The sequence below is a fragment of the Muscardinus avellanarius genome, assembly GCF_963383645.1.
Source record: "Muscardinus avellanarius genome assembly, chromosome: 21".
In the NCBI taxonomy this organism is placed as follows: Eukaryota; Metazoa; Chordata; class Mammalia; order Rodentia; family Gliridae; genus Muscardinus; species Muscardinus avellanarius.
This window is the reverse complement of record NC_137807.1, coordinates 24,319,154-24,456,948: the sequence shown is the minus strand read 5'-3', so window position 1 is coordinate 24,456,948 and position 137,795 is coordinate 24,319,154. Positions and strand designations below refer to the sequence as shown.

At 57.2% G+C, this 137,795-nt stretch overlaps 10 protein-coding genes across 10 annotated transcripts; 7 read left to right on the top strand and 3 right to left on the bottom strand.

The window, feature by feature from the left end:
- Positions 1-3,515: 3,515 nt before the first annotated feature.
- Positions 3,516-3,976, top strand: LOC308278202 (immunoglobulin omega chain-like; the record flags this gene model as incomplete). Its single annotated transcript, XM_080717823.1, has 2 exons — positions 3,516-3,561; positions 3,636-3,976. The coding sequence occupies 2 exons, from the start codon at positions 3,516-3,518 to the stop codon at positions 3,974-3,976; spliced, it is 387 nt and encodes a 128-aa protein (XP_080573949.1).
- A 2,708-nt stretch (positions 3,977-6,684) lies between these two features.
- On the top strand, positions 6,685-9,638 carry LOC308278201 (immunoglobulin lambda-like polypeptide 5; the record flags this gene model as incomplete). The annotated part of the gene is given in 4 exon segments (XM_080717822.1): positions 6,685-6,893; positions 8,015-8,054; positions 8,058-8,133; positions 9,319-9,638. Coding segments are annotated over 4 exon segments (645 nt in total).
- A 36,675-nt stretch (positions 9,639-46,313) lies between these two features.
- VPREB3 (V-set pre-B cell surrogate light chain 3) lies at positions 46,314-47,628 on the bottom strand (the record flags this gene model as incomplete). The annotated part of the gene is made up of 2 exons (XM_080717821.1): positions 46,314-46,636; positions 47,580-47,628. 2 exons carry the CDS (start codon positions 47,626-47,628, stop codon positions 46,314-46,316), a joined length of 372 nt encoding a protein of 123 aa, XP_080573947.1.
- Positions 47,629-51,781: 4,153 nt separating this feature from the next.
- LOC308278237 (uncharacterized protein C22orf15) lies at positions 51,782-53,379 on the top strand (the record flags this gene model as incomplete). The annotated part of the gene is made up of 5 exons (XM_080717880.1): positions 51,782-51,806; positions 52,573-52,659; positions 52,734-52,874; positions 53,098-53,172; positions 53,249-53,379. The coding sequence occupies 5 exons, from the start codon at positions 51,782-51,784 to the stop codon at positions 53,377-53,379; spliced, it is 459 nt and encodes a 152-aa protein (XP_080574006.1).
- Positions 53,380-54,156: 777 nt separating this feature from the next.
- Positions 54,157-55,791, bottom strand: CHCHD10 (coiled-coil-helix-coiled-coil-helix domain containing 10; the record flags this gene model as incomplete). The annotated part of the gene is made up of 4 exons (XM_080717744.1): positions 54,157-54,293; positions 54,390-54,537; positions 55,309-55,525; positions 55,751-55,791. 4 exons carry the CDS (start codon positions 55,789-55,791, stop codon positions 54,274-54,276), a joined length of 426 nt encoding a protein of 141 aa, XP_080573870.1. The 3' UTR covers positions 54,157-54,273.
- Positions 55,792-58,936: 3,145 nt separating this feature from the next.
- Positions 58,937-71,148, top strand: MMP11 (matrix metallopeptidase 11; the record flags this gene model as incomplete). The annotated part of the gene is made up of 8 exons (XM_080717627.1): positions 58,937-59,047; positions 65,599-65,843; positions 66,570-66,713; positions 66,794-66,927; positions 67,054-67,295; positions 67,405-67,621; positions 68,654-68,911; positions 71,015-71,148. The coding sequence occupies 8 exons, from the start codon at positions 58,937-58,939 to the stop codon at positions 71,146-71,148; spliced, it is 1,485 nt and encodes a 494-aa protein (XP_080573753.1).
- A 1,978-nt stretch (positions 71,149-73,126) lies between these two features.
- Positions 73,127-99,454, top strand: SMARCB1 (SWI/SNF related BAF chromatin remodeling complex subunit B1; the record flags this gene model as incomplete). The annotated part of the gene is given in 10 exon segments (XM_080717914.1): positions 73,127-73,219; positions 79,753-79,864; positions 81,452-81,581; positions 87,668-87,804; positions 87,807-87,870; positions 89,656-89,783; positions 91,041-91,207; positions 94,860-95,050; positions 99,020-99,151; positions 99,415-99,454. Coding segments are annotated over 10 exon segments (1,194 nt in total).
- Positions 99,455-101,894: 2,440 nt separating this feature from the next.
- Positions 101,895-103,369, bottom strand: DERL3 (derlin 3; the record flags this gene model as incomplete). Its single annotated transcript, XM_080717476.1, has 6 exons — positions 101,895-101,989; positions 102,246-102,441; positions 102,718-102,811; positions 102,887-102,960; positions 103,097-103,162; positions 103,277-103,369. The coding sequence occupies 6 exons, from the start codon at positions 103,367-103,369 to the stop codon at positions 101,895-101,897; spliced, it is 618 nt and encodes a 205-aa protein (XP_080573602.1).
- Positions 103,370-117,396: 14,027 nt separating this feature from the next.
- Positions 117,397-131,436, top strand: SLC2A11 (solute carrier family 2 member 11; the record flags this gene model as incomplete). Its single annotated transcript, XM_080717820.1, has 14 exons — positions 117,397-117,587; positions 117,786-117,896; positions 119,502-119,592; positions 119,798-119,896; positions 120,949-121,109; positions 122,805-122,929; positions 124,526-124,655; positions 125,190-125,338; positions 127,798-127,985; positions 128,080-128,190; positions 129,873-129,974; positions 130,043-130,118; positions 130,308-130,435; positions 131,275-131,436. 14 exons carry the CDS (start codon positions 117,397-117,399, stop codon positions 131,434-131,436), a joined length of 1,824 nt encoding a protein of 607 aa, XP_080573946.1.
- A 3,396-nt stretch (positions 131,437-134,832) lies between these two features.
- Positions 134,833-135,417, top strand: MIF (macrophage migration inhibitory factor; the record flags this gene model as incomplete). The annotated part of the gene is made up of 3 exons (XM_080717381.1): positions 134,833-134,940; positions 135,022-135,194; positions 135,278-135,417. The coding sequence occupies 3 exons, from the start codon at positions 134,833-134,835 to the stop codon at positions 135,342-135,344; spliced, it is 348 nt and encodes a 115-aa protein (XP_080573507.1). The 3' UTR covers positions 135,345-135,417.
- Between the last annotated feature and the right edge of the window lie 2,378 nt (positions 135,418-137,795).

The window sequence follows — 137,795 nt, the reverse complement described above, 5'->3', positions numbered from 1 at the left end:
TACAGCCCACGGCGGGCGCCGCCTGGGCCAGCAAGGGATGGCACGGGCCGGACACTGCCATGCGTCCCGATGCACCAGGGCAGCCCCGGGTCAGGACTGTCGTGTGAAACACCGTACGTTGTAACTGCCGGCCACCAGTGAGGCTTCTGTAAGCACCACACAGCTAGTTAGCTGGAAGACCTGCGGGCCGCGCTTGGTGGTGAGCGCCAACTTCCCACCTCGGGCGGGTGCGCTCGGGCTCAAGAGATGGCTTTGTTTTGCCTACTGCAAAAACGACCCCAGCAGCTCAGCGCAGCCTCGGCCTCGCCAGCTGCACAGACTGGCCAGGGCAGCACCTTCCGGGTTCCAGGCTGCCCAGCGGGTGCTAACGCGAGCCCATTGTGCCGTGGCAGCAGAGGCGGTGGGCTCCTGGGGTGCGGCCCAGCGGGGAGCTGCTTCTCTGAGGAATACCATGGATGCTGTGGGCATGGAGCAGCTGTAGAGATGTTCAGGAAGCCTGAGACTGAAGCCGGGGCCGAGTGGCACGCACAGGCTGTCGGGAGCACAGTGGGCGCCAGCTGGGTTGGCGGCTGCTTTGCTGTCTAACTGTCGGAGCTCAGAGCGCCATGCCATGGCTGCGACTGCCCCACCCTGCGACAGCCTCCGGAGGGCGCACCGCCCTTCATCAAGCCCCACAGAGGCGTGCCGTGTGACCCGGGCCTCCTGTCAACCTGCACACAGGTCCCCACAGCCGTCAGTGTCCGTATCTCAGAAAAGGGACATCAGTGTGCCATGGAGTCCTGCCCAGATGCCTCCTGGAAAGAGGAGCGTGGAGGGCCTGGCAGGTTGCAGGCATGGACAGCGTCTTGTATGGAGTGGGGGCGATGGGCCTTGCAGCTACCCCCCCAATCCCCCAGCAGAAGCATCTTAGGAGTGTGTGTGTGAGGAGTTGGTCCTCCTTCAAAGCAGATGTCTGCTTCAGAGAGCAAGATGTGACCGGGGCAACAAGCTGTTCCTCTGGCCAGCAACCTCCCAGGTCCACCCCACCCAAGGCAGGTGTGGCAGGTGTGGGCGGGTCATCTGGTCCAACCATCATAAGGGAGAACTAAGTCTCAGAGAGTGATGTCCCTGTACTCAGGCTTCCTACTGCCGGCCTAGCCCACCTTCGTTAACTGCACCAGCCTCCACCTCCTAAAAGCTTTCTTCTCGTGACAGCGGTGGACGTCCCGTGATTAGTCTTGGGCCTGTTATTTTTCCATGAAGGTCCCACTTCAAAATGGACCTTCAACAAAAACTTCACGTACATGTCCTCTTCATGCTTTTCACGTAGGGACAGTATTCTTCACTTACGTTTCTGCTTTTCAAGAAAGCTTAAATATGTGAAAACGGCCAGAAACAGGTTCCTTATGGTATCCTACATGATACCTCAAGTCCAGTCTTGTTCCCTGCCAAAGCTCGGAGATGTCAGCTCGTCCTATCCCAAAAGGGAGGTGATCAGTGCTAACTGGGTGTTGAGAGCAACACCCGAACTAGAACCGCAGTGAGGAGGAGGAAGGTGAATTAAAAAGGGAGACGCAGCTGGGTTCTTAGTATTCTGTCGACTCTGGCCAGCGATACAGCATGGGTAATCACGTCTGTGTCCTGGAACCCGTGGACCGAGCTTGGGCCCAAGACACTGAGTTCTAGCACCTCCCACTTTACCAAGTACCTACCAGATCAGGAGCGGAGCCTTCCTTATGCCCCTCCTCTGTACTACGACAAGCTAGAAACACTCAGCAAGCTTAAAAGGCGGCGTTGTACTGTTCTGACAGCGCAGGTACAACTCAGGCTAGTGTCAGGTGACCTTGGTAAGGGAATCCCGGTGTTCTCCAAGAAGAGCTGGCCTCTCACGGTCCCGCTCCCCAGGGCCACGGGAGGAGGAGGCACGAGGAGGCCATCCATCACCCTCCCTTTCACCCTGCGGGAATGGCGAGTGTGTGTGAGTGTGTGTGTGTGTGTGTGTGTGTGTGTGTGTGTGTGTTCTGATGCAGGGCCCCATGGTGGTTGGCCAGCTTCAGACGGGCAGGTTGCAGACCCTCCCTAGCATGTGGTTAACGGGCTCTGCTGAGACGGCGCACAGAGCTAGTCGGAGCCTCCAGCTCCTGGGTGAAACCCAGCTCCAGCGTCCTCAGGATCCCCGTGGGGATCTGTACAAGTACATCTCCTGCACAGCTCCTGGGCAGACATGCGAGTACCACCGCTCGGCCCCACTGTGCCAGGAGGTCCGAGAGGAACAGGTCTGACTTGAAGGGCCCCTCGGAAAAGAGCGATCGCATCCCCACTGGTTCCCACGGCCACCTCGGTCCTCTCCCTGCCCCTCTCCTGGCCAGGGCCTGGGGCCTGGGTGCCTGAACCGCCATTGACGGGAGCCAAAATGGGAGCATGGCCGAGGCCCGAGACCCTTCACTCTTGACTCGCTCCAAGCCCAGGGTCAAATCCTGCGTCCTCAGCTCAGATCTCCAGTGGCAGGAGAGGGGGCGCTGAGAGGCTGAGAGCAGCAGGGGCCTTGGGCCACCCGGATCCAGCTCAGCCCGCCCATCCCCACTCTCGCGGGGCTTTCCCTGCCTCGTGTGGGCTCTCGGTCAGTCCTCACGCCTCACACACCTGTGCCCTGATCCCTGGAAGACAACACGCCCCCCTTGACACCCTTGATTAAGCAAGCACAAACCACAGACCCACCTGTTGCCCGTTCATACCCCAAGTTGATTTGAGGGTGTTGAGCTCAGGGGCATTCGACCTCTAAGCTGCACCCCCGACCCTTTTTACAAGTTTTGAGACAGGGTCTCCCTCAGTTGCAAAGGCCCTCGCTAAGTTGCGGAGGCTGGCTGGGAGCCTGTGATGCTCCCGCGTTCTGGGATCACACGCCTGCGCCACCACGCCTGGCGTGCGGTGCAGGTTCTTACCAAGGCGTTCAACACACTTCCATGTTTTACTAGGCTGACCTGATTAACGGGCCCTCGCCAGCGCGGTCAGTCAACAGGAGGTTTGGTGGGACGCCCAAATGGCAGATGGGCCCGAGTCTCTGGACTGTGGCGGAGGGAGAAGAGGCAGGTCACGGGCATTGCTGGGGCTTGCGAGGGGACGGAGGGCCCGCCTTCCAGGGCCCACACACTTTCTGCCAAGTGAAGCAGGTCCCCACCCCGTGGGGACATTCCTCTCTCCCTGGCTCGCTGGCATTTACTTTTGGAGAGGATGCTCGTTCCTGTGGGCCAGCTTCCTGGGGGGGTTCAGGTCATGCTCCTGCTGGGACCTGAGCCCCCCGGCAGGCCCTTGAGCTTCTAGCAGGTGCTTCCTGCCCGGTGCTTCCTCAGGGCCAGGCCGGAGCCGCGAGGGCCCTCAGGGGCCCTTCCTGGAACAGTCACCGAAACCCAAGAGAGCCCAGGATGGTGGCGAGCAGGACCCGGGCGCCAGGGCCCCTCCCCTCAGAGCAGGGAGGAGTGCGCTCCCGACCACAGGGCCGGGAGCAGTGGCCACGGGAGGCAGAGCTCGGGGTCACCATGTCCTGGCCCGCTGTCCTGCTCGTGCTGTTGGCCCACGGCCCAGGTGAGGGGACTCCGGAGCCCTCGCCCAGCCCTTCTCTTGCCCTGCCCTGACCCCGCGCCCACCTGCTTCCCCAGGCGGAGGCCCTCAGCCTGTCCTGCATCAGACGCCATCCGGGTCCTCGTCCCTCGGAACCACGACCCGCCTCCCCTGCACCCTGAGCAGCACCCACAACGTCGGCGTGTACAGCATCTACTGGTTCCAGCTCCGGCCGGGCCACCCTCCCAGGTTCCTGCTGAGATACTTTTCCCACGCGGACCAGCACCAGGGCCCCGGGGTCCCCCTTCGCTTCTCTGGATCCAAAGACGTGGCCAGGAACCGGGGGTATTTGAGCATCTCTGAGCTGCAGCCGGAGGACGAGGCTGTGTATTACTGTGCTACGGGGCCCGGGGCTTGGCGAGGAGAAAGGAGATGGTGAGGGAGAGAGGCCAGGAGTGAAGGACCCACTGCTTCGGGGTCCCAGGCACCGCAGGACAGGCCTCCTGACCTGAAGATGCGGCTGGGCTGAGAGGAGGTGGGGAGGGACTGGAAGCAGCAGGGCATGGGGCCGGGTGGGGGCAGAGCTTCTCCCTGTCTGGAAGTGGGGCTGGGAGCCCACTGCAGGCTGGATTACAGGATTAAAGCTGTCTGTGCCTTTGCAAGTTGTTTTGGTCAGATTGGTGTCACAGTGCAAAATCACGGGATGAAACGGACCCATCCCAGCCTGCTTGGCTCAGGCCTTGTGGACAGCGCTCCCTGAGCCCCTACTGTGTGTGTGTGTGTGTGTGTGTGTGTGTGTGTGTGTGTGTGTGTACCAGGACCAGAATGTAGAGCACTACATCCAAGCCCCAGCCCCAGCCCTTTTTTTTTTTTTTAAATAAGTTCTTGCTAAATTGCTGAGGCTGACCTGGAGCCTGCAATCCTCTTGTCTCAGCCCCAGCCCTACCCTTTTTATTATTCATTTTTTTGAAATAAGATCTTGCTAGTGGGAATGGTGGCACACTCTTATAATCCCAGTACTTGGGAGGCTGAGACAGGAGGATCACAGGTTCGCGGCGAGCCTCAGCTACCTAGTGAGGCCTTTCACAACTTAGTGACACTCTGTTTCAAAAAATAAAGAATAAGCCGGGCGCGGTGGCGCACGCTTGTAATCCCCGCGCTTGGGAGGCAGAGACAGGAGGATCGCGCAGGTTCGAAGCCAGCCGCGCGCGCTGGCTTAGGAGACCCTGTTTCCAAATAAAATGTAAAAAAGAGGTCTGGGAGTGTAGCCCGGAGGTAGAAGGGCTTCCAGGAACCCTAGTACCACCAAAAAAATAAATAAATAAAAATAAAAAAAAATAAAGAATAAGCCCAGGCATGGTGGTGCACGCTTGTAATCCCCGTGCATGGGAGGTGAATACAGGAGAATCACGCAGGTTCAAAGTCAGCCTCCCTGGCTTAAGAGACCCTGCTTCCAAATAAAAATAATATAAAATAGGTCTGGGAGTGTAGCCCGGAGGTAGAAGGGTTTCCAGGAACCTCAGTACTACCCAAAATAAACAAAATAAATAATAAATAATGAGGGCTAGGGTATAGTTCAGAGGTAAAATGCCCCTGAATTCAATCCCCAGTACCAAAACAAAAAGAGGAATAAGGTCTTGCTAAATGTCTGAGGCTGGCCTTGAACATGCAATCCTCTTGTCTCAGCCTCCCAAGTACTGGAATCCCAAGCCTGTGCTGCCACACCCAGCTGAGCCCTACTCTTGAGACTCTTGGGGGTCGGAGGGGGGCATCCTTGCCCCGAACACGGCCTCTCTTGCTACCGGCTTATGCCCAGGGCTTATAGGATCAAAACGTCAAGAAAACACGGTTGCTGGGAGGAGCGGCACACGTGCAGGTCCAGCACGGCTCCCACCACGGCTCTCTGGACACTCAGGGGCTGGGGATCTTTGCTGTGGGCTGGTCCATGTCATCGCAGCTGCTAAGCCTACCAGATGTCCTCTCTGCATTTGTGACAACCCCACATTTCTCTGGACATTGCTTAGTGGCCTCGGAATCGGCCCCTGGCTGGCTGAGGGTCTTCCGTCCCTCACAGGGCAGGGGCAGGGCCCACAGGCCTCTCCGTAAAGGCCGGATGGTAGCCGTCTTTGCCTCTCGGGCTCCGGCTGTCCCTGTGGTGACCATTCAGCTCTGCCCTGGGAAGCTTCCCACGCTGCGGATGAACCGGTAGATGTGGCTGTGGCCTGTTGAGCTTGACTCAGGGACACCGGTGGGGCTGGGCTGGATGGCACTGGGCCCGGGGTGCCGGCCCCTGCTCTAGGGGACACTAGCTCCTGACTCCAGGTTTCCGTCAGCCACTCTTGGTGGCCACTGAGGTCCTCCTTAACTCCGCCTGTCTGGTGACGCTGGGGGTCCTGCCCGGCCCATGGAGGACCCAGAGGCACGGGGCTTAGTCTCGTGGATGAACGGGGAGCAGGAGGGTCCCCGCCTCCCCGGTCCACAGCCTGGCACCCCAAGCTCCTGGGAGGTGGGTCAGAATGTGCCCTGCAGAGAGGGAGCCTGTGCAGAGGGCGCCCACACAGTGGATGGGACGTGCCTCCTGGTAGAGAGTTGCCAGGAGAGTCAGTTCCCGTGTGACCCCAAACTTGGCTAAAAATGTCCACTTACCAGTGCTAAGATACACCCAGGGAGCCCCCTACCCAGGGAGGTGGACACAGGTCAGCACCAGCCCTTCCTCCTGGAGGAAGTGAGTTTGTCTTTTGTAACCATGTTCTCAGCCCATGTCCCTCTGGGCACGTGTTCAGCCGACCTCTGCACGCTTCCAGCTCCAACATGCTACGCCGCCCCCGGTGGCCTTGGGACCTGGGGAACAGGGGCCGAGTGTGCCCCACCACAGGCCCCAGGGGCCAGGCCAGGAGGGCAGCTGTGCTGGGAAGCAGTTGAACCCCGATCCCGGCCGCAGCAGGGCAGTTGGCAGGTGTCCTGGGAAGACCCCCAGGGGTACCTGAGGGGGCCGGGCTGGGGCGGGGACCAGTGCCAGTCCAGGGTGAGGACGTGCACTGTTCACAGTGTGCATTGGGCGGCCGTGGCCAGCAAAGGGTCCCGGGCACCTCTCCAGGAAGCCCACCCCACCAGCAGGGTAAGAGGGGCCTTTGACCCCAAGAGTAGATGACACCCCAGACAGGCCAGGCGGGCCACAAGGTTTCTGGGGGGCAGGGCCCCGGCTCCAGGCCACGTGGGGCCCTGCTACTGCTGTTGGGCCTGGCCATGGGCACCCACTGCCTGCTGCCCCCCAAGGCAGCACCAAGGGGCAGGAGCCGGAGCCCCAGAGCCGGGCCAGGAAGCAGCCACTCCCGCCTGCAGAGCCCATGGGGCAGGTAAAGGGCGGCAGGAGTGGGGTGCGGGCTCCCTGGGGCTGAGTGGGGAATGCATGGATGGATGGGTGGATGGATGGATGGATGGATGGACTCATGGATGGCCGGTTGGATGAGTGGGTAGATCCAGGCATGAATAAACAATGAATAGACAGGTAGATGAACGGAAAGACAGACCGATGGATGGATGGATGGATGGATGGATGGATGGATGGATGGACTCATGGATGAATGAATGAATGAATAGGTGGATTCAGGCATGACTAAGCAGATGGACAGAGAGATAAATTAATGGAAAGACAGACTGATGAATGGATGGATGAATGGATGAATGGATGGATGGATGGATGGATGGATGGATGGATGGATGGACTCATGGATGGCCGGTTGGATGAGTGGGTACATCCAGGCATGAATAAACAATGAATAGACAGGTAGATGAATGGAAAGACAGACCGATGGATAGATGGATGGATGGATGGATGGATGGATGGATGGATAGATGGATGGATAGATGGATAGATGGATGGATGGATAAATGGATGGATGGATGAATGAATGGATGGACAGACTGATGAATGCATGAACGTGTGGATTCAGGTGTGAATAAATAGATGGATAGACAGATACATGGATGGAGAGATAGACTGATGGACGATGAATAGACAAATGGATGGATGAAGAGATGAATGGGGAAAGTGGGCTGGGAAGTCAGCGGTCACCAGGGAGGAGGCGGGACCAGGCTGCACGTCCTTGAGTAGAGACGGAAGCAGAGGCGCATCCCTGAGGGAGACCTTGTGTCAGGACACCACGATGCCTGGGCCCAGGGAGGAAGCCCTGGCCGGACAGAGGGAAACTTGTGGGGCGGAGACTCTGAGGCCCTGCAGTGGCCAGCGCAGGCCTCCCTGCCGCAGCCCAGCCACCGAGAAGACAGGTCACTCAGGGACTTGAGCACCACGGTGCCCAGCATGGCCATCTATATTGACAGTTCTAGAGACCGGGAGGTGGTGGGGGACTCCTCGGCCCCGCGATACCCCCCTGGGACGAGGGCGCAGGCCCCAGGGAGCTGTGCCCACCTCCTTCCACTGCGGACGCAGCCCACTCACGCCTGTCACGCCCAGCAGGCTCCTGCTCCTGCCCGGCCCCCAAAGGGCAGGCCCCCGGTGACAGCCCCGCGGGCTCTGGTCTGAGCCTCAGTCGCCGTGGTTTGTCTTCGGCAGCGGAACCCAGCTCAGGGTCCTAAGTGAGTCCTTTCCCAGCCTGCCCCGCCCCTGCGCTGTTTCAGGAGAGCCCACAGGCTCTTTTTCTGGGGTTTCTTTCCCTCTCCCTCCCCAGCTGTAAATGCTGACTCCTTGTCTTTCCCCATGGAGCATGAGGGATGGTGATCTTGGGGTAGCCACAGGGAGGCCCCCCACAGCAGGAGGGCCATGGGAGGTGACCTGGGAACCTGGGCTGGGTTAGTCAGGGAGAGGGCTCCATCCCGTCTTCTAGGGCAGGCACCCAAGTGGGGGCAAGGGACCAGTGTCTACTGAGGGACACGGGGCCCAGAGAGGGCCCGTGAGCCCCAGCGTCTGGGCTGAACGGCAGGTGCCCCCCCAGCTGGGAAGGTCACACAAGAGGCCCCGGGACCTTGCAGGGCTGGATCTCAGCCCCTGGGCACTCAGGAGCCTGCCCCAAGTGGAGGCCAGGAGAGGCAGAGCGAGGCTCCGGCTCACTCCGGGCCGCAGCTCTCTGGCCCTCTGCTGGACCACAAGGACATGGACACGAGGTGGGTCAGACCAGGCCAGGTGAGCGGAGCCTGGCTCTCCCAGGGTGGTCATCAAGAGGAGGGTCCCCAGGGCAGAGACTCTTCTGTCCCTGGAGCCCCTGTCCTCTGGGGCCTGTGTCCCTGTGTGCACGGGCCAACCGCTCACCTTTTCTAAAGGGCATCTTAGACTCAGATGATTAGGAATGGGGCACAGGGGTTCAAGAGCTGCCCAAACTTAGCTGAGGCCAAGAGTGTGGTGACGGAGCAGCTGGGGTCAGGGAGACAGCAGGGGTCAGAGGCCCCAGGGCCTGTCTGGCGGGACCCACTGCTCGCTGGCAGAGCGGATGCCCTGATGGTGCAGTGCCTGCTCTCTGAGGGAACAGGAGCCTCCAGGTCCCCCACATCGAGGGCACAGGCTCGGGGACTCCCCAGGCCAGCTGGGAGGGAGCCCCCATCCACAGGGGGAGCTCTGGGCACGGGAGGGATGACCGGAGGTGGGGCCTGTGCAGGGCGAGAGTCCAAAGTCAGACTCCAGAGCCAGGGAGAAGGGAGCACGGCCCGCACTGGACAGAGGGGAAACCACGCGGCAGGGGCTGGAGTGCATGGGGGCCGGGCTGTGAGTGGCCGGGGCTCCCAGCACCTGGGCTCTGCTCTGGTGATTCAGCCCCCCAACCCACCCAGGTCAGCCCACGGCTGCCCCCTCGGTCACTCTGTTCCCGCCATCGGCTGAGGAGCTCCAGGCCAACAAGGCCACCCTGGTGTGTCTGGTGAGCGACTTCTATCCGGGAGCCGTGACGGTGACCTGGAAAGCAGACGGCTCCCCCGTCACCCAGGGCGTGGAGACCACCAAGCCCGCCAAGCAGAGTAACAGCAAGTATGTGGCCAGCAGCTACCTGAGCCTGACGCCCGCCCAGTGGAGAGCTCGCGGGAGCTTCAGCTGCCAGGTCACGCACGAAGGCTGCACCCTGGAGAAGAGCGTGGCCCCTGCAGAGTGTGCCTAGGCCCGGTTCTCACCCGCCCGGGAGGGGTCTCCCCACCCGCCAGCCCAGCCCTCTCCCTGGACTCAGAAACTCAATAAAACATCCTGTGCATCAGAAATCCCGCTCTATCTCGTCTGTTCTTATCTAGTGTTTCACGTGCACCCGGGGTTCCGGGGTGTGTGGAGGAACCCAGGCACACGGCGGGAAAGGCTCTGGGGGAGTCTCGCCGTCTCCCAGGGGCACCAGTCTGGTCACCAGGACTCAGTCCCTGCGCCCCTCCCTTCCCTCTCTCCATCCCTCGTGCCCACTCGGCCATTAGGGGCCGCGCAGGTCCCAGGCCGTGGGCAGGTCAGGCTGAGATGAAGGTCAGGAGACCGGGGAAGGGGCTGCACCCTCGGGGCCGTAGCACTCCTGGGTCACTGTGGGTCCTTCAAGAGTTGATGGGCCCCTTCCAGTCAAACCCTCCGGGTTCCGGGACCCAGAGCTCTGGGGTGTGCTTGGGAGGTGTGGGGAGCCAGTGGGGAGTCTGCCCCCATTCCGAGTGCAGAGGGGAAAGCGTTAGGGGGCGTCCCGTGGGCTGGTCACACGCAGATGGTCCAGAGCTCCGCGGTGGCCACGGGGAGAAGAGATCGTTGCACCCAGAGCAGAGGGAAGTCGCTGGAGGTGCCGGCCCCACGGGTCTGTGCAGAGCGGGCCTGGTGTGCACTTTGCTTGCCGTGAGGGTGTCACTTGTGAGTACGGCAGTTTCCAAGCTCCTAGCCTGCCAGGCCGGACAGTGCAAGTCCTTTTTATATATATATATATATATATTTTTTTTTTGGTGGTACTGGGGTTCCTGGTCACTACTTCTACCTTTGGGCTACACTCCCAGACCTATTTTATACTTTTTTAACTTTGGAAACAGTGTCTCCTAAACCAGCAGAGCTGGCTTCGAACCTTCAAAACTTCGCTATCCTCCTGTCGCCGCCTCCCAAGCGCTGGGATTACTAAGCGTGCTCTACCATGTCCGGCAAGAAACAGGGTCTCTTAAGTCAGCGCAGCTGGCTTCAAACGTGCATGATCCTCCTGTCTCCACCTCCCAAGTGTGGGGAATTACAAGCCATTTTTTTTTTTTTTGGAGGCCCCGCTAGGAGCCATCTTTTGATAATGTCCTTTTAACTTTTTTCTCTAAAAGGGGGCAAAAGATGGCCTTTAATATATGTATTAAAATTACATATACATATGTACACATACACATATACATAGAGATATGTATTTTCAAATAGGAGGACTGGCAACGAGTGTTTCCCAAGTTTGTTTGTTGGTTGGTTGGTTGGTTGGTTGGTTTTTGCGGTACAAGGGTTAGAACCAGGGGCATTCTACCTCTGGGCTACACCCTCAGCCCTATTTTTTCTTTATTTTTGAAACAGGGTAAGTAAGGGTAAGTTGTGGAGGGCCTCACGAAGTACTGAGGCTGTCCAAGAACCTGCGATCCGCCTGTCTCAGCCTCCCAAGTGCTGAGATTACAAGCGTGCGCAACCATGGCTGGTGCTCCCAGGTATTTTTTCAAGGGAGTTTGGGAATGTAGACATTTATGTGAAATCTCCCCAGTTTTCTAATCCAGTAAATCAGTGTAAACCACGGTGTGGGCCAAGGCTGGGAGAGCCAAGCTAAATGCACTGGAGCCACTCACAGCAGCTGCCAGTTTGCTACCTCCATCTAAGGATTCCGATAAAGACTTGAGTGTTTCTGCTGTGCCACCCCATTGCTGCAGCCCTGACTCTTCTTTTATTTTTTATTTTTTTTTGGTGGTACTGAGGTTTCTGGAAGCCCTTCTACTTCTGGGATACATTCTCAGACCTATTTTTTTTATATATATTTTTATTTGGAAACAGGGTCTCTTAAGCCAGCACGGCTGGCTTCGAACCTGCGTGATCCTCCTGTCTCTGCCTCCTAAGCGCAGGGATTACAAGCGTGCGCCACCATGCCCAGCAAGCCCTGACTCTTCTAATAAACAGACGCTGCTGTCGGCCTGCGTGCCGCTTCTAAGCTGGAGAAGGTGCCTCCCCAGAGCCACTTTTCTGCAGAGGACTTTGCAAAAACATATCTCAAAACCCTCTGACTGGACGTCTCTTCTCCTCAAATCAGACCCTCTTCAGTGTGCTCTGGGTGTGTCCGGGAAGTGGCAGGGAGGATGGACGGGTGGGAAGAAAGGTCCTCAGGGAGTAGAAGTCCTGTTAGGCTCCATCCCCAGTCATGGAAGCTTGGACAATTGCAAGTTTGAGGAATTGTCCCGAATGTTCCAGCTCAGGTCCCGGGGTCCCTGAGGAAGGGAAACTCACCTTCCTTCCACCTCGAAGCAGGGAGTATGGCTGCTGCTCAGGGTGCTGCATGTCCTGCTCGTCAAGAGTCTTGCAGGCCGGGCATGGAGGCCCACGCTGTCATCCCAGCATTCCGAGGCAGAGACCAGAGGATTGCAGTTTGCAGACAGCCTCAGCTACTTAGCGAGGCCCTTCGCAACGTGGTGAGAGCCTGTTTCAAAGATAAAGAGACTAACCTTGCTGACCCCGGCACCGGCCTAATCCTTTGGCAGGCTCCGATCCCGGCCTCGGAGGCCCCAGCAATGTGATATATTATTACAATGCACCAATAAAAATAAATTTAAAAAAATAAAAGAAATTGTATAAATCAAGTTTAGCTTCATAGTTTATAATTTTTTCCAATTATTATTTTGATTTTTTGGTAAAGTGGTTATTTCTGGAAGACACTAAATTTAGCAATAAATTTTACAGCATTCAAATAAAATATTTAAAAGTTATGATCTTCATTTTACCAGTATTTATTTTTGACTGGTACATGTACATAATTCTGGATAATACTGTTTTTCCAGTAAGTAATGCAGAATGTATGCATCACAGTCTTTTTATAATTAGTTATGACACTGTTTTGTATTATAGATATTATTTTCCTTTCTCTTATTTAAATTTCTCCACTTCTAACTTCAAAGTATTTGCACACACACATCTATATGTCTGCATATGTGCATTTAGACCAGTGTGTTTCGGGTGTGTGTGTGTATGCAGGTGTGTTTTGGAGAAGCACTGTGAAAGCCTGATTAATTGAAACCAGTCTTTTAATAACGTATAAAATAGCAAATCTATGATGAAGTTTTCCTGAGAAGCTAGATGAAATGAGGACTCAAGTAAGCCTTAGTAGTTGTTATTTTCAGAAAATCTATTATAACTTTCATTTTACCTCTCTCTCTCTTTCTCTCTCCTCCTTCTCTCTCTTCTTTTTTTCTTTCTTTCTTTCTTTCTTTTTTTTTTTTTTTTGGGTGGTACTGGGGTCCTGGAAGCCCTTCTACCTCCGGGCTACACTCCCAGACCTATTTTTACATTTTTATTTTGAAACAGGGTCTCCTAAGCCAGCGCGCGCGGCTGGCTTCGAACCTGCGCGATCCTCCTGTCTCTGCCTCCCAAGCGCGGGGATTACAAGCGTGCGCCACCACGCCTGGCTCTATCTCTCTTCTTTTTTGAGAAAAACAATAGCATGTCACCTTTCAGGAAGGGCATATAAGTGTTCTTAGGAAACACATAGAAAATGTACATTCAAAAACATATCAAAGTCAATCAGTAACCCAAACATAAAAAGAACAAAGAGGGGAAGGAATGCAGTGAAAACTGGGGAAGGGGGAAATGAGCAATGCATGCATGTATGTCTCTATATCTTGTACTCCATTAAGATGTATGGCTGCAATTCTCCAATAAATATTTTAAAAAGAAAAAAAGAGATAAAGAGACTAAAGAATGGGCTGGGGTGAGCCTCGGAGGTGCGATGCGCGGGTCCCATCCCCGGTGTGCGGAGTGGAAGGTTTCCAGGCTCTTGTTCACCAGCACTGGGCGTCGCTTGGTCCTTTCATCCTCCATTGAAACCATCCCAGACAATGGCTCCACGGCCGGTGCTGTTCATGGCGGAACCGGTTTCGGGCCCAATGTCGGTGGGTGCAGTGGCAGGGAGCGTGGAGGGACGCTGCTCCAGAATCACCAAGTCCAGAAGCTGCCCCCACATCATGGCGGCCGGAAGACCCTGGTATATCACGGGCTCCCGAAGACACACATCATGGCGGCCGGAAGTCGCTCTCTCAACATTTTTTTTCCAAAATATAATAATGCATCGCAAGGTCTTTTCCTTTCTCTTCCACTTACTTTTAAAGTTTTTATTCTTACCGGGCGTGGTGGCGCACGCTTGTAATCCCCGCGCTTGGGAGGCAGAGACAGGAGGATCGCGCAGGTTCGAAGCCAGCCGCGCGTGCTGGCTTAGGAGACCCTGTTTCCAAATAAAAATGTAAAAATAGGTCTGGGAGTGTAGCCCGGAGGTAGAAGGGCTTCCAGGAACCCCAGTACCACCAAAAAAAAAAAAAAAAAAAGTTTTTATTCTTCTTTCTCCCCCTTTTTGTTGTATTACTTTTCTCCTTTTTTCTTTTTATAAGTTTTGTATGAATTGTGTTGTTTTAACACATATATTTTTATTTTAGTCTGTGTGTTAACAGGCATTACACCAAAGAGCAATCTGCCTCTGAGCCACTCCGTTAGCCCTGTTTTATTGAATTTTTTTGAAACAGGGTCTCACTAAGTCGCCAAGGCCCTCTTTACGTTGCTGAGGCTAGCTTCAACCTGAGATCCTCTTTTTTTGTCTCTGGAGTACTGGGATTACGGACATGTGTCACCACACCCAGCTTGAACTTTTATTTATCCTACATTCTATTTCTCTTTTCTGTTGTTACTGGTGTTGCCTATGTTGCTTGAATTAATTTTTATTTTATATATATCTGTTTTTTTCTTTTCTTTTTGTGGTCCTGTGGATCAAACCTGCTCAAACCTTAAAGAAGGGGGAGGATGACTCCCCTGCCAACCCCTTCCCAAATAGACACGGCTGGGAGGGACCTGCAGTCCTGCTCCTGGACACTCAGACCCGTGGCAACAGCAAAAAGGGAAGACAAGGCTCTGGCGGGCGCTGCTCCCTTCAGTGACATCAGCATCTGCCGCTCCATGCCCTCAGGGCCGCATTGCTGACAAGACTGCAGCTGTGGCCCTGCGCCCTGCCTCTCCCTGCGAACTGCTGGTGCCGCACCAGTGTCTAGACAGAGGATAAAAGCGTCACGCCCATCAGCGTTAACAGGCTGAACTCGTAGCCCTCACGAGGGCTTTAACCCTGGCCAGAGAGAGCCAGCTCGACATCTGCACTGAGTCTAAATATGCGCAGCCCATCTTACATTTCCATACCTCGATCTGAAATGGAGGAGGATACCTCACAGCCAAGGGCACCCCATCGTTCACGGGAAGCGCACCCACAGGCCCTAGAGGCTCCTGAATTTCCCAAGGCAGCAGCCACCACTCGCTGCAGGGACACTAGCAATGACCCAGCTCCATTACAAAGATGACTTCACACACAGCGACAACGGCCTCTAACTCGCCACGCCCACCTTCCCGTGATCTCCTCCCTCCCAGGCTCCCTTCACCGCCCCGTTTGCTCAGGACGCACAACCTGCATTTGTATTAGAGCCGTTTCTGGGTGCCCCGTCCTGAGGCTTCCACTTGCCTCCTACGGATCCCAATCGCCCCACCGACGGCGTCGTACGCATTCCGCCCACTTCCTCCTCACTCTGCCCGGCTGCGTGGAGAACACGCGCCTCCTCTACATGTGCCTAAATCCATAGTCAGGCCTCACAAGAGCCGTCCTCTCAGGACAACATCCCCTGTGGGGAGATGAAAAGCCACTCCAGGTGCCCGGAAGAGACCCTCTCACGGCGAGGGTCCCTCGCATTTGATTCGGACGCAGCGCCCCTGGCTTTGACCCTCGGTCACGCCTCACACTTGTGCTGCCTCTCAGCCAGTTGGTCAGGGGCCTGGATCCTAACTCTCCTCGTCCTCCCCATAGCCTTGATCCCCAACAACCAAGCTCTCCCTGTCCCCTTGCTCCCTCCCTCCCTCGCTCCCTGTCCCCCTCCAGCTGGGCGTCCCCACTGTTGCTGGCAAAGGCCTCACGCCCCCCTGCCACCTGCGAAGTGGGGTCTCCACGGCGACCACATGTGCTCAACCACTTATCTAAAGCCTTGACAGGCTCCTAGATGACCTGGCCCAATCAGTCACAGCCCTCCCAAAGCAAACTGACGCCCTGGCAGGACGTACCCAAACAAGAGGAGGATTAGGTCTCCTCACTCTGAAGAGGGAGGCCTCTGCTTACTCCTACAGGAGGGGAGCTGTTTCAGTGTCAGCCACTCTGGGACAGTTCACGGTGCCATTCAGAGGTTAAGGGGGAGAGCAGCCAAACTACAGAGGAATCAACTGGTGCCTGGAAACACTGGCCAAAGCTCTGAGCTGGGGCCCTACACGGCCCCCGTCATGGTCCCCCGTCCTCGTACTACTGACCACCCCTTGCATTTTAAATCTACCATTTGGCCACACAGAGGCTCAACTCCATCATCCGAGCTGCCACCGGAACACGTGTACACTGTTGTCCTTCTCAGACAGTACAGAGGCCAAAGGCCGCCCAGCCCCGTTGGGTCTGATGTCCCTGCGCTGCAGCAAGCAATTGCAGGAGAAATGGAACGCCCCCACCTGCCAAACCCTGGCCCCCAGCACTTTTCTATTAAGAGAAGCGCTGTAAAGTGTTAGCTGGCTGACAACAAAGTCAACCTGTTTGTGGAGGCCTTTCACTTACTGGAAAAGTCCTTCTACCTCGCTCACTGGGCAGCACCTCCTATTTCACCTCTGGAAAAGTCCCCGAACTGAAATCCCCCACGTCTCGCTCGGCAGGGACTGCAAGGGACTGCTAGGTAACTAACTCCCTTCCTGCCCCAGGGACACACTACTTTCCCAAAAGGCTCCCATGAAATCTGGGGCAGCTATTTCCTCCCAGATCCCTTTGGATCTGATGGCTCTTCCCTGGGGCCCATGGGGAGCCCGGTATTGGTGGTGGTGGGTGGGCCTTTGGGCGTGGGACTGTTAAAAGTTGGGGCACAGGAGCTCCGAGCACATGTTCACCTTAGTGCTGGGTCCCCTGGTCACCACAGAGGGGCTCTGGCTGGGGTCCCCCGAGGGTGGGCAGCCTGCACTTTGGCGGCCTGGGGTGGGCACGCCATTGCTGGAAGTTGTGAGTGCCTCCTTCTGGGGCGGGGCCTTCTGGGGAGCCTCTGGGACCTCAGGGGAGCCGGGGTGATGGAGGACAGGGACGAAGCCTGAGGAACGAAAGGTTCCGAGAGAGTGAAGGCAGTTTGGCGAAAGGTCAAGCTTTCGAGACTCTGGGTGACTCCTGGTCTTTCCGGAATGTCTCACCCCCGGCCCACCGGTGAGAGCGGGAACTGGCCGCAATCGTGTTCTTAGCAATCTTTAACCAGGCCTCGTTGTTTCTTCTTGTTTTTAATTTTCCTCCATGATTGTATTCTGCAAGCATACGATGACTTATGCTCTCTATCAATCATTCTGCATTGTGTTTGAGATATTACTTTGATGTTTTTCTTTCTTTTGAAGTTGTGGTTTTGGTGCAGGGGAAAAGGTATAAAAACTTAGTCCTAGAGAATAAAGGTGTCAGTGGCCCATCAGGCAACTGTCCGTGTTTTCATTTCAGGGCAGCTGCTCATCGGGCAGCTGTTGGCGTGCCTTCATTTCAGGTCTCTCCCTCCCAAGTCCCGGAGAAGAATCTCCATACCGGGGAGCCCTTCTCTTCTGTTGGCAGGCGAGGGGCAGTGCGGAGCGGGAAACTTGGCTGGAGAGGTAGGAGCTGCGATGGGCTCCCGAGCTGACAGGAGGACGCCCAGGAGGCCTGCGCTTCCCAGCTCTTTCCAGAGCTCTCAGGTTGTATCTCCCTGTCAGGGGCCCAGGCCTGGGCAGGTAGGAAGACAGACCAGCATGCACCTCCCGGGGCCCAAAGGCAGAGGGTGCATCGGGCCCCTCCCCAGAGGGCCCTGCTGCCCACCTGCCAGGTCTCCCACTCAGCAGCCCTTTCCCGCTCCCTCCCAGGCCGCCAAGCACAGTCTTCCCTGGGCAGGGCCTGGGCACAGGGCGTTGCAGGGTTCACCCGCATGGCATCTTGATCCCGGCCAACCAGGGAGCCAGTCTGCTCAGCGTGCCGCCTGAGCCGCGGGGCACTGGAGACCGAGTCTGTAAGCATCCTTTATTTACTCCCAGAAACCAGCCCACAGGTTCCCAATAGAAAGCTTCTCAGCTCCACCTGCCTAGGTCTGCAATGGAAGAGGCGCGTTGTATAGGTTTAGGTGAAGAGGAGAAAGGGCAGTCTTTCACAGTCTAAAAGCCCTAAAACTGGAAAATCCGCAGAGGTTAAATGTGATGTTTCATCAATTCCGTTTCTCACTATCCCTTATGAAGAATTAATAAAGGCGTGCACCGCCATGTCTGGCTTAGACGTAGTTACCTTTAATTCTTTTTATATTTACAATAGTTGTTACAGTCTCTGTCTAGTGAATCTAATATACGGACTTCCCCAGGGGCCGTGCCTTCTGCTTGCTTTTCCCCCTGTATCAGCCTGTGTTTGGAGGCCCCAAGGATACCCCAGGTCCAGTGAGTCTCCAGAGGGACCGACTGGCCACAGTGCCCACAGGCTCATTCCACATGCCGTAGTGCAGGGAAAGCACACTAAGCAGGGTCCACAAGGGAAAAGGTGCACGGGCAGAGTCCGAAGGAAACTCGGTGCAGGTCCAGGCTGAAGGCCAGGAGGAACCAGGCCAGACCAGAAGGGGGTCTGGTTTATTGCAGCCTCTGAAGCAGATGACAGATGCCAAGAGCGGCGCCACACGGAAAGACTGGAGAAAGTATTATTTACAGGGGAGGGTCTGCAAGCCACACAGAGGATCCGAGGTTTGTGAATCTTTAGCACGGCCGAAACGGGGGTGCTGGCTTCCCAGGGTCCCGACAGAAGGCGATGAACCTCGGTGCGCCAGAGCGGGAGGAAGCGGCTTCTCGGGTCCAGGCGGGAAGAACCTGGGTTCTCGCGCTGGGAATGGCAGGAATGATCGTTAGCACAGCACGAAGAGGACGGGGAAGCAAATCTCCACGGGCAGCTGCCCCGGAGACGTGCAGCGCACAGGGTTTGTCTCAACCCAAATCCTGCCCCGTGGGCTCCTCCAGCAATGAGTTGGGGCACTCTCTTAGAGGGACTGGGCATTTGGGTCATTTTCATAAACATCTCTAAGTTCCATTATGCCAGAAGGACACAGTCAGGTGAGAAGAGAAACCAGCGTCTGTTTAACTCCCAACCAGCTCAGAACCCAGAAGGTTCCAAACCAACTGCCCACCTGACAGTTGCATAAATAATCAGCTGGGCCTTAACTGACCACGCCCGGTGCTGAGCAGATGAGACTTTTGAACCAGGGAGCAAGGCTGCTGGGCTGCTGCCTGGAGGGTCAGGAAAAGCGCCAGCCCATGTGTCTGTGATGACAGACCTGACCCACCGACTGGGCGGCCGGGACGGAGGGCTGGCTGAGAGTGGGCAGCGGCGTCTTCCTGCTCAGGACCCTCCTCGCCAGCCCCAGTCCCCAACGTGCCAGCCACGATCAGTGCCGGGCGTCCACTGCAGGCTCCCTTGCAGCGCCTCGGGGGGCACCGAGGGAGGAGTTCAAAGCTGACCCCTGGCGCTTGGCCAGATGCCCATTTCGATGCTGCAGAGCCTCAGCTGGGCACGGCCAGTGTGTGTCCTGGACCCGGGCCCTTTGCCCAGTGTGTTCTGAGTTGAACATCTTCTGATCTCTCGTCTCCCCTTGAGCCACGGTCCTGGGAAGCACATTAAAACCAGAGCTGGCTGCACGCGCTGGTGGCAGAAGGCCCTGGAAGTATCAGTCTCTTCCAGGTCCCACTTCTCTTGTTCCCAGCTGCCTGGGAGCCAGCTGAATCAAAGTCCTAGGAAGAGGGTCCTCTGGGTGTGGTGCGAACATAAAGTGCCCGGGGGCTAACTGTGGGCACGGCCCCCCTGAGAGGAGGCAGGACAGTGGCCAGGAGCCTGGGGCTGGGCCGGGGCCTGGGCACGGGTCCCACTTAGAAGCTGTCGCGGGAGCCTGGGAAAAGACTTTACCCCTCGTCCTTGGTTCTCTGTTCTGTGACGTGGAAATGCTCACCGGGCCTGCTTATTAGTCTGAAAGCCTAACATAAGCAAATACCGATAAAACCTGAAGGAAAAAGACTGGTGCGGTGTTCAGTATTGAACGCGTGGAGGGGTAGCGGTCGCAGGGCGCTGGTTGCCTCTAGCGAGGAAACTCGGGCAGCGAGGAGCCCTGGAGGATGGGAGGAGGTGGCTCTCCAGCCCTCCCGGGAGCAGCTTTACAGTGATGGACGGGGTGGGCCCGGGACAGGAGATGGAGTTGGTTCCTGGGGACAGAGAGCCCTGAAGCCGAGTCCCTAGCTCCTGCTCTGGACTCCTGAACCAAGGGCTTCCCTTACTCTTTTTCCCAATATTCTCACTGCAAGGTCCCTGCAGGGAGGGAGGCGCTCGAGGGCAGCAGTGGCCGTCCTCCTGCCTCCGCACTGCGTCCCTGATCAGCAGCTGTGTGTTCTCCTGAAAGGCGCCCTGAAGGACCAGGGGTCCCTCCGGCCCTCCTCGCCCTGCTTCTCTCCCTGTCGGCTGCCCAGGTGCAGCGGCCGCCCGGAGCTCAGCAGGCGCCCTTGCCTGGGCTGTATCTTAAGTGAAAGTGCTTCAGAAATCCAGCTAGCAGTAGGGAATTGCTCCCCAACAATAAATAGAGATCACGTTTCTGAAACTCATACAAAGTCTCGACCGTTCAAAATGAGCCCCGTTGGACTCAACTCAGAAGAGAGCAGTTTCGAGGCGGTGCTCCCTCCCGTCCTTAGCTGAAGCCTTGGACCAGCTCCCCGAGGGAGCCCAGGGCCCCGGGTCACTGTCCTCCCGGCTGTCCTGATAGGACTCTACAACACAGAGGCAGCGGTGGGGCCACACAGATTTGGGGGTGGCGTGCGGGACCAGAAGGCCGCTCGGGCCTGGAAGGTGACCTTGGGCCCTCACCCCCCAGGGCTGGGGTCTGGGGCACCGAGGCTGTCTGCTGCTCTGTGGAGGGCATTGCCTGTGGGCACGAGTGCCTGCAGATGTCCTCCAGGAGCCAATTCCCTGGACATGAGCCTGAGATGAGGCTAGGGGTCCCTAGGAGCCTGGGTGAAGAGGCAAAGTGCCACATGCCTGTGCCCCCGAGCGGCAGGAGGTCTGAGGAGCTGGAGCCAGGACCTGCCCCTGGGTCCACCCCAAGACCACACCTTAGATAGGGGCGGCTTCCTGGAGCTCTTTCTGTTTTCTGCAAAAACCCTCCTCTCTACTGGCACCAAACCTTGCCTGAACCTTCAGAAGAGCAGGGCCTTGCTGCAGAGATGCCAAGTAGGTTTCGAGGCTGAGCATGTCCTCTTGTGGAGAGGATACCGGACACGTGGCCCTTTCCAGCCCAACACACGCAGTAACACTTACTATTGACCAAAATGGGAAATAAAAGAGAAAGCTGGACTCTTACCCTTAACGTGCCCCGGGCTAGCATGGCATTGAACTTCCTTTGCTTGCGGGGGACTGTGGCTTTTATAGACTCAGCTTGGCCTCAATGCCATGAGGTGACCCCAGGAATGCACACAGCCCACAGAAGCTGAAAGCCCCAGGTCTGGGCAAGGCCCACGTCCTGGTTCCTGCGGTGTCCCCTGCCCAGTGCCAGGACCCGCTACACGCCACCGCGCTGCTGTGCGGCTCAGGCAGGCCTTCCTACCCGCGCAAGAGGCCCCGAGCCTCTCCCCACCCTGCACTCTTCCCAGGCAGCCTGAGGAAGGGGCTCAAGCCTACCCCATAATAGTCTCCGCTCGCCCAGCGTCAAGGCTGCACACACTGGCAGGCCCCAGGCCCGGGCTCACAGCGTCCTCCCTCTTCAGAGCCACCGAGATTCTCGCCTCTGTGGACTCCCACAAAGGGAATTTCTCGACATCTGGGAAGGAAGAGAATGACCGTGCGTGTCCAGAGTCACCCAGTGTGGAAGAAGCCCTGAGTGTGGGTGCTAGGAGAGCCAGGCTCGGTGACCCTCCAGGAGAGAGGGGCCCAGCTCCCGCCTGGCCGAGCAGGGTCGCTGAGCACAAGTCAGTGGTGGGGTCTGGGCCAGGATGGAGGAGAGGTGGAGGAGCCCAGGTGTGAGGGTAGGCAGGCCGAAAGGAGATAGACTGGGAGATGGCACGTGCAAAGTGCGGCTTCGGGGATGCAGGGGAGAGGTGAGAACTGGGCCCTGCCGCTCCAGCACTGTCCCCGCTGCGCCCCCTCAAGACCTCATCTCCACTCCTCTCCCTGCGATGAGGGAGGGGTCTCCCATCGACATCCTTCCCCAACCTCCAGCTCCAGAACCCTGACCAGGAGGGACACCAGGTCACCCACATCCTCTGAGAGGCGGCCGCTTCCCAGGACGGCCTGTGCACCACGCTGCCTTCCCGCTGGCCTCTCTCCCCAGTGAAGACAGTCCCTTTCTCCTGGCAGTCTCCACCAGTCATGTCGAGCTCCCGGTGGGAACTGGAGGGGATATTAAAGATAGACTCCCTCCACACCAAGCCAGGCCCAGACCCTTCCTACCATGGGAGCACTTGCCCCAGGCCTGGGCTGGGCCGGGCCCCTGGGGTAATGGCAGCCAAGCCCCATACCCAGTGGCTGTTGTATGCCTAGGCAACCTTAGGGGCTGGGAAATGGCTTCTGGGGCAACCCATACATTTCCTGAACCTTCAGAGATGAATACAGGTTGCAAGGTAATAGGCTTGTCCAAATCCCCTGAGTTTCCAAGTTAGGCAAGGAGTTGGCGCCGCATGCATACACGAGGCCCGCCAGGGTTTGCATCCAGCCATGGGTGGACAGGGAAGGACGGCCCTGGAAGGCCTGAGGACGGAACAAGTGGGGCCGCGGCTGGAGTGCGAGGACACAGCGGGGCGCTGTCTGGCTGGGGCAGTGGCCTCCTGGTCGCCCGCCTCGATCTGTCCTGGACCTGCTCCATTCGGTGGCAAAGGCGGGAGAGTTTGGGCCTCCTGGGAAATGTCATCTTTAAATACCAGAGCAAGAAAAGGTGGCGGCAGGCCCAGTGCCCACAGGGCCCGGCGCCCCTCACTCGCGGGCTGTCAGAAAATGAGAACGAGAACACGTCAGACTTCACACGAGGATCCTTTCTCTTTGACTTCACACCCGCTTCCTCAGTCTCCAGAGCGTCTGGCGCAGCCTGACTGCTCAGCCGCTACTCCACAGGGGCCGTCTTTAGAAACCTAGACTGGACCCATGAGTCAGGAGAAGTGGAGTGCCCATTCCGCCTCGCACCTGTGGGGCCAAGTGTAAACGGGATCAGAGGGGTTCCGAGCATGGCCAAGTGTACACGGGCACAAGCAGGGCCTGGCACACCTGTCTAGACACCATTGGCGCAGCGGGAGGTGGGGGCGCAGCGCTGCCCCAGAAGCCTGCCCTGACTCAGAGCCCGCACGGGTACCCGGCTCTGTGGCCACCAGGCAGGCAGGGCAGGGTGAGACGCAGCCCAGTGAGGTCCAGTGCAAGAGGGTGCTCCCAGGGCACTCGCTGGGACCAAGATGGCTGCCTAGGGCCGAGCTCGGGACAAGGAGGACGAGGAGGAGGACGTGGCCTTTCCCCAGCAGGGACCGTGACCAGCTGGGTAGAGGCCGGGAACCCTCTACTCTGAGCAGAGGGCAGAGAACGATGGTTGTAAGGCCTCCCTCTTGGACTCTACTGGAAGCTGTCTCTATTCCTAGAGCCCTGGGTCTTGACACCTCTCATCTTAACATTGACCGCTCACAGAAGACTTCCCGCCAAGCACCTGGGGAGACTGTGTTCTAGAGATTAGGGATTTCTAGGCAATCTCGTGACGAGAAGCTTGTTTTCAGGAGGTAGAGGGGTGTTTTCCAAACGGGCAGTCCCATCTGTTGGTTTCGCAGGGGGAAATTGTGACAACTCGAGGGCAACCGATCCCGTTAAGACACACAGCCTCTTTCTGATCTTGTTCTCTCCGTAAAGCCCGCTGGGCGGCTGGGAGCAGAGCTCAGTGGTAGAGCACTAGCCTAGCATGCATGAGGCCCTAGGTTCAGTCCCAGCAGGCAAACGTGCACGTGTGCTTTCGTACGGCGACCTGCTTCGTATGCTTCTGCTATTTTCAATTTGCTGAGATGTGGCTGCCCTTTTGAGGACTCCCATCCGGGTCCCACGTGGACTTGAGAAGAATGTGTTGCTGAATGAAGTCCGCAGCGTTGCTTTGGTGGTGGGGTTGCGCTCAGTATTCCTGCTCTTTCTAAGAGAGCAGTGTTTGGGGCCCGGAACGCAGAGTGGGCTGGTCCGTCTCTCTGCAGTTCTGTCAGTCTCTGCCTCGCCTGCTTTTCGATGCAAGTTAAGATTGCTATCTTAGAGAACTGGCTATTTTGACATTATAGAACGGCCCCCTTGCTCCTGATCATTCTCCTTATTCTGAAGTCGGCCTAGTCTGAAGTCCCGCTCGGGCTTTCTTTTGATTTGTCTTAGCACGGCAGGCGCGTCTTTCTCTGCCTCTCTCCCTACAGCTTACGTTTTCATGTTTAAGTGGGCTTTTCTGTTCACACATGCTGGGCCTTGCTGCTGCAGCTGTTTAATCTCTCCAGACAGTCTTTGTCTTCTCATTATTTAGTCCACTCTTATTTAAAGGGATTGTCATAACCCAGTTCTGTCCTTTACCAACCACCGGCCAAAATAAACAACCACAAGATTAGCTGCAAGATCTGTGTCCACAGCGTTGACAGGTGTCGCTGACAGGCTGGGAATGATGCAAAGCTCAGAAGAGACTCGGCTTGGGGAAGCTGGTTCTGAACCCGTGTTCTAAAGGTTTTCACACACAGAGTCCAAGAACTAGAAAGGATCTTGGAATCTAAGCCCCCACTTCACATGAAGGAAGAAGTGGCCTTTCATGACTTATAAAGTATAAAATGGTGCCAGGCATGGTGGCACACTCTTGGAATCCCAGTACTTGGGAGGCTGAGACAGGAGGATCAGTTTGCGGACAACCTTAGCTACTTAGTGAGGCCCCCAGCAACTCAATGAGACCCTGATTCAAAATAATAAAATATTGGACTGGAGGTGTAGCTCAGAGGTAAAATGCCCAGGGACTTAATCCCCAGTACCACAAAAATAATAAATAAATATATAAGTGTAAATAAATAAATAGGTAATAGTAATACATGACTAACAACATAAACCTAGAAATGGAAGATATTTGATGCCTAATTTCCTTCATACAATTCTACTTTATTTAAAAAAGGGCCTATTAAGCTGGGCGTGGTGGCGCACGCTTGTAATCCTTGTGCTTGGGAAGCTGAAACAGGAGGATCGCACATGCTCAAAGTCAGCCTCAGCTATTTAGTGAGGCTCTCGGCAACTTAGACCCTGTTTTCAAATAAAATATAAAATAGGTCTGGGAGTATAGCTCAGAAGTAGAAAGCCCCTGGGTTCCACCCCCAGTACCACAAAAAAAAATTGTTTTAAAAAAGGCACTATTGCTATAGGTGGATTAGTATTTACCATATTAAAAAAGCGTTTTCTATTTATTACCCTTATTCTTTTGTCTTTCACACATATCCCCCTTTTCCTTTTATTTTTGCCATCTCTGGTTGTAACTGGGCATTTTATCTTATTTCCTTTTCTTCTTTGAGCATATAAATTATTTTTTACTATTTTCAGTGCTTTCCCCAGTGTTCACAGCATGAATTTATGAGCAGCCTCAGTTCCCGTTCAGATACCAGGATATGGCCCCACATTAGCGCGGGTGCCTCGTGAGAGAGTGCCCATGCCTCCCTCCGTCCCTTCCAACAGACATCACACTTAAGCTAAGCTCTCGGCCCCAGATGCATTTTTTCTGTTATTTTAAACAAACTTATATCTCTTAGATCAGTTAAGAAAAAAGTAGCATTTAATTTCATCTTTATATATTCCGTCTCTACCAAATTTTCTGATCTTAATCATTTGGCTTCTCTCTGAAGAACTTTTAACTTAACATTTCTTGTGAGGCAAGTCTACCGGGCAACAAATTCTGTGTCCGTTTGTCTTAGGCAGTCCTTCTGTCTCCTTTACCTTTGAAGAATAATTTCAGTGGAGTGAAGAACCCATGTCAGGCATTCTCCATGTCAGTGCTGTTTTATTTCTAGCATTTTGTTATTCGAGGGTCTACTTCCTGCTTTATCAGTTTCTGCTTGCTGTCTCTGTCTACCTTTTCCATTAGACCCGTCCAAGTATTTATCATAATTTAAGTTACTGGTCTCAGAAGTCCAATATTGCTCCCACGTCTGAGCCTGCCTCTTGGCTTGCTCTGCCTCTGCAAACTGTGTTTCCTTCTGCTAACACACGGTCCCCACCTCCTCCACTGGAGCCTCTGGTGTGACCACAGTCATTCTAAATTTCCATCTGACCATCCCCAAATCTCTGCCACAGCTGAGTCTGGTTGTGAAGTTTGTTCTGACTTCAAACTTGATATTTTTCCTTTTGGTGTTCTGGTAAAGTTCCTTGCTCTTGAGAGCCAGCCATGGAGTAGTGGGTAAAAACAGTGGAGGGTAGTGCTCCCCCCTTAGCTAAGAGAATGCTAGTGGGGGCTGGAGTTGCCTGTCTCCACGCTTCTTAGCATCGCGCCATTAAACCATGAAAAGCACGAGCCGCCTCCACACCTGCTTCCTTTTTCTTTCTGATTTCTTCCCCCTTCCCTCAGCCTCCCAAGCAGACGGCATCATCTGACTGCTCCAGGCCCGCTGCCCTGGGCTCCGACCTGGGCTGCCGCTGCCTGCCTGCCTGCTCTCCATCGCCCTCCAGTACCCAGTCCTCCTCGTCTTCGATGTAGGCGACTGGAGGGACGTCGGGAGAGAGGTCAGGGCACGCCTGTCCCTCCCCGCACCTGGGCCAGCCACCGGGATCACAGGAGACCGGCCGCCTCTCCTCTGCGTCACAGAGTTTCCCAAGAGCCTCCAGGGCTGCAGTTCCAGATTGCAAAACGCTTTCCCTCACCAGACCCCAGTCCTCCTTCCCAGCAGGAACCCAGGATCGGGGCTCTCTAGATTGAAGGCAGTAAGTCATTTCCACAGGAAGTGGCAGATTGTGGTGTACCTACCCCTCTCTTTGAATGCGATGGTCTGCAACAGTAGAAGACTCTGAGCATCAGACCAGGCTGCCTGCGGTACCCAGGTCTGTATTCTCCTGATGACTTAGAATATCCTACAGGGAAGGTGCTGAGTGAGAGGTCACCGCCCCATAAGCCCTGCAGGGGACGCCAGAGGAAAAGGCAAGCGCCCTCCTGCACGGCGAGCCTCTCAGGCGCTCAGCGGCCACTGCACAGTCCCTGACGGGAGGCCGAGCGCGTGCACATCCAGAGCCGCGGGCCTCCGTCCGGAGTCAGGTGGCAGTGGGAGGAGGGTCCACTCGGCTGCACCCACAGGCTGTGACTTGCAGCTCACGCTGCGCAGGCTCAGGTTTCCACGCGAGCTTGAGAACAGCTGCGTTTGTGCAGGCGGAAGAGAGGGGCTTCCCCTGCTCCTCCACTCCTCCACCAGGCCCTCAGACAGACCTGGGGGAAGCAGAGTACCTGTCGGTCTGTTGGGGGCTGGCCCTGGAGCCTCTCGGGGAGCTTTCTCGAGTGGACACGGGGCTGGAGGGTATGCGGTGCGCAGCAAGCCCAGGCGCAGCTGCTGCTGGCTGTCCTCCCCGAGGAAGAAAGGCGGGAACAGGGAGGGGCAGGAGGAAGGGGACACGGAGGCCATGGCCTGGCCGCCGGCACCTCAGCCAGGGCGCAGCACCACGCACACTGGCTCAGGGAAGGGCCCCTCATCCTCCCAGGTTTGGACGCAGCTCAGCCGCCGCGATCCCGCTGTCTTTGCTCCCACCAGAATCAGAGTCAGGGCGGCCCTTGAGCAGGAGCCGGTAGGGATGCGCTCCTGCCTCAGCATCTAGATTCCCCTCGCTCTGAGTACTCCCAGAGAACTTCCCAGGGCTGTTTGGGCTGGCGTGGCCTCCGATTACAGCAACAAAGCCGTCCTGAGGACCAGGTCGCAACCGCGCTATGTCAAAGGCTCCCAGAAGGCCTCCGAGGCCGGGATCGGAGCCTGCCGAGGGGTTAGGCCAGTGCTGGGGCCAGTGAGGCCGGCATCGGAGCCTGCCATGAGGCAAGGCCGGTGCTGGGGCCTCCGAGGCCGGGATCGGAGCCTGCCGAGGAGTTAGGCTGGTACTGGGGCCAGCGACGCCGGCATTGGAGCCTGCCGTGAGGCTAGGCTGGTTCTGGGGCCTCTGAGGCTGGGATCGGAATCCTGCCGAGGGGTTAGGCTGGTGCTGGGGCCAATGGCCAGCATTGGAGCCTGCCGTGAGGCAAGGCCAGTACTGCGCCCTCCGAGGCCAGGATCGAAGCCAGCTGAGGGGTTAGGCCGGTGTGGGGTCCAGCGAGACCAGATAAAATAACTGGCATGGGGCACTTTATTTTAAAAAGAAGCCCATATCACAGTTTTGCCAATCCAAAGTCCATGATCAGGCAGCCCCATTTGTTTGGCCCCCAGTAAGGATTCCCTCCCTCCCTGGATGCTTCACACTGTATCAGAGGAACAGAAAGGAACCAGCTCTGCGACCGTCCCCAGCCCCTTCTGAGGAGGTGCCCAGGTCTCCTGTCTTACTCCTCCTACCACCTCAGCACCGCCTCATCTGCATAGCAAGCGTCCATCCCTTGAATGTTTGGGAAATACACTCAAATCATATTAATAAAGATGCGGCGGGTCCCATTCGTGCGCAAATACACGCGGAAATCCATTATAGGTGGTATGGATGCCTTTATTCGTGGGGAGTCGACCGCCAGTCCCAGCGGCCCGCGGGGGCAAGGGGGGAGAGCGCTCCTTCTGTCTCTCTATTGGGCTTCTCTCTGATCTAGAGGCTGGTCCCCTCTGGGAATCACAGGGCTCCGCCTCCTAGCTTCCAGCCCCGCCCCCTGCGGGGCAGCGGCTTGAACCTTTCACATATCAAGCCATAGAAGGTTCCAGAAGCAAGAGTACAGGACACCTGTGGGAAACACACAAGCTTTCCATGGACGATATATCTCTCAAGTCAGCTTCTAAGTGAAGATTACAAATGTCTTAACCTAAAGAAGAGGCTCACTCCAGAAGGAGAGGCCCCAACAGACGGTGTCCGACGCAACACTGCCGACTGCATCCTCCTTCTTGAATCAGGGATTAGCCGGTAAGATTCCATCTCCTCCTCCTCCCCAGTACACACTGTAATGCCTGTTATGGACACTATCACTTTTGTTTATTTTATTTATTTATTTGGTGGTACTGGGGGGTGGAACCCAGAGGCTTTCTACCTCCGGGCTATACTCTCAGTACTTGGGACGGCGCGGCCTTAGGGCCACAGCTTGGCGCAGCTCAGAGACTTGTCCAGCCCTGATTCCACATTCCCGGGCCATTGTTCTTCTGTGACAGAGGCCTGCTCGGCCGGGAAGCAGCCCTTGAACTTCCCCAGACTCAGGCCTGAAGGAAGCAGATACACGGTTTTCAAACGCGGCCTGTGCCTGTGTGGGCACACTCTGTCCATCCAGGGTGCAGGGCACCGGTTCCACAAGATTAACCCCGCTCTACGGGTGGCAGCATTGTCCGTTTAAAAGCCGAATATTCAACCCAGTGTGGTGGCACACGCCTGTACTCCCAGTATCGGGAGGCTGTGACAGGCCGGCTCAACAACTTGGGGAAGCCCTCAGCGCTTACAGAAGACCCTCTTTCAAGATTAAAAGAGTAAGCCAGACGTCACGCATGTGCCTGCAGTCCCAGTACCTGGGAGGCCGACACAGAAGGCTCGGAGGTTCGCGGCCTGCCTCAGCTACTTAGTGAGGCTGTCCACAACTTAGCGAGAGCTTTAGAAAAAGAAAAAAAAAAAAAAAATAGGGCCGGAGCTAAACATGGTGTCGCACGCTTATAGTCCCAGTGCTGGGAGGCTGAGATAGGATTTCAGGTTCAGGTTTGAGACCAGCCTCAGCAACTTAGTGAGACCCTGTTTTAAAACAAACAAAATTCAAATTGGGCTGGGGCTGTAGCTTGGAGGTAGAATGCTCCTGGGTTCCATACCCAGTTCCACAAAAAGAAAATGCAGTGAAATATGTTCAGTGTGTGAGGGGAGAAGTAATTCCCCCAACACAACCACACAAACAGAAAAACAGAAAAACCGCAGGGTCTTGTTCTGAGCTAAGTATAAATCCACATTAGCCCGAACTCTTGCTGAAGATTTAAAGAAGTTTATTAAAAAGATAGAAATACAGAAGATAGTTATAGCCCTATGTCATCGGAGAATGGCACAGGGGGGCAATTCAAATGAATATACCCCAAAACCCCAGTATACTGAGTGTTCTTATCCTGACCAATTCCAAGGCAGGTCCTTTGATCTGTAGATATCTCTAGCCCAGTTTTCTGCTATCTCCAGCTGGATTTGCCCCGGAAGGAGGGGCCACCCTTTCTCCAAACACAGACCTCTACACCTCTTGTTACACCCCCCAAGATGTGTGAAATTGCTTCTCTGGGGATCTTCGATTTCCTCCCATCCCTTAGGCCATCGGTCTCTCCTTCGGAAATGTAAAGAGAGCTCTTCCCTGGCTCCGGCTTTCTTTCCTTCTCTTTAGAAATGTAAATTACAAGTCCCTTCTTCCTGCCAGTCCTGGCTTTCTTTAGTACAAACGATATATTTTCAAAATTGGAAATCTTTCCCAATACTGATACATTAATACATTTTATTATTTTATTATTTTATTTTATTTTTGGTGGTACTGGGGTTCCTGGAAGCCCTTCTACATCCGGGCTACACTCCCAGACCTATTTTTACATTTTTATTTGGAAACAGGGTCTCCTAAGCCAGCGAGTGCGGCTGACTTCGAACCTGCGCAATCCTCCTGTCTCTGCTTCCCAAGCGCGGGGATTACAAGCGTGCGCCACCACGCCCGGCCATTAATACATTTAAAAACCTCTCCCCAATACTAGTACAGAAAATATAGGCCAGGCGTGGTGGCGCACGCTTTTAATCCCCGCGCTTGGGAGGCGGAGACAGGAGGATCGCGCAGGTTCGAAGCCAGCCTCGCTGACTTCAGAGACCCTGTTTCAAAAAAAAAAAAAAAAGTATAAAATAGGTCTGGGAGTGTAGCCCGGAGGTAGAAGGGCTTCCAGGAACCCCAGTACCACCAAAAAGGAAGGAAGAAAGAAGAAAGAAAGAAAGAAAGAAAGAACAAATAAAATTAAAAAGTAAAAGTAAAAAGACCTGGGGGTGTAGCTTTGAAATAGAATGCCCTAGGTTTAATTCCTAGTACCACACAAACACACACAAACACACTCACACTCACACACTCACACACACTCACACACTCACAGCCTAGTATTCTAAAACTTGTAAAAACATCGTCTTACATTATTTATTCCTCACAAATACAAGCATCTCTAAATTCAGACCGTTGCCAACTCCCAGGAAAGCCCCTAGCTCAGCTCTGAGGGAACGCTGAATGAGAATGGCTGGGCCGCGTAATACATGAAGACGGCGCTAACCATCTGCTCAAAGACAGATGCTACGGAACAGGAAAACCCGCACTGCAAGAGACTGGCCGTGTTTACCCGGGGACACCTAGCCAGGGGAGCTTTGAGGGCTGTAGGCTGTAATTTTCAAGTATTACATATTTTTAGGTGAAAAGTTTAAGAGAAAAAGTGCCTCAGAGAAGAAAGAAATGTATAAATTGAGGAATAAAAACTAACCAAACATAAATGTCTATGCCATAATACAAAGGCGGCGTCTGCGATCACTGAGGCCGTTCCCTCGCCCGTTGGAGCCGACGTGCTCCGCGGCTCCTGGTAACCTACCTCCCCACAGCCAAAGCAGTTCCCATCTCAGTGTACTAAGAACTCGCCCAAGTGCGCAGCTATGGCTGAGCGCCTCGGCACAAACGCAATGAGAACGAGCCACAGGTGCGTGGTCACGTTGCCTGGTGACGGGGTGACAGAACTGCAGAGACACTGCACAATCCCGCGGTGGGGCTGTACCAGTACTGGGAAGGGGCATCAAAATGTACTCATGCACCGGTACTGGAAAATGGCCTTGATAATTTCCAAAATGTGATAGAGCCTAGGTGCTGCGCAGGCGCTCAGGCAGGGAGGGGGCTGCAGCTGTACAGTGCAGAGTGCCTCTCTGTGCCCTTCATTCTAATGCTTAACCTATAGCAAAGGCCTCAGAGCCAACGGAAGCCATTAGCCCTAAAATTACAATAGAGGCAACTGGTGCCTCTGTTTACCTTCTCTCCTCTGGGATCCGGCCTGGGCCTGGGCGTAGGAAAGGTAAACTTTGTGTGCGGATTCAAAGCACCCTACTTGATGAGCAACCAATACTGCCCAATACAATAGAGCCGAGGGCCAGGAGATTCTTGACCCTTGCACTTAGGAAGTGCACTGTCGGGAGACAAAGAGGCACCACCTGGCTAAGGAATAAGTAACTACCCACTGCCTTGGTAACGCCGATGCGGAAGATATCAGTACAGGATCTATTTAAAGGTTGGGGTCCCCAAAAGGGGCCGGAGTTCCACTTCCGGGCTCCCCAGCACACGGGTCAGCACGCTGCTCTTTATTTCCAAATACTGCTCTATTTCCTAATTTTATAATAAAGATTTGTTAAAGCTGCACTCAGCTGCCTGTTTTCATCTTTCTACTCAACAAACCTTAGTTGAATAAGAAAAAGAACCCCCAACATTCAAACTGCAACAGGGCCCAGCCGCCCTGGGCTTGGGAAGCTGAGACAGGAGGAAAGGAGGGAGGCCCTGTGCGAAAGGAAGAAATAAAATGGGAGTCGGGTGTGGCTCAGAGGTGGAATGGCCCTGGTTTCTTCCCGTGTCACACGGTACGTACATACACACATATGAAGGTAGAGGCCACACGTGGACACGTGATCAGCCCTCCACCCATTTCTTGCTCCCCAAGTCGGGACCACACTGGCCCCTCTGCCCTTGGGAGCAGCGGCCACACCGATGGAGCGCCACCCTCAGCAACTGGCTCCCCACGCCGCGTCCTGGCCTCGGAGTCCACTTCCTGTGGCCAGTCCCCACCTGGCAGCACCAGTGCTGACCAGTCTGGAGGGCCGGCATCTCTCGTGGAAGACGAGGCAGGCCGCCCATGTCTCCGCAGGGAGGTGCAGGGCTGTGGCTCGGTGTGCACAGAGGACAGAGTAAGAGAACGTCCCTCCGGCCCCAGCAGAGACTTGGAGAATCCCGGCCGCCTCTGCTGCATCCTCCTTGGGGAGGGCGCTTCCCGGAAAGGCCCGTCCTTCCTGCCAGAGGGCGGCCAGGCCAGACCTGTGCGGCTGCAGCAGCGTGGTGGCAGCGGCGTGAGGAGGGCGGGCTCTGCTCCCTGGCCTGCGGTCAGCACGGTCAGGCATCCTCGGCTCGCAGCGCAGGGCGGGTGGAGGGCTGCGGTGCAGCGCAGGAGCACAGCGCGCGCGGCGGCCCAGGTCCCTCCCTGCAAGATGAGCGAGGGGCGCACGCTGGGCGCCCCCAGGGTGGCCGCTGCCGAGAGGCCGGCGGAGCCTCAGGGGGGGCGCTTCATGCCCGGCAGAGGGACGGAGGCCCCGGTTATAAGAGCTGAAGGCGGAATGGGGCGTTTCTAGCGCCTTCCCCGTGCTTGCAGAGCACCAGCAGAGGGCGCGCAGGGAGCACCTCCCTAGTCGGACCCCAGGGAGCCTGGAGGAAGGCCACCTGGCTGGCCAGAAAGCGAGTGAGGGGCGGCGGGGGCCCGCACAGCCGTCAGCATCCTGAGGACAGGGCGACTGCCCGGCCTACGGCGTGGAGCGATGGCCGGAGCGATGGCCGGGTCTAGCCTCCTGGTCAAGGAGCTCCATCCCTTTGCGCTCCAATACCCCGCTCCCCAAGCAACCTTCTGACTTCTTTTCCCGACCTCTCAGATCCTGAAGATGAGGCAGTTTTCCTACAAGGGTTTCTCTTTCTCCACTCCCAGAAAAATCAGCGCATCCGCATTCTGGGAAATATATCTGCCTTATGCAATGATGGCGACTGTTCCTCCGTCCTCAAGTGGGCCAAGGCCGCTGGCTTTTCACCCTGCCCCCTCAGGACTGACCCGCCTGCCACCTGAGAAGTCCTGGGTTGGGACTGGCTGGGCTCCAGCGTGACACCAAGAATTGTTTCTCTGAGTTGGGCGTGGTGGTGCACGCTTGTCATCCCAGCATTCAGGAGGCTGAGACCGGAAGGATCGCGGTTTGTGGACAGCCTCAGCTACTTAGTGAGGCCCTCTGTAACTTAGTAAGACCCGTTTCAAAATAAAGCATTAAAAATAGGGCAGGGGGTGTAGCTCAGAGGTCAAATGCCCCTGGGTTCCATCCCCAGACCTGAAAAAAAAAAAAAAAAAAAAAAAAGAATGTTTCTCCCAGCGAGGTGCGAGGGGGTGCGCCTGTAAGCTCAGTACTTGGGAGGTTGAGACAGGAGGGTTGGGTTGCGGGTTGGAGACCAGCCTCAGCAACTTGGCAAGACCCTAACTCAAAGTAAAACAAGAAAAAGGGCTGCACTTTCCAGGGGAGGGACAGCACCCCTCAGCACCCCCTCCCCTGGAAGGAGGTGCTGGCTGTTTTGTGGCTGGGGCAGAGGGACTGCATGGGGAGGACCAGCCGGGACAGACAGGTGATGAGGGAGAGGACGAGATGAGGGAGGACCGAGAGTTTAACCCGGGGAGGGGTGGACCTGGGATGTGCAGTGTTCTCTGTGATGTAAGGCACAGGCTATGTTCAAGTTAATAGGGAGCCGAGCCGGGCGTGGTGCGCACGCCTGTCATCCCCGCGCCTGGGAGGCTGAGACAGGAGGATCGCGCAGGTTCGAAGCCAGCCTCAGCTACTTAGTGAGGCTCTCAGCACCTTAGTGACACCCTATCTCCATATAAAGTATAAAATAGGTCTGGGAGTGTAGGCCCAGAGGTAGAAAAGCCCCTGGGTTCCACCCCCAGTACCAAAAAATTAAATTAAAAGGGGGGTGGCTGGGTGTAGCTCAGAAGTAGAATGAATGTCCCTGGGTTCACTCCCCAGTACTTAAAAAGGTGCCAGTAGTGGAGTAGTCAGCCGCACCTCGCGATTGGCTAAGCACGCTGATGTCCTCTCCACCTCTGGGCCCCACAAGGCTGCGCGGTGGCATCCTTCCGCCATACTGCAACTAAGGACATTGGAGCCATAGGCTGTGTGACCTGAAGAGCCAACTCATGGAAGAGCCTGGCCCTGAATCCACGGTGCCATGAAGAAGCAGGTGGGCCCCAGGGCAGACGGCCAGCCTGCCCAAAAGTGACACTCCACATGTGGCCAGGACTCACAGAGCTGGAGGGGCGTGGCCTTCTCAGGCTAAGGAGCTCATAGGTCAAGATGTTAAGATGAAAATAAATGGCTTGCTCAAGATGGTAATAACAGGAGTTCTTATATAAGGAAAATAATTATATAAAAAACAGAAAATGAAGTTCAACAGTTTGCTGTTTATAAGTTACAGATATATAGCAAAATATATACAAATTTTAAAATAAAATGCTGAGCTAAACTCTGTCATGCAAATAAAAGTGCAAGAAAAGCAAAGAGGCTTTAAATATGATATTTGGAAAAGAGAAGTTTAAACAAGAAGCCTTAAAAGAGGTGAAGAAGGCACTAAAAGGCAGTTTCCAGTCTATGACTATTAAGCATACCTGCCCAAACATACGTAGTGATCATTTATGCCCTGTCCATTTCTCAAAAGGATCTGAGAGCCAGGCATGGCGGTATACACCTGTAATCCTAGTACTTGGGAAGCGGAGACAGGAGGGTTGCCGGTTCAAGGCCTGCTTCCACAACTTAGTGAGACCCTGTTTCAAAATAAATAAAATTGGGCTGGTGGTGTAGCTTTGACATAGGATGCTCTTGCCTTCAATCCCTGGTACCAAAAAACAACAAAAAAAGGGTTTGAGGATACTACACCACTAAATTAGAAAACATAAAAGAGAAACAGAAACTAGTGAATTGGAAGAGCCAGGCCACAGAGAGAGGAGGATGGCGGGTCGCGTCCAGCCTCACCTGCTTAGTGAGGCCCTCTGCAACCCAGTGAGACCCTGTTTCAAAGTAAAGAATACAAAATAGGGCAGGGCATGTAGCTTGGAGGTAGAACGCCCCTGGGTTCCATCCCCAGTACCTCAAAAAAAAATAGGGCTGGGGTCTTAGCACATAGGTAGAATGACCCTGGGTTCAATCCCCAGTACCACAAGAAAAGCAAATAAATAAAACTTACGGAGAGCAGACAAAGCTGTAACTCTAAGGGGAAAAATATTTACTACAAATGCTAATATGTTAACCATATCTAAATGACTAATCTTAATATTGGGAAGTATTAAGCTGAGAGAAGCAGACATGTACACATACTTTGACAAAACACTTAAGATTAGTAAACAAAGTTGGCATTTTATAACACTCAAGAACATCTAAATAAACCACTTCTGGAAGAGCAAAATGTAAAAGCAACAAAACAAAACACAAAAGATGATTAATATTACCAGGGTTCACCTCTTATAACCTTACATTGTTTGAGAATCTAAGTGACATGTTTTTTAAAAAAAATAGGTAATAAAACAATGAAATAATGTGAACAGATGCAAGTAGGCTCTGCTCATACTTCCAAAATGAAAAGTCCCGCCGGGCATGGGGGCGCACACTTGTCAACCCAGCACTTGGGAGGCTGAGACAGGAGGATCTCAGTTCACAGACAGCCTCAGCTACTTAGTGAGCCCCTCTGCAACTCAGTGAGACCTTTTTTCAAAATAAAAGAATAAAAAATACGGCTGGGGGTGTAACTCAGAGGTAGAAAGCCCCTGGGTTCCACCCCAGGTACAGCAGCAAAACAAAACAAAACACAGGAAAGTCCCTGGTCTTACTACATAGGCATCTGTTACCCTCTGGTGCGGAGACTCTCGATTCCCATGTTAAGGGGAAGGGAGGGAGGAGACAGAGAAAGAAAGTGCATATTCCAAAACGTGCTGGGGCATAAAGTACGAGACACTGGCGTGAGCAGAGGCCGTCTGGGGGGGCCGCCTGGACCCCATGGGGCCTGTTCCCAGGGGCTGATGGATCAGCTGAGATAGTGAAAAGCCCCTTCCGGTTGGCTTTAAGAAGGGTACCACCATGTGCAAAATGATGCTTTAAAATCAGTCTTTTTTCTTGTAATCTTGGGGATTAAACCCTGAGGGCATTCTACCTCTGAGCTACACCTCCAACCCTATTTTTTATTTATTTTTTATTTTTTGGTGGTACTGGGGGTGGAACCCAGAAGCTTTCTACCTCCAGGCTATACTCCCAGACCTATTTTCTATTTTATTTGGAAACAGGGTCTCACTAAGTTGCTGAGAGCCTCACTGAGTACCTGAGGCTGGCTTTGAACCTGTGTCATCCTCCTGTCTCAGCCTTCCAAGCGCTGGGATTACAGGTATACCCACCATGCCAGCGTTAGAAGTCAATTTGGCTGGGGTGGGTTGGGAAGGAGGGAGACCCAACGTAGGTGACAGGTCAGGTGCCCGCTGGATAAGGACAGGCCGGGCCCAGGCTGAGGCTGAGTGGGGTTGGAGTACTAGAGGAGGCTGCTCTCCCGAGGGCCCCTCTCTGACGCCACCTCTGCCCAGTTGTGTCTGCATTCTCCTTGCTCTGGAATGAATGGCCAGAGAGCTTGGGTGTCAGCTGCTGTAGATGGGACCCGGGGACACCTGTCAGAGCCGGGGCCATTCATGCCCTGGGTTCTGGGGGACACTGGCGTGCTAGGAGCAGTCAGGACTGGGGCCGGAGGACCACTTGAGCCCAGGACTTTGAGGCCCAAAGAAGTCCGGCTTTCATGCAGCGGACCATCACACTGCCATCCCAAACCTCTGGCCTACCAAGTCCTACTTATCAAGTAAAAAATACGGCTTTTCTGTGTTTATTCATCAAAACTTTACAAAGCTGCCACATTGCGCTTTTGACCAGCTGAAGTAACCGGCATCGCTGTGCTGAGTTCATGCGATTCCACTGGTCCAGGCTGCCCCCTCTCCTTGTGCTCTAGAGGAGGAGGAGCTGGGAAGGGGCTGGGTGCAGCCAGCACTGCAGAGCTCTCCCGTGAAGCTGGGGAGGAGCTCCGTGTGGACGGAGCGCCCACAGCGTGCACAGAGAGGACAAATGCTCATCAGCTGGCCAGGCACCTCTCACTGCCTGGACTCACACCGGGCCTGGGGCCGGCCGATTCTGCACTGTCAGGACTGCACGCAAGCCAGCATAGGCTCCACGGCCCGGCCAACACACGACTCCCGGACACCTGGGGAGCTTCAAGAAAGACAGTCCTTGGAGGCCGGATGCCTGCCGAGTGGTCACGTGGGGCACAGCCATGGCACTCTTTTTCTTTTTGTGTGTGGTACTTTGGGTGGAACCCAGCGGCTTTTCTACCTCTGGGCTATACTCACAGACCTATTTTTTTATATTTCACTTGGAAACAGGGTCTCACTAAGTTGCTGAGAGCCTCACTCAGTAGCTGAGGCTGGCTTCGAACCTGTGCGATCCTCCTGTCTCTGCCTCCCCAGTGCTGGGATTACAAACGTGTACCACCATGCCCGGCTCAACGACACTCTTTAAACAGCCCGGGGAGGACTCCGGGGGAGCAGAGACACAGTGCAGGGGCTGGGTGACACTGCTGCGGCAGGAGGCTCCAGGTATCTTCCGTGGTGTCCGGGAGGAAGCTCCTGGTGGTCTGCAGGGCACGTGCCTCTGGGTGGGGCAGGGGTCACTCGGGGACTCCACCCCAACTGCCAGGCATGATTGCCAGGCTGCAAAAGCACTTTCAAGTGCAGTCCCCTTCTGAACGGGAGAGATGTGGCCAGGTCCCCATCACCCCACCTCTCGGATGAAGAAGCAGAACCCAGGGAAGTCACACAAGTAGGAAAGGGCAGTACTGCGACCTGAACCCAGACCTTCCTCCTCCTCAGAACTGCCGGCTTCCCACATCCCGACGCTCGGGAGCAGAGACAGGCGTGGAAATGGACCCGAGGGCACTGGAGGCACGCCGTGGTCTTGGGGGCCTGGGGTCTCAGGGACACTGTCCTGGAGGGCATCAGTCCCCAGGCTGAGTGGCAGCCGGGTGTCAAACATCCTCTGGCCACAACTGGACCAGACAACCATCACTGCCCTCCTGCGACCGAGCCACCTGAGGGGAGTCAGCCTCATGTTGAGAGGGTTATGAGCGCACACCCAGGGGCTCCCCACCCTCACCCCAAGCCCCAAATCCACCCTTCCAGAACCTCCTCTGCCCTGCTAACCTGCCTTAGTTTTCCTCAATGCCCAGCCCAGGTAGGCAATTCTATCTTGCCTCTGCTGCATCGACTTTTTTTTTCTTTTCTGCAGTACTAGGGATGGGACCCAGGGGCATTCTACCTCTGAGCTACACCCTATGCCCTGTTTTTTATTCTTTATTTTTTTAGCAAGGTCTCACTAAGTTGTGGAGGCCTAAGCAGTTGAGGCTGTCCGCAAACCGCGATCCTCTGGTCTCAGCCTCCCAAATGCTGGGATTACAAGCGTGCGCCACCGCGCCCGGCCTGTATCGACTTCTGAATTCATGATCTTCAGCTGACTCGGACTGGGAATGTGGTTTATCTTCTGAAAGTGCCAGACCACAACCTGATTTTTTAAAAAGTTAATCTGGCTGGATGTAGTAGCACAGGCCTGTGATCTCGGTAACTGGGAGGCTGAGACAGGAGGAGCTTGTGTTTGAGGCCAGCAGGTGGCAATTTAGCAGTACCCTGTTTCAAAATAAACAGCTGGATGTAGTGGTGCAGGCCTGTAATCCCAGTATTTGGAAGGCTGAGACGGGAGGATCACAGGTTCGAGAACAGCCTCAGCAAGTAGTTAGACTCTCAACCTAGAGAGTCCCTGTTTCAAAATAAAAATAAAATAGGGTTGGGGTTGTATCTTGGAGGTAGAATGCCCCTGGTTTAATCCCCAGTACCAAAAATAAAAACTAAAAGAAATAGATAAAAAGGTGCTGGGAGCAGGGCATGGTGGCGCATGCTTGTAATCTCAGTATTTGGGAGGCTGAGACAGGACGATCACAGGTTTGCATCAAGTCTTAACTACTTAGTGAGGCCCTCTGCAACTTAGTGAGACCCTGTTTCAAAATAAAGAATAAAATAATAGGGCCAGGAATGTGGCTCAGAGGTAGAATGTCCCCAGGTTCAATCCCCAGTACTGCAAAAGGTGGGGGGGGGCATAGAGCACCCAGGGTCAATCCCCAGTACCACAAAAAAGAAAACAGTTAATGAAGCCAGGCATGGTGGTGCACAACTGTAGTCCCAGGACTTGGGAGGCTGAGACAGGCGGATCACAGGTTCGAGGTCAGCCTCAGCAACTTAATGAGATTCTAAGCAATTTGGCGGGATCTTGTTTCCAAATAAAAATAAATAGGGCTGGGGTTGTAGCTCAGAGGTAGAACGCCCTGGGTTCAATCCCCAGTACCGCGCGCGCGCGCGCGCGCGCGCGCGCGCACACACACACACACACACACACACACACACACACACACACAGTACATGGCAGTTTTCTTGGATTAACCTGGCTTTCTACCTCTTGACACTTAGCCTTCCAGACTTGCAGAGAGGCCACGGAAGGCAGTGAAACCTCCCTCGCCAGCGCTCTCTGCGGGCTGCCTCGTCCTGCTGAGGGCTGGTGCTGGGCCTCTCGGCCGAGTGCTCAGGAGGGCGGGAAGGCTTTCCACGCACTGTGACAGGGAGGTGGGCGGAGTCTACAAAGCCGCGCGTGTGTAGGCCCTCGCCAAGACCGCCCAGCTGTCTCCTCTACAGCCTCTCCCCCGCGTGGACCTTCTGGTGGCGGATGAGGTGCGAGCTCCCGCGGAAGGCCTTGCCGCACTGATTGCACACGTAGGGCCTCTCCCGGGTGTGGGTTTTATAATGCTCGATGAGGGCCGAGCGGTGGCGGAAGGCCTTGCCGCACTCGCAGGCGTAGGGCTTCCTGCCGGTGTGGATGCGCTGGTGCTGGATGAGCGCCGAGCCGTGGCGGAAGGCCTTGCCGCACTCGCCGCACTCGTGGGGCTTCTCGCCGGTGTGCGTGCGCTGGTGCTCGACGAGCGAGGCGCTCTGGCTGAAGGCCTTGCCGCACTTGTGGCACGCGTAGGGCTTCTCGCCGGTGTGGGTCTTGCGGTGCTCCACGAGGTTGGAGCTCTGGCTGAAGGCCTTGCCGCACTCGGCGCACGCGTAGGGCTTCTTGCCGCTGTGCACGCGCTGGTGGCGGAGGAGGTGCGAGCGGTGGCAGAAGGCCTTCCCGCAGAGGCCGCACTCGTGGGGCCGCTTCGGGCTGTGGACCTTGCGGTGCTGGCTCAGGCCGGAGCTCTGGCTGAAGGCCTTGCCGCACTCCTGGCACTGGTAAGGCCTCTCTCCCGTGTGGATCCGCTCGTGCTTGCGGAGGCTGGAGCTGCGGCTGAAGTCCTTCCCGCACGCCGCGCACTCGTACGGCCGCTTTCCCGAGTGGACCTTCTGGTGCTGGGCCAGGGCGGAGCTCTGGCGGAAGGCCCTCCCGCACTCGCCGCACGCGAACGGCTTCTCCCCGGTGTGGATGACCTGATGGCGGAGGAGGTGGGAGCTCTGGCTGAAGGCCCTCCCGCACTCGCCGCACTCGTACGGCTTCTCCCCGGTGTGGATGACCTGATGGCGGAGGAGGTGGGAGCTCTGGCTGAAGGCCTTCCCGCACTCGCGGCACGCGAAGGGCTTGGCAGGCTGCGGGGCGGCGCGAGGCACGGTGGGCCCCGAGTCCCCCCTGCCCGCTTCCTCCTGCCCGCCCGTGGCCTCTCCCCCGCCGCAGATGATCTGGCACACGCCGAGGTCGGGTTGTTGCAGGAAGTCGGGGCCAAACACCTCCTCGTCCTGAGGTTTGGCTGCTGGGAGGATATTCTGATGCTGACCGGGGCTCGCGCAGAGACTGAAATTCCCCTCATAATCTTCTGGCTCCAGGTCTTGCTCCCCAAGAGGTATCTCCTTGTAAATAATAGCCATTTGCTCCAAACCCCTTTCCCGCAGAAAAGGGTCTCCCAGATCCTCCCCTGAGAAAAGTTCTTGCTGTGTCTCTAACCTGTCCCCAAACATAAAGGTCTCACCAAACTTGGTGGCTGGGGAAACCTCCATTGTGACTCTGATATCACTCCCCAGTGACATGAAGTCTTTAAAACTGCTCTTAGCACCTGGGCATGGTGGCCCACGCTTGTACTCCCAGCACTCGGGAGGATCGTGCAGGTTCGAAGCCAGCCTCAGCTACTGAGTGAGGCTCTCTGCAACTCAGTGAGACCCTGTTTCCAAATAAAATATAAAATAGGTCTGGGAGTGTAGCCCGGAGGTAGAAAGCCCCTGGGTTCCACCCCCCAGTACCACCCAAAAAAAATGCTCTTAGCTGTGTGTGGTGGCACATACCTGTAATCCCATACTTGCAAGGCTAACACAGGAGGATCACAGGTTCAAGGCTAGCCTCAGCAACTTAGCAAGACTGTTTCAAAATAAAAAGAGTCAGGGGTGTAGCTCAGAGGTGGATTACCCCCCAGATTCAATCCCCAGGATCATATACACGCACAGTTCTTCTTTGGACCGCCTTTACTGGTCTTGCAATCTGTAAAGAACACAAAGAATGCGGTCAGGTAGGCAAGTCAAGCAATTCCTAGGTGCCTCCTTCGGATGCTGGAAAAGACCAGGTGAATAGAAGAAACGCTCTTACACTTACGATGATCTGGCGGAGTTAGAGGCAAGTCCATTTACCAGAAACAACTACGAGGAAGACAGGCGGACCTAGCCGAGAACCCATCACGTGTCCAGACTCTTAAGGGCTTAGACAGAAAGTGGAACCGCTGTGGAAAAGGGCAAGATTCCGGCTACGGGAAAGAGCGCATCTCCCTCGTACACCAAGGAGCAGCACTGCCACCATGCTGGAACCTGCAATCAGCTCGGCTCCCACCTACCCAGCCTTCCCATCCACTCCCTGAGGCTGCAAGCAGGAGCAAGAGGCCTCCACCCTCGTCCTCAACGCCTGGCCCAGGTCGGGCCTCAGGGCTCCCTCCCAAGCAGCCTCCCACTCCAGCCTCTACCCTTTCCCTAGGTGCCCCACGCTGCACACTGTCACCCAAGCCCAGTACTGGAAGCACAAGCCTGACCACATCCTTCTCCCTCTACGAGGCTCTTCACACCCGGCCCCTCCAGCCCTGCCTTGTGCGAGTGCACCCCCCCACACGCATATGTTTTTAGCTCAAACCATTTGTATTGCTTTTGTTTTCTCTTAAAAGGTCTTTCCCACCGGGCGTGGTGGCGCACGCTTGTAATCCCTGCGCTTGGGAGGCTGAGACAGGAGGATCACACGGGTTCGAAGCCAGCCTCAGCAACTTAGTGAGGCTCTCAGCAACTTAGTGAGACCTTGTTTCCAAATAAAATATAAAAAAGGTCTGGGAGTATAGTCTGGAGGTAGAAAGCCTCTGGGTTCCACCCCCAGTACCACCAAAAAAAAAAAAAAAAAAAAAGGTCTTTCCCAGCCGGGCATGGTGGTGCACACCTGTATTCTCAGTACTATGGAGACTGAGGCAGGAGGATCACAGGTTTGAGGACAGCCTCAGCAAGTTGTAAGGCTCTCATCAACCTTGTCCCTGAGTTCAATCCCCAGTACCACAATAAATACAATAAATAAATAAATAAATAAATGAGTGGTCCTTTCTATTCTCAGACTGCCACTTGCTTTCTAAGATGTTAAATTCAGCCCCGGAAAAATCATACAGCTATGCACGGGGGCACCGCGACAGATTCCCAGTGTCCAATTTCAGCTGGGGCACCAGCACGCCATGACTCCCAACTGCTAAATTTCTCTCTCCTTGGTCCTCACCTTCCTGCTCCATCCCGCACTGCTCGCCATCCGCCTTCTCCAAACCACACATTTCAGAAGCCTGGGGATCCTGCCACACAGACACATTCTGTTTGGCTCTCAGAGAGTTGGGCTCCCCCTTAGTTGCCAACATTTAAAACTCTCCCTCTTGAAAAACTGGAAGATGTGACCACCTGAGCCTGCACTTTTATTAACCCACTTTGCCCAAGTGGGTGTCTGAGAGCTTCGGGCGTGCCCCGGCTCCCCACTGGCTTTATTCCCTTGGTTTCTGAAAGTCTTCTTGGCAAAATCCGGGTGCTGCCAAGGTCCCTCCTTCGCGGATCTCCATTCGCACTGTGTAGCCCCCACATGCTGGACTCTCCGCTCTGGATAAAAAGTTGGCAATCCTCTAACTGCCCCCACAAAATGATTTGGGACGGAAAAATCCAGGGGTCTGGGTCCGCATCTCTCTCGGGGCCTTCCCCAGCTCCTCCGGCATCAGTCACCCTAGGCCCCGGTCCCCCCGGCGTGGGCACTGGCCAAACCCTCGGTGCGGAGGGGCGCTCCCGCCGGACCCGCGGGCCGGAGGACCCGGGCTCTCACCTGCGCCGGGGCGGGGCGCGCGGGGCGCGCGGGGCGGGGCGGGCGGGGCGGGGCCCGGAGCTGCTCCAACCCGCGGCCGGAGGGCCTCGCTGCGCCTGCCGCCGCCGCGCGCCGCGGCCGGCCGAGCGCCTGGAGCCCCGCCCCCGGCCGGGCACTTCCGGGGCCGCTCTAGGCCGCCGGAGGATCCGGCGTCTCGGTGGTCCGCCCAGCCCTGGGGCGCGAGGACCCCCGAGCAGGAGCGTGCCTCTGGCCCACGCAGTGTCTCGGGCCGGCCCACAAGCTCGTTTGACCCCAGAAAAACTGAGCCGGTGTTGGCAGGAATGCAGAGAAGGACACTGAGGTCAGGAAAGATGGTCGGTTTGGAACCAGCAGGCACCTGCTGCGCTTGTCTTGGGGCTGGGGACCAGACAGAGGCCACCAGAGCGTCCGGGGTCTTCAGGAGACCAGGACGGGCTCAGGGGGGCCTGTTTGTACTTACCCCTCATTCACGGGAAGTACCAATCTTGCCTATCCTCCCTGCCCCCAGAGACCGAGATGGGGAGGGAGGGGGGCGGCAGGATCAGGACGCGGGAGGTGGCCGGTCCAGAGTGTAGAAGGGACCCTCACAGGCCCCTGGAGCCCCCAGCGCTATACGTGAGACCCTTCCTTCCTTCCTTCCTTCCTTCCTTCCTTCCTTCCTTCCTTCCGTTTGCTTTGCAGTTTGGAGATTAAACCCAGGGCCTTGGCAAATGATCCACCACTGAGCTCCATCCCCTTCCCAAGGAGTATTTTTGTTTGTTTTGTGGAACTGGGGATGGAACCCAGGGCCTCACACATGCTAGGCAAGCACTAATGCACCCTTATGCCTTTTTGTTTTATTTTGAGACAGGGTCTCCCTAATTTGCCCAGGTTAAACTTGAACTTGGAATTCTCCTGCCTCTCGTCCAGAACGCTGGGAATTATAGACATGCAACACCATTGCCAGCAAGGATGGTTTTTGTTTTTTGTTTTTGGTGGTTCTGGGGATAGAATCTAGGGGAATTCTACCTCCAATTCTACCCCCAGCCCTATTTTTCATTCTTTATTTTGAAACAGGGTCTCACTGAGTTGTGGAGGGCCTCACTAAGTAGCTGAGGCTGGCCAAGAACCTCTGCTCCTCCTGTCTCAGCCTCCCGAATGCTGGGAAGGATGTACTTTTGAACACACACAGGACCCATCCCAGACACTCTGCTAGGCTTCTGATGGCAAGACTTGCCCCTCTGCCAGTGTTGTGCCCTTGGTCTGGTACAGCTCAGTGTGGCTACCCAGCTGGTGGGAAAACCTCCCCCAGGACACGGCAGCCAGATCATAGGAGACTAGTAGAACGCTTCGTGGAGTCGGACGCGGTGGCGCACACCTGTAATCCCAGCACTTGGGAGGCTGAGACAGGAGGATGGCAGGTTCTCACCGACTTAGTGAGGCCCTCTGCAACTTAGCAAGACCCTGTTTCAAAACAGAAAATAAAATAGGGCTGGGGATGTAGCTCAGAGGTAGAAAGCTTCTGGGTTCAATCCCCAGTGCCACCACACACACACACACACACACACACACACACACACACTTAATGGGAGAAGAGGTGCTGCCTCTGCCACCTGCCTGCTTGCAGCACCCTAAGCCCCCAGGCGTCACAGGGTCCCCTCCATGTCCCATTTCACCCCGCACACCTGCCTCCCTGCCCTCCCCTCCATCGGAGATCAGAGAGTCCAGGAGGTCGATGGTGGCCTTTCCTCCCCAAGTCTCCCCTGGCCTGGGCTCCATGGGGATCGGCACCCCAGACTCATGACCTTTGGACCACAGTCAGCCACGCGAAGCTGGGGTTGGCAAGAGCTGCTTCCTTTTTCTCTCCCCATGGCACCCCAGGTCACCGGAAGGCCAGGCCACCATGCTGAACCCCTGGAGGCCGGGGCAAGGCTGGGGTGCTCCCCAGGGGTCTCAGGTGCTTCCTCTTGAGCAGCAGTCCCCAGAGCCTGCAACCCCACACTCCCAAACCGACCACAGTAACTTTTTCAGCCAGCAATTAGTGGCACCCAGAACAATTGTTATTGGCGCGTTGAATGTCACTAACCTACTTCACAGAGAAGAGGAAGCAAGGGTCAGAGAAGGTGGGAGGAGGGGCTCGTCCAGGGGCAGAAGCGGGAGACAGGCAGAAGACTCAGCCCGCACCCGGGCCTAGGGAGCCGGAGTGGAGCCGATGGAGCAGTAGTAATCCGCATCGTCCTCCGGCTGCACGGGGCTGATGGTCAGGATGCAGGCGTTGTGGGCCACGTCCTTGGCTGCGGAGAACCGGCCAGGAATCCCATCCGGCCGGTGCTGCTCCTCCTCCGAGCGGTAGTAGAGCAGGTAGCGGGGGGCACTGCCCGCCCGCTGCTGGTACCAGGACACGCCGTAGTCTCCAATTGTGGCATGCTGGGGGTTGAGCGTGCAGGAGAGCCGAGCCACTTGGCCCGGGAAGACCAGCAGTGCTTCGGACTGGGTCAGGACTGGCTGAGAGACTGAGAGAGACAGACCCGTTGGGCCTGGCCTGAGCCCCTTCCCTCCGGCCCCTGCCTATGAAGCCTTAGGTCCCATCCCAAGGAGAGGCCCACTTCCAAAGGATTCATATATAATCCAGTGCTATGGGACTGGCACTAGATGTGACTTGGGGTGCACTATCTAGGGGTGACCTCCACTTGTCTCTGTGAGTGCGGGCTTTGAAGTCAGTCACCACTGAGCCACTCAGTGCTGTGTGTTCTCAAGGACCTATGTTCAAGCATAGTGGCGCACACTTGTAATCCCAGCATCTGGGAGGCTGAGATAGGAGGATCGCGGTTCGCGGACAGCCTCAGCTACTTAGTGAGGCCCTTTGCAACTCAGTGAGACCCTGTTTCAAAATAAAGAATACAAAATTGGGTGGGGGGTGTATTTCGGAGGTAGGATGCCCCTGGGTTCCATCCCCAGTACCAAAAAGAAAAAAAAAAAAGAATCTATGTTCAGTTGAGAACCTAGCATTCAGAGAACAGGGCTGGTTCCCTCCGGATCCTCCAGCTGCCCACCTCTCTTTCTCTGCAGCCCCTTCATGGCTCTTCTAAACTGGTTGCAGGCCAAACACCCCAGGTGACTCGTAGGCTGTACCAGCTCTCAGCCCAGTCTTAGCCCACTGGGGATAGATGCTCTCAGGCCAGGTTGCCGCTGGTGCTCTTTGGGGGTAGGGACCAGCCCACACCAGCTCTAGCAATCTGATCTTTCACAAATGGAGAAAGCCAGGCCCTTGTGGGGAATTGAGTTGCCCGGGTCAAGATGGAGCTGCCTGGAGCCAGGTCTCCCTTCTCTCTGAACGCCTGTCCCTATAGATTTGCTTACTTGCAGAGGCCTTCCAGAGAAGGCCCTATCTAGGAGTGCCACCCCCAATCTATCCCCCCCCCCCCCCCGGGGTGAGCTGGCCAAAGGAGGGCTCACCTGCCAGGAAGGTTCCCACGAGGAGGACCAGACCCCGGAGACAGGCCATGGCCAGAGGCGGGAGTCCTGCTGAGCTGGGCTCCAGATGCTTTAGAGGCACAGTTGTGCTGGGAAGGCTGCTGGACCACCACAGGGCATGCAAATCAACCCATCGCCTGGGGCGTGGCTGTGGCCGGGGCCCTCTCTTCTCAAATGCCTGGGTCCTGAGCCCGGAATCTGCTTTTTTGGGTCTTGCTTTTTACTTGTTTTTTGTTTCTGTTTCTTGTACGGGGCCCCGGGACCTTCTACCTCCAAGCTACACCCCCAGCCCTATTTTTTATTCTTTATTTTGAAACAGGGTCTCACTAAGTTGCAGAGGGCCTCGCTAAGTAGCTGAGGCTGGCTGTGAACCTGCCATCCTCCTGTCTCAGCCTCCCAAACACAGGGATTACAGGCCTGCGTGGCTTCCCAACCCCCTTTTTACAAGTGAAAACACTGAAGCCCTCCAAAAGAAAGTGCTTATCTAGGATCCAAGGGTCAGGAGCGCCCAGCTTTCCTCCCACCCGCTGCCGGCCAGCGGGAACTGTCTGCTCCTGATGGCAACACCCACCTGGCACTCTGTCTGGAGGGGTTTGGTGGGGGCTGGTAGGAAGAAGTGAGAGGCAGAAGCGGAGAGGAAGACAGGGCAGGCAGTGTGCTAGGAGGAGAGAGAAAGAATGACGGGGAGAGAAAATGACCCAAGCCAGGCGTGGTGGCGCACACTTGTGATCCCAGCACTCGGGAGGCTGAGGCAGGAGGATCACAAGGTGGTGGTCAGTCTCAGATATTTAGTGAGGCCCTCCACAACTTAGTGAGACTTTGTTTCAAAATAAAAAATAAAAAGAAAATGGGCTAGGAGTGTGGATGGGAGGTACAGTGCTCTAGGGTTCAATCCCCAGTACACACACACACACACACACACACACACACACACACACACACACGGTAAAGTAAACAAGGTGAACGCAGATGGAAAAGCAGGGCAGTGCTGCGCACCTGCAATCCCAGGACATGGATGGCTTGGGAGGTTGAGACAGGAAGACCTCAGGTTTGAGGCCAGCCTCAAAAACTTAGCAAGACTTTGTTTCAAAATAAAAAGGGCTGGGGTATGGCTCAGGGGTAGAATGCCCCTGGGTTCTATACCCAGTTTGGAGGAGGAGAATGAGGAGGAGGAATCTTTAGGTCTTTAACGCTTTAGAATCTTTAGAGTCTCCAAAGATCAATTAGGTTCAATTAGGTTTATTCGCTCGCATTGCAACGGGAACACACGTACCATTGTAAACTGTGAGAGTATTTGAAGAGGCTGAAACGGGTTATGTAAGAGATTTTTTTTTTTTTTTTTTTTTTTTTTTTGGTGGTACTGGGGGTGGAACCCAGGGGCTTTTCTACCTCCAGGCTATATATACTCCCAGACCTATTTTATACTTTATTTGGAAACAGTCTCACTAAGTTGCTGAGAGCCTCACTCAGCTGAGGCTGGCTTAGAACCTGCGCGATCCTCCTGTCTCAGCCTCCCAAGCGCGGGGATTACAAGCCTGCGCCACCACGCCCAGCTTATGTAAGAGATTTTTTTTTTAATCCTTTTACTGGTGCATTACGGTCTTTCCTGCGACTCCCTCCCTAGTCCCTTCCCCACACTGGGCGCTGAGATGGACACTGGTCTCCTCTCGTGCGCACGATGGCGGTGGGCGTGGTTCCTTCATTGCTCCTCCCTCTCCCCCTCCTCTTCCCTAGCCTCACTAGGCTTCTCCTCATTATCTGGAGTCCCTCTTGAAGGGACAAAGTTTGACCACACCAGAGACCACCGTGTAGCCAAGAGATTTATTGGAGGAGCCGGGGCGAAAGGAAGAAAGCAAGCAAGCGGGCGTGGTGGGCACGCTTGTACTCCCCGCGCTTGGGAGGCGGAGACAGGAGGATCACGCAGGTTGTAGCCAGTCCTGCTGGCTTGAGAGACCCTGTTTCCAAATACAAATATAAAATAGGTCTGGGAGTGTAGCCCAGAGGTAGAAGGGTTTCCAGGAACCCCAGTACCACCAAAAAAAAAAAAATAATAATAATAATAAAAATTAAAAAAAATAGAGAAAGAGAGAAGCAGCTGGGGAGAGAGAACAATAGTGCACAGGCCGGGTCAGGGTCACAGACAGCTGGGGCTAGTGCTGGGCTGACAGGCCAGGAGGAAGGCCTTTTGATCTTACTGGCCGGGGTCCCCACGGGGCGGGGGCATGCAGCCAGGTGATTGGGTCAGCGGGAATGTCCTTTTCCCTGATTGGCCAAGGTGGACCAGGACAGGGCAAGTTTCCTGGTACTGGAGGGGGGACGGTGGCTTATCTGGTCAGACCAGGGCCTCTCAGGAAACGAAAGCTTAGCCCATGGGGGGTTCTGAAATAGAAACTTAATTCATCTACACCTCTGGCGTCCCGATCGCCCCCAGCTTCCGTACATTAGAGAAAACGTGTGCCCCTTCACTTTCTGCCACTTCTCTGTGGCTGACCTCAGTCAGCATCATGTCCTCCAGGTCCATCCATTTTCCTGCAAATGACAGAATTTAGTTCTTCTTGGTGAGTGAGTAGAATTCCATTGTGTCGACAGCCCATCATTTCCTAATTTGGCTACTGTGAATTGTGCTGCTATGAACAGATACGCACACATGACTACATAAGAGGTCTGGAAGCAGTAATCCTTAGCTACAAGTATCAATAACCAGGGTGGCATCCCTCCAAGCCTAAACACACAGTCCTCGGGCAGCCGTCCCAGCGAAAGCATTCCTGCGCAAGGCCGCGCCGGCCTTCGTGCAAGGTCGTGGTTCCTGTAGACACCTTCGTGAATGGTCCTTGTTATCAGCCGTGCAGGCGGGAGACCCCTCTTTCTGTAACCTCCCAGCTTTATTTATTTTGGACTTGACAAATGACTCCGTTTTGATTCTGACAACTTGCAAAGGAATTGGGAGTGGGGGTGGCGGTGTTCTGTGTCCTGAGTGTGGTGGGTGGGTATCCAAAACACAAAAACATGGAAAGGGGGCCGGTGGCGCACACTTGGAATCCCAGCGCTTGGGAGGCTGAGACAGGAGGATCACGGTTCTCAGACAGCCTCAGCTACTTAGTGAGGCCCTGTTTCAAAATAAAGAATTAAAAATAGGGCTGGGGGTATAGCTCAGAGGTAGAATGGCCCTGGGTCCCATCCTCAGTACTGGGGGGAAAAAAAAAACTTGGAAAGGGATACTGTGTGTAATATATTTTTTTTGTGTGTGGTACTGGGGTTCCTGGAAGCCCTTCTACCTCTGGGCTACACTCCCAGACCTATTTTTTTTATAGTTTTATTTGGAAACAGGGTCTCTTAAGCCAGCATGGCTGGCTTTGAACCTGCGCGATCCTCCTGTCTCCGCCCCCCAGGCACAGGGATTACACGCGTGCCCACCACGCCTGGCCCTGTGTGTAAATTTTATCTCTATCAATTTGACTAACATGAAAAAGAAATAAGGGCCAGGCGTGGTGGTGCACACTGTAATCCCAGTACTTGAGAGGGGGACCTATGTCCTTGTGAAAATCATCAGGTTGCAGCCACCGCAATTTAGTAAGACCCTGTTTCAGAATTTAAAAAGGCCGGGAGTGTAGCTCTGGGGGAACAGCAGACAGCCCTTTGGTTCAAGCCAAGGGAGGGAGAGAAAGAGGGAACGAAGAAAAGAAAGGAATGAGCCTGCCTAGATGGGGAGAAACACACACACACACACACACACACACACACACACACACACACACACACACACAGCCTTCCAGCCTGAGCTGTCTGTCCGGCTGGGAATGCTGTCTGAATGGGGTCACCTGCGCATCCCTGCCCCTCCAGGCTGGAGGCCAGGCTGGGTGGGGGCTGCCCAGAGCCCCGCCCAGGGAGCGCCGCCCCGCCCTCTGTTGCCGGGATACTGGGGGAGGCGGTTCCTGCCTCGGTCTCGCGGCTCCCACTGCCATGGAGACCAGCTTGGGAGCTGGAGGAAGCCGCCCCGGCCGGGCAGGAGCGGCAGGCGCAGGAGGCCAGGGGTCGTGGATTAGCTGAGCAGGTGCTGGAGCTGGGACCCCGGCCGGGGACTCGCCCGGCCGGCCACCGCGCTCCCCAACAGGGCCGGGCCCCGGGGGCGACCGACCCCAGGCCCCGCTGGAGGGTGTCCAGAGCGGGTGTCTCCTCCCTCCGCAATGTTCATCACGGTGATGTTCGGAGGTCAGTGGGTCCCCTGCCAGGAGGTGGGTGGGGGCACGCTCGGAGCGCACCTCCCTCTGCCCTGGGGTGGTGGGTGCAGGTGGGGAAGGACGAGGGATTACCCGGCTGGCACCTGCGGGGTAACAGGTGTCTCCGGGGTAAGTAAAGTGTCGGGGTAACCTGCTCGACCCACACTTTTTGTTTTTGCAGTACTGAGGATTTTACCTCCGAGCGACACCCCCGCCCTATATACTTTTTTTTTTTTTTTTTTTTGGTGGTACTGGGGTTCCTGGAAGCCCTTCTACCTCCGGGCTACACTCCCAGCCCTATTTTAACATTTTTATTTTGAAACAGGGTCTCCTAAGCCAGCGTGCACGGCTGGCTTCGAACCTGCGCGATCCTCCTGTCTCTGCCTCCCAAGCGCGGGGATTACAAGCGTGCGCCACCACGCCCGGCTATATACTTATTATTTTGAAACAGGGTCTCACTGAGTTGCAGAGGGCCTCACTATGTAGCTGAGGCTGTCCGCAAACCGTGATCCTCCTGTCTCAGCCTCCCAGAGAGATGCTGAGATTACAAGCGTGCACCACCGCTCGCTTTAAACTGCACGGCCATCTCTTGAGATGGGCAGTGGCCAGTGTGCCGTAGCTGTAGTTGCAGATTTCGGGGTCCGCGGCCCTGCAGGGGTGGGGGCAGCTCCAGTGCGGAAGGTAGCATTGCCTGAGCAAGAGCCCCCATCATGGGGAAAGCACGGATCCCCCTGCTCATGTCTGCCCTTGCTCCACAGCTGGCTGCGGGGAGCTGGTGAACCCCTGGTGCAGCCTGGTGACCCTCACTGCCCATCTGAAGCAGAGGGGACAGGTCCCCCCAGATGGTGAGGACACGCAGGGCGGGCCTCTGGGGGGGTCTGGGGTCGCAGCCCTGCCCAGCCCCTGTCTGCCTTCCCAGCAACCATTGCGCTCCTGGCTGAGAATGGGCAGCTGGTGAGCCTGGACGAGGGCGTGGACGGGAGGACGTCCTCGGCTTCCTCCTCCTCGGGCAGCCCCCAGCTTCAGGAGAGGGGGACCTATGTCCTCGTGAAAATCATCAGTAAGTGGGGCCCGAGGCTCTCCCCGGTGGCACAGATAGATACAAGGAAGGTATCTTGGGAGGGAGGGATGCAGACCACCCGAGACCCTGCCCACCCCACGTGGGCCAGGTCTTGGCCCCAACATCCCTGCCCTGCCCCCTGCCCAGACCAGCAAACAGATCCATAGAGGCGGGGGAGGACCATAGGTCAGTCACAGGCCCTCTGCCTCTCCACACTCCACAGGGGGGAAGGACGGGACCCCTACCCGCTACGAGTCCCTACTGGAGAACCTGGATGACCAGTGTCCAGAGCTGGCAGGTGAGCATCGGGTCACGCCCTGGGTGGAGACAGCTTCCCCACAGTTCCCAACAGTAGGACTTCCTGGGCCTTCCAGAGGAGCTGCGCTGGCTGTCGGGCCTCCCTACCATGAGCAATGGCCGGAGGAGACGGAGGCGTGGCCCGCGGGAACAGGGACCCCCTTCGAGGGCTGGAAGGGCGAGCTCCCTGCCATCCAGGACCCGCTAGCCAGAGCCAGGAGGTGTGGATGCCCAGAAGTGGGAGTCCTTCTCGGAGGACCCCTGTGTGTGCTGAGAGGCTCCACACACAGACACCCCCAGACAGAACATGCCGCCCTTGAGACAGGCCACCTACTGGAGGTCAGCACCTTTGGGGCAGGGATGTCCTGGGCGGCTTGCAATGCAGTGGCCTGCGCTGGGTTTGAAGGGCCTGCTTTTCTGTGCCAGCTGGCCCCATGACCTGGCACACCACAGTCAAGTGGCCAGAGGGGCTGGCCGTGACCTCTGACTCATGTGATCAGACGCAAACAGACAGCAGCCTGGCAGGACGCCCCTCTGCCCATCGGAATCTACAGTCACTAAGAAGCAGTGTCATCACGGGGCAAAGTCACAGAAAGGTCCCGAGGCCTTGGGGGTGGGCTGGGGGGTGAGACGTGGGTGCAGAGGAACACACCCAGGGGCAGACACAGGACGTATGAGGGCAGGTGTCCCCTGAGAGGCGGAGACAACGGGCTTCTGGGGGAATCCAATGCCCAGAGTCCGATGATAACCTTGAAGTCACCTGCTAAGCCTCACTGCCCACAACGCAGACTACCGCAGGGCTCCACCCAGGCGCACAGCCCGCCACAGTAGGCCATCTTTTGCCTCCTGCAACCACAGTTCACAAGCCAGGGAGATCCTGACAGGCCAGCAGTAGGGCACGCAGCAGTCTGTGGTCTAAAATAAACTCTTTAATTGCACGTGTGTGTCTCGAGTTATCCTTGGGTCAGGTAACCCCGTCCTTACTCCCAGTCCCGGGTACCATCGGTCATGGCGGTCCAAGCGTCCGTGAGGGGCCGGGTGGGTGCAGGGCTGTGGCCCGGGAGCCATCTCAGAGCGGACCCTTGGGTTGGCACCGGCCTCTTCAGGGCAGAGAGCTCAGACCTGTGGCGGGGGAGGGCAACACGGACTGGTGTTGGCCTGCAGGTGCCAGCGGGCGTCCCCTCCCGGTCCCCACCTGGGCAGGGTCCCACTGCTCACCATGGTTGTACTTGCATTGCTTGAGGGCCTCGCTGAAGCCCTCACACAGGGACAGGTCGCTCTGAGTAGTGGAACAGTCCAGAAACTGCTTGATCTCGTAGGAGCAGGGCCCCATCTGCAGGGGCTGAGGGGCAGCCCGGGCAGGGACCTGGGGCGCGACGGCACGGGTCAACTCAGGACTGGTACCCAGAGGCGGTTCCAGAGCCAGGGCTGCCCGCTCCCCCCCACAGCCCCGTCCGGGGTCCGGGGGCTCCCTAACCCCAGCTGCTCCATCTGCAGAATACTCAGCAAGCAGCTCCCTTCAAAGACTTCAAAGACAAATACTCAGCAGATACAGACAGGTTTTCCCTGCAGCCTCCAGACAGGCATGATGGGGCAGGTGTGGGGGAGGGAGGTGGAGGATTCTAGAAAAACCCCTGCACTCTGCAAGTACTCTGGGCATAAGCCCCACCCCCACTAATTCTAGCACCTTCCTGGCTCAGTCACTGATCCTCGTGAACCTTGACCTAGCTGCTAAGCCGAATTTGGATTTGACTCAAGACTGGGGGGTGGGGGGGACAGTAGGGAAGAGGTCACCAGAAACATCAGCCTTGGGCACCGCCTGCCCGTCCCCACTGGGCCCAGAGGCTGCAATCCTGGACCCCGTGTGAGGACAAGGACTCTGGAAATTCAACAGACACACCTCCCCCCTCGGCCAGGGTTAGGTGACCTTGGGCCCTGCTGCACGGAGGGTTCCCCATCTTTAAAGGGCCGCCGTCCCTGGCAGTCCAGGGGCCTTGCTTTCAAAGTGAGGGCAGGAAGTGACCTCCAGCTAAACAGCGGAGGGAAGACCAGGAGCTCCCGGCCCCAGGGCGCCTCCGGGTTCCTTGGGTGCACTTGAGCAATCTTGCCTCAGTTTCTCCCAGGCCCGGCCGCTCACCTGCTGCGCGGCGGGCTGGGCAGGCTCCGAGCTTCCCCCACTGAAGGCTCCGGTCAGGGCGCTGCCCATCACGTGTCCCACGGCGGAGCCCACGGCGACCCCGGCGGCGGTGGACGCCATCTGCGCCATGAGGCCGGGCTGGCCGGAGGGCGCGGGGGCCGGGGCGGCTGCCGAGGGCGGCGGGTGTGCGGGCGGGTGGGCTGCGGGTGCGTGGCGGCTGCGGGGCCGGAGGCGGCGGGTTAATCCTGGCCGGGCTCCAGCCAGAGGGGCCTGCAGCTCCTGGAAACGACCCCTGCCACTCCGCGACAGGGGGACCCCCGCGTCTGCACCCGCCCCTCCCCCACCAAAATGGCGCAGTAGCAGCCAAGGTCACTCTGCGGGCGCCCTTGGGGAATGCCCACGCGTCTCTACCCGCCCCCGCCGGGCCCCGTCCCCTTCACACCTGGCTGGCCGCACGGCCGCGCTTCGGCTCCCCCGAGGCATGGTGGCCGGACCCGACGAGCTGAACCGGAGCGGGCGGCGGCGGCGGCGGGTCTACCTTGGGGGCACACGCTGCAGCGCGCGTCACTCCGGCGAAGGGGCGGGGCCGGGGCGGGGGCTGAGGCCACGCCCCCGGGGAGGGGCGCCTCCCCAGGCCCGCCCCTCATCCCGGGTACCGCGGCCCCGCCTTGCAGCACCCGCCGCTCGGCCGCCAGGGGGCGCCGCGCTCCTGCGCCGGCCCCGGCGATCAGGTCCCGGGACAGCGGCAGGTGTTGCAACCGCCCAGGGCTTGAGCAGGGCCGACAGGGCCGGCTCTATTAGAAGGACCGCCATGGAGCGCGCGGGGTGGAGTTGGGGGTTGTCGCCAGCCTTAGGGGGGACAGGAGAGGGCGAGGCGACCGGGGAAGGGGCGCGAGGTTCCAGATCGGGCTCTGCTCCCCGACCCTTCTCGCCAGACAGCGCTTGCGGGTTACCAGGGAAGGCCCGCAGTGACTGACCCCGCTAGGGGGCGTCCCGATCCTTCTTCGACTGTCCAGCAGAGGCCACCCGGAGCAGAGCCAGCCAGGCCTTGAACCCCGCTGGCTCCCCAGGACCCGCCCCCAGGCCCCAGGGACTCAGCGTCAGACACTAATAGCGTTTACAAGACATTGAAGCAAGTGTCCCCTCCCACCGACTGTGATGAATGCCTGCCCTGGGTACTGGGGATTGAACCCAGGGACGTCCTACCTCGGCGCTACCGCCCCAGCCCTTTTTATTTCTTATTTGCAGACAAAGTCTCACTAAGTTGCTGAGGCTAGCCTTGAACCTGCAATCCTCCTGTCTCACAAGTTCTGGGGTTACAGGCGTGTGCCATCATGCCTGGCTAAAAGCCTACTTAAAAAGTGAGTCACTTATCTTTTAATAGACTTTTATTGGTGGGTTCTAATTATGCATTATGACGCAGTTCGGAGTGCCTGAAACATTATATATATAATCACACACAGCCCTTGGTGCGTTTCCCTCCGGATCCCGCCCGCTCTCTCCACCCTCCCACACATATCGAGATTGGCATTGCTAACTTTATATGCACGCGTACATAGCACGATCTGAACCGTTTCCTTCATCAGCTCTCTGTCCCCTCCACGCCTCCCTCCCCAAGCCCTTCCTCTCTTCTATTGGTATCTCTCTGCACTGACCTGAAGTCCTTTTTATTTTTTAATTTCTCTCTAGCTCCCACATAGGAGATAAAACACATGACCCTTCAGTAAAAAAGTAAGCCTTAAAAAAAAAAATAGTACAAGCCAGGTGTGCTGGCCCATGCTTGTAATCCCCGTATTTGGGAGGCTGAGACAGGAGGATCGGGCCTCAGCTACTTAGTGAGGCCCTCTGCAACTTAGGGAAACTCTGTTTCAAAATAAATAATAAAATGCAGTCTGGTGTGGTGGCGGACGTTCGTAATCCCAGTACCGGGGAGGCTGAGACAGGAGGATCGGGGTTCATGGACAACCTCAGCTACTTAGTGCGGTGCTCTGCAACTTAGTGAGACCTTATTTCCAAATAAAGAATAAAAAAAAAAAAAGTAGGGCTATGGTTGTAGCTTGGAGGTAGCATGCCCCTGGGTTCCATTCCCACTACGCAAAAAAAAAAAAAAAAAGAATAAAAAGTAGAGCTGGGGATATAGCTTGGACGTATAAAGATTTATATATTGGGTTCAATCTCCAGCACCGGGGGGAAAAAAAAAAGATTGTACATAGCCAGGCACACGCCTAAGTCCTAGTATTTGGGAAGCTGAAACAGGAGGATGACGAGGCTAAGCCCAGCCTCTGCAACTTCGTGAGATCCTGTTCCAAATTTAAAAATAAAATAAAAAGGGCTGATAGAGCCCCCCCTGGGTTCAATTCCAATACTAAAAGGTTGCAGTCAATAGAAAAGCGCACTGCTGTCTTGCCCCGCTTCGCCCTCTAGGGGTCGCCCTGGAGTCTTTTAAGAGAAGCTGCGAAAGCCTCGCCACCCCAATTTCTAGGCCCAGACTGGGCGTCTGCAGCGGCGCCTGCAGCAGCTCAGGGCCCTGCCTGGGTCTGGGCCCGGGAGGGTCCCCATGTTGGGGCAGGTCATCTGGGTCGGTGGAAAAGCCCTTGCCCACCACAGCAAGGACCAGATGCCCCTGCTCCTTCCCTCCTTCCCGCCTTCCATTCCCACCGCCCCTCGTGTCTCAGACGCGAGCAGGGACCTGTCGGGCTCGACCTAGACAGACACCTTTCTATGCCACTTTTTTTTTTTTTTTTTTGGTATTGAAGATTGAACTCAGGGACATGCCACTTCTGAGTTACCCACCCCACCCCCGCCCTTTTTATATTTTTTTTACTTTGAATCAGGGTCTCGCTAAGTTACAGAGCGGCTCACGCAGCTGCTGAGGCTGGCCTCAAACCCGTGTTCCTCCTGCTCAGCCTCCCAAGTCCTGGGATCACAGGCGTGCACCACCGTGTCTGTCTTCCTACAGCCCTCTCCCCAGCCACCGGCTACAGGGTCTCCGCGCCCCTCCGCCTACCTGTTGGTATGGAAAGTCTGGCTCTCTCGGTCTCAGGGCCTCAGTTTCCCCATCTACAAATTGTCTCTTGCCTGTTCCAAGGAGAAGTACTGGCCAACCTCTGCCATCTGCCAGGTTTTAATATCTCTGACCTCCGGGGATATCTTGTGCCATCTCCCAGGTGGGGGTCCTCTGGGACTGAGGGCAGGGGGGCTGGCCCAAGGGTAGGAACACCTGTCAGAGGCTGGCAGGAGGTCAGAGGTCAGGCCCCCACGGAGACCTTGCCAGGTGAGGGACCTTCCAAAAGCGGGGGCAGGGGGGAGGCCGGGGAGGGGAGAAACCCGACTCCTCCCTCAGGCTCTCCCCAAGTCTAGAGCCCCGATCGCCCGCCACGCAGAGGGGCACCCCGGGCCAGGGCTACCCCGCACCAGCCCCCCAAGGGCCAGGGCTGGGCCGCCCCTGGCCCGGATTCGCTGCAGACCCCGACTCCCGCGCGTCCAGCCCCTCCGGGGCCACCTCCCCCACCGGGGCGCCGGGACAGGGAGCGCTTAGAACAAAAGGCGGCGGGGCGGGGCCGGCGGGCGGGCGAGGCTATAAGGGGCGGCGGCCGGCGCGGCCCAGCAGGCCTGCAGCCCCGGGCGGATGGCTCGGGCGGCCGGGCTCCGCGGCGCCGCCCCGCGCGCCCTGCTGCTGCCGCTGCTGCTGCTGCTGCTGCTGCCGCCGCCGCCGCTGCTGGCCCGGGCCAGGCCGCCGGTGAGTGCCGCCGCCGGCCTGCAGCTCCGGCCGCAGGGAGGGCCGGCCACGGGGCGCCCGGGTGACCTGGCCGTGGCGGGCACCCGACCGCCCTGGGCCCCTGTGGGCGTAAGGACGAGCTCCCGGCCCTGGAGGCGCGCAGGTGGAGCCGCGCCCGGCATCGCGGCGCTGCAGAGGAGCGACTCTGCGGGGCCCAGTCGCTCCCACCTGGGACCCGCTCCCGCGCCCAGGCTGCGCTGCTGCGGGGTGTAGGGAGAGGTAGCCGAGGGAGTGGTTACAGGGCCCCTATTCATCTCAGGGACAAAGCCCAGCAGGTCCCAGGCGGGTGTCAGCTGCCAGGTGTGTGGCCCCGGCGAGCGCCCTCCAGGTGTGCCGGGAGAGGATAAAGGACATTCCCGGGAGGGGGAGACTTGGCTGGAGAAAGCGGGCTGCGGACCTGGAGGACGTGCTGCCCCGGGGCACCTGCCGGGGACAAGTGTGGGGACAGGCCTGGGAGGCTTGGACCGTGGTAGTGCGTGTGGGCATCAGATGGGGGCAGGAAGGAAGTGGATCCAGAACACGGGGGAGAGAGGGGAGGCTGCCACACGTGTGCTGAGGAGAGGAGACAAGCCAGGTAAGAGAGAGCAGAGTGAGAGGTGGAGGGACGCCGGGTGTGTGTGTGACGGCCTGTGTGTGGGCCCGCCCTCCCTCCAGGCTGGGCTCTGGGGCACCTGTCAGGGGCAACTGGGCAGGGCTTGGGGCCAGAGCCTGGACCACTGCAGGCCCGGGTGCTGGGCCCACTGTGCCGGCAGCGCAGGCAGCTGTGTCAAGCAGGCATCCTGCGACTGGTCCCTCTGCCGGGCCGCACCGGCTCTGTGCCTCGCAGGCCGGGTGCCAGCCATGGGAGCAGAAAGGGATGGGAAAGTGGGCGGGCCCTCGGTCCGGAAGCTCCGCGTCTTTCCCAGCCCCTCTCGGTCCCCTAGAACTTGGAGCACAGTCAGGTCGGGAAGCGCCCTGGGTAGCAGTGGAGCCTGTGGATTCGGGGATTGGAGACAGCTGGCTTTGGACTGTGTGGCCCTGGGTAAGCTTTCTTTCCCCCAGAATCTCACCCACTCCTTGGGTAGCAGGAGAGGAGGCAGGAGCTCTCGAGACGCTCAATCCTCTGTAGCTGCCACTCTGGCACCTGGGCAGGGTCGGTGCTGGGGTTGCGGGCCGGCCCCAGGAGCGTTCGAGCCCCATGCTGTTGTCTGTCACTCTGCAGACGCGCAGGGAGCATTTGGGGTCGCCTCCGATGTGTTTATCCCTAGACTATCGTCAGCAGGGCAGGAGAGCTCTGTAAATATTTATCTAGCTCAGCTTTCAGCCTCCGAAGGCAGGGAAGGAGCCCCGTAGGTAGACGTCGGAGATAGATGGACCTGCGTCCAGCGGGCTGTGGGGCTTGGGTCGGTTCCTCCATGTCTCAGCCCCAGAAGGCCAGGCCGCTGCGTGGAACACTGTGATGGTGGTCCCGCCTTCCCGGCAGCCTAACAACCCTTCTTCAAAGTTGCCCCCGACCACCGACAGCAGAACATATAGGTGAGGTTAATTGTCCCCAATAGAAGGCAAACCCGGAGCCCAGCATGGTGGCGTGCGCTTGTAATCCCAGCATTCGGGAGGCTGAGACCGGAGGATCACGGTTCACGGACAGCCTCAGCTACTTAGTGAGGCCCTCCGCAACTTAGTGAGACCCTGTTTCAAAATAAAGAATAAAAAGCAGGGCAGGAGGTACAGCTCGGAGGTTGAATGCCCCCCTGGCTTCCATCCCCAGACTCGAAACAAAAAAGTGAACTGGGGCACAGAGGGACAGGACCGACGGTGCCCAGTGGCCTCCTATCCCGGGTCCTCTTCTATCTCCTGTCTCCAGGTGCCTTTCCATATTTGGATTAGGCGTTGACCCAGGAAACTGAGCGTGGTGGGGCACAGTTGTAATCCCAGTATTGGGGGGGCTGAGCTAGGAGGCTCACGGGTTTGAAGGCGGCCTCAGCCATTTAACAAAATTCTCAGCAACCTAGCAAGACCTTTGAAACAAAAGCAAACAAAAAACTAAGTTGGGCATGGTGACCCAAGCCTAAAACCCTAGTACGCGAGAGACGGAGACAGAAGGATCACAGGTTTGAGGTCAGCCTCAGCAAGTTAGTGAAGCCAGCCTCAAGAACTTAGCGAGACCCTGTTTCAAAATAAAAAGTGAGCCAGGCATGGGGGCGCATGCTTGTGACCCCAGTACTTGGGAGGCTGAGACAGGGAGATCGCAGGTTTGCAGCCAGTCTCAGCAACTTAGTGAGGCCTGCCACAACGTAGACCCGGTTTCAAAATAAAAAGAATAAAACAGGGCTGGGGGTATAGCTCAAAGGTAGAATGCCCCTGGATTCAATCCCCGGGATCACAAAAGTAAATAAATAAAAGTAAAAAGGGTTGGAGGCATAACTTGGAGGTAGAAAGCCCCTGGGTACCTAAAAAAAAAAAATAAAAAATAAATAAATAAATAAATAAATAAATAAATAAATAAAAAAAAGAGAGAGGAGGAGAAAGAAAAAGAAGAAGGGAGCCTGGGTCAGCCAAGACATTTGGAGTGTGTGCGAAGCTGAGGACCGCGGCTGCCTGTCGCGAGGAGGATGGGGCAGAGCGAGCCAGGCACCTACTCCAGCTCAAGCCAAGGGAGGCTACTGGCCGAGGAGGGAAGGCACCAGAAGTAGAAACACTTCCCAGGAATGTGGGTTTTGGAAATAAGCCAAGAGCTGAGGCTTAAGAGTCCAGCGAAACGCTGGAGAGGGGAGGCCTGAGCACCCGTCTGAGCCCAGAACAAAATCCTTGACCTCTCTGGGCTCTGCTGCATCCCCTGGGAAATGGAGTGGTGGCTGCACCCCAAACTCCCCAGGCTGTAATTGAGGCCAGGGGTGGTCTGTGCCCACCACTCCACCCCCTGGGTCCGCACAGTCCTGGGAGCAGGGCCAGCTCAGAGATCATCTCTGCGCCGGGGCTGCGGTGGACGCGGCAGCAGGATGGCACCTGGCTCTTTGTCACGTCGTCAGCTCCTTTTGACAGAGGGAAGCCGAGGCTGAAAGAAGACAGTGATGCCAGGTGCAGTGGTGCACACCTGTTGTCCCCATGCTTGGGAGGGTGAGGCAGGAAGAATTACAGGTTCGAGGCCAGCCTCAGCAACTTAGCGAGACTCTGGTGTAGCCCCAGTACCAAATTAAACTAAAGAGGAAGACGATGCTGACAGTGACTTGTTCAGGGGTGTCTAGCTGTGATCTTGTGGGGGGGATGGACAGTGGGTGTCTGGGGGGTCATCACCTGTCCTTCCTTTGTGGCTGGCTGTATAAGGCTCTAGTGGGTGGACAGAAGAAAGGGAGTTTCTGGAGTAAACTGAGCTGGCAACCTGGGCTTAGGGGCTTCCAAGGGAAGCCACAGGGAGAAAAAAATTGACCGTGCTTCTGCTGTCAAGGTGAAGCCTGGCCGAGTAGCTTCTCCCGGGACAGATGTCTTCACTTTCTTTTTTCTTTCTTTCTTTTCTTTTCTTTTTTTTTTTTTTTTTTGTGTGTGGTACTGGTGGTAGAACCCAGAGGCTTTCTACCTCCGGGCTATACTCCCAGCCCTATTTTATATTTTATTTGGAAACAGGGTCTCACTAAATTGCTGAGAGCCTCACTAAGTAGCTGAGGCTGGCTTTGAACCTGTGCGATCCTCCTGTCTCAGCCTCCCAAGCGCGGGGATTACAAGCGTGCGCCACCACGCCCGGCAGATGTCTTCACTTTCTTTTTTTTTTTTTCTTTCTTTCTTTTTTCTTTTCTTTTTTTTTTTTTTTTTTTTGGTGGTACTGGGGTTCCTGGAAGCCCTTCTACCTCTGGGCTACACTCCCAGACCTTTTTTTTTTTTTTACATTTTTTTATTTGGAAACAGGGTCTCCTAAGTCAGCGCGCGGGGCTGGCTTTGAACCTGCGCAGTCCTCCTGCGCGGGGATTACAAGCATGTGCCACCACGCCCGGCAGATGTCTCCACTTTCTAAGAACACAGAGAGAGCCAGGAGAGGGGGTGGACTGTGAGCAGTGGAGCCCCCCACCAGCTCTCACTGGAGCCGGCTGCTCTAATTCCTCATGTGAGAAGTGGGGTGCCGGTGGAGTTGGGGAGTTGGTGGAGTCCGTCAGGGACCAGCAATGGCAGGTCCTAGCCTGCTACAGTGATCAGTACTATTTTTTTTTTTTTTTCAGTACTGGCGATGGAACCCCGGGGCATTCTACCTCTGAGCTATATACCCCAGCCCGATTTTTTACTCTTTATTTTGAAACAGGGTCTCCCTAAGCTGAGGCTGTAGGTGAACAGCGATCCTCATGTCTCAGTCTCCCAAATGCTGGGATTACAAGTGTGCACCACCCCGGCCGGCAACAAGTACTTATTAATTAACAGTAAACCCCAAATTGGCTGGAGCCTGCCATCCAGTGGCACTGTGCTTTGCCTGGTAACTATGTAGTAAAGCAACCTCTGAGACTAGGGGGAACCCGGGCCTCATACCCCAAGTCGCTCCAACTTACCCCGATGGTCCCTAAGGCCGCTTGGGGTGGAGCAATCTTGGGAAGTGAATCCTAAACTCTGGGATCAAGAACTGGGAAGCCTGGGACTCTGATCCGAGCCCTGGATACCCAGAGCCTGGGAAAGCTGCCAGAAGTTGAGGGCGGAGCCTGAGTGGCCGGGCTCCCACCCCAAATATGGCCGTGGGTAGGCTGCTGCTGTGCAGATCCACAGGCCTGGCCAGACAGGTGTTGAGTGTCTCAGCCAACAGCCCCGCTCTGTCCCTCTCCTCCAGCCCAGGACTCGGCTTTTGCCAGCGTCCCGAGCCAGGCTCTTGCCCTTGGCCTGGGACACCGGGGTCCTCCCCTGGTCCCACGCCCTTGCTGGGTGATCTCGCAGACTCTCCAGCCTCTTGCCTTTGGCCTGGGACACCGGGGTTCTCCCCTGGTCCCGCGCCCTTGCTGGGTGATCTCACAGACTCTCCAGCCTCTCTGAGCTGCTTCTGTTCTCACACACAAGAACTGGGACTTCTGCCCCAGGGACTTGCAGAGGAGGGGAGGATGCAGCCCAGGTCGGAATTTGCCATCTGCAGTCCTGGTGCTGTGGCAAGGGTGGGCCGGGCGTCTGGTAACTGCCCATTCCTATCATCCAGGCATGAAACGGAGCAGGCAGATCACAGACCCGGCTCCTGCCATATTTCTAGCCCTGGCAGGGTGTGAGCAACAGGATCTCCAGTAAGTGGACACAGGCCTGCGTGCCTCCAACTAGCCATCCCCATCCCCGGGGCCGACACCCTGGCATAGCCGTGCGTGCAGACTGACACCCTCCTGCCACCCAGAGCAGGGGCAGGGGGTTTAGTTCAGTGGAAGAGTTCACAAGAGGGGCCCTGGATTTAATCCTAGCCCCCCCACACACACACACATGAAAGGAAACCGGGCCTCAGTTAGCAGGCGCTCTTCCCGGACCTCCTGGTCTGTTTTGAATTTCTCCATGGACCACCTGTCTCATCCTCAGATCACACCTAAGGAGGCGGGGCTTATCAGCCCCAGAGGTCAGATATGCAAGCCAAGGCTGTATGAGGGGCTGCAGCCCCTTTGTGCCAGGGGTGAGGAGTAGGGGTGTCCCAGGCAGGAGAAAGGGCTGAATCTTCTATAACCGGGTACAAGGTGTCTGAACTCGGTGGACACCCAAAGAAAGGGAGATAGGAGGACTTTTTTGTTTGTTTTGTTTTTGTTTTTGTTTTTGTTTTGTTTTACACCCAAGAGCAAGCCAGGCATGGTGGTGCATACACGTAATCCCAGCATTTGTGAGGCTGAGACAGGAAGATCGCGGTTCACGGACAACCTCAGCTACTTAGTGAGGCCCTGTTTCAAAAATAAAGAATAAAAAATAGGACTGGGGGTGTAGGTTGGAGGTAGAATGCCCCTGGGTTCTATCCCCAGTACCAAAACAAAACAAACAAAAAACCAGAGGCATTCTACCTCCAAGCCACACCCCAGCCTGATTTTTAATTTCTTACTTGAAAACAGGGTCTCACTAGATTGCTAAGAGCCTCACTAAGTTGCCGAGGCTGGCTAGTAATCTGCGATCCTCCCGTTTCAGCCACCCAAGTAACTAAGATAACAGGCATGTGCCACCATGCCCGGCGGTAGTAGTGCTTTTGTCTGTGGGGCAGTGGAGGAGCTTGCCTGCTGTTTGCTTAGCAGTTTGGGAATTCCATTCCTGGGTGTGTATGGAGAGTGCACTCAGGGGCTCAGAAGCTCATGATCCCCAGACCAGGTGTGCTCCTGTCCCTGCCTGAGCAGCTGGGGTTGGCTACAGGAATGGAGGAGGAGGAGGAGGCGGCGGTGGTGGCAGCAGCCTGATGCCTTGGGACCGAGTGTCAAGAAACCAGGCAGCCAGCTGGGACCAAAGGGCCCTGCCCTCTGCCCAGTGGTTGCATCCGGCCCTGCTGATGAGCCGCGCCTCCAGCCATGGGCCAGCAGGGCTGAGGGCGGACCTGGCCCTGGCATCTTCTTTCTGCCCAGGACGCCCACCACCACAACCACCACCACCACCACCCGGCAAGAAGGGGACAGCACACCAGGCATGCAGCTCTGCCTGGTAGCCTGGCGCCTGCCCCGTCTGCCCAAGGGGCCCCCCGGCCTGCCAGCGGCCCCAGACCCCCACGCTGTGGTGTGCCTGACCCACCGGATGGGCTGAGTGCCCGCAACCGACAGAAGCGCTTTGTGCTGTCTGGAGGACGCTGGGAGAAGACAGATCTCACCTACAGGTAGGCCACCAGAGTAGGACCGTGTGTTCTGTGCCTGCTCGTCACCACCCTCATGCCTGAGTCCTGACATACACCAGGGCTAGCCCTGCATAGCCAACAGACCTGTGTGCCCGCTGACCCCCAGCCATCCGTGGGTCTACACTGTGACACCTGGCGTAGACATACACATCCACCCACACCCTCCCATAACACACGACGGGTCCTGCCACCACCGGAAAAGTCCAGGCACATGCCTGGGCATGGGTGTAGCTCAGAGGTAGAATACCCCTGGGTCCAATCCCCAGTACCAGAGATCTACCCTTTACACTGGGGCTTATGCGGTAGAAACTCTGGTGAATGAGGATAGTAATGGTGGGCTTTCCCCTGGATCTGGGAAACCCCTGGACAGGTAGTAGGGAGCTGAGACAGCCTGGGAGAGAATGGTCTAGAGTCATATGGCTTTGGAGCCAAGACGGTGGGAAACTGGAGAATTTCCCAGGTCCAGGGTCTGCCCGCCATTGAGCAACGCTGTCGAGTGTTGGGACTCCTGGTTGGGTGCTCTTTGCATACATCTAAGTACACACACCCACACAAAGATTCACCAACACAGCCAGGGAGACCAGCCAGCTGCCCGAGGCCTGGAGCACCCCGGCTCTGGCCTTGAGTACGCACACCTGCCGAGTACCCAGGGCCACTCATCATCAGGGGCTGCCCAGGCCCAGGCCCAGGCCTTCCACCTCCCCCCAGGATCCTGCGGTTCCCGTGGCAGCTGGTGAAGGAGCAGGTTCGGCAGACGGTGGCGGAGGCCCTCCGGGTGTGGAGCGAGGTGACACCGCTCACCTTCACCGAGGTGCAGGAAGGCCGCGCTGACATCATGATCGACTTCACCAGGTGAGCGCACAGCCCGGGTACCCTGGAAACAAGCCTCGCTGCCAGCAGCTGCTGAATCTGCCCCCTCCCGCCACACACAGGTACTGGCACGGGGACAACCTGCCGTTTGATGGGCCCGGAGGCATCCTGGCCCACGCCTTCTTCCCCAAGACCCACCGGGAAGGGGACGTTCACTTCGACTACGACGAGACCTGGACCATCGGGGATGACCAGGGTATGGGCTGGAGACCCGTTCCACAGATGGGACAGCCGGACGTCAGAGAGCAGGGACGTGCTGGGGACTCCAGCTAGGGTCGGGAGCCTGGGTGACTGGCGGCGGCTGACCCACCTCCTCTTTCAGGCACCGACCTGCTGCAGGTGGCAGCTCATGAGTTCGGCCACGTGCTGGGGCTGCAGCACACGACAGTGGCTAAGGCCCTCATGTCCCCCTTCTACACCTTCCGCTCCCCGCCGAGCCTCAGCCCGGATGACCGCAGGGGCATCCAGCACCTCTATGGACGGCCCCGGCCAGGCCCCACCTCCCAGGCCCCGGCCCTGGGGCCCCAGGCTGGGACAGACACCAATGAGATTGCGCCGCTCGAGGTGAGGCTTGGGAGGGTGGGGGCTAGGAGGCGAGGCCCCCGCCAGCCCCCCACCCTGTGGCCCCTGTGGTTCCAGTGTGGGCTCTTTTCTGCCCCCTCCCGCACCCCAGCCGGAAGTCCCCCCGGACGCCTGTGAGGCTTCCTTTGATGCCGTCTCCACCATCCGAGGAGAGCTCTTCTTCTTCAAGGCCGGCTTTGTGTGGAGGCTGCGCGGTGGCCGGCTGCAGCCCGGATACCCTGCGCTGGCCTCTCGCCACTGGCGGGGACTGCCGAGCCCCGTGGACGCGGCCTTTGAGGATGCCCAGGGCCACATCTGGTTCTTCAGAGGTGAGTGGGTTCAGGGGAGGGAGGTGGGCAGCTCGAGAGACTCCGCAGAGTCAGGAATGCCAGGATGCAGGGCAGCCACACACCACTCCTGAGGAATGCGGTGGGCAGACAGCGGGCATCGGGGGCCCAGGCCAGGGGCAGCATGATTGCTTTCAAGGCTTAGCTGGAGGCTCCCAAAGGAGGCGGCTCTTGAAATCAGGTGCCTACCTTAAAGGCACTGCACACTGAGTGGAATGCGTGTTGGCGCCTTTGATCCCCCAAAAGCCACCCTGTGGGATGGGTCTAGAGAGGTGAGGCCTCTGGGGCTCATGGGTGGCAAAGTGACCCATTTGAGGGCTAGCTTAGAAATGGCAGATTAGAGATTTGATCCAGGTTCTGTGACCCAGCAGGCAGAGATGAGAACCTGGAGCGTTCCAGGTGGCAGGTTGGTTTCACAAACAAAGGGGAAGCCTCCGGAGCTGGGGGCGGGGGGTGCACGCTTGTAATCCCAGTACTTGGGAGGCTGAGACAGGAGGATCGCAGGTTCGCGGTCAGCTACTTACTGAGCCTATTGAGCCCTCTGCAACTTAGTGAGACCCTGTTTCAAAATAATTAAAAATTGGGCTGGGGGTGTAGCTCAGAGGTAGAACAACCCTGGGTTCCAGTATCTCACACACACACACACACACACACACACACACACACACACACACGAGACCTCTGGGTGGGTTCACAGGCAGCCGCGGCCACGGCCCAGGCAGTGGGCAGCAGGCATTTGTGACGACAGCCAGATGCTGGGGAAAAGAGCAGGAGCCCAGGCAGCCCTCTGCTGATTAGAGTAACCTCACCACATGCCCCTCACAGAGCCTTCTCTACCCTGCTCACCCCAGCCGGCTCCCGAGTTTCCTCTGGGGCCGGGAGGCGGAGCAGGCATTACTGGCCCTTAATAAACTGGGAAACTGAGACCGGAGTCTGGCAGAGGCCCCGCAGGCCCATGGTGGTCGGGTGTGGCCGAGGGTCTCGGCGGATCCTTGCAATCTCTCTCTCTGGCAGGTGCTCAGTACTGGGTGTACGATGGCGAGAAGCCGGTCCTGGGTCCTGCACCCCTCTCAGAGCTGGGCCTAGTGGGGTCCCCGGTCCACGCTGCCTTGGTCTGGGGCCCTGAGAAGAACAAGGCCTACTTCTTCCGAGGAGGGGACTATTGGCGGTTCCATCCCAGCGCCCGGCGTGTGGACAGCCCTGTGCCCCGCAGGGTCACCGACTGGCGAGGCGTGCCCTCTGAGGTCGATGCCGCCTTCCAGGATGCCGATGGTGTGCGGGGGCTGGGATGCCTGGAGGGAGGGGGTGCAACAACTACATCTCCCACGGGTGCTCCCTTCGGGAGGCCCCGCTCTTCATCACAGGCCCTTTGTCCAGCACCGTCTGCCCTCCTCCTGGTACCCAGGCAGTGCTAGACCCACCTCCGTGTTGCAGATAAAGAGACCGAGGGCCAGAGAGGTGCCAGGACCTGCCAGGGTCCCTTGGCCATAGTCAGTAAAAGAGGGTTGAGGCTGTAGCTAAGTGGTGGAACCTATCCTGTCCAAGGCCCAGGAGCATTCACGGTTATTTAGTTCTATGAAATAAATAACTAAAGCTGGGCCACCTGGTGGCACACATGCCTGTCATCCTGGTACTTGGGAGGTTGAGACAGGAGGATCGCAGGTTCGAGGACAGCCTCAGAAAGTAGTGAGACTCTCATCAACCTAGGGAGACCCTGCTTCAAAATAAAAATAAAAAGCCGGGCATAGTGGTGCACGCTTGTAATCCCAGCATTTGGGAGGCTGAGACAGGAAGATCGTGGTTTGCGGACTTAGTGAGGCCCTTTGCAACTCAGTGAGACCCTGTTTCAAAATAAAGAATAAAAAATACGCCGGGCGTGGTGGCGCACGCTTGTAATCCCCGCGCTTGGGAGGCAGAGACAGGAGGATCGCGCTGGTTCGGAGCCAGCCTCGCTGGCTTAAGAGACTCTGTTTCCACATAAAAATGTTAAAAAAATAGGTCTGGGAGTGTAGCCCGTGGGAGTGTATACCGGAGGTAGAAGGGCTTCCAGAAACCCCAGTACCACCACCAAAAAAAATAAAAAATAAAAAATAAAAAATGGGGCTGGGGGTGTAGCTCAAAGGTAGAATGCCCCTGGGTTCCATCCACAGTACCACACATAAATAAATAAATAAATAAATAAATAAATAAATAGGGTTGGGGGATTAACTTGGAGGTAGAATGCCCCTGGGTTCAAACCCCAGTGCCACAAAAACATTAATTAATTACCGCTGTACAAGGGTCGTGAATGCTCCTAGTACAGCACCAAGCCCCCTGCATGTCTCCTGCAGCTCCCAGAACAGCCCTCAGATGTAACAGCTCTTAGGATCCTACTTTACAGAGGGGCAGAGTCTGAGGCTACAAGGTCCCTAACCTGGGCCACTCAGGGAGACGATACAGGGCCAAGGCTTTCATCAGAAGTCCCTGTTCTTGACCACTGGGCAACCCAGCCTCCTCCAAGCACGGAGAATCTGAGAGCCAGGTTGGAACGCAAAAGCACAGTGCTGCCAGGAGAGGTAGCCCATGTTTGTAATCCCAATACCTAGGAGGCTGAGACAGGAGGATCACAGGTTCACAACCTGCCTCAGCAATTTAGCAAGGTCCTCCACAACTTAGTGAGACTCTGTTTTAAATTAAAAAAAAAAAAAAAAACAGCCGGGCGTGGTGGTGCACGCTTGTAATCCCAGTACTTGGGAGGCTGAGACAGGAGGATCACAGGTTCATGAGCAGGCTCAGCAACTTAGTGAGACCCTCCATAACCTAGTGAGACCCTTGCTCAAAATAAAGAATAAAGAAATCCAGCTGGGGCAGTGGAACTCAGAGGTAGAATAACCTGGCTTCTATTCCTAGTACTACACACACAGTAAGTAAGTAAATAAAATAAATAGATAGATAGATAGATAGATAGATAGATAGATAGATAGATAGGGCTGGGAGTGTAGCTCAGAGGTAGAATGCCCCTGGGTTCAATCCCCAGTACCGCACAAAAAAAGTCCAGTGCTATCTCGCCCATGGGCCCCCTCTTTGCTTCTGTGCTCACCCATTTGGACCCCCAGTCGTGCCATCTGGGTGGCCTCGGGCTCTGGGCCAGGATGCCCCTCTAGTCTGGTTGGAACAAGCTGGGTGATGAGGCCCCAACCAGCCCCCAACCCCCACCCCGTGCAGGCAGAGGGCTCCCTGGAGGGAATGGAGGTCCTGGGAGGCTGGCCCTGGAGCCTGCAGGTTCCCGGGGACTTGATGATGGCCAAGGGCCGGCTGCCGGCCTTCCCCTGTGCCCATCTCTGCGCACTCGGGCCCGGTGTCCACTGCCCGGGCCTGACCTCCTTCTCTCCTTAGGCTATGCCTACTTTCTGCGCGGCCGCCTCTACTGGAAGTTTGACCCCGTGAAGGTGAGGGCTCTGGAGGACTTCCCCCGCCTCGTGGGCCCCGACTTCTTCGGCTGTGCCGAGCCTGCTAACACTTTCCGCTGACCAGCCTTGGATGTCCTGGGGTCTCTGAGCCCTGCCACGCCAAGAGCACTTCTATCAGGAGACCCGCAGCCAGCTTCGTGGCTCTGGGCAGCCGGCAGATTGATGTCTTCTCAGGGGGTCGGGTGGGGTGGGGGCAGCCACCATCACACTGCAGGGGGCCATGCGGGTCGTGGTAACCTGCCTGCCAGCACGGTCTCGGGCTTTGGAGTTGCTTACGATCTTGGGCCGGCCATGCTCCACCTGTGCAGGTCATGGTCAAGTATTTGGGCAAACCAAATACCACCTGGCTGCCCAAGGTCTCCACCCCGTCCTTCAGGGACTTGGCAGGGATGGGCGAAACACAACGGTGTCCTCATTCTATCCCTGCTGGGAGGTTCCTGCCGGGTACTGGTGCTGAAAGTGGGGTGTCAGGGACCCTGTGACCGTGCCCAAGCACGGGGCCTCAGGACAGGGCCTTTTCCTGAGAAGTCGGCTCATGTAGATGCCGGATTTGGCCACCTTCTGGCTGGCATCCTGGAGCTCGGTTGCCCATAGGTCCACAGCCAGCTGGGGAGGGGGCTGCTTCCTTCCGGAAGCCCGAGCCTCAGAAGCCCCAACATACCTCAATCCTGTCCCAGGCCGGATCCTCCCAAAGCCCTCATCCAAGTACTGGTATCCTCCAAAGCCATGTAAATGTGTGTACAGTGTACAGAGTCTTTTTTCTTCTTTTTTACTGACGACTGTCATTAAACTCGATTGTTTTCTAACTGCCTGTCTGTTTTGTGACCAAGAAGCCTCAGGTCAGCCCTGTCCTGGATGAGGGGTGAAACCCTGACGCCCTAGCCTCCTGTTGCTGGGGCACCCGCTCGGGGATCCCCAGCTCCTTCCCTCCCGCACCTCTGGAGGGACCCGCAGTGGCTTAACCAACCTCTGCGTACCCACTTCACCCTCCAAAATGGAGGTCATTTTATCTGATCATACCTCCACCCCACTGCTCTCCTAAAACACTTTGGTTCCCACTGCCCTGAGAACACAGAGCGCTCCCCGACGCCCCAGCATCTCTCGGCCCTGCCTTCCAGGCCTCTCTGCCTTCGCAGTCACACTAATCACAGCCACGGTTTTGTGAGAGCGGTTTTGTGAGAGCGATCTGCACGAAGCCATCTCTACTCGCCAGTTTTTGACTCGCCCACGGGGTTCAGTCCGGTGCACCGGTTTGCTTTGACACTTGGTGTCTGCCCGGGAGCTATGGAAGTCATTGCACAGAGCCGCGGGCAGGGCTGGGCTTGCTGGAGGCACAAAGCCTTGAGCTAAGAGGGAGGGGGAGGCCCTCCCCTCTGGCCATCTGATGCAGCCAAGCCAAACACCACCTGGGCTTTAGAATACTGCCAACCCCCAGCGCCTTTGCCCACCCCACCCCAGGGCTGTCGTTCTAACCAATCCCCACAGCCGCAGGAGCAGCTGCGCTGCGCTATTCAAGTGGGGAAACTGAGGCTCCAGCCCGGGGAGGTCACAAAACATGGCCAGTCCTCTCAGGCTTCCAGATGGAGTTCGGGCCTCCTCCTCCTCCTCCAGGCCTTCACTTCCTTTCTTCACCCCTGGGCTAAGCGCCAGGCCTGGCTGTGAGACGGGTAAAGCCACTGTCTGACTCTGGACCTCAGAGGCTATTTTTGTCCGTGAGAAGCTTTCTCCCTGCACCAGACTTGGGAGGCAGCCTGGCATACAAGGGAAACGGGTCTTGGCTCCTTTAAGGGGCGCGCGGGGACGCGCCCGGTCTTTTGTTTGGGCGGCGGCGGCGCGCGCGGCGGCGTCAACGCCCGCGCATGCGCAGTCGGGGCGGCCTGGTCCTCGTCGCTGGCGGCCGCGGAGGAACCCCGGTGGCGGCGCGAGCGCCTGCCCGGCCCGCCCTTGACCCCCGGGCCCCGGTTTCCCTCAGCTCGGCGCGCCGCAGCGCTCCTGATTCCTCACGGCCCGGCCCCGGCCGCCCGCCTCCGCCGCCGCCATGATGATGATGGCCTTGAGCAAGACCTTCGGGCAGAAGCCCGTCAAGTTCCAGCTGGAGGACGACGGTGAATTCTACATGATCGGCTCCGAGGTAGCCCGCGGCGCGCTCTCCTCCCCCGACCGCGGGAGCCAGGCGGGCGTCTGCGCCGGGGGCGCGCGTCCCCATTCATCGCGGCGGCGGGCGCGCGCCGGGGCGGGGCGCGCCCGGTGGGCGTGGTCGGTGGGCGTGGCCCGGCCCGCCCCGCCCCTGCCGGCTGATTCAGGCCTCCTCGCCCATTTCACCGCGATGCGGGACCCAAGCCGCTGACGGGGCGTAGGGCGCCGCCGCTCCGCGCGGAGCTGGTTTCACTCCGGCCAGAAGCCCAGGAAGGGGATGTCATGTCAGCCCCTGGGGCGCTTGGGGGCGAGAGCCTTGGAGATGGGAAATCTCACGTGCGCCCCTCCCCTTCTCACAGCCTGAAATCTCCGGTTGTAAGCCTGAGGCTTAGAAAGGGCTCCTCCTTCCCTGTGTACCCCTGGCCTCCGAGGTTTGCCATTGAGGTGTTCTGACCTTAATCTCAAGGGAAGGATGTTTGCTTTGGGGTGGATAAGGCCCCAGTGCTGGGAGTTAAATCTGCAAGCACTTTAGAAGCAATGGACACTTTTTGTATATCTGCAAACTGATTCTGAATTATAACAGGGGAAAGAGCCTAAGAACCTTTATTTATTTATTTATTTTTTGGTGGTACTGGAGGTGGAACCCAGAGGCTTTCTACCTCCGGGCTATACTCCCAGCCCTATTTTATACTTTATTTGGAAACAGGGTCTCACTCAGTTGCTGAGAGCCTCACTAAGTAGCTGAGGCTGGCTTCGAACCTGCGCGATCCTCCTGTCTCAGCCTCCCAAGCGCGGGGATGACAAGCGTGTGCCGCCACGCCCGGCTGGAGCCTCAGGATCTTTAATCCTCAATTAGAAGTGGCAGGGCCTTGTTGGGTCAGCTGGATGGCTGGCTAGCAGCACTCTGCAATGAACCCTTCAGTGGGGGTTTGTGTTGAGTTTATTAAGTTTTTACAGATTGCTTCAGACTGTCCCTTTTAGGTGTAACTGCAGCCACCAGCGAGTTTGTATTTCTTTTACTTATTTTTGTTACTGGTGATTGAACCAAGGGACAGTCCACCAAAGGACAGAGCTACACTCCCAGTCCTTTCAATGTTTTTTGTCTTTTCTTAAACAGCATCTCACTAAGTGGCAGAGGCTGGCCTCGAACCTGTGATTCCCCTGCCCCAGACTCCCAAGTACAGGCTTGCTTTTCATTTCTTTTTTACATTTTTAACATTATATGATTTTGTGTGTGTGCATGGTACTGGGCATTCTACCTCCGAGCTATACCCCTTGCCCTGTTTTTTATTTTGAAACAGGGTCTCACTGAGTTGCAAAGGGCCTAAGTAGCTGAGGCTGTCTGCGAACCCTGATCCTCCTGTCTCAGCCTCCCAAATGCTGGGATTACAAGCGTGCACCACTACATCCTTTTTTTTTTTTTTTGGTGGTACTGGGGATGGAACCCTTCTACCTCCAGGCTACCCTCCCAGGCCTATTTATATATATTGGTTGGTTTTTTTTTTTGTTTGTTTGTTTGTTTTTGGAAACAGGGTCTCCTAAGCCAGCGAGGCTGGCTTCGAACCTGCGCAATCCTCCCGTCTCTGCCTCCCTAGCACGGGGATTACAAGCGTGTACCACCACTCCCAGCAATGTCCAGCCATTTTTAACATTTTATTTTGAGGTGAAGGTCTTACTCTGCCCAGACTGGCCTGGAACTCGAGTTCCTCCTGTCTCAGCCCCCCAAGTAAGATTGCAGACAAGGGCCATTGTGCCCCACTCTGTATGTTTGTCTATATATATATAATTTTTTTTTTAATTGTGGCTATAAGCTGGGCATAGTGGCGCTCACTTGTGATTCCAGCATTTGGGAGGCTGAGGCAGGAGGATTGCAGGTTCGCAGACAGTCTCAGTTACTCAGTGAGGTCCTTTGCAACTCAGTGAGACCTTGTTTCAAAACAAAAAATAAAAAATAGGGGTGGTGAGCCAGGCGTGGTGGCACACGCTACCTTCCGCACTGGAGATGCCCCCACCCCTGCAGGCCCTCGGACCCCGAAATCTGCAACTACAGCTACGGCCCACTGGCCACTGCCCATCTCAAGAGATGGCCGTGCAGTTTAAAGCGAGCGGTGGCACACGCTTGTAATCTCAGCATCTCTCTGGGAGGCTGAGACAGGAGGATCGCGGTTTGCGGACAGCCTCAGCTACATAGTGAGGCCCTCTGCAACTCAGTGAGACCCTGTTTCAAAATAATAAGTATATAGCCGGGCGTGGTGGTGCACGCTTGTAATCCCCGCGCTTGGGAGGCAGAGACAGGAGGATCGCGCAGGTTCGAAGCCAGCCGTGCACGCTGGCTTAGGAGACCCTGTTTCCAAATAAAAATGTAAAAATAGGTCTGGGAATGTAGCCCGGAGGTAGAAGGGCTTCTAGGAACCCCAGTACCACCAAAAATAAAAAAAATAGGGTTGGTGGTATCCCATGGGTTCCATCCCCAGTACCGCAAAAAAAGGAATAAATAAATTGTGGCTCTTAAATTCAGAAATGCGAGTGTCAAGCAGAAGAGTCTCATATGAGGAGTAAGTGTCAGCTAAAGCCGTCTCATAGCGCCAGGAATGCTCTCTCGGCAGCGGCATTGAGCGTCCCGCTCCAGCGTCTCATTCATTCATGTTGTTCACATTTAATTTTTGTCAGCTGGGCGCAGCGTGTTGGATGAAGCCTCATGGTGGTCACATGGAGATTATCAGAACGCCCCATGACTCCTGGCTTGTTTTGGCTGTGTTAAGTGATAAGATCAGCATCGCCCAAACTTCAGTATTTCCATTTGTCACCAATTTTTATAAAGCAGAATGGGGCCACTTGTAATCTCAGCATTCGGGAGGCAGATACCGGAGGATCTCAGTTTGCAGATAGCCTCGGCTACTTAGTGAGGCCCTTCAGAACTCAGTGAGACCCTGTTTCAAAATAAATAAAAAATAAAGAATAAAAAATAGGGCTGGGGTGTAGCTCAGAGGTACAGTGCTTCTGGGTTCCATCCCCTGTACTACAAAAAAAGGGGGGGGGGCAGAAAATCAACACAGTTTTTGTATTGCCACTTTATTTTTATTACTCTTATTATATTTTGGTGCAGGAGATTGAACCCAAGGGCATTCTTCCTCCAAAGTACACCCCTAGCCCTTTTTATTTTGAAATAGGGTTTTCCGAGGGTCTCAGTAAGCTGCTGAGACTGCCATGAATCCTCCTGTCTTCAGCCTCCCGAGTACTGAGATCAGGCGCGCGCCACCACGCCTGACTAAATGCTGCGGCTACAAGGTGGCTACACTCGGGACGTGGAGCTGCAGCCTGCCCATCTGCACAGCTCAGAATGGTCTTCACTGACCAGTAGGCATGTGTTTGTTTATGGTACTGGAGATTGGACCTAGGGGCGTTCTACCTCTGAGCCCTTTTTAATATTATTTTTAATTTTGAAACAGGATCTTGCTACGTTGCTGAGGCTTAGCCTCAACCCTGCAATCCTCCTGTCTCAACCTCCCAAAGTACTGGGATTAGAGGCATGTACCACCACACTTGGCAGGCACCTGTTTAAATGAGGGATACAAGAGGCAGTTGAGTTTCAGTATATGATATTGAGCAGGTGTTTTTTTTTTGTTTTTGTTTGTTTGTTTGTGGGTCTAGAGATGGAACCCAGGGGCATTTGACCTCCGAGCTACACCCCCAGCCCTATTTTTTCATTCTTTTTTTGAAACAGGGTCTAAGTTGCGGAGGGCTGGCTGTGAACCCCGATCCTCCGGTCTCAGCCGCCTGGGTGCTGGGATGACAAGCGTGCATCACCTCGCCTGGCTGAGCAGGTTGTTTAAAGGAACTCTTTCATTTTTTTTCCTTTTCTTTTCTTTTCTTTTTTTTTTCTCCAGTACTAGGGATTGAACCGAGGGGCATTCTACCTCCGAGCTCCACCTCCAGTTCTATTTTTTATTCTTTATTTTGAAACAGGGTCTCACTAAGTTGCGGAGCGCCTAAGTAGCTTGGGCTGGCCATGAACCGCGGTCCTCCTGTCTCAGCCTCCCAAATGCTGGGATTACAAGCACGCGCCACCACACTCAACTAAAGAAACTTTTACCCTAAGGGAAAAAGTAACCTGGCCCTGGCATGTAATCCTAGTACTTGGGCAGCTGAAACAGGAAGATTGCAGGTTGGAGGCTAGCCTCAGCAAGTAGTGAGACTCATCAACCTAGTGAGACCTTGTTTCACAATAAAAAATAAAAATAGGGCTAAGGGCGTAGTTCATAGGTAGAATGCCCTAGGCTCAATCCCTAGTACCAAAAAGCATAGAGCAATCTATTTGCCCTAGGCTATGAGTAGGTGGCATTTTTTAAAAGGAAGTTGTCCTTTGTTTGGTAGGGCAACCGAGAAGCAGCTTTGGGAGAACCTCGGGGGGCAGCTTGGTTGCCATCCCGTCTGCGTCTGTGTTTCTCTCCCTCTTTTCTTTTGGCGGGGGCTGGAGGTGGTGGGGATCCAGTCCAGGGCCTTGTGCTTGCTCAGCACATGCTTCACCACCAATCTCTATCCCCAGTTGGTGACATTTCTTTTTTTTTTTTTTTTTTTTGTGGTCCTGGGGTTCTTGGAAGCCCTTCTACCTCCGGGCTACACTCCCAGACCTATTTTATATTTTTGAAACAGGGTCTCTTACGCCAGTGCGGCTGGCTTCGAACCTGCGCGATCCTCCTGCCTCCGCCTCCCAAGCGCGGGGATGACAAGCGTGCGCCACGAGATGCTTAGACTAGGTGGTCTCTACGGTCTCCCCCTAGACCCATTTTAGGTTCTAGAAAGCCAGCTGTAGTCGTCTCTTCCAGCCCCTTCACTCCTGCCCTCGTGTTGAATGAGCGTAACCATCCCGAGTCCCGGATGGAGTTGAGGTTGGCTCTCCTGGGCCCCTTAACAGCCATCGGATCTTTGGGGTTTGGGGCAGGGATCAGGGTCTTGCGCTTTTTCTCTCTGGTAGCTCCTGTGATAGTACTGATGGATGGCCCTTGGCCATCTCCTGCACTGTTCTCCTGCAGGCAGTTGGCTGTGGTAAGCCAGAGCTGAGAGAACCCTAAGAAATCCCCCAGGCCAGCATCTTCATTCTGCATTCGGAAATCCTGGATCCAGAGAGGGCACAGGCTGGTGGATAGAAAAGCCAGAAGGCCGGCCTCTGTGCTCAGTTCTGAAGTGGCCTGGGAGAGGTCTCAGGTCCCCAGCCCCGCAGCGTCCTTCCCTCAGGGACCGGTAGTCAACGTGTCCTCAAAAACCTATAGGAAACGTTTACCCTCGGGTGGTAAGGACACACAGCCTAATAGCAAGCAGGGGCCTGTGCTCTGTGGCGCGCAGGGTCTGTGGCTGCGCTTGTGTTCGCAGCCCTGGCCGTCCATCACATCGCTCCTTCCTTAGTGAGAAACTGAGAAACGCACTCAGACGTGGGTGAACATCGTGCTGGGGAGGTAAGATGGAAAATAATGGAAGCAGGCCTCTGTGGGACGAAGTGCAGGCTGAGCGCTTAGACCCAGGTTACAGGGGACCAGAGCCTGATGCCCCGTCCACCGCCGTCCCTACATGGTGACGCTGGGCTTACTGTTTCGGAAGAGTTGATGAGACCATGGGTGTGTAGAAAAGCCTGCGGACCCGCTTTCTCCCTGTGAAGAAAGCCTTACTTTGAGTATTTGGTACAAACAGACTGAAGCTATTGTTTGGGACGGTACCAAATTTCTACGGCAGTCTGATGGTTGCCAATAAGTGCATTTTAGACTCTGGAAAATTCCTTTGGTATTCCGGTTTGTGTTTTGTTACTATACAAAGCAACCCGGGTGAAGGGGGAAATTATCCTGCATCTGTCTAAAATTAAAAGACTTTTTTAGTGTTTATTACATCGTAAAAATATCAAAGTCAGCTTCTTAAGATAAAAGAAGGTCAAAGAAGCCTTGCATTTCTGGAAAGTGCCAGCAATTTTTAGTCCCAGATCAAATCACCATGAGTTTCTTGCTAAGCTCCAAGGGCTTCTTACAGAGCTTTGGGGGCCCTCGGAGACATGTGGTCAGGCTTTTTGGAGCTTGGTTCTGTTGTCAGGTTGCACAGATGCGGGCCAGATGTGCACTGTTGTTGAACCCTTGATGTCAGCAGAATGTGTTTGACTGTTGCTGAAAGCCTGGCGCCTAGGGGCAGCCTCAGGGTCTGTTTGTTGACCTGAGTTCAGCTGATTCCTGCATCCCGGCCCTCCCTTCTTTCCCTTCTTTTTTTTTTTTTTTTTTTTTTGGTGCTATCAGGGATGGAACCCAGGGACATTCTACCTCCATGCTACACTCCCAGCTCGATTTTTTTATTCTTTATTTTGAAACAGGGTCTCACTGAGTTGCAAAGGGCCTCACCAAGTAGCTGAGGCCATCGGCGAATCGCGATCCTCCTGTCTCAGCCGCCCGAATGCTGGGCTGACAAGCGTGCGGTGCGTACCACGCCCGGCTCCCACCCTCCCTTCTGCTGGAGATGTGACCCTCATAATGAGCCTTCTCGCTTTACTCATAGGTGGGAAACTACCTCCGAATGTTCCGAGGTTCTCTGTACAAGAGATACCCCTCACTTTGGAGGCGACTAGCCACTGTGGAAGAGAGGAAGAAAATAGTTGCATCGTCACATGGTAAAAAAACAAAACCTAACACTAAGGGTGCGTCTCCACGAGGGTTTGTAAACCTGTTTCAAAACCACTCGCTTATGTTCTGAAGTTAAAGCGTTTTCACTCCAGTGTCTTCACTGCAGCCTTGACCTTAGCTGGGCGGGAGCTTGGGGCAGGGCTGCCCGCAGCCTGCAGTTCAGGTGAGAGCAGGCGCCGTTGCCAGCTGTCCCCAGCTGGGCCCGCTGGTGGTGAGGGGCCGGGGCCGGAGCAGGTGCTGTGAAGACGTGCTGGTCTCAAAACGTTTTAGGAATGCTGCGATGCTCGGCCATCTGCCGTGGGTGTGCACCATGGTCATCCTCACGTGCCCCGGCGGCGGGTGGGGCCACCCCCGCTCTCCTCGGGGCTTTCACCGCTGCCTCCCAGAGCACGTCCATCCCGTAGCGCCTCCCGCAGCCAGCGCGCTCGGCCTGTGCATGTCCCCGCTCCGCGAGCCTGCGTGCGCCGGGCTCACTGTCTGGCACTGGTGAGGCGAGCGAGCTTTGGGCCGTGGCAGCTCTGTGCAGGGTGAAGCTGCTCGTAGACCTCTGGTCTCCGTCGACAGAGGCTTCTGCAGGGACACCTGGGTACGGATGCAGCGCGCTCTTTGGCAGGTGGCAAAATTGCTTCCCAGCCGGCAGTGGCGCCTTGTAGAGAGCTGCCCTGGGCCTGGGTGTGTGCGTGTGTGTGTGTTCGTGCGTGTGTGCGTGCGTGCACCTGCCTGCAGGGCACCTGAGCGTGCGGTGCTTAGTAGTCTGTCCAGTTTGGTTGTGTCTGTAGGTGCTGCCATGATTTTGTCCCCACTGGACCAACTAGAGGTTCTTTTAACGCAGGAGCCAGAGCTGCTTTTTATCTGCTGTCCTAACTTTCCCACTCGCCCGCCTAAAACAATTTCCTCTGTCCCCGCTCCGCACCGAGCGGAGGCCGCTCACTGAGCCAGTGACGCCTGGCTTGGTCTCCCTCCCGCAGATTCCCCGGGGAACCTTGGTGATGTTTCGCCTGGTTGTTTGGCAGTACGGTTCCCACAACCGGTCGAGCCCCCCGGGGTCCAGGCTGGCCGCGGCTCCTGCCCATGGCTCCTAGAGAGCCGGCGTCGAGTTGCCTTGCGTCTGCCCGCTTCCCAGACAGCCCTTCAGACTGGCTCGGGACAGGAATTCCTGCTCGGGGAAAACAGCTCTTTTCAACTCTCTGGGCTCTTGTTTTAAAAGAAAAGTGTCTCCATAACTCACTCCCATCCCCACCTTGCTTCGCGTTGTGGATCGTGGTGGTGTCAGACCTCTTCCCACTGCGGTGTTGCTTGGAGCTTTCCCGAGTGCTTCCTTTGCCCCGAGCTCATGCTCTGGGGCCGAATCAATCCCAGTCAGTCCCAGCAGAGGCTTCGCTCCGCGGGGCTGTCCACCAAAGCCTCCACCCAGGTCGCCCGTTTGGAAGAGGCCAGCATTCGGCAGTCGTCAGTGTTGACACCTCGCTTTTCCCGCCTCCTGCATGCGAGGACTTTGATGTGCTGTACTCAGTTGGTGGCTGCTGCCTGCCCTCCTCCGGCAGGGTGACGCAGCGGCTTCTCTTCACTTCCAGATCACGGATACACCACCCTCGCCACCAGCGTGACTCTGCTGAAAGCATCTGAGGTGGAAGAGATTCTGGACGGAAACGATGAGAAGTATAAGGCCGTGTCCATCAGCACCGAGCCCCCCACCTACCTCAGGTAACGCGCTTCTGACTCCCGTGTCCACCAGCACCGAGCCCCCCGCTGCCTCAGGTAATGGGCTTCCGATGTCTGCATCCATCAGCACCGAGCCCCCCACCTACCTCAGGTAACGGGCTTCGACGGCACTGGACCCCCACCCCCCCCCCCGCCTCAGGTAACAGGCTTCCAACCAGGCGTGTTCCCGCACACCTGTGGCAATCCTTGCATACTCGGGGACAGGCCGGCTGGAAGGCGAGCTGAAACACTTCTCCACACTTTACTCAGCGTGCACACAGGTGTCATACCCGACTAAGTTTCTTCCATATCTTTGGAATTCCTAAGAAGCTTAAGTCAAGTCTTGAATTCTGGACAGCAGTTAGGAATGCTTTGAAAGTGGGACTCATTTATCAGAAAAATAGCGCTCAGATAAGCCCACAAAAGACACAAGCAGTAGATTCAAGTGTCTAAAAGCTTAGAGCTTTGAAAGACTGTTTACAGAGACATTTGAAAGGCCGAGTAATTGGAAATTTTCTATGTTGCATTTAGAGTTTGTCCATCCAGATTTAGCAGAACTTGAATACTCTAATTGTAGGGTGTGTGTGTGTGTGTGTGTGTGTTTACATGCACGTGTGTGTAGATGGAACTCAGGGACATTCTACCTCTGAACTATATGCCCAGCCCAGCCCTATTTTTTTTGTGTGTGTGTATGTATGTATGTATTGGTGGTACTGGGGTTTGTGGAAACCTTTCTACCTCCAGGCTACACTCCCAGACCTATTTTTATATTTTTATTTGGAAACAGGGTCTCTTAAGCCAGAGAGGCTGGCTTTGAACCTGTGCGGTCCTCCTGTCTCTGCCTCCCAAGCGCGGGGATTACAAGCGTGCACCACCACGCCCAGCATAGTCTTTATGTTTTTTGAAACGGTCTCTCTGAGTTGCAGAGGGCCTCACTAAGTAGCTGAGGCTGTCGACAAACTGATCCTCCGGTCTCAGCCTCCCAAATGCTGGGATTACAAGCGTGCGCCACCACGCCTGGCTTTCCCAGCCCTATTTTTAACTCTTTATTTGAAACAGAGTCTCACTAAGTTGCCGAGGGCCTCAGTTAAGTAGCTGAAGCTGTGATCTTCCTGTCTCAGTCTTCCAAGTCCTGGGATTACAGGTGTGTGCCACCATGCCTGGCTTCCAGTAGATTTCGTTCATTTATTTTGGTGGTGCTGGGGATTGAACCTAGGACCTGTTATCACGTGGTTTACCACTGAGCTACACTCTCAGCCTCCAAGAGATAAGTAAGTAAAGGATGGTCTATACCTGGAAATAAGAGGGGCAAACAACAGGAGAGTGTCCTCACACATAGTCTCGTTTTTTAGTGTGCTAGGAGTTGAACTCCAGGCCTTGTGCGTGCTAAGGACATGCTCTACCAGTGAGCTACACCCCAGCCACTCATGTGTAATTTAAAAAATTCAAACTTTAAAAAGACAAACAGAATCTGGGCGTGGTGGCGCAGGCTTGTAATCCCAGTACTTGGGAGGCTGAGACAGGAGGATCGCAGGTTCGCAGCCAGCGTGAGGCCCTCTGCAGCTTAGTGAGATCCTGTTTCAAAATAAAGAGTGAAAATAGGGCTGGAGATAAAGCGTGAAGGTAGAGTGCCTCAGGATGGATCCCCAGTACTGGAAAAAAAAAAATGACAAACTGAAGCCGAGCGTGGTGGTGCCCCCTTGTAACCACAGGAAGATCGCGGTTCACAGACAGCCTCAGCTATTTAGACCCTTTGCAACTCAGTGAGACCCTCTTTCAATTTTTTTTTTTTTTTTTTTTTTGTGGGTCTGGGGATGGAACGCAGGGGCATTTGACCTCCGAGCTACACCCCCTGCCCTATTTTTTATTCTTTATTTTGAAACCGGGTCTCACTGAGTTGCAGAGGGCCTCACTAAGTAGCTGAGGCTGTCTGCGAACCGCGATCCTCCAGGTCTCAGCCTCCCGAATGCTGGGATTACAAGCATGCGCCACCACGCCCAGCTCTGTTTAAAAAATGAAGAATAAAAAATCGGGCCGTGGTTGTAGCTCGGAGGTAAAATACCCCTGGGTTCAGTCCTAGCGCCACAAAAAATAAATGAATAAGAATAGAAAGACAGACTGAGTGTGGTGGCTCATTGCCTGCAATCTCAGTACTTGGAAGGTGGGGACAGGAGGATCACAGGTTAAAGGCCAGCCTCAACAATTTAGCAAGGCCCTCAGCAAATTAGCCAAATGAAAAGAACTGGGTGAGCCGGGCGTGGTGGCGCACGTTTGGAATCCCCGCGCTTGGGAGGCGGAGACAGGATCGCACAGGTTCGAAGCCAGCCTCGCTGGCCTGAGACCCTGTTTCCAAATAAAATATAAAAAATAGGTCTGGAAGTGTAGCCCGGAGGTAGAAGGGTTTCCATCCTCAGTACTACCTCCCCCCCCAAAAAAAGAAAAGAACTTGGTGTATAGCTTGGAGGTGAACACCCTAGGGCTCAATCCTCAGTACCAAATTAAATAAGACAATAAAAACTAGCAAGGAATTGGGAACGGGTGATCGCGCTGGTGGCTCGCATGGTGGGGATGGCTCACTAGAGAGGGGGGTGTGTGAGTGAGTGTGTGTGAGTGTGTTGCTGGGGATTGAACCCAGGGAACATTTTGCCTCCAAGCTACACCCCCAGTCCTATTTTATTTTTATTTGAAAACGAGGTCTCGCTAGGTTGATGAGAATCCACCGCTTGCTGAGGCTGTCCTCCAACCTGCGATCCTCCTGTCTCAATTACTGGGATTATTAACTTGCACCACCATGCCTGGCTGATGGGCCTTATCTTTTTATAAAGCATTTTGACATCAGATTAAGCCCATTATAGATACAGAGATGTTCTTTGGCGGGCCACGAATAAAAAGGGAAGCTGTGGCCTGGCATGGTGGCTCACATCTATAGTCCCAGACTTGGGAGGGGGACGCAGAAGCATCGCAGGTTGCAGGCCAGCCTCAGCAGCTCAGCGAGACCCTGTTTCACAGTAAAAAATAAAAGAGCTAAGGCTGTGTCCTTCTCAGTGGAAGAATGCCCCGGGTTCCAGCTCCAGTACCGTGAGTGAGTGAATGAAGAGGAGCTGGGGAGCCATGGAGTGTCCGAGTGTTGGAGGATACAGTCACTTGTGTGGACAAGGGTGTGGCCCTGGCCCAGCACAGTTGAGTGGACTCTGCAGGACCCAGGGCCTGGCTCACACAAGTGAGACGTGCAGAGCACACGAGGTTGCATCTCCCTGCCTGAGGCTCCCAGCTCCCAAGGAGAAGCGTGTTTCTGTGCACAGAACCCAGCGTGTGAGGCGCTGACGGCTTACTGTTCAGAGTGATGTGGTTGTGGGAAATTCTTTCTCTCCAGCCTTTTTTTTTTTGCAGCTCTGCCATTGGGTTGTTTTTTTGTTGTTGTTGTTTTTTTGAGGGTCTGGGCATGGAATCCATTCGACCTCCAAGCTACACCCCCTGCCCTACTTTATTTTATTCCTTATTTTGAAACCGGGTCTCACTGAGTTACAGAGGGCCTCACTAAGTAGCTGAGGCTGTCTATGAACCGGGATCCTCCGGTCTCAGCCTCCTGAATGCTGGGGTTCCAAGCGTGCGCCCACCACGCCCGGCTCCGGGTTGTTGTTTTTGTGTGTGTGTTCCCCCTCCAGAAAAGTGGCCCGCGGCCAGTCTAGCCATCTCTGTAGACGTGTGCTCGGCAGATTCTTGCTCCCCCGAGGGATGTGGTAAGAACATAAAGATGGCCAGACCTTCCCGGGAAGTCGCAGGAGGAAATTGTGCCCAGATGAGCAGTACTTTTAAGTTTGCGTGTGTCAGCGGGGAGCCTTTTACGGGGCAGTCCGCAGCAGCGGCTGTCACGTGAGGAGCAGCTGAGGGAGCGGAGCTGAGGGCCGGAGGTCAGGCCCGGCTGGGCGGCAGGCTCAGGAGGAGCTCCGTCGGTGCTGCACTACTCAGTCACTGGACGCGAGGGCAGAGGCTGGGGGCCCTCTCGGGCCCAGGAGGGGCTCTTCGCAGTGGGGGCAAGGCTGCACCTCATGGCTCAGCTTCTTCTCGTGCTCTGGGTATAGCTGAGGAGGTGATTTATATTCGTTGTGTCTGGGATCTGGGACATCACCGTATTGCCTGGTTGCAGTGGCACCCAGATGAGGGCCCGATCGAGGATCATCCCTAGAATCATCCCTAGAAACGAGAGAGGGGTTGCCGCGGAGACCAGGCAGGGCTGGGGTGGCGAGGGGTGGGGTTCCGCGCAGGCTGCGCTAGGGCTTCCATCCAGAAGAGAAGAGGAGCTTGAGATCTGCGGTTCCCACGCAGGCCCAGCTGCACTCAAATTGTCCGGGGAACTCGTACAGAATCTTTGCTCCCGGGCCCTCCTGCAGAGGTGGGGGCTCACTTGATGCATGTGGGGCTCAGGAATTTGCTACCTAAAACTTTTCATTCTGTGTGAGCCACGCGCCAGATTTCAGGGTGGGGACCTTGCCCTTGCTGACCCCACTCTTGAGTCCTGTGCAGATTAGTTCCCCATTCCCCGCGATTTCCAGGTCTTAAGTGTAAGGTGAAGACCGTCATTAAATGAGCAAGACCCGCGGTACAGCAGGGCCGGCGTGCTGAGTACCATAAACCCGCCCTGGCCGCACGCCGGGGCAAGACCAGCCTCGGCCCGCACTGTAGGAGCTAAGGGCCGGGAGGCCTCGGCCGCTGCCTGTGCGCGCTGCTTGCCCAGGCCCTCCCTAGCGTCAGTGCTTGTCACCGCGCAGGTGGCGGGGATGAGGTGAAGGGCTCGCTGCCACTGTCCCCGTGGCGCGCAGGCTCGCCAGGGAAGATGAACACTGACAGGGTGGCAGCCCCAGTGCCTCGTCCAAGCCAGAGTGGCGCTCCAGTGGGAAGTAGCTGGAGGATCCCAGGAGTAAAGAACCTGGAATTTAGAGAGCCCCTCACGGGCCGTGGGCTACTTAAACTACGTTGGTGTCACTTTCTGGAAGATACTTACCTGTCTGTCTTCTCTCTACTGCTCTGGGAGCTTGGCGGCAGCTGGCTCAGCCGTCTCGGGACGGCAGGTGCATCTATAGTCTGCTGGGTGTGGCAGCATGGGCCTGGAGTCCCAGTGACTCAGGAGGCTGATGCGGGAGGAGTGCTCGAGCCCAGGAGTTTGGGGTCGTCCTGGGCAACACAGTGAGACTGTCTCTTAAGAAAGAAATATCACAGTCTGATCCCATCTCTCTCTTTTAACCCTCAAGACTCCCAGCCATGTGCTAGGTGAAGTTGGTTTTTTACAGCCTGCCTTTGAGGCCCGGGTGAGGCCTCCATCTCCAGGCCCCAACCTCCCTGGAGTCTCACGGTGTTAAATGCCCTTTCCTCCCTGCAGCGAACCCCTAACTCAGTGTTACAGCTTCTCTCTAAGCCGGGGGCGGTGAGCATGCCTGTAATCCCAGTACTTGGGAGGCTGAGACAGGAGGATCGCTGGTTCATGGTCAGCCTCAACTACTTAGCAAAACCCTGTTTCAAAATAAGAAAATAAGCTGGGCGTGGTGGTGCACGCCTGTAATCCCCGCGCTTGGGAGGCAGAGACAGGAGGATCGCGCAGGTTCGAAGCCAGCCGCGCGCACTGGCTTAAGAGACCCTGTTTCCAAATAAAAATGTAAAAATAGGTCCGGGAGTGTAGCCCGGAGGTAGAAGGGCTTCCAGGAACCCCAGTACCACCAAAAAAAAAAAAAAAGAAAAGAAAAATGGCTAGGGTATGTCTCAGGTAGAATGCCCCTGGGTTCAATCCCCAGTACCAAAAAAAGGCTCCGATAGGGACCTGTGCCATGGGGGCCATGCCTCGTGTGTATTCAGGAGTATCGGTCAGCAGTGACTCATGCTCAGGGTCAGTAGGTGCTGCACTGTGCCCTTTCCCTTCCCCAGGTGCCACCGCGAGCCTGGGGGCTGCTCGGCAGGACCGGTGCAGAGGTGTCTTCCATAGGAGCCTGGAGGCCAGGCAGGGCGCACACTGCAGGCGTCCCGGGCATGCAGGGATGCCTGCCGGGCGGTCAGGTTCTTCCTCTGACGGGGGTGGGTGCTTCTTCCTGTGTCTCCAGGGAGCAGAAGGCCAAGAGGAACAGCCAGTGGGTGCCCACCCTCCCCAACAGCTCTCACCATCTGGATGCTGTGCCGTGTTCCACCACCATCAACAGGAACCGCATGGGCCGGGACAAGAAGAGGACCTTCCCCCTGTGGTGAGCGCGGCCGCCCGAGATCCCAGCGCCTGCGGGCTCCCTCCGGAGAACCTCGCTGCAGCCTAGTGTCCACACGTGCCACACCCCCCCCCCCCCCGCCCCTTGAAACGCTCTTTCCCAGCTCCAGACCATCACCCTGGTTGTCCCCAGCGTCCCTGGCTCTGCCCACTTTGGTCTCTTCCTCTCTCGTTTCTCCACCCCTCATTTGAGCTTCTGGAGCGGGGTTCCTAGGCCTTTCCTCCGCCCTCCGTTTCTCTTGAGCTGCCCAGAGCCGGTCCGGGGCTTCGAATGTGTCCGTGTGACGTCACTGTGGGCTCCCCGTGGCCGCTAGACTGAAGCACTGTGAACCGGGTGGTGAAAGCAGCACAGATCGTCTCGCGCTCCTGGAAGCTCGGGATCTGAATGGGTCTCGCTGGGCGGAGGCCACGGCGTGGACAGAGCTGTGCTTCCTGCGTCCCCCCCCCCCGCCCCCTAAGGGGTTGTGGTCACCTCTCCAGCTAGGGTGGTGGCCGCAGTCCTTGGCGTGTGGCCACATCTCCAGCCCCACCTCTGTGGTCACGCGGCCTCCCGCTCTGTGTGCGAGAGACCTCAGTCTCTCAGGACACTGCGACGTGACTTAGGGGCCAGCTGGATAATTTCCTCCTGGACCCTTCACTTAGTCACATCTGCACGGTCTCTGTTTTTGGGCCACGAGGCAGCAGTCACAGGTTTGGGGGATTAGGACCCAGATGTTTGGGCAAACAGTCTTCTGGCTCTTCCTATTACCACCCCCTGCCTCAGCTGTGCACTGGCCGCCTGCAGACCCTCCCATCTCGAGGCTGATGTCCACACCCGCACTCCCTCCCCTCCCTGTTCCGCACCCTGAGTCCCTCTGGCAGAGTCCTACTTGCACGGCTCTCTGGGTTCACTGTGGGTCGCAGCAGCCCCACTCCTCCATGCGGTCTCTTCAGCTCTGCGGTCAGCTTGGGCCTCTGCACCCAGCCAGATCTTGTCACTCCTTGAAAATAAACCCTCCAGACTCCTGTTCACGCTCAGGCAGAGGCAGGGGTTTCCTCGGGGCAGGGTGCTCGTCCCCCTAAAGCAGCACCCCCTTGTTGCCTTCCTCCTCACTGCGTCAGCTCCAGAGCCGCATCTATAAGCCACACTGTCCCCCCAGCCCATCCCCACCCCACCCCACCCCCCGTCTCTGAGCATCACCTCCCTGTCAAATGGCCACTGTCTCCGGCCTTCCTGGCCAGGGCCTGGGCCTCGTGTTCCCGTAGCTCTCCCAGCATGGACCTCGGTCCTCACCGTGTTCCAGAGTCCCCTCGGTTCCCCTGCACCCTCTCACCGACCTGCTGCCCCATCGCTTCCCTTGTCTCTTTCCTAAACCTCATCCCACCCTCGCTCACGTTCCCCCCTTGGGCTCCTCGGCAGAGCCCAGGTTCCGCGGCGGAGGCGGGGTGTCAGCCTTGTTCCAGGGCTGCTCTGCCTCCTGGGCAGTCCCTTCATCCTCCCACCTCGTGGCCTTGGCTGGAGCAGCCCTTCTGGACACGCCCTCTCCTTTCCTACTGCGTTGTCAAAGTCCTGCCTCTCTGGGGACTTGCAGCCCTGTCAGCACGCCCAGAACGCGCAGCTCCGCCCTGGGCAGCACTTGGCCCTTGTCGTCTGTGGCCCTGCCCCATTACTGTGGCCCTGGGCCCCAGTGGACTCCTCTGTTGCCCCAGTGTTAAGCGACAAGTGCCTATGAGAAGTGGCCTTCGTTCCGCTGCGCTCACAGTGACCCGCGTGCAGGGGGAGGAGGCGCATCCTCTGCCAGCCAGGGAAGGGGAGCGCCGACGGCCGCTGACCGTGCACCATTGCACTTTCAGCTTCGATGACCACGACCCGGCCGTGATCCATGAGAACGCAGCCCAGCCTGAGGTGCTGGTGCCCATCCGGCTGGACATGGAGATCGATGGGCAGAAGCTTCGCGACGCCTTCACCTGGAACATGAACGGTGCGTGGCGGTCGGGCTGCCTGGCCTGTGGGCCTGCGCGCCGAGCATCATGGCGTGGCTCTCAAGGGCGTGGACTCGGGCCATCCCGGTTCTGCCGCGTGCTCCGGGGGCGTTTTCTGTTGCTATAATAGAACACCAGAGACCGGGTCGTTAATGAAAGAGATTCACTGCCTCGTGGTCTGGAGGCCAGGGTGTTCAAGAGCCGACAGCCGCATCTGCTCAGCTTCTGGCGAGAGCTCAGCTGCTCAGCTCGCGGTGAAAGGCGGCAGTGCGGGAGGGGGTGAACGGGGCAGAAACAGGACGGCCCCTCTGTGGGGACTGAGCCAGCCCCCGTGAGAGCTCATTACCAGAAGGGCGCTCATCTGCTCCCCCCTTCCCTGCCGAGCTCCGTTCCGCTGCACGGGTAGACAGGAGGGAGGACATGAGCCTTCTAAGTATTGAAGTTTAAGTATGTGCTACCACATTTAGCTGTCTAGAACATTCATTTTGTGTGTGTGTGTGTTTGTGGTACTGGGGATGGAGCCCAGGGGCATGTTACCTCTGAACCACACCCCCAGCCCTACTTTATTCTTTTATTTCAAAACAGGTCTCACTAAGTTGAGGGCCTTATTAAGTTGCTGAGGCTGGCCTTGAACCTGCGATTTTCCTGTCTTAGCTTCCCAAGTACTAGGATTACAAGCATGTGCCACCACGCCTGACTTAAATTTGTTGTTTTTGTTTTTGTTGTTGTTGTTGTTGTTGTTTTAGTACTGGGAATGGAACCCAGGGGCATTCTACCTCTGAGCCACACCCCCAGCCCTATTTTATATTCTTAATTTTGAAACAGGGTCTCACTGAGTTGCAGAGAGCCTCACTAAGTAGCTGAGGCTGGCCGCGAACCGCGATCCTCGTGTCTCAGCCTCCCGAATGCTGGGATCACAAGCGTGCCCACCACGCCCAGTGACTTCTATATTCTTGAAGTGATAAAATGACAGAAATGGAGATTAGTCCTTGCCAGGCGGGGGAGGTGAAAGTGGGGGTGGGTATGGCTACAGAAGGGCCACCTTGGGGATCCTTGTGGTGGTGGGAATGTTCTAGAACTTTCCTGTCTGGCTGAGAGAGTGTGCTTTGGTTTATAAGTTGTTATCAGTGGGAGAACCAACATGGGGATGGAGGAGGAAGTCTGTGGCCGCCGAGGGCCGAGGGAGGAGCTTGTCAGGTGCGCGGTTGGATGGGCCTGTGATCTGCCGTGATGCCTTGCCCCTCTCCTGCTTTCAGAGAAGCTCATGACCCCTGAGATGTTTTCAGAGATCCTCTGTGACGACCTGGATTTGAACCCACTCACGTTCGTGCCGGCCATCGCGTCCGCCATCAGGCAGCAGATTGAGTCCTATCCCACAGACAGCATCCTGGAGGACCAGTCCGACCAGCGCGTCATCATCAAGGTGGGGGCTCCTCTCCCTGGAGGGGCCACGGCCGGCCCGCCTGTGATGTGCTGTGGGAAGGCTCTGGAAGGCTCCTGGGAGGGTGGGCCCACCTTTCAGGGAGGGTCCACATTCTGGGTGGGGTCAGGGCTGCTGCTGAGCAAAGCCTGGGAGCTCAGGGGGAAGGTGGGCAGCGCAGGCCTGGGGACTGATGGAATTCAGGGCAGTCTGCCTCCGAGCTACGCCCCAGCCCTATTTGTTATTCTTTACTTGGAAACAGGGTCTCACTGAGTTGCAGAGGGCCTCACTAAGTAGCTAAGGCTGGCCGCGAACCACCGTCCTCCTGTCTCAGCCTCCCGGATGCTGGGATCATAAGCCTGGCCAGCACGCCCGGCTGCCTGGGGATATTTTACGACTCACTGTGCATGTGCCGCGCTTTGCCTATCCATTTGTTCATCACTGGACAGTGATGGAGCCCGTCTTGCAGATGGGGAACTGAAGGTTTCCATTTATACCCGGGCTCGGTGCTCTATGAGGGTGCTCATCTTTTTGTGTGTGTGTGTGTGTGTGTGTGTGTGTGTGTGTGTGTGTGTGTGTGTGTGGTACTGGGGATGGAACCCAGTACCAATACCAGTACCAGGGCATTCTACCTCTGCGCATCACCCCTCAGCCCTATTTTTTATTCTTTTTTTTGAAGCAGGCTCTCGCTGAGTTCCATAGGGCCTCACTGAGTAGCAGCTGAAGCTGTCCTCGAGCCGCAATCCTCCTGTCTCAGCCTCCCGAATGCTAGGCTTACAAGCGTGCGGCTCACGCCCAGCTTGAGGATGCTTGGGGTGCTCGTCTTCGTCTTGATGCTGGGTGGGCTCAGTGGGTGAGGACAGGGAACTTTGGCGACACAGCACCCGAGGGGCGTCCTTTCCTCAAAAAGCAGCACCTTAGTTCTGAGCAGCCCTCGCAGGTATTGGCAACGCCTGGGCCAAAGCCCGCCTGCACCATGGCTCCTGGCTGGCTAGGCCCACAGCTGCAGTAGCAGTGGAGTGCTCCGGCAGGAGCCCCGCCCCGCCGCATGCCTGCGTGGGGGACCTGGCCCAGCTAGTCTCTAGCTGCGCCTCCCTACCCACCAATGGCAGTCAGTGTCTCCTGCTCAGAACCTTTCAGAAGCTGCCCAGCTCCCTCGTGAAAGCCGAGCCCTCTGAGCACCTCTGGGCCTGGCCCCTTGCCACCTCTTCCTGCGTGTCCCCCCAGCGGGCCCTCCCGCTTGGGCCTGTACAATGCCTGTCCCCAGGGAGCCACAGGCCTGCTTGCCCATTTGGTTCACTTTTTAAAAGGCCGCCTTCCTGGGCTGGGACACCGCCTGGTGGCAGAGCAAAGCCCTGAGTCCAACCACTAGTCCCACCACCAAAACATAAAAAAAAGCTTCTTAGCCGGGCTGGTGGCACACACCTGTAATGCAGTACAGGGTGACTGGGACAGCAGGAGGATCGCAGGTTTGAGGGCAGCGCACAGTGACCTAGGCTACCCTAAGATAAAATGGACGGGTACGGATGGAGGAAGACCTGGCTCAGTCCCCTTAACGCACTCAGCAGCCTTCCGGACTCTGTGGCTCGGCCTTGGTCCTTCCCCATTTCTCTCTCGAGCCTGGTATTCAGGCCAGCAGGCCATGCACTGTCCTCATCCCACTCAGTGACTCCCTGACCCATCAGGCCAGCATCTCTTAAGTGAGTGTGCCGGTGACCAGATGGCTGGCCACGCCTGGGCAGGGGCTGAGGGTGTGGCCGCGCCCTCCAGTCCGCCAGCTTCTTCTCCCCAGCCCAGAGCCGGGGTTTGCTCGGCGTTTGATTGCCCACTGTGCCGAGGTGGTGTGGTCCGGACGGTGGGCAAGGCTCCAGCGTGCCTGCAACCCACGCTGCCCAGCCACTGCGGACTCCCTGCCGGGGCGGCTGTGTCCCAGGGACCTGCTGGTGCTCAGAACACCTGACCTGAGTCCCTGCCGGGGATTCCTGGTGCTCACGGGATGACGGCAACAGGAAACAAGCAGGCAGGTGGCCAAGATGGTCTCACAGAGGCCCTGGTGCTGTGGAGAAGCAGGAGAGGTGGGTATGGGGCAGGCCTGGCGGGCAGGCAGGTCTCAGGAGCTGGCTCTTTAGCTGAAGCCAGAGTGCTGAGAACAGGCTGGTCCTGGACAGGCGAGACTATTCTCTGGAGGACAGAGTGCAGAGGGAGCCAGTACCTAGGAGGCTGAGACAGGCGCGTCTCAGGTTCAAGACCAACCTCAGCAATGTAGGCAGAGAGTCTCAGCAACTTATTGAGACCGTGTTTTAAAGCAAAATATAAAGCCGGGCGTGGTGGCGCACGCTTGTAATCCCTGCGCTTGGGAGGCTGAGACAGGAGGATCATGCAGGTTCGAAGCCAGCCTTAGCTGGCTTAAGAGACCCTGTCTCCAAATAAAATATAAAATATGTCTGGGAATATAGCCCAGAGGTAGAGGGCTCCTGGGTTCCATCCCCAGTACCACCCCAAAAAATAAATAAAACAAAATATAAAAAAGGGCCAGGCCAAGCCAGGCGTGGTGGCGCACGCTTGTAATCTCACTATTTGGTAGGCTGATACCGGAGGAATGTGGTTTGCGGCCAGCCTCAGGTACTTAGTGAGGCTCTTTGCAACTCAGTGAGACCCTGTTTCAAAATAAAGAATAAAAAATAGGGCAGGAGGTATAGCTCAGAGGTAGAATGCCCCTGGGTTCCATCCCCAGTACTGCAAAAGGAGGCGGGGAGGCATGGTAGCGCATGCTTATAACCTTAGTACTTGGGAGGCTGAGACAGGAGGATCACAGGTTCACAGCCAGCCTCAGCTACTCAGTGAGGCCCTCTGCCACTTAGAACCAGTTTTAAAATAAAGCACCCATCTTGTGTCATTCAGTGATACTGTTTCAGAACAGGGTACGGGGTAGGGGCGAGCAGGGGTCACAGATCCTGGGGTTCCCCCACACGCCCTGCAGGTCACGCCAAGAGGAGGCGCCCAGTGCCTCTGCTGCCCAGCGCCGCCTCTGGAGGTTGCCACAGGTACAGACGGCATCTGTGCCACACTTGGCAGGATGGCTTCTCAGAAAGCTCTGTACACAGTGGGGAGGGCTGAGGACAGGCTGGGACAGCACTTGAGCTGAGCCCGCTGCCCCCTAGAGTCACAACCGACTGCTGCGAGGGTGAAGGCAGAAAAGAAGCCGGTGCGGTGGCTCACACTGCAATCCCAGTACTTGGGAGGCCGAGACAGGACCACCGCAGGTTCGAGGCCGGCCTCAGCAATTTAGCAAGGTCCTCAGCGACTTAGTGAGACCCTGTTTCAAAACAAAATAATAAAATAGGGCTGGGGGTAGAGCTTAGGGATAGAATATCCCTGGGTTCAGTCCCCAGTGCCACACACACAGAAGGAAGCAGGCAAGAGGGCACGAGTCAGAGAGTGCTGGGGGACGAGAATGGAGGCTAGGTGGACTTGGGTGTCCTGGCAGTACCTCAGGGACTCCCTGCTGGGGACCCCAAGCCTGGGCCCACCTGGGAGTCAGTGGGGTCAGACCCTTTTTCAGGGGCGCCCGGTTCCTGGCCCCCAGGCCTGGCGGCTGTGGCACGGGCTCGCGGGCGCCCTGCCTGCGCTCACCGTGCGCCCGGTCCTGCCGCAGCTCAACATCCACGTGGGGAACATCTCCCTGGTGGACCAGTTCGAGTGGGACATGTCCGAGAAGGAGAACTCCCCAGAGAAGTTCGCCCTGAAGCTGTGCTCCGAGCTGGGGCTGGGCGGGGAGTTCGTCACCACCATTGCGTACAGCATCCGGGGGCAGCTGAGCTGGCATCAGAAGACCTACGCCTTCAGGTAGGCGGGCGGGCGGGGTCAGCTCCTCCTCGGACCTCAGCAGTCGCAGCCCGCGAGGTGGCGAGCAGGAGGCACTTAGTAGGGGCCTTGCGACGCCCACGTGAGCTTGAAGTCCTTGCTTCCGGCGAGGCATTGTCCAGGGCCTCCCAGCTCCACCCCTCCACCCACACGGTGCCCTGTCCACGGCCTCCCAGGGCCTCCCCTGCCTCTGCCCCTCCACCCGCACGGTGCTCTGTCCACGGCCTCCCAGGGCCGCCCCAGCCTCCGCCCCTCCACCCGCACGGTGCCCTGTCCACGGCCTCCCAGAGCCACCCCAGTCTCCACCCGCACGGTGCCCTGTCCACAGCCTCCTAGGGCTGCCCGGCTCCACCCCTCTACCACATGGCTGCCCTCACCAGGCCACCGTGCTGTGCCGTCTCCCTGCCCTGCACTTGGCCAGCCTGGCCATGGTCGCCTCTGCCCAGCTTCTTTTCTCTGTCTTGCACGTGGCCTGTGCCCAGCTCACGAGCAGCAGGAGCCCTGGTAGCAAGGTTTTCTCCAGCATTTCTGCCTTTGTTCTAATTAGATACATTTGGTGAGTGCTGTGGGTGGCCAGGTGCCATACTGGGTTGTGAAGAGAGGAGGGGACAGGTCACCCTGGCCCCTGCCCCGTAGCACCAGACTGGCTGAGAAGGTGCAAATGTGAACGGAGCTTTTTAGTCCACGCATGTGCATACACATGGGCACACAGGAGAACCTTCCAGGCCAGTGGCCTCTGCTGGGGGGGTTTACTGCCTCGGGCCTGTGGGAACGGGAGACCCGGGGCCAGCTCCTCTGGTGCCATTTCCTCTGGGGTGGCGAGTGGCGCCACGTGTCCCTGCATCAAAACTGCATCCGCTTGGAGCAGCTGTGCCTCACACTGTCATTGTCCGCACGAGCTCCTCACCCAGAGGGGGTCTGCAGCCCCACAGGAGGAGCGAGAACCGGGTGTTTGCTAAGACATGACAGTTCTCGGAGCTTGTTAGCAGCCATGCGTCAGCTTGTTGTCCTGGAATAGGTAGTTTTTGGGCTTCCTGTAAATCTGGGCAAGAGAAGGAATGAGGCCGACCCTCTGGCGCGAGGCCAGGCGCGCGGCTGAGCCCCTTGGGCTGGGGCCTGTGTGCCGAGACACGCTTTATTCCTCCCCTGCCTGGCCCTCCAGCTGGCCAGTGGGTCTGCTTCCCAGATGGGCAGCCCTGGCGTCTGCCGCGCCCCTCGTTCCTGGGGGAGGCCTGCCTGCAGGCGCAGTGCTGATGCCCATTTTACCCCCACGAAGCCAGAGCCAGGGACAAGAGCTGGTCTAGGGCGGCCTCGCTCCCGGATGGAATATGAGGTCCTGCGGCTGAGATGTTGCAGGCATACTGTGAGTGACATTGGCACCTCCTGACATCAGGATGTCCCTTCTGGACTGACAGCTGCAGGTGGCTGGGCTGACCTTCCTCGGCCACGGGGTGCAGGAGATGCAGCTCAGCCCTCCTGACGGGCCCGTGCGTCCTGTCCCTTGGTCGTGGCACAGCAGCAGCCCCCCTTGGGAGGCCCGGCTCATCAGCCCCGGCTCCTGGCAAGCTCTCGTGGCCTGCAGTGCTTGGAGGGCTCCAGAGCAGCCCCCTAGGGGCCCTGTTGCGGAGGTCAGGACCGCAGCTGCTGTGTGAAGGCCAGGTGTGGACTCGAGGGCACTGACCCATCCCACTGCCGCTCCAGTCCTGAGCACGCGGTGTCAGATCCTTGTGGTTAAGGGTGGGGGTTCCTCCACAGCAGCCTGCCCTGGGCCGGCGAGTGGTTTCCCTGACCACCAGGCCCTTTCGGCGTGTCCTGTCCTGTGTCTGGGCAGCCGGAATGCTCCCCACACTGGGAGGCCTGGAGGACAGGATGGGGACGTCAGGTTTGGAGGCCAGCTTCTCCTAGACCCCACGTCGTGGGGCAGAACTGTGGCCCCTGTGGCCAGGCCAGAAGCCAGAGCTTGCGTCCCCGGACACCACTCACGTTCTTCCCCGGTACCAGCCTCCCTCATGGGAACTTAGGAGGGTCCTTTCTTGGGGTGGGGGAGACAGGGGATGGAACCCAGGGCGTTCTGCCGCTGAGCTACACTCCAAGCCCTTTTATTTTTATTGGGAAACAGGGTCTGGCTGGGTTGATGAGTGTTTCACTCCTTGTAGAGACTGTCCTCAAACCTGCCATCCTCCTGTCTCCGCCTCCCAAGAAAGGGATTACAGGCGCACCCCACCACGCCCAGCCCTGTGTGGGTTTTTTATGAGATTAGCTTTTGGCATAATGTTTATAAGGATCATCTGCACTGTAGCATACATCAGGACTTACTGAAAATAAACCTGACAAAGAAAAAGGAGACAGGAAGCTGCTCCGCGGCCGTCCCGTGAGCCACCTAGGGGCCACGTGCTGGGAGTCTGCCCTGCCCGGGCACTCGAGAATGGGCAGGGCGTCCTCGGCCCCTGGGGCTCAGAGCTCACGGTGAGGATCCGAGGAGCAGGTGGCCGTAGCCCAATGGGAACCTGCTCAGCATCCGCCCGCTCGAGGCAGGCCCGCGCTGGCTGCAGGCCCGGCCCTTCATGGATGGCTCGAGCCGTTCTTATTTTAGAACAAACCCACTGGGGTGGAATCCTCCCAGAGTCACGGGAGGTAAACAAAGGGGCCCCGGGCCTGCTCGTCAGCACTTGTTTGAGTTCGGAGGAAAACATGTTTTGCTCTCCACGCGTGGGCAGGGCGCCTCTGCTGTCTGCCCTCCTGAGGATGGCGGCTGGGGTGAGAGCCCATGAGGTCTGCGGCGGGGCCGTTTCCACATTGCTGAGCCAAGCTGCAGGGGTGGAGGGTGGAGGGGCCCCAGGCGAGGGCTCCCAGAGCCTAAGCCTCCGAATCACCAGCCCGAGGCCGGGTACGCATGTGGTGGGCTGAGCCGCCTCCTCTGGGAGCCAGGGTACCTCTGTTAAGTGGCGCCACCTCAGGGTCAGGGTCTCTGAGACCCTAGGCCGAGGAGAGGAGCCGGCAGGCTGGCCTCCCCAGCCATCATGGGCTCTGGGTTGCCGTGCTGGCCATGAGGAGCTGGGGCTCTGCAGTCAGGCCTGGGACATGCGCCCCTCCACAGCTGATCAGGCTTGGGCTGAGGCCAGGGGACACATGGCCCACGGATGGAGCTGGGGTTCTCTGGGGACCCTAGGTGGAGTGTGTCCAGAGACGTGGTTTCTGGGGTCAGCTCTCTGCCGACCAGGTGTCTGACCCCAGCGAATAGGCCGTGTCAGCCGGGTATGGTGGCGCACACTTATAATCCCTATACCTGGGAGGCTGAGGCAGGAGGATCTGGGTTCGAAGTCAGCTTTGACAACTTAGTAAGGCCCTCCACAACTTAGTGAGACCCTGTTTCCAAATAAGAAAATCAGGCTGGGGGTTTAGCTCAGAGGTAGAAGGCCTTTGGTTCAATCCCCAGTGGCACCAAAAAAAAAAAAAAAAAAAAAAACCTGCTTTCTCTGGGCTGAGTGTGGTCCCCGTGAAGTGGGGAACATTCCGGAGCTGGCCAGCCAGCAGCACCCATAGAGGGCGTCAAGGCCTGCGGTCAGTCTTCTTTCACCCCGCCCCCTGCCTTGCTGTATCCAGTGAGTTCTGCTGGGCCTCAGCCCTGGACGGAGTGGGACAGACAGGTCAGCCCAGGTGCGGGCCGTGGCCCCTCCACAGTGCTGCCAGGGGGCCACCTCTTGCAGCGCCCCTCCCCAGTGCCGCAGACAGCAACTCTGGGCAGCACAGAGGACCCTTGAGAGCTGGCGCTGAGGCGGCTCTGGGAGCTGGGCAGCGCCAGGACTGCGGGGCGGGGAGGGCCTGGCTGTCTGGGCTTCCTGAGCTTCCGGTCTCTGGCCGCCGCTCTGGCAGCTGTGGGGGAGGGGCCGCTCACGGGGCAGCCACTGTAACCAGCCACCGTCCTCTCACCGCCTCCCCTCCTCTCCGCAGTGAGAACCCCCTCCCCACGGTGGAGATTGCCATCCGGAACACGGGCGATGCTGACCAGTGGTGCCCGCTGCTGGAGACCCTGACTGACGCTGAGATGGAGAAGAAAATCCGCGACCAGGACAGGAACACGAGGTACCTGAGCACGCGCGGCCGTGGCCCCACACCCCAAGCTAGGTACCTGTGTATGTGCGGCCCCGCATCCCGGCCTCGGGAGGAGCCAGCCTCTGCCTGATGAGACCCAGGGTCCTCTGGGGTGGGCTTCCCTGCAGAGAACAGACCAGCCTTCGGGTCATCTGAGCCCAGCCCAGAGTGGGTTCGGGGTTCCTGGAGAGGCAGGCAGCCTGTGTAGGTAGCAGGCCAGGGCTGGCCCCTGACGACCACCCTCTCCCCTCTAGACGGATGAGGCGCCTGGCCAACACCGCCCCGGCCTGGTGACCAGCCCTGGTGCTCGGCCTCCACGGAGCATCGCAGCTCACACTGCCCTCCTTCGTCTTGCAAGGAGAGACACGAGAGGACCCCAGTGCCATCCATCCCAGGGGCTGGGGCCGGGGGGTGCGGAAGCAGGGACCTCTGGCTCCCGCATTCCACCCGCCAAGCCCTGGCCGGCCTCGCCCCAGCTCCCTCACCCAGGGCCTGGAATCGGGAAGAAGCCTCCCTTTTGAGTGTGTTATGTTTTTGTATAGGAGCCCCAGGCAGGGCCAGTGACACTTTTTAAATAAAAGGCAACAGGTCACGTTCAGCGTCTTCATGTGGTGACAGTGGTAGCGGAGCGGGAGCCAGCCTGGGCTCTGAGGTGGCAGTGGCGGCTTTGTGGACAAAGCAGGCCGTGGAGCTTCTGTAGGTGGTTAGCTGGGCTCCACTCAGACACACCAGTACCTCGGCCTGAGGCAGAGCACAGTGCTTGGCATCCCTTGGCCGGTCCAGCTTCGTACTTGTTGCCTGTGCTTGGCAGGTCCCTAGGGAGTGGGCATGGAGTGTGGGGTGCGGCTCAGGAGGGCCCCCCTGCTGCTCGGCACACCTTCCCAGCCCCCTCAGCCTTGGAGGAGCTGTGCTCTCCCACATCCCCGGCAAGTCAGACAGGCTCCCCCAGCCAGGGCCTTGCCGCCCGCAGTCCCTTACCGAGGGCCTAGTCCTGTGCTGGCACCAGCCTGGGTGCAGGAGGGGGCGTCACAGAGAGCAGGGCAACCTGGCCAGTTCCACCTGAGCCCAAGCCAGCGCCTCCTGCCCGGGCCCACTGTGGCCATTAGGCAGCTCGCCGGCCTGGTGCCAGCCTGGAGGGCTGGCATATGCGCAGAGGAGGCACAGCCTCCAGCCCTTCCCAGCTGGCTGCTGAACACATCTGACCCCACATGACATGGGAGGTACGGGCTCCACGAGTGGCCTGTGAGTCTGCTGGACACGCACCCTTGGCACACAGCTCCAGCCTTCTGAGGCTGCGCTCCGGCTTGGGCACCAGGAGCAGGGGCCCCAGTCTCAGCCCGTGCGGCTGGGGCAGAGGTCAGAGGGGTCGGCAGCCTGCACCTGGTTGAAGCCCCGGAAGCACTTCCAGGGGGAGCGCAGGCCCTGCCTGTCAGAGTCGAGTCGGCCAGAGACCCAGCAAGGGGACAGCCAGCGTCTCTGCTGGAAGACCCTAAGCAAAGGAGAAGGCTGTAGGCCCTGTGGTCTTAGAAATGAACAAGCGCCCCGCTGAGAGGTTTGCGAGGTCCGTGGGGAGCCGCTCCGGCCGCCCACCTCACCCTGCTGGGCAGGTGGGCCTGCCTGCCCGGAAGGGGCTGGCGCACCAGGCCCCACTTGCATCTGGACCTTGTGAGCACCGCCAGCCCACGGCACCCGCTTGCACTGTGATCTTGAGGTTGGAGCCATGAGAAACATCTTTGTTACCATGGAGACAGCCTGTGGCTGGGGAGCCCTGAGTGTCCAGCTGGACAGAGTGTGTGTGTGTGTGTGTGTGTGTGTGTGTGTGTGTGTGTGTTTACTGGGGATTGAACTCCCAGGTTCTACCTCTGAGCTACACCGCCAGCCCTTTTTTATTTTAAAATAGGGTCTCCCAAAGTTACCCTGCACTGGCCTGGAACCTGCAATCCTCCTGCCTCGGCCTCCCAAGTACTGGGGTTGCAGGTGTGTGCCATTGTGCCCAGCAAAACAAAGCTTCTCTGGGCCCTGGGGTCACATTAAGGGCAGAGGACCCGTCCTGGCCCTCCTCTGCACCTGACCCTCAGAGCCTCTGGGTCAGGTGAAGCCATTGGGGTTGCTGGGGATAAAAGAGAGGCACAGGGGGCATCAGCCCAAAGTCCGGGCATCTGGGGACTGGCGGGATTCTGCCCAGCCACTGCGGGCTGGCCATGCCTTGCTGACGGCAGGATCCAGGCTCAGTGGGTGGGACTTGCCCCGGGGCCCCGTGGATGCACTGGTGGGTGGGATGGGAACCCCAATTGGCCTTTCATGAGCTCAAGGCTCGGCTGGCCAGCCTCTGAGCCCCTGTACCCACCTGCAGGTGGGCGGGGTGGGCACAGAAGGGAGCAGGCGCCTGTGGCTGGCGGAGGCGGGAGCCAGCACAGTGGGCCCAGAAGCCTCAGGTGACTGTTTATTCAGGTGAGCCCTTACACCAGCCCCACTCCAGGATGGGCGACTCCAGGTTGGGCGACTCGGCTGCAGAGGGGGGTGGAGGGTGGGGTAGAGGCCTCACAGAAGCCTCCAGGGCTGACTCGAGGTGGGCACTGCTATGGGCGTGGCAGGTGGGGTCCGGGCTGCTCCTCAGGAAGGGGCAGATAATTGGGGTCCTCTTCAGGGGCATCGAGCAGCAGCTTTCTGTGGAGAGGACCCTTTCTGTAGACCCCATACAGGGAGCAGGCGTGGGTGGGAATGTCTCCAGCACTCACAGGAAGCCAGGGGTCAGCAGCAGTCTCTTGCCTCCCGGCTGGTTAGGAAAGACATCCTCCAGGAAGTAGTAGATGTGGCCCACCGAGATCCCTGTAAGAGCCCAGGCTGCCAGAGGCCACCCCGCACAGCCCACAGTAACCCGGGCTCCGCAGGCTCAGTGCCCTGCCGCATGATGGACAGGCTTAGAGGCAGGGCCTGGGGAGGGGAGGAGCCGGGGACCTGGGGGAGCAGGAACCGCCCCACCCTGCCGGCCAGGACCCACTCAGCCCTGAGGATGCAAACCCTGTGGGGCTGCCACGAAGAGGCGGGGCGGGTGGGGCGCGGCCACAGGACCAGGCGGGCTCACCCAGCAGGTCCACGAGGATGGAGTTGCCCAGCAGCAGGGAGAAGCCCATGAGCGCCCAGGGCAGGAATGGCGCCTGGAAGGTGAGGAGGCCGAAGAAGTTGACTCTCACGCCGGGGCTGCGGCGGCTCCACACGTACACCAGCATGGCCATGAGGGCCTGGCCCAGGAAGAACAGGCTGCCCAGGAATCCCAGCAGCTGGCCAGAGTCAAGGTCTCCTGGGCCCTTGGGGCTCCCCAGTGGGTCCCCACCCACACCAGCCTTTCAATCCCGGGCCTGGGCCCGCAGACCAGCCCCGCGCGCCTGTCCACCTCGCTGGCTACTTGCATTCGGGGCTCAGGGCCCGCACACCCCGTTGGGCTCCGGCTGCGCGCTGTAGGTCGAGCCGGGCACTGAAGAGCCCCCGCCTGGCCCCGCGGCGCCCGCATGTCGGCCAGCGCGGGCCAGACCCCAGGCAGCAGCCGGGAAGGATACTGTCATCAGGACGCCCCCGAAGAGAAGCATGAACACGAAGTCGGCGGTGCGGCCCCGGAAGGAGCCCTCCTCCAGCATGCGGCAGTAGCGGAAGCTGCGGCGCGGGTATAGGAAGCGCGGCCGGCGGGCCTCAGTTTCCCCGCCCGCCCGCCCGCGTGCGGCAGGATACACGAAGAGCATGTTGAAGAAGAAGCTGAACCCCAGGGGCCCGAAGAAGAGGAAGCTGGTGACGAGCCTCCAGACCTGCGGGCGGGCGGGCGGGCGGGGGTCAGCGCGGGCGGGGGTCAGCGCGGGCGGGGGCGGGGTCAGCGCGGGCGGACGCGGGGTCAGTTCGGGCGGGGGCGGGCGGGGGCGTCCCAGGCGCCGCGGCCGGCCTCACCTGCAGCCTCCGGAACACCAGGTGCGGGTTGAAGTAGAGCTGGAAGGGGCTGAGGAGCTCCAGCTGCTGTGGGAGCGAGGACACATCAGGGGCCACCGGGGTCCACGGGGACCCCGCGACCTCCCCCACGCCGCGCCTGCCGGCCCGGGGCGGTAACCATGGCGACGCCCCGCCGCTCACCACTGCGGCGGTGGTGAGGACGCAGGCCGCGGTGTAGGCCCGCGTCACCGCCGGCACCTGCAGGAACTCGGCCGCCAGCCCCCGCCACGCCATCGAGCCTGCTCCCACACGCCGGGCCGGGCCAGCGCCGCGCTCCGGCATCTCCGCCAGCCCCGCCTCCGAGCCCCGCCTCCCGCCCCCAGCCAATCCGCGTCCCAGGCGCAGAACGCCAGGCCTCGGGGGCGTGGCTCCGGGGCCGGTAAGCCAATGGAAAGCGGAAGAGGAAGGGCGGGGGCGGAAGGGAAAGGCGGGCGGGTTGAGGTAGCTGGCCAATCAGGAAGCCCCACGGTTGAGCACGTGGAGGTTGTTGTGGCTGCGCCGCAGCGCAGGAGAAAGTGTGGCCAATGAGGAGGCGGACTTTTCGGTGACGCTCTAGAGAGAGACCAATAGCAAAGACCCACGAGGCCGCGGCGGGCGGGGCGGGACTAGGATGACTGCTGCCTGGGAGGAAAGACTAGAGGCAGGTGCCTACAGACCAGAAAGTTGGCGGGCCGGGCGCGTGGACGGGACGCAGAGCCTGGCAGTTCTGCCGCTCATCGCTGGCGACCTAAACATGCCCTTCCCCCTAGATCAAAGGTATTTATAGAGCCCGGCGCGGTGGTGCGGGGCGGTATTTGGGAGGCTGAGATAGGAAGACCAGCCTCAGCAACTTAGCGAGACCTGTTTCAAAATAAAAAATAAAAAGATTGGTGAGTGTAGCTCAGAGATAATATGCCCCTGGGTTCAATTCCCAGTAACACACACACACACACACACACACGCCAGGCCTGGGCAGCCCGACCTTCAGCAGTTGGGGAGAGAAGCAACCCCACCCAGCCAGGGTCCTGGAGGGAGATGGACAGGAGCGGTTCAGGAGCTGAACCCCCAGCATGGTGGTGCACACCTCTGATCCCAGCTCTAGGGCCAGAGCATTGTGGGCTTCTGGCCAGCTCCAGCAACTCAGTGAGACCTTGTTTTGCTATGAAATTGTAAGAGCCAAGCATTGTGGTGCAGGCCTGTAATCCCAATACTCGGGAGGCTGAAACAGGAGGATCCAGGTTTGAGGCCAACCTCAGCAGTTTATCAAAACCCTAACAACTTAGTGAGGCCCTTTGCAACTCAGCGGGATCCTGTTTCCAAATAAAGAATAAAAAATAGGGCTGGGGGGTGTAGCTCGGAGGTAGAATGCCTCTGGTCCCATCCCTATACCGCAAAAAAAAAAAAAAAAAATGAATTTAAAAAAATAAAAAGAACTGGGGTATAGCTTGGAGGTAGAATGACCGTGTCTTCAACCCCAGTAACAAGGAAAAGGCAGGAAGGGAGGGAGGGAGGAAGAGGGAGAAGGAGAGGTGAAGAGAAAGAGAAAGAAAGGTTGCCAGGCAGCGAGAAACGCCGTGAGGGTGTCCTGGGCTATGAGACTCGGCCATGCTGGGTCTCCGGTGACCAGGACACAGGCGGGCAGGGGGCATCCACACACGCGCCCCATCTTATGGGGCATGGATGCAGGGCTGAGACGCGGATCCTCTGGAGGGGGAGGACTGCTGAGGGTGGTCTCGGTGGCTCTCCGGAGCACAGGGCCCAGCATGCAGAGCGGCGCTCCTGGTTACCAGTGCCCGGTGACTGTGGGCAGAGGGTGGACTAAAATGTCGAGAGGTGGGGGCGGGCTGGGCGCCCCCTTGGGTGGCCTTGGTTTTCCAGGAAGCAGGCCAAGGTCCTGGCAACCCCACCCCCCAGCAGGAGCGGCAGCGTGCAGCCACTGACGCCGGGCGGGCGCCAGGAGCCCAGAGCCTGAGGAGGGAGGGAGGTCGGGTTTCATGCCGGCTGGGGACAGAGGAGGGATTCCTCTTCGGGCACTTAGCGGGTGCCGGCCACCCTCCACCCTCCACCCTCCACTCAGGGTTAGCTGGGGGCTAACGGGAGGGGCTGTCGTGGTGGGCAGGGACGTCTGTCTCCCCTGTGATCAGGGGCTGATAAGAAAGGCGCCAGGATTGGGGGCCGAGAAACATTCCTGGGAGGCCAGAGGCCAGGACTGGAGCAGACGCGGCGAGGGTGCCAGGGTGACGTTCAGGGGAGTGGCAGCTGGGTTTCATTGAAGATGCGCCCTTCCCGGAGTCTTGGGGTGTCCTCAGGTGGGGAAACTGAGGCACGGCGAGGGCTTGGGGCAGACCCCCATTCCCAGTCCTGTCCAGTGTCAGGTGAGGACGCGCCAAGCTGAAGACATGAGTTTCACTTGTCCTTAGACCCTGGGCACCTCTAGAGGGTTATTTGTGAAAAGAAGCTCTGGGTACCCCAATTTCCGGGGGCCTAGAAACACAGGCAGCTCTGGACTCTATCACACCTTGTTTTGTTTGGGGTACTGGGGATTGAACCCAGGGCATTCGAGTCCTGAGCTGCATTCCCACCCTTCTTAGTTTTTTAAATTTTGAAACAGGGTCTTGCTCAGTTGCTGAGGCTGGCCTTGAAACTGTGATCCTCCTGTCTCAGCCTCCCAAGCGCTGGGATTACCGGCCTGCACCACCATGCCCAATTCCAGCACTTTAAAAGTTGGCTTGGTGAGCCAGTCGTGGGGGCGCACGCTTGTAATCCCTGCGCTTGGGAGGCGGAAACAGGAGGATCGCGCAGGTTCGAAGCCAGCCTCAACTGGCTTAAAAGACCCTGTTTTCAAATAAAATATAAAATAGGTCTGGGAGTGTAGCCCAGAGGTAGAAAGCCTCTGGGTTCCATCCCCAGTACCACCAAAAAAATAAAATAAATTTAAAAAGTTATCTTGGTGAACGGTGGGTATGGGAAAGTGGCAGGAGCGATCCCTCCTGATCACTGCAGTTTATGTGATCATGATCATGACCGGTGTGCCGGTCATGTGCCGGATTCTTTCTTCTTTCAGTACCAGGGATGGAACCCAGGGGCATTCTACCTCCAAGCCAAACCCCAGCCCTATTTCTTCCTTCCTTCCTTCCTTCTTTCTTTCTTTCTTTCTTTCTTTCTTTCTTTCTTTCTTTCTTTCTCTCTTTCTTTCTTTGTGGTACTGGGGATGAAACCCAGGGGCATTGTACCTCCAAGCTATACCCCCAGCCCTACTTTTTAGCCTTTTTACTTTTGAAACAGGGTCTCACTGAGTTGCGAAGGGCCTCGCTAAGTAGCTGAGGCTGTCTGCGAACCGCGATCCTCCGGTCTCCGCCTCCTGAATGCTGGGATGACAAGTGTGCGCCACCTCGCCCAGCTCTTCTTTATTTTGAAACAGGGTCTCACTGAGTTGCAGAGGGCCTCGCTATGTAGCTGTGATCCTGCTGTCTCGACCTCCCGAGTACTGTGATTACAAGCATGCGCCACCTCGCCCAGCTCTTCTTTATTTTGAAACAGGGTCTCACTAGGTTGAGAGTCTCACTACTTACTGAGGCTGTCCTCAAACCTGTGATCCTCCTGTCGCAGCCTCCTGAGTGCTGGGATTGCAGGCGTGAGACCTGGTGCCTTGGTTTTTCTTTGCCTCTTTTATTTTCTCATGGGATTGAAGACTGAGCCCAGTGGGGTCTACCTCTGAGCTGCATCCCTAACCCTTCTTATTTATTTCATTTAGAAACAGGTTCTGGCTAAGTGACTGAGAGTCTGGCTAAGCTGCTGAGGCTGGCCTTGCCCCTGCGATCCTCCTGTCTCAGCCTCCACCTGCTGGGATGCGGCGCTGTGCCAGGAAGCCCGGCTCCGAGCACTTCATTTTCAACGTCCATTACCATCCTCGTGGTGACAAACCAGCAGAATCAGAAACAGGGTGGCTGTGTGTTCCTGCAGGAGCTCTCTGCTGGCCTGAGCACTCCTCAGGGAGCCTTTCCCGGGGGTTTGTGATCCTGGGGTTCACCCCCTTCCCATACACCTCTAAACTGTGGTGGGCGGGCCTCTCCGCAGCTGCGCCCGTTGGCCCTTCCTGTCTGGGCCAGGATTATTTTTAGTTGGAAACAGCTGCTTGCGGTCAGAGAGTCAGAAGGAGCCATCCAGGTGGGCTGTCAGGCGTGAGCCTCAGAGGGGCTACCGAGGCCTGGCCCTCTCATCCTAGTATCAGGCTTCATAGGAAAGCACTAGCCCCCAGGTGTGAGAGCACGGAGGAGTCAGTGGTCCTAGTGAGACCGCGAGTGGGGGAATGGCCCGTGCAAAGGCCCTGAGGTGACTGGGGGGCAGGGAGAGGATGGGCTGCCAGCTGGGCCCTCTGTCCCCAGGGCTTGGGGCTGCGGGAGGCTTTTAAGCTTGGTGGTGAGGTCGCACCAGATGGCAGCTGTTTAGAGGAAGAAAGGGACAAGAGAGAAGGAGCTGCCTGTGGGGGAGGGTGGCCGGCCAAGAGCGGACCCCACCCAGGCGGAGGGGACTGGGGCCCAGTGTATTGATGCCAGCGGGGATGGCCCTCAGGTGTGAGGAAGCCCACAGCGGAGGTCAGGCACGTGTTGGGGAGGGAGTGGGTCACGGTGGATGAGGCCACAGACCTTCCTGAGCATTGGCCACGGAGGCAGGGCAGGGGAGACCGAGGACGCTCAGGGTCCCTGCTGCCCAGCTCAGGGAGAGTGAGTCCTCCCAACCTGGGAACAGTGAGTCCTCCCTGCCCAGGATCAGTGAGTCCTCCCAACCCAGGACCAGTGAGTCCTCCCAACCCAGGGACAGTGAGTTCTCCCAACCCGGGAACAATGAGTCTTCCTAGGCAGATACATGGATGACAGCCCAGGGAGGGAGGGAGACCACCATGAGTTTGGGGTGCTATGGGGACCCCAGGATCGCCTTGGAGGTGTGCACACAGCGCGGGGCTCAGGCCAGGGCTTGGTAACCGTGGAGATGGACCAAGCTGGAGAGCTGGACTTAAGGCCGGCCTCTCCCTGCCCGTGAAGTGGGCAGGTTGGAAGAGTTTCTAAGCTCACGGGATGGGAGGGCCAGGGATTTCCGGGCGGAAGCCCCTTCCTGGGACAGATCCCGCCTGCTTTCCCCCTCCGAGGCCAGCCTCCACCCTGAGTGAGCCGGGGCCTGTGAGTAGGACCACACCCGGAAGGACTCCGGGCTCAAGGCCTCCCTGCCAGCCTGACTCCCTGTGGTCGCCTCCCAGCCCCGAGCTCCTGCGTGTCCAAGCTCGGGAGCACCCGCAGTGGCCACCTCTGTCCCTCTATCTTCAGCAGGAGACGCTGAGTTCCATACCATGAGCCGGCCAAGGGCGGAGCCACAGGCAGGGCCAGCAGTGGAGAGGGACAGGAGGACGGGTCAGTCCAGGAGAACGGCCGGGGCAGGGCGACGGGGCCGGGGGCCCTGTGCCACTCCAGGGCGAGGGCACCGTGCAGCACAGGAGACGGGGCTGCTCAGCGATCCCGAAGCCGACTGCGTCCCGTGGGCTCCACCAAACTCCAGCCTCACCGAGGCTCAGAGGGGTTAAGTCACCTGAGGACCCACAGCTACCAGAGTTCCAACACAGCAGGGTCACGGTCCTGTCTGCAGCCACCGGGGGTGAGGCCGGAGGCCCTGGGGAGATGCGAGCTCCCCTGTGGCCAGTGCTGAGTCAGGCCGCCAAGGTCCGCGCCGTGCTGTGCAGCTCAGACCCCTCTAGCCACGGTTCGGATGCAAAACCTCTTTGCACTCGGGGCTCTAGGACGCGGGGTGCTGCTTCCAAGCCGGTGGCTTAGGCCTGTGGCTCCGTCTGGGCCTTGATTTCACCGTCTCTACCCCCTACGCTGCGGGGCTGCCCTGAGCCCGTGCCCCCAGCTGCCTGACGCCGTCCTAGTCCTTAGCAGTGGCCAAGAACCCCCACTTCCTGCTGTCTCCAGCTACTGGGATGTCAAAGCCGACTCCGGAACCTCCAGCAGGCAGAGCGTGTCTGCTGGAAGGGGTCCCCCTCCCCTGCCTCTGCTATTTTTGGGCTTCGTGCCGCAGGCTGTGTTTGGACAGAAGCAGATTATCCACTTGGCAGAGTCAGCCAAAGGGTTGCAATTTCCCAGAGACAGAACCTCAGGACCTAGACGCGGCTTCCAGGTCCCCTGAGAGTCTGTGCGTCTGGTGTCGCTGGTCAGCGTCCTCAGGGCCTGTGCACTCGGGGTCTACACACAAGCTGGCATGTGTGTGTGTGTGTGTGTGTGTGTGTGTGTGTGTGTGTGTGTGTGTGTACAGCCTGTGGTCACACCATTCTGCCCCCCATGCTGCCTGACAGCAGGGCCATCAAGTGGTCTGCCTGTGTCCTGGCCCGGACCTGAGACAAGGGCCGGCCTGCTGGGGGCCCTGCCCCCGACCAGGGATTCAGCCAGCGGCCCTCCCCACTCCTACCTGGCTGGGACTCACTGAGACCACGCTAAGCCGTCAAGCCCTGCTCACACACATGCGCTTGGACACGTGCACATCAACTTGTGCACCAGGGTTGGGGTAGGAGGCTTCTGCCAGTGTGCAGGGAAAGGAACGCAGGAGTCCTGTCCTTTTGTGGGGACACCAGCAAAATCCCCGTCTCTACATCTGCTTCCAAACATTCAACCCTTTGCCTTTGGGAAGGAGCCTCTAAGAAAAAAAAGGGTGCAGGGGGCCTGGTGCGGTGGCTCATGCCTGGAAACCCAGTATTTGGGAGGCTGAGGCAGGAGGGTTGCAAGCTAGGGCCAGCATAGTAACTTAGCAAGACTGTTTCAAAATAAAAAAGAAGAGCTGGGCGTGGTGGCTCACACTTGTAATCCCAGCATTTGGGAGGCTGAGACAGAAGGATTTGGGTTCGAGGACAGCCTCAGCTACTACTTAGGCCCTTTGCAACTCAGTGAGACCCTGTTTCAAAGTAAAGAATAAAAAAATTGGGCTGGGGGTGTAGCTCAGAGATAGATGCCCTGGGCTCTATCCCCAGGACCACAATAGATAAATAAGCTAGGGCTGGGGGTGTGGCTTAGAAGCAGAATACCTCTGAGTTCAATTCCCAGTACTATTAAATAAATAAATAAATAAATGGAAAGAAAACAAATACAAAATTATAAATGCAAAGTTAGACATCAAAGTCAATATTTACTTAGAACGGGAATGCAAAAGCCAGGCACACCTACAACCCCAGTACTTGGGAGGCTGAGACAAGGAGAATCGTAGGTTTGAGGTTAGCCTCAGCAATTTAGCAAGAATGTTTTAAAATAAAAAAAATCAAACAGCTGAGGGGTGCAGTTCAGAGGTAGAACACTCCTGGGTTCAGTCTCCACCACCACAAAGAGCCAGCGTGGGGCTGAAGCTCCGGCGTGTACAGCGGATGCCAAGGCCGGCTGTGGGGACAGCTGGATGAAGTGGTGGGGGAGGGTGGGACTCGCTGTTCTGCGCCTTCACCCCAAACCTGCAGCAGCCGATCCAGACGCGGGGGACGGGCTGCTTTGATAACCACCACTCCGCCACTCTGCGCCTCAGTCTACAGAGAATGGGACCTTAACTCGCAGTTAGTGGATGGCTGTGGCCGCTCAGATCCCCCTCTGCCTCTGCACCCCAGAAACAGACTAGGGGAGGCTGGGACGCAGGAAGACCCAGTGCACCTTAACCAACAGCGTTTGGCCTCAGCGGGGGTGAGGCCACCAGGGGTCCTGCCTCTGCAGTCAGCCCGGCTGGACCTGGTCAGCTAAGAGCCGCCTTCTCTGCTTGGACAGAGCAGCCGCGCTGGCTCAGGAGCTCAGGCGCTGGGGCTTGGGACCTCGGCCTCACCCCGCTCGCGCCGGCCCTCCCCGCCCTTCCCTTCCAGATGTGGCCGCAGCTGTATTTTTAGAACAGCCCACCACGAGGACATTCTTTCCTTGTAATTAAGAGGGCTTCTAATCTCTCAAATCTCCCAGGCCGTCTGCGCCATGCACCGTGCGGTCCTCCGATATCAGAGGCTGCCGGGAGGCGCCGCCTCTGGCGGGGGTTTGCTTTTCCAGTTCATTAAAAAAAAAAAAAAAAAATCGAACTGGAAATGAGACCCAGAACCTGAGGGGTGGGAGCCAGCCCGAGGAGCGCGGGGCGGGCGGAGGCAGGTCTGGGGAGGGCTTGATCTCTGCACCGGCCCCCTCCTCGGCCGGGAGCTGGCCTGGGGTCCTGTGCGTATCCCAGGATGCTCAATCCCAGCATGCACAGGGGCCTGTGGGCCCTCAGCGGTGGCCCCATTTACAGGAGAGGACAGGGCGGCTGGGAGAGGCAGCACCTGTAAGAACCGGGACTCGCCCACGGTGTCGGCCGCCGCCGGGCCGCCTGCTGGGCTATAGATGACCCATCTCCTGCCCTGGTGGCCGGCGCTCAGGGCAGCAGCACTCCTGACCCCACCCGCCACCCCCGGGGGGCTCCAGGTGTGGGGCAGAGCTGCGCTCCGAGCCAGGGATATGGAAGGCCACCAGGAATGGGGGCTCGGAGCCCCCTGAAGCCCCCTGGAGGAAGAGGCTGCAGCCGCAACCCTCCATCTCCAGTCTGGTGACCCTCGAGGACACCGAGGCCCAGAGGGGCCGGGAGGGCGCTGGGCAGCCCCTGGAGATGCCCTCTAACTTGTCAAGGGGGTGCACCGCTGCCCGTACCCCTGGGGAAGGAATAGGCTGAGCCCCGGGAAAAGGCCAGGGTCCAGCCTGAACCCTGACTATGTGGAAGACCCCTGCCCAGACTCAGGTCCGAGGGCGCACAGTTCTGGCCCCGCAGAGGTGCTGGGCGCCGGACAGAGGGGGTGAAGTCGCCCCAAGAAAATAGGGTAGGGCAGGGGACCTGAGACTGGGGACAACGCCAGGACTTGGAAGCAGAATGGGGGCAGCCCACCGCGGAAGAGCTACACTCCTGACCGGGTAGGGGGCGCACAGGGGGGTCCTCCTTTGTCTCACCGCCGTCCAGCCTGGCCTCTGTCGCCCTCTTGCGGCCGGAGCGGGTCGTACAGGCCTCCGGGACATCCAGAGAAGAACGGGCCCTGAGGTCTGTAGGTGTCCTCTGGGGCCCGGGATGCTCCTCTCGCTGGGCTCCGGATCCCCGGGCCGAGAAATGGGCAGGGGCACGTTAGGGTAAGGCCCGTGGCCCGGGAGGCCGCCTGCCGCCGCTGTGGAGGCCCAGGAGGGGCGTGGTCTTGGCATTAGTATCAACACCCGATTCCTTCGATTTTTTTTTTTGGGGGGGGTTACTGGGAATTGAGCCCATGGGCATTCTACCTCCGAGATACACCCCCAGCCTGACTTTTTATTCTTTATTTGAAACAGGGTCTCACTGGGTCGTAGCGGGCCTCACTAAGTAGCTGAGGCTGTCCACGAACCGTGATCCTCCTGTTTCAGCCTCCTAAGTACTGGGATTACAAGCGTGTGCCACCAGGCCCAGCTCCTGAGCCGTTTTATATTTTATTTTGAAAAAAGTTCTTGCTAGGCTGCTGAGAGCCTTGCTCAGTCACTGTAGCTGATCTTGAACCTGTGGTCCTCCTGTCTCAGCCTCCCAAGTCCAGGCAGGTATGTGCCACCCTCCAGAGCCCTGGATTGTTTTTTGTGTGAGCTACCCAGTTTATTTCCTACTCTGTGCTAGGGGCCCATCCCTGCCCACTATGGGCCTCATTTTCCCCATCTGCAGAGAAAGGAGCCCTCGTGTACAGGAAGGGTCGGTAAGCAGCTAGCTCATGGCTGTGGCTGTTCATGTCCCCCTCCGCCTTGGCACCCCAGGTGAGGCTTGAATACGGGGAGCCTCTGGCTGGAAGATTCAGGGGTGTTCTTTGCACACCCCTCCTCCTTGACTCATGGGGTTTATAGTCTCTACTGGGGGTGAGGCCAGCAGGAACCCCCACCCCGGTAGGGTCAGCCAGGCAGGATTTGACAATCCAGAGCAACTGATTGACAGCGGGTGCTAAGGGAGACATGGGCGGGAAAAGCTGCCCACATGTGTGTTGTTGCCGGGGTCAGAAATCAGCACACGGAGCCTGTGTGGTGGCACACCTGAGGCCCAGTGCTTGGGAGGCCGAGACAGGAGGACCACAGGTGCACGGCCAGCCTCAGCTACTTAGCGGAGCACCCTGCAAATTAGCAGTGAGATCCTGTTTCAAAAGGAAAAAAATAAAGTAGGACTGGGGGTGTAGCTCAGAGGCAAATGCCCCTGGGTCCCATCCCCAGAACTGCAAGAAGAGGGAGGAGGAGGAGGGGGAGGAGGAGGAAAGGAGAGGAGAGGAGAGGAGAGGAGAGGAGAGGAGAGGGAGAGGGAGAGGGAGAGGGAGAGAGAGAGAGAGAGAGAGAGAGAGAGACAGGCACTTGGAGCCACAGAGGGCAGATGCGAGCACCAGGCTTCTAGAACACGCAGCCGTGACTGCCATTCAAGCCCTTGGTGTTCATCTGATGAACGTGTACTGAGTTAAAACGTCCTGGCTCAAGGCTTTACGTAATCCTGGGGACCAAACACACCGGCCCGTGTTCTGATGCCTGCCCCTGGGCTGTTTTCTAGTTGTCCCATGCTTCAAACGATGCTGTATTTGTGAACACAAGTTCTTGAGCGAAGGGATCAGGGGTTTCTCCCCGGCGAAGCCAGGAATCGTTGGGATCACTGCGTCAAGGGTTATTTCCCACTTCAGCTTATTAGACATGTCCAAAGCGCTCTCCAGCACTGGGATGCAGGATCTCTGCACCAGCAGTCCCCGAGCATCCCGCCTGATTCTCACCAATACATGGCACTGCCAGGATTAAGCCGTTACTGTGATGAGTGTAATATCATGCTGCTGTGGGTTTAACTATTCCTAGTATAGGTGAACTTCTGTATCTGTCTGTTTCGTGTTGCTGTAGCAAAATACCTGAGTTTTTTTTTTTTTTTTTTTTGGCTGAGGATTCTCCAGGCAGGAAGGCCCAGCCACATGGGATGGCCCTGCTTTATATAACCGCCTGCTCGGTGGAGAACCAGCGCCGTCTGAGTCCAGCACTTACCGTCCACGTGGTCGGAGCCCCAGGATCTGATCACTCACTTCCCCTAATGTTCTCCCACCTCAACACTTTCTCTGCCGGGGCCGCCTCCCATGGGGCAGAGGGGCTGCTGGGACCAAACCCGATCCCACCCATAGCGGAGGCTCTGAATCTCTGCACGAGTTAGTTATCCGCTCCTTCGTTTTCCTCTTCTGTAAACGCCCCCCCTTTTTGTTTTTTTGGTACTGGAAATTGAACCCAGGGGCCTTCTACCTCTGAACTATACCCCCAGTCTTATATTATTTGGAAACAGGGTCTCACTGAGTTGCAGAGATCTCACTGAGTTGCTGAGGCTGGCCTTAAACCTTCAATCCTCCCGTCTCCGCCTCCAAAGTGCTGGGATTGTGCCACTGTGCCCCACTCTGAGTAGCTCTTATTAGTTACTTATTTTGGTGTTGGGAATTAAACTCTGAACCTCCCTCCTCCTCCAAGACAAACACGTGCTCTACCCCTGAGCTATCACGGAGCCACACGCCCAGTCCGAATAGCTTTTGTTTTTTACCTTTACATGTTTTTTTTTTTTTTTTTGGTTTGGTTTTGGGTTTTTTTTTTGGGGGGGGGTTGGTGTTTTTTTTTTTTTTTGGTGGTACTGGGGATGGAAACCCTTCTACCTCCAGGCTACACTCCCAGACCTATTTTTATATTTTTATTTGGAAACAGGGTCTCTTACGCCAGCACGGCTGGCTTCTAACCTGCGCGATCCTCCTGTCTCCGCCTCCCAAGCCTGGAGATTACGAGCGAGCGCCACCACGCCCGGCTTCATGGTGTGTTTTAACACCAATTTTTTTATTTTAGTGGGATTAAGTCCTCATAAGAAACATGTATAGCTTGTCCTTATTTGTCCTAAGGTTACAAAAATATTCTTCATTTTCTGCTAAAGGGATTAATGCTTACCTCTTGCAGTAAGTGTCCCTAGAATGCTAATACCTCTGGATGGGGCAAGATACAGACTCAAGTTCACTCCCCCATGGAACCAACTTCCCCAGCACCATCTAGTGTCAATTCCCATTTCTTTCTTTCTTTTTTCTTCTTGCAGCACTTGGGATGGAACCCCGGGAGCAGTCTACCTCTGCGCTGCCCCCCAGCTCGATTTTGTAGTCTTTATTTTGAAATGGGGTCTCAGTTGTGAGGGCCTAAGTTGCTGAGACTGACTTTGAACCTGCGATCCTCCTGCCTTGGCCTCCCAAGTACTGGATTACAGGCGTGGCCACCATATATACATATGGTGCTGGGGATGGGACCCAGGGGCGTTGTTCCTCTGACCTACACCCACAGCCCTCTTCTTTTAGTCTTTTTAAAATTATTTATTTATGTATAAATATGGATGGAACCCCCAGGGGCATTCTACCTCAGAGCTGCACCCTCAGTCCAATTTTTTGAGTATTTTTATTTTGAAACAGGGTCTCACTGAGTTGCAAAGGGCCTCACTAAGCAGCTGAGGTTGGCGAACCGCGATCCTCTGGGATTGCAAGCGTGCGCCACCATGCCTGGCTTTTCCCATTTACTTTTCAAGAGAGAAAAAGCAATAGCTGTTTTGAGGGAAAACAATTTTTTTTCAGTACTGGAGATTGAACCAGGGGGATTCTACCTCCAAGCTCTACCTTCAGCCCTGTATTTTCTTTTTTTTTTTTTCTTTCTTCCTTCCTTCCTTTCTTTCACAGTACTGGAAATTGAACTCAGGGGCATTCTACCTCCAAGCTAGCTATACCTCAGCCCCATTTTTAAAAATTATTTTATTTGAAACAGTGTCTCACTGATTTATAGAGGGCCTCACAAGTGGCTGAGGCCGGCCGCAAACCTCCCGTCTCCGCCTCCCAAGTACTGGGATGACCAGTTTGCACCACCACATCCAGCTGATAAAAATAAATCTTAAGTAGAAGGTAAGCACATGAAATCAGCACTGCATTTACAGCAATAACAACAATATTATGAACAAGCTAGACGTGGTGGCGCACGCTTGTCATCCCAGTACTTGGGAGGCTGAGACAGGAGGATCGTGGTTCAAGGCCAGCCTCAGCTACTTAGGCCCTTTACAACTCAGTGAGACCCTGTTTCAGAATAAAGAATAAAAAAATCGGGCTGGAAGTCAGGCCTGGTGGCACATTCTTGCAATTCTAGCATTTGGGAGACTGAGACAGGAGGATCGCAGGTTTGTGGCCAGCCTCCGCTACTTAGCGAGGCCCTCCGCAACTTAGTGAGACCGTTTCAAAATAAAGAATAAAAAATTGGACCAGGAGTGGAGCTCGGAGGTAGAATGCCCCTGGGTTCAATCCCTAGTACCACAAAATAAATAAATAAAAAAAAATCAGGCTGGGGTGTAACTTGGAGGTAGAATGCCCTGGGTTCCATCCCCAGTACTGTGAGGAGAGAGAGAGAGAGAGAGAGAGAGAGAAGGGGAGGGGAGGGGAGGGGAGGGGAGGGGAGGGGAGGGGAGGGGAGGAGAGAGAGAGAGGGAGAGAGAGAGAAGGAGAGGGAGAGGGAGAGGGAGAGGGAGAGGGAAGGCCTTTTGGGGAGTTCAGGGTTCTCTTCTTCCAGGGCACTCTCAGAGGGGTGGGCTAGAGGAGGTACATGAGTTTGATGTCAGTTCAGTCGTCCCGCCCTCCTGGTGGTCTGGTCAGGCTGACTGGGGTCCTCATTAGCTGACTGACAGATAAGCTGGAGCGTCCTCAATTATAGGTCTCTCAAAATATACCTGTCTCTTTATCCTGCGCAGGTCAATTCTAGTTTCTTTCAGTTAACTCTGGGATCTACAGGTTTCCCAAGAGGAATTTGGGAGAGTCTGGCCTGGGAAAAGAATTGGTTTGTGGACTAGAGGCTGAAGCACTTCAGGTTGAGGGTGTGTGTGTGTGTGTGTGTGTGTGTGTGTGTGTGTGTGTGTGTTACTAGGGATGGAACCCAGAGGCTTTCTACCTCTGGTCTACACTCCCAGATGTATTTTATATTTTCTTGGGAAACGGTCTCACTGAATTGCTGAGGGCCTCGCTAAATAGCTTCGAACCTACACAATCCTCCTGTCTCAGCCTCTCAAGCGCTGGGATGACAAGCGTGCGCCACCACGCCCTGGCTAGCTCCAGATTCTTATATTCTGCTTTCCCTTCTTATCTGTCTCCTTTCTACCTTATTTCTTCTATCCTACACCACGCCCACAAATAGTATCTTTTGCAAGTCTGGTTTCAGTTGGGCCTTTGCTCAGGTCCAGGGTCCCACGCAGGCCCTGCGATGTTCAGAGGAATTAACATTAATCACCTGGCCAATGGGCACTTCAAGGGCGCCAGGCGCAAGGGCGGGGCCTCTACGCCGCCTGGGAGCCTGGGAGCCGCAGCCGAGCGCGGCCAGGTCGGGCTCTGCCCAGGCCCCGAGAGGACGGTGCTCCGGGCCTGCGGGGGCTCTGTCTTCGGCCCCTCCTGGGGGTAAGGCTGGGGCCACCGGGCCGAGGCTGTGCACGGGGTGGGTTCCGTGCAGAACCGAGGGCGCGGCGTCCGGGGCGGAGGATGCGGCTCCAGCCCCAATTCCTGGGGAGGACGGCGGGGCGCGGCGAGGGTCGCGTGCGGGCCGGGTGCAGGGGGCTGGCCGGGATGACCCCACGCAGGTTCCCTTTTGGTCTGCAGGGACGTCCTCGGGCTCAGCCGGCCAAGGAGTGAGCTGCTGTTCAACCTCGGCGCTGCGGGAAGGGAGGGATGGAGGAGGAACTGCAGCCCGATGCCCGGCCGGGACCCCAGGTGAGCCGCCCCCACCCCGCGAGCCCCCGCGGCCCGGCGCCCTCCCTCCGCCCAGCTCTGTGCACCCTGCGCCTGCGCCGACTCGTCCGCGTACTCTGATCGCGGATGAACGATGCTGCAGCCCTCCGCTCATCAGACTGCAGGCGACACTCACTGCGCCTGCGCACTCGCTTTCCCCTGCGAGTTTCGCCGCGCACACTCCCACTGCGCGTGCGCCCTCCCCAGCGCTCGGCTCGCAGCAGTCGCGCCCCCTCCCTCGGCGCGCATGCGTGCTTCCGTGCGCCGCGCCCCAGTGGCTGAGGTCTCTTAGGGCGACAGCGAGTCTCAGGGTCCAAATTCCACAACTCTCGCCGCCCAGGCGTGGGAGAGATAATGAGAGATGCCACCCTTGAAGATTTAACGGAGGTGTCCCGGTGTGCCAAACTTCTTGTGCTTGTATATACAGACGAGTTAGGAGCTGGGTGCAGAGGTGCACAAGCAGGTGTTCACGCCCAGGGATGGCCGGTGGGCCGCTGCGAGGTGCCAGACCCAAGACCTCCTGGTCTAGCATGCCCTCCGCCTCCAGCGGTGATGCCCTCCTGGTCCTCCCGTGGCGCCACCTCCCACCTGTGACCCTTGCCCGCCCTCACTGCCCCACCTCCAAGTTCTTCAGCTCTGACCTGGCGTCCTGCCCCGGAGGACTAGGGACAGCCAGGGGGGACACCCACGCAGCCCACCACGTCGGGGTCCCCCCCCCCCCGCCTGGCCTGGCTGCCTTCGGAGGCGCGGGACATTCCCTCGCCGCCTTTGGGTCTTTGTGCAGACCAGCTGTCCATTGTGCAAGTGTTCGAGCTACGTGTACCCAGCCTGCGGTGGGCATAGCCACTTCCAGGGCCAGACAAGAGGGCGACTCCGGGGTGAAAGGGAAATCAGACTAAGAAATAGGGGAGATCAAACTAAGACAGCAAGACAGGATCTTTCCCGTTTCTCCCCCACTTCTCTCCCCTTATCCTGCTTGTGCTGACACCACACTTGTGGTTAACAAAGGGAGAACTGTGCTCCAGCTGCATAGCCGGCTGACCTCGACAGTTACAACCTGGAGGGAGCCTTGAGACTAAACTAAGGATGCAGACGTGCTTGAAGCTGGATCCGGTGTAAGGATCACTGTATTCTTGGAACAACCACAAGGTTGCTAATGTTTGCCAAACCTTTATTCCTTTGTTTGTAAGACCTATAAAAACCCCTGCGCCCAAAGCTCGGGGCTCTCAGCTTCTGTTCAGCTTTGCTGATCATGCTTTGAGCCCCAGCATGCTGGAAGAATAAAACCTTTGCTTTTGCATGAAGAGAGTGGCTTGGGGTCCTCCTTGGTTGTCGCGCGGGGCGCCGATCTCAACAGGGGCAGAGCTGGCACAGAGACCTGGCACCTCCGCCGTCTCTGCTGCCTCTTGTGCACCTTGAACCCCCGCACCCCTTCTCTTAGCCTAACTGCGCACGAAGCTGGTGGGGGCTGAGAAAGCTCAGCCAGATTCCTGGGTACAGCCACTGTTGGAGAGTGTTTCCCTGGGGGACCCTTGGGACCCAAGAGACTTGCTGCGCTGGGTCCCCAGCTCCGGACTTGTCCCCCAGAGCCACAGCGGCGCCTCGGGCAGCTGGGGAAGGAGGTCTGGGGGCTGCTCTCCAGCACAGAAAGATGTTGGCAGAGGAAGGAGCAGTGCAGGTGGGCCAATGTCCTGGACCCAAAGTAGGAGATCCGGCTTCCCCGGCTGCCCGCCTTGCCACAGGACCCCCATGAGCCTCGGCATCCTCTCTAAAGAGCGGAGACACTGGTGCCCGGTCCAGATAAATGACCATGGGGTGGTTGGTAGGTGTGGGCCCGGGAGGAAGGGAGATTGCCGCGGCCACTGAGCCCCGTGTCTCCTCAGACTCGCGCGAGGGTGCTGCTCCTGACGGTCTGCGCGGCTGGCGTCGGAGGAACCTTTCAGTTTGGCTACAACCTCTCTATCGTCAACGCCCCCACCTTGGTGCGTGCCTCCGTGGGCTGCAGGCTTCGGCTCCGCGCCCTCTTAGGGATGCTTCCTCCCAGGTGTCCGTCTGTCCCTCTCACAGGTTTAGGCAGAGCTCTGCACCCTCCCGCCCACCCCTGCGCCCCTCCCAGCAGGTGGCTCCTAGGGGAGGTCACCCTATGAAATTTTGCTTCCTCTCGTGGAAAGAAAGAGGCTGGGTGCAGTGGTGCACTCCTGTAATTCCTGTATTTCGGAGGCTGAAATAGGAGGGTCACAGGTTCAAAGCCAGCCTAAGCAATTCAGTGAGGCTTTGGCAACTAGTGAGATCCTATTTCCAGATAAAAAGTAAAATAGGATTTGGAGTTGGAATGCCTGTGGGTTCAATCCCTAGTACAGAGAGGGGGGGGGGAGGAAGGGAAGGAAGGGAGGAAAGAAAGGAAGAGAAAAATAAAAAGAATATCTCACTAAGTTGCTGGGGCTTGTCTCAAACCTGCTATCCTCCTGTCTCAGCCTCTGTGGTACTGGGATGACAGGTGTGTGCCACACGCCTAACTGACTTGTGGAATTCGAGGTCTAGGTAGTGTCAGAATTGTATTAAATCCTAGCACGCCTAGCTGGTGTGCAGGCAGCTGTGGAACTGCTCAGCATGGAAGGACCCCATGACGCCTTCGCCATCAGCAGTCTGTGTGAGCCTGGTGTGGTGACACGCCTGCAATCGCCATTCTTAGGAGGCCGAGACAGAAGGATCACAGGTTTGAGGATTCGAGGTCAACCTCTACCACTGAGCAAAGCCCTCACAGCAACTTAGTGAGACCGTGTTTCAAACTAAAAACTCAAAGAGGGTGGGAGGTGTGGCCTGGAGGTAGAATGCTCCTGGGTTCCACAAAATTCCCCAGTGGCACACAACAAAAGAAAGTTTCGGGTGGGAGTCATGGCGGCCTGGGCTCAGCGGTTCATCCCTGCCCCTCAGGCAGGGGTATTGCTCCAGGGCCTAGTGCCTAGTGCTCAGATCCTGGAGGGAGGAGGCTATGGCCTCAGCCCTGGAGGCTGACCAGCTTCTCTGCCCTCAGCACATTCAGGACTTTTTCAACACCACATGGCGGCTGCGGACGGGCGGGCCACTGCCCGGGCACCTGCTCCTGCTCCTGTGGTCCCTCACAGTGGCCCTCTACCCCGTGGGCGGCCTCTGTGGGGCGCTGCTCGCCGGACCCATGGCCATCAAGCTGGGCAGGTGAGTGCTCCCTGTGGAAGCCCCGGCCCCCGTGAGGGGCACCCAACCTGCTGGTCAGGAAAGCTGGGCACCGGCTGCCAGCCTCCTCCTCCTCCTGCCCAGCCTGCGGCTCCTCCTCGACGGGACGGTCATGTTTTCCAGGAGGGTCGGTAGAGTTCTGCAAGGAGAGGGAAGCCTCCTGGCTTCTAGGTCCACGGACGCCAAGGACAGCTATTGGATTTTTATTTTTATTTATTATTCATTATTTTTGGTGGTACTGGTGATGGAGCCCAGGAGCAATCAACCTCCAAGCTACATCCTAAGCCTATTTTATTTTATTATTATTACTATTTTTTGAGGTACTGGGGATTGAATCCAGGTGCCTTCTACCTCTGAGCTACATCCCCAGCCCTATTTTTTATCTTTTATTTTGAAACAGGGTCTCACTAAGTTGTGCAGGGCCTTACTAAGTACCTGAAGCTGGCTGCAAACCTGGATCTTCCCGTCTCAGCCTCCCAAGTACTGGGATTACAAGCATGCGCCGCCACTCCTGGTTTATTTTTATTTTGAAACAGGGTCTCACTAGGTTGATAAGAGTCTCACTACTTGCTAAAGCTGTCCTCAAACCTGCCATCCTCCTGTCTCAGCCTCCCAAGTACTGGGATTATAAGCGTGCACCACCATATCCTGCAAGCTGTTTGAGCTTAAGTGAGTATTTTCTTCCTGTTTTCTGCTATCTCCCTATGCATGTATCTGATGCAGCTCTTGGGTTGCAAACAACAGAAACTATTCTGGCTAACATAGTCAAAAATTGCAATAACCAGCTGGGCATGGTGATACACACTTTAATCCCAGCATTCAGGAGGCTGAGATAGGAGGATCCCAGATTTGAGGTCAGCCTCAGCAACTTGGTAAAACTCTAAGCAACTTAGCAAGACCCTGTTTCAAAATAAAAAAGGCTGGAGGTGTAGCTCAGAGATAAATTTATTATTAGCGCCTTCATTTTACAAAGGATATGGGGGAGAGCAATCCTTCATCTAAAGGGGAAGACAAAATATAAATTCAGTGCCAGATGTGGTGGCGCACACTTGTAATCCCAGCATTCAGGAAGCTGAGACCAGAGGATCACGGTTTGCGGACAGCCTCAGCTACTTTGAGGCCCTATGCAACTTAGTGAGACCCTGTTTCAAAATAAAGAATAAGAGCCAGGCGTGGTGCGCACGCTTGTAATCCCTGCGCTTGGGAGGCTGAGACAGGAGGATCGCGCAGGTTCGAAGCCAGCCTCAGCTACTTTAGTGAGGCTCTCAGCAACTTAGTGAGACCCTGTTTCCAAATAAAGTATAAAATGGGTCTGGGAGTATAGCCTGGAGGTAGAAAGCCCCTGGGTTCTACCCCAGTACCACCAAAAAAAAAAAAAAAAAAAAAAATCTATGATTTCAAACTCTGGAAGTTACTCTCCTTTTTGTTGGAGAGGGGTGGGGACCATAAACGTCAAGGTGTGCCACCCAAGTACAATGGCTTGAGGGCATTTCAGTTCCCAGCACTTACTTTGAAGCAGTGTATAGGCACGTGCGCGCGCACACGCACACACGCACGCGCACACACGCGTGCACGCACGCACACACACACACACACACACACACACACACACACGGCGCTGCTTCGAGGTGGTCGGTCCCAGTTGCAGACCTCTGGCTTGTGCTTCTCTCCCCCAAGGAAAAAGTCCCTCCTGGTGAATAACGTCTTCGTGGTGGCCGCAGCGACCTTGTTTGGCTTCAGCCGCAAAGCGGGCTCCTTCGAGATGGTCCTGCTGGGGAGAGTGCTGGTGGGCGTCAGCGCAGGTACCTGGGGTGGGGGACGGCGCGCCGGCCGCGGTCCGTCCACTCAGTGCGCCCCCTTCCTTGATTCATTGGCTGATCCTCCAGGCATGTGCATCCGCGGCACAAAATGATTAAATATGGTTTACTTTAAGACTCCTATAACTCAAGTTGGCAGTGGGGTGTCGCTCAGAGGCAGACTGCCCCTGGGTTCCATTCCCAGTACCACACACACAAAAAAGCAAATAAATAAAACGGGGCTGGGTCTGGTGGTGCACACCGTCATCCCAGGACTTGGAGGCTGAGACGGGAGGCTCACAGGCTGGAGGACAGCCTCAGCAAGTAGTGAGGCTCTCGGCAACCTGAGAGACCCTCTCAGGGTTTCAATGAGACCTTATGTCAAAAACAAAACAAAAAAAATAAAGCCAGGTATGGTGGTGCACGCTTGTACTCCCAGTACATGGAAGGCTGAGACAGGAGGATTGCAGGTTTGTGGCCAGCCTCAGCTACTTAGTGAGACCCTGTTTCAAAATAAAGAATAAAAAACAGAGCTGGGGGTATACCTCAGAGATAGAATGCCCCTGGGTTACACCCCCAGTGCCAAAAAAAAAAACAAAATAGGGCTGGGGGTGTAGCCTGGAGGTAGAATGCCCCTGGGTTCTATCCCTAGTAACACATGCGTGCACACACATGCGCGTGCACACGCGCGCGCGCGCACACACACACACACACGATTTATATAACTAGATTTTACATGTGTGGGTGAGGGTACTATGGGTGGAATACAGGGCTTTCTAATTGCTGGCTACACCTCCAGCCATTTCTTAAATTTTGAAACAGAGTCTCACAGAATTGCTGAGGGCCTTGCTAAGTTTTTGAGGCTGGCTGGCCCTGAACCTGGGATCCTCCTGTCTCAGCCTCCCAAGCACTGAGATGACAGGTGCGCACCACCATGCCTGGCTCTTATTGTGGCCTGGATTTCACTGTCTTCATAACTAAGAATATTGAGCATGTTTTTGTGGGGTTTTTTGTTGTTGTTTTTGTTTTTGGTGGTACTGGTGTCCCTAGAAACCCTTCTACCTCCGGGCTACACTTCCAGACACCTATTTTTTATATTTTTATTTGGAAACAGGGTCTCCTAAGCCAGCGAGGCTGGCTTCAAACTAGCGGGATACTCCTGTCTCCGACTCCCAAGCGTGGGGATTACAAGCGTGCGCCACCAAGGCCCTACTTCTTAAAGGTGCACAGCACCTCCCAAAAGTCTTGGAACCAAGCCTTCAACCCATGAGCTCTGGGGGGACAGTCAACATTCAAACTGCTGCAGACTTTTACACGTAGAAAGACCCAATGAACATTTGTACTCTGGTGAGGGACCGGGGTGGGAGTTGATCTGGGGAAGATGACTTCTCTCCAGGAGTCCTGAGGGGGGAGTTGGGATCCTTTCTGGCCCTTTAGCAGGTGAGGTGCAGCCCCTCGGAGTGTGGAGTGAGAAAGTGGTCCTCGGTGCCAGGATCTGACAGACAAGGGGCTAGGTGGTGCCGAGGGGCGGGGGAAGACATGCCAAGCGCCCTGGGGGGCGCGGTCCCTCCTGCTTGCTGATGCGCCCTCTGCCTGTTCCAGGAGTAAGCATGAATATCCAGCCTATGTACCTGGGAGAGAGCGCCCCCAAGGAGCTCCGAGGAGCCGTGGCCATGACCCCAGCCATCTTCACAGCCCTGGGGATCCTGATGGGACAGGTGGTTGGACTCAGGTAAGCACCTCTTGGGAGGCTGAGACAGGAGGATCCCAGGTTCGAGTATAGCCTTAGCCAGTAGCGAGACGCCGTTTCAAAGTCAAAATAAAATAGGGCTGGGGGTGTAGCTCAGAGGTAGATGCCCACGGGTTCAATCCCCAGTATCACAAAAAAGGGAGGAAAATAGCTGAGTATAGGGCGCAAGAGAAGTGGCGTGCAGAAAGACGTACACCAGGAAACGCATGCGCGGATGTTGGCATCACATCCAGGCTTCCTGGGACGGATCGTTGAAATGCAGCAATAAAAACGATGAGGGGAGCGTGTCCTGGTATTTGCAGAAAGGAGGCAGGGGCAGAGCTTGGGTGCTGGGCGCGGAGCTGCTGCGATGGGCGGGGTGCAGTCCCACCCCCCTTGGTCCCTACCTGGGTGAGGAGGGGCTTGAGGTTGGGACCCAGACCTGGATAGGCAGAGGCAGAGGCAGAGGCAGCGCCCCGCCTGCAGCCAGCGGGGAGGGAAGGTGCTCAGGCCCCGGCCTGCCCTCTGCTCCTGCAGGGAGTTCCTGGGGGGCCCACAGGCCTGGCCCCTGCTGCTGGCCAGCTGCCTGGTGCCCAGCATGCTCCAGCTCGCCTCCCTACCCTTCCTCCCCGAGAGCCCGCGCTACCTCCTCATCGACCGTGGGGACGCCAGGGCCAGCCAGGCAGGTGAGTCCCTGCCCCTGGGTCGCTTGTCCCGGGGTGAATCTCATCAGAGCACCTGGGTTCACATTTCTTATCATTATTATTGCTTAGGTATCGAGATTGAGCCCAGGGCTGTTCTAGCTCCAAGCTACACTCTCAGCCCTATTTTATTTATTTTGGAAATGGGATCCCGCTAAGTTGTGGAGGCTGGCCTTGAACTTGAGATCCTCCTGTCTCAGCTTCCCAAATACTGGGATACCAGGTGTGTGCCACTGCGCCTGGCCAAACTCTTTTTTTTTTTTTTTTTGCGGGTCAGGGCTGGGACCCAGGGGCGCTCTACCTCTGAGCTACACCCTCAGCCCTATTTTTATTCTTTATTTTGAAACGAGGTCTCACTGAGTTGCAAAAGACCTCACTAAGTAGCTGAGGCTGGCCTCTCACCATGATTCTCCTGTCTCAGCCTCCCAAATGCTGGGATTACAAGAGTGCGTCACCAAGCCCGGCTTGGCCAAAGCTCTTTGTCAAGGGGCTATCCATCCTAAACCGTAGGGCAGTGGGGGGTCTCTGCCATACACGAACCCCGGCGTGGTATACAGAACCTGCCACCCACATATTCACGCACGATGAGACACCCGGGCAAAGACGTGGCCTCGCCTGCCCAGTGGCAGTGGGTGGAGATCGTCTTTGCGGTTACATACAGCTATACTAAGGACCCCCAAGGAACACTTGCAAAAGCCCTGGCTTGAAACCAGAATCATCTACTCCATCTTTTACTATTCACTGGCTGGTGGCACCCCTCTGCTGAGCCCAGCTGAGCCAGGTCAGGGCCGAGCTCGGCTGGCCTGGGCTGGAGCCGGTAACTCTACACAGGTCCTCTCTCTGCTGTCAGTACGGGGTGGGGGCGCCTAGGAGCACTCTCAGTGCGATGATGACAACGGGGCCACAAGGAAGCAGACCCGCCCGCACGAGGACCTTCCAAGCCTGAGGATGTTCCAGTGGCCCAGGCTCCTGAACTGTAGCCCTGGCGGGGGAAGCCGTGGCACAGCTCTGCACAGAGGGCTTGGGAGCAGGGAGGGACGGCGCCCAGGAGTGTGCTCCTGTTTGCCACTGGGCTCCATCCTTCTCTTTCCCTCTCCCTTTCCTTCCTTTCTTCTCCCCCACCCACTTTTTTTTTTTTTTTTTTTTTTGCAGTACTGGGGATGGAACCCAGGGGCATTCAACCTACCCCAGCCCTTTTTATTCTTTGAAACAGGGTCTCACGGAGTTGCAAGGGGCCTAAGTTGCGTCCACTAAGTAGCTGAGGCTGGCCACGAGAACCCGGATCCTCCTGTCTCAGTCTCTCAATGCTGGGATCACAAGCGTGTGCCACCACGCCCGGCTTCCTTCCGACCTCTGAAATACTCTTCCTTTCCCTTCCTCCCTCCCTCTTTCCTTTCTTCCCTTCCTCCCTCCCTCTTTCCTTTTTTTCCCTTCCTCCCTCCCTCTTTCCTTTCTTCCCTTCCTCCCTCTTTCCTTTCTTCCCTTTCTTCCCTTCCTCCCTCCCTCTTTCCTTTCTTCCTGTACTGGGGATGGAACCCAGGGCCATTCTACCTCTGAGCTACACCCCCAGCCCTTTTTTTAAATTTGAAACAGGGTCTCTAAGTAGCTGAGGCTGGCCTTGAACCTACTGATCCTCCTGGCTCAGCCTCCCAAGTGCTGGGATGACAGGCGCATGCCACCCCGCTAGGCTGAACACCCTTCCTTTCTGTTTCTTTCCGTGACACCTTCTGAAGAGAGCATCAGAAAACGAACAGTTTTTGGAGGTTGAGCAAACTTCTCAGCTCGCTTTCAGTCTCTTTTCATCCAAGCTGACAGATCTTTTGCCAATATCGCCTTCTCAAAACCAACGTGACAGCCGGGCGTGGGGGCGCACGCTTGTAATCCCTGTGCTTGGGAGGCTGAGACAGGAGGATCGCAGGTTCATAGCCAGCCTCAGCTAGGCTGGGGTATAGCTCAGAGGTAGAATGCCCCTGGGCTCAATCTCCAGCGCCACCAAAAATAAATAAATAAAAACTGTGAGCGCTGGGCATGGTGACTCATGCTGACTCATGCCGTCCATCCGGTACTTGGGAGCAGGTTTGAAACCAGCCTCAGCTATAGCGAGGCTCAGCAGTGTAGCAAGATCCTGTTTCAAGCCACGCTGCATACTTGTCATCCCAGGACTTGGCCTGCTGAGACAGGAGAATCAATTGCAGGTTCAAGGCCAGCCTCAGTGACTTAGTGAGGCCCTCTGCAACTCAGTGATGTCTTAAAAAGAATGAAAAAGTAGGTCTGAGCGTGTAGCTCGGTAGATGACCTTGAGTTCAATTCCCAGAACCACACACCCAAAGAAAGATTTCTTTATGTATCTGGTTTACGTGCCCAGAAAGAGAGGCGGCGGGGGGGGGGGGGGGGGGTGAGGGCCGGCTGTGGGCGAGGCCGTGCTCAGCCCCCTCCCGCCTCAGCGCTGCAGCGGCTCCGGGGCGCCCTGGACGTGGCGGGCGAGATGGCGGAGCTGGAGCAGGAGCGGGCCGCTTGCGGGGGCCGGCGCACCCTGCGCCCCTGGGAGCTGCTGCGGGACCCGGCCCAGCGGAGGCAGGTGCTGAGCCTGCTGGTGCTGGGCAGCGCCATGGAGCTCAGCGGGAACGACTCGGTGAGGCCCGCCCGCCCCGCACCCTGAGCTCCGGGCTGGGAGGCTGGTGGCGGGAGGCTGAGGGGAGGGGTCGGCCTCCCCTGGCCCATCCTAGGTGTACGCCTACGCCTCCTCCGTGTTCTCCGAGGCCGGGGTGCCCGAGGGCAAGATCCAGTACGCCATCCTGGGCACCGGGAGCTGCGAGCTGCTGGCGACGGTCCTGAGCGTGAGTTTGGACGGCGCCCCCACCAGCCATGGGGCCATGGCACCCCAGCTCTTGGGAGGCTGAGACCCAAAGATACAGGGTTGGAAGCCAGCCTCAGCTACTTAGTGAGACGCTGCTTCAAAATAAAACATCAAAATGGGGCTGGGGCTGTCCGCCCAAGGTATAATGCCTCTGGGTTCCATCCCCAGCACCACGCACACACAAAGAAAAGGGAGGGAGACGAGAATGTGTGGACACCAGCCTGCATGCATTGCGCACCTGTTTGCTGGGCAGTCCTTCCCCATCCCAGATGACACGAAGCTGGAACTGATGCAGGTCCTCTGGGAAACTAGTAAAGTCAAACTCTCCTAAGTCATGCCTGCCGCCCACCACGAGGCCCCATTGCCTGCCCCCAGCCCGGACACCTGGGTGTGAGGCCCCCATCGCCTGCCCCCAGCCCCGACACCTGGGTGTAAGGCCCCCTATCGCCTGCCCTCAGCCCCGGGGACCTGGGTGTGAGGCCCCCTATCGCCTGCCCTCAGCCCCGGGGACCTGGGTGTGAGGCCCCCCCATCGCCTGCCCCCAGCCCGGACACCTGGGTGTGAGCCCCCCCACCCCATCGCCTGCCCCCAGCCTGGACACCTGGGTGTGAGCCCCCCCCCCATCGCCTGCCCTCAGCCCCAGGGACCTGGGTGTGAGGCCCCCCATTGCCTGCCTTCAGCCCCGGAGACCTGCGTGTGAGGCCCCCATCACCTGCCCTCAGCCCCGGGGACCTGGGTGTGAGGCCCCCCCCATCGCCTGCCCTCAGTCCCCGGAACCTGGGTGTGAGGCCCCCCATCGCCTGCCTTCAGCCCCAGGGACCTGGGTGTGAGGCCCCCCATTGCCTGCCTTCAGCCCCGGAGACCTGCGTGTGAGGCCCCCATCACCTGCCCTCAGCCCCGGGGACCTGGGTGTGAGGCCCCCCCCATCGCCTGCCCTCAGCCCCGGGAACCTGGGTGTGAGGCCCCCCATTGCCTGCCTTCAGCCCCAGGGACCTGGGTGTGAGGCCCCCATTGCCTGCCCTCAGCCCCGGGGACCTGGGTGTGAGGCCCCCCCATTGCCTGCCCTCAGCCCCGGGGACCTGGGTGTGAGGCCCCCCATTGCCTGCCCTCAGCCCCGGGGACCTGGGTGTGAGGCCCCCCATTGCCTGCCCTCAGCCCCGGGGACCTGGGTGTGAGGCCCCCCATTGCCTGCCCTCAGCCCCGGGGACCTGGGTGTGAGGCCCCCATCTCCTGCCCCCGGCCTGGGGACCTGGGTGTGAGGCCCCCATTGCCTGCCCTCAGCCCCGGGGACCTGGGTGTGAGGCCCCCATCGCCTGCCCTCAGCCCCGGGGACCTGGGTGTGAGGCCCCCATCGCCTGCCCTCAGCCCCGGGGACCTGGGTGTGAGGCCCCCATCGCCTGCCCTCAGCCCCGGGAACCTGGGTGTGAGGCCCCCATCGCCTGCCCCCGGCCTGGGGACCTGGGTGTGAGGCCCCCATCGCCTGCCCTCAGCCCCGGGGACCTGGGTGTGAGGCCCCCATCGCCTGCCCTCAGCCCCGGGGACCTGGGTGCGAGGCCCCCATCGCCTGCCCCCAGCCTGGGGACCTGGGTGCGAGGCCCCCATCGCCTGCCCCCGGCCTGGGGACCTGGGTGAGGGTCTTTGCTGAGCCTCCTTCCTTTGCAGTGTGTGATGATTGAGAAGGCTGGCCGGCGGGGGCTGCTCATAGGGGGCTACTCCCTGATGGCCTGCTGGGCGGGCATCTTCACAGCCGCCCTGTGCCTGAAGGTAGCTGGGGGGGCGGCGGTGGGGCCTGGGCGGGGTGTGACTGGCCTCACCCACCCCATCTGCTGCAGGGCGCGGTCCCCTGGATGCCGTACCTGGCCGTGTCCTGCATCTTCGCCTTCATCCTCAGCTTTGGCATCGGGCCCGGTGAGTGGTCCCCAGGCCTCTGGTCCTCGAGTTTTGCTGAACCAGTAACAGGGTTATGGGCTGCCGTTGGGCGGTGTACAGCAGGGCCCGGGAGGGAGTGGCTGAGAGCACTCAGGGGCGCCGTGCAGATGGCCCAGGGAGAGAGGCAGGGCAGGGAGCCTGGGGAGACCTCTGTCCCCTCCCGTGCAGCCGGAGTGACTGGGATCCTGGCCACAGAGCTGTTTGACCAGCCGGCCCGGCCTGCCGCCTACATGATCAGCGGAGCGCTCATGTGGACCGCGCTCTTCCTGGTCGGGGTCGGGCTCCCCTTCATCATGGTAGGCCTGCTCTGCGCCCTGAGCGCCATCTCACGCCTTTCACTGAGCACAGACAGGGAGGCCTCCCTCTGGGGACACTGAGGCCGGGGCAGGGGCTTGTGTAAGCAAAGGGGACTCGAGCTGAGAGGGGTCACACCTGGCCTCAGGAGGCTCTTTCTTAATTTAATTTTACTTTGTGCCGAGGATTGAATCCAGGGCTATTCTACCTCTGAGCTACACCCCAGCTCTTATTTTTGTTTTTTGCATTACTAGGGGTTGAACCCAGGAACATTCTACCTCTGAGCTACACTCCCAGCCCTATTTTTTTAAATATATATAATCTTAATTTTTTTTGTGTGTGTGGCACTGGGGTGGAACCCAGAGGCTTTCTACCTCCAGGCTATACTCCCAGACCTATTTTATACTTTATTTGGAAACAGGGTCTCACTAAATTGCTGAGAGCCTCACTAAGTAGCTGAGGCTGGCTTCGAACCTGTGCGATCCTCCTGTCTCAGCCTCCCAAGCGCAGGGATTACAAGCATGCGCCATCACGCCCGGCTATATATTTTTAATTTTGAAACAGGGTCTTACTAAATTGTGGAGGGCCTCACTAAGTAGCTGAGGCTGGCCGAGAACCTGTGATCCTCCCGTCTCAGCCTCCTAAGTACTGGGATTACAAGTGTGCACCACCACACTCAGCTATTTATGTCATTTTGGTACAGGGTCTCCCTAAGTTGCTGAGGCTGGCCTTGAACTTGCAATCCTCCCATCTCAGCCTCCTAAGTACTGGGATTACAGGTAGGATGACAGGCGTGTGCTAGCTAACATGCCTGACCTCAGGGGTCTCTCTGAACTCCCAGGAAAGCCTGTCCAACTTCCTCTACATGCCTTTCCTTGGAGTCTGTGTCTGCGCGGCCATCTATACTGGTCTGTTCCTCCCTGAGACCAAAGGCAAGACCTTCCTGGAGATCTCCGAGGAGCTACACAGATGCAGGGGGGGCCAGCGCCCCACACAGAGCTGACGGGAGGTCATCCTGTCCACCGAGTTCTAGCTGTCCAGCTGCCCCTTGCTTCCTGCATTCGCTCGTTCCTGCAGACCTACTGTGTGCAGGCATGGCTCCTGGTGCTAAGCAGTCCGTGGTAAGCCAGACAGGCAGGATGTGGCACCACCTGGTACTCCCCATCTAAACGCAATTAACTGGCAAGAAATCAAGAAAAATATGGCAAACTTAAGATAGGCTGAGAGAGGAGGATGGCAGGTTCTCAGGATAGCTTCAGCCACTTAGTGAGGCTCCCTATAACTTATTGAGACCCTATTTCAAAATAAAGAATAAAAAATAGGACTGGGGGGTATACTTCAGAGAATGCCCCTGAGTTCAAGCCGCAGTACTGCAAAAATTAAAATAAATAAAAAATAAAAACTGGGGGGTAGCTTGGAGGCAGAATGCCCCTGGGTTCAATCCTAGTATCAGAATTTTTTTGAATAAACTTAGGAAGATGGAGTGGAAGAAAAATACAAGGGGAAGCTGGGCATGGTGGCGCACGCTTGTAATCCCAATACTTGGGAGGCTGAGACGGGAGGATCACAGGCCAGCCTCAGCTACTTTGGCCCTCTACCACTTAATGAGACCTTGTTTCAAAATAAAGAATAAAATAGAGCTGGAGGTGTAGCTCAGAGCTAGAATGCCACGGGGCTCCAAAAGAAAATGTCAGAAAAGGATTTTCTAAATAATTTTTAAAATCAACTTTACTGAGGTAATTTACACGCAGTCACACATATCCATTGATGAATTTTGACAGCTGTACACACCCCTGACATACTACTGTAATCAAGACAGACCACTCCCATCACCCGCAAAGCACCCTCATGCCCCTTGGCCATGAATAACTCCAAGCCTCTGGGGCCACACACCTGTCATCCCAGGACTTGGGAGGCTGAGGAAGGAGGATCACAGGTTTGAGGTCAGTCTCAGTAAGTAGTGAGACCCAGTTGAAAAATACAAAACAAAAAGGGCTGGAGGCGTAGCTCAGAGGCAGGACACCCCTGGGTTCAAGAAGCCACACACCCCCAGGCAGCCACTGCCACGTTCACATCCCTCAGGTTTCCTTTTTTGGAATTTGGTACATTGCCTATGTATGCACTTGTGTGCCTTGCTCTGGACGAGGCTTTTAAAATATGTGCACAACATCCTTTGTGTTGCTAAGGATGTATCCATGCTGTGTGGATATACCATGATTTGTTTGATTCTTAGTAATTGTGAATAAAGCTGCTATGACTATTCCTACACATGTCTACAGACGTCTGTGTTCACTTTTGGGGGAGGGGTCCTGGGCATTGAACCCAAGGGCAGTCTACCTCTAAGCTATACCTCCAGCTCTATTTTATTTTTAATTATTTATTTATTATTTATTTATATATCATCGATCCTGCATAATCCTCCTGTCTCTGCCTCCCAGGTGTGGGGATTACAAGCGTGCGCCACCACGCCCGGCAATAATCTCCTTTTTTGTGTGTGTGTGGTACTGGGGTTCCTGGAAGCCCTTCTACCTCTGGGCTACACTCCCATGGGCTACACTCCCAGACCTATTTTTTAACTTTATGTGGAAACAGGGTCTCTTAAGCCAGCGAGGCTGGCTCCTCCGAACCAGCGCGATCCTCCTGTCTCTGCCTCCCAAGCGCGGGGATTACAAGCGTGCCCACCACGACCGGCAATAATCTCCCTTTTTAAAGGCCCATAAACCCTAATCACATGTGTGAAGGGAGTTTTGCCATGTAACATAATACCCTTACAGGTTCTAGGAACTGAGTATGGGCATCTTTGGGGGTCAGGAGGTGGTAGACATACAGCAGTGGCCAAAAAGGGTCGTTCTACCCCAGCTCCTGTAGCCAGTACTCTAACGCAGCTGCCACCCCGTCCTGATCCCGCTGTCCCGGCGGTCTTTATGTATGCATCCATGCATCTGTACATGCGTGCACCCGTGCATCTGTACATGCATGCACCTGTGCACCTGTACACGCATGCACCCGTGCATCTGCACACGCACGCACCCGTGCACCTGTACGCGCATGCACCCGTGCATCTGCACATGCATGCGCCTATGCACCTGTACATGTATGCACCCGTGCACCTGTACACGCATGCACCCGTGCATCTGCACACGCACGCACCCGTGCACCTGTACACGCATGCACCCGTGCATCTGCACATGCATGCGCCTATGCACCTGTACATGCATGCACCCGTGCACCTGTACACGCACGCACCCGTGCACCTGTACACGCACGCACCCGTGCATCTGCACATGCATGCACCTATGCACCTGTACACGCACGCACCCGTGCACCTGTACACGCACGCACCCGTGCACCTGTACACGCACGCACCCGTGCACCTGCACACGCACGCACCCGTGCACCTGCACACGCACGCACCCGTGCATCTGCACATGCATGCACGCATCCTGCCAGGCTTAGCCAAGGTCTCTAGCAGCGGGGCACCTGCCCCGTGCTGAGCTCTCCGCGGGGGAAGAGGGGCAGATCCAGCCCAGCCCAGTGGGGCTTCTTCGAGATGAAGCTGGCCTGGAGCCGACTGCGGTTCGCCCAGTTCGGGGGAGCGCCGCGGCTGGCAGCTGATTGCCTCTGACCCTCAGGCCTCTGGTCTTGCCTCCCGCCTCCCGAGGAGCAGGGGTGCAGGGAAGGCTCCCGACGGTGTCCCGCGCACGCACAGCCTCGCCATCTCACACTCAGCCCCCGGGGAGGGTGGCCCAGGAGCCTCAGGAGCCCAGGACTCGGCGAGCCAGGCGGCCGCCGGGCGTCCTCGGCGTGGGCGGGCTGGGGCAGCGGCCATCTGCCCCGTTACCCGGCATGGCGCCTGGGAGTAGATATCAGTGAGTACGTGAAAGGACTTCCAGAAACGGGGCGAGGCAGCGACAGGCGGATTTCTGAAACCCTAGGAAGAACGATCTTTAGGGATGCAGGGACTCCACAACCCCACGGAGGGGCGCTAGGACCCCGAAGAGCCGCTGACGCCCGGCGCGTGGAGCCTCGGCCGGGTGACGTCACACGCAGGCGCAGGGACGCAGCCCCAGCCTCGCGGGGTGGAGCCTCGGCCGCGGTGACGTCACAAGAGGCGGAGCCCCATCCCTCCCAGCCCACGGGGCGGGGACGGCGGCGCGGTGACGTCACACGCAGGGACGCAGCCCCAGCCTCGCTTAGTTGAGCCTCGGCCGCGGTGACGTCGCCGGAGGCGGAGCCCCACCCCTCCCAGCCCACGGGGCGGGACGCCGGCGCGGTGACGTCACGGGGCGGGGCCTCGGCCGCCTGAGGCGCGCGGGCCCCGGCACGTAGCGCAGGTTCCTGGCTCGGTCGCCGCGCGTGTCCTGTGCCCCCGTCCCGGCTCCGCCGTCGCTCCGCCATCATGCCGATGTTCGTGGTGAACACCAACGTGCCCCGCGCCTCCGTGCCGGACGGGCTGCTCTCCGAGCTCACCCAGCAGCTGGCTCAGGCCACCGGCAAGCCGGCCCAGGTTGGCGGGAGCGGGCCGGGGGGAGGGGCGGGCCGCGGGGTGGGGGGCGCGGCGCCCGGCCCTCACCGCGCCTCCCCGCAGTACATCGCCGTGCACGTGGTCCCCGACCAGCTCATGGCCTTCGGCGGCGCCAGCGACCCCTGCGCGCTCTGCAGCCTGCACAGCATCGGCAAGATCGGCGGCGCGCAGAACCGCACCTACAGCAAGCTGCTGTGCGGGCTGCTGGCCGAGCGCCTGCGCATCAGCCCCGACAGGTGCGGGCGGGGGCGGGCGGGGGGCGCGGGCGGGCGGGGGCCGCGCGGGCGCCGCCGCTGAGCTCGGCTCCCGTCCCGTGCAGGATCTACATCAACTACTACGACATGAACGCGGCCAACGTGGGCTGGAACGGCTCCACCTTCGCCTGAGCGCCGGCCCTCCCGCGCCGCCCGCAGTGTTCCTCGCTGGCCCCCGCCAGCGAGCCCATCTCCAGATCAGAAATAAAAGGATTTGAGACCACGCCTCAGTCCGCTCCTTGGCGCGCGGGGGTGGGCACTGGGACTGGGAGTGAGGCCGGGAGGGCCGCGCCGGGGTCAGCCAGGGTGGCCAGCCTGGCGGGTCGAGGCCCCTGCGTGCCACCTTCAGTGCTTGGCGGCATGTTGGGGTCCGAGGAGGTAGCCGCCCTACCCAGGGCCACAGACCCAGGAATCATTTGGAAATCTGAGCCTCACAGTCAGTTTTGGGGTTTGCCCTGCCCTGGGCTGGAACCCAAAGCTGTGTTCCCACAAGGGTGGCCGGCTGCTGCCGCCTGACCAGTGCTCCCGCTTCTTGACCTGGAAAATTGCTTGTTCCGGAACTTCGGTTGAGGCCAGGGTGGGGCGGGGCACGGGATGCAGGGTTCCAGCTACACCACCCTGCCCGTGCCAGGGTGGACTCTGCTCCCCCCACGTGTCCAGGCCCCCTCCACCTCCACAGCAGTTCCTGGAGAAAACACCGGGGGAGGGGCCGTGGCACAATTCGTATTTTGTGTATGGTTCTAGAAAGCTGTCGGATGGCTCCTCACAGTCGAAAGCGTGTGTGGTGCTGAGGATTGAACCCAGAGGCAGTCTACCTTCAAGCCACACCCCCAGCTCGTTTGTATTTCTCATTTAGCAACAGGCTCTTGCCACGCTGATGAGCCTCACGGTTGCAGAGGCTGCCCTCCAGCCTGTGGGCCTCCTGTCAAGCTGCCAAGTACTGGGATACAGGGGTGCGCCACCACGGCCCAGGGTTCCTCACCACCCCACAAGCCTGCGGCCCACTCTAGGATCTGTCGCAAGCCTGGAGCCAGTCTGGCAGGGCCAGCCTTGTGTCTTCCCCTGAAGGCAGGGCTGTCTCCGCCCTCCCCTCTGTCCAGTGGGAGAAGTCAAGACTCCGACAGCAGCCTGCAGAGGGGCTCCCATCAATGTGCGCCCAGTGCCTGGGGGCTGGCCTGGGAGGACTCCTGAGTTGGGTTGAGAGGCCCTGCTCTTCCTCAGCCTCCCCAGGGCAAGGGCATCCTCCAAGAAGGGCTTTGTTTATTATAGTACTGGGGATGGAACCCAGGGGCATTCTACCTCCAAGCTACAACCCCAGTCCTATTTTTTTATTCTTTATTTTTGAAACAGGGTCTCGCTGAGTTGCAAAGGACCTCACTAAGTAGCTGAGGCTGTCCTCGGACTGTATCCTGTCTCAGCTTCCCAAATGCTGGGATTACAAGCGTGCGCCATCATGCCCGGCATAAAGTACTATTTTAGGAAGTTGGTGAAATCTAAGTGGTTTGTTCCTGAAAGCGGAGGGAGCGAGGTGCCGCCTGTGCCCGGAGACCTCGAGCCTTAGTTCTGTCAGGAAATGCCGGGCGGCCCTGTGTGTGTGTGCATGAGGGCGCTGGGCGGGCACAGGCCCAGCCCCTTCCCCGTACCCTTGTAGGTGAGTGTGTCAGCAGTGGAAATTCACTGGGTGGGGCCAGAAAGCTCTGGGTGCCTGGCCTAGGCCGGAGGCAGAGCTTAAGTCACTGGCAACTCTAGAAGCACCAGCCCTGGGTGCTTTCCACAGGGTCCACGCCCCCTCAGCACCGTCTGCCGGGCTGGGCCGGTTCTAAACAGCTGTGTTCCTCAGTTTCTGGAGTCCTGGCCCTGGGGGTGGTGCCAGCCCAGTCCATTACCTTGTCCTGGACCACAGGAGCTGGGCGGAGGGGAGGGGTGATGTTTAGAAAGAAGAAGGAGAATCCAAGCTCAGGACAGCAGGGCCTGGTGGTGTGATGTCAGTACTTGGGAGGCTGAGACAGGAGGGTCGAAGGTTCGAAGCCAGCCTCAGCAATTTAGAGAGGCTCTCATCAACTTAATGAGACTCCAGATAAATAGAATTGGGCTGGGCATATACCTCAAATAGAATGCCTCTGGGTTCAATCCCCAGTATTGCCCCCCCCAAAAAAAAACTCAGATAAAACATCACTTTTATTGCAAACTAAACCACTTTTTTTTGTTTTGCAGTAGCAGGGATTGAACCCAGGGCCATTTTACCTCCGAGCTATACCCCCCAGGTCTACCTTTAACTCTTTTTTTTTTTTTTTTTTGTGGTGCTGGGGGTGGAACCCAAGGGCTTTTTACCGCTGTGCTGTGCTGTACTCCCAGACCGAATTTATATTTTATTTGGAAACAGGATGTCACTAAGTAGCTGAGGCTGGCTTCTAACCTGTGTGATCCTCCTGTCTCAGCCTCCCAAGTGCGGGGATTACAAGCATGAGCCACCACACCCAGCTCTCTTTAACTATTTTTAGCTCTTTATTTTGAGAAAGGCTCTCACTAAAGCCCGGCATGGTGGCGCTCACTTGTAATCCCAGCATTCGAGAGACTGAGAGC